Genomic DNA, 143,369 nt, shown 5'->3' with positions numbered 1-143,369 from the left:
TATTATCATTATTATTATTATTATTTTTAAGACAGAGTCTCCCTCTGTCACCCAGGCTGGAGTGCAGTGGCGTAATCTCGGCTCACTGCAATGCCTCCTGGGTTCATGCCATTCTCCTGCCTCAGCCTCCTGAGTAGCTGGGACTACAGTCACCCGCCACCATGCCTGGCTAATTTTTTTTATTTTTGTATTTTTAGTAGAGACGGGGTTTCACCGTGTTAGCCAGGATGGTCTCGATCTCCTGACCTCATGATCTGCCCGCCTCGGCCTCCCAAAGTGCTGGGATTACAGGCGTGAGCCACCGCGCCCGGCCACACTTACTGTTTTTAATGACTGCATAGCATCTCATTGTATCAGTATGTCATTGTTTACACAATTATTTTATTGTCAGAGCTTTTGGAGTTGTCTTTGAATTATTTGAAACATCATAAGTAATATTATGAATGCATCATTGTGCAAAATATTCTTTTTCCTTTTGGATTCTTTGAGTCCCATTGATGCTGGCTTTTATTATTATACACTTTGCTCGTATATAATAACAAAAGATAGATAACAGAACCACTAAGCTCTTTGTGTTTGTCTAATTTCTATCAATGATTTAGGTTATGCCTTCTATTTTCCTGTGTATAAAATTGTCTATTATTCTTTTACACTCTGGCTGTTTGCCAAGTAGAAGCTAAGGATTAACCATATATATTTTTATTAAATCTAGATTTTTTTAGGAATCTCAGCTTTTTTTTTTTTGAGATAGAGTCTTGCTCTGTGGTTGTCATGAATCATTTTCACATTCTGTGCCCCCATTTTTTTTTTTTCGAGATGGAATCTCACTTCGTTGCCAGGCTGGAGTGCAGTGGCGTGATCTCGGCTCACTGCAACCTCCACCTCCCAGGTTCGAGTGATTCTCCTGCCTCAGCCTCCCGAGTAGCTGGGATTACAGGCACAGGCCACCGTGCCCAGCTAATTTTTGTATTTTTAGTAGAGACGGAGTTTCACCATGTTGGCCAGGATGGTCTTGATCTCCTAACCTCGTGATCCACCCGCCTTGGCCTCCCAAAGTGCTGGGATTGCAGGTGTGAGCCACCACACCTAGCCTGTGCCCTTCTCTTTAAACTTTATTCCATTGCATTATTTTTTTGATGTAGTTTTAGATGTTATAAAGGGAATGTAACAGGACTCACTCATGGACTCTTTTCCAAGAATTTCTGCAGCCCTTGGAAACTCCCACATCACCACTGCAAAAAACCCAGTACCTGAATCCTCTGGTCTCAGCATAAGAAAATAGCCTTGGCTCATGGTTGAAATGGGGCCTGGGATATCCTAGGAAATGACCTCCTCTGTGGGGAGTCTGGTGAGATCTGGGTTGTCAGTCTCCAGGGACGCTGCTATCAGTATCCTCCTTTTCCACTTTATTCTTTGTTCCAAAATAATCATTGTAATATCTCAGAATTAAATCTCTGGCTGTCCTTTCAACCATGTGGTTAGAGACCAGAACTGATTATTCCCAGAGCTGCCCATAGGTCACGGGGAAGGCAAGGACCTCATGTTCCCTTGACTTAAACATGCTTGCTCTGGGCCACTGTGATCACAGAGTTGTCTTTCTTCTGTTATCCTGGGCCTGAATGCCTCACACGCTTCCCTGGCTTGAGGCAAGAGGTGCAAGATAACTGAAGGTTATCTTCAAGGTTATCTCAAGTATGACCATTTGGGGTGGGGGTTGTTTGTGCACGTGCATGTCTGTGCATGTGTGCATGCTGCTTATCTCTCTGCATATCTGTTGGGCTACATTTGCTATGCTTGTGCAACAGCCCTTCTTCTACAGTCCTGGATGGAAGATGGAGGCGAGATGGCTGGATGATAGTGGCAGGGAAGGGTGCTCACATGGCTGCTGACAGGCTCAGGCCATTCTGCTCAGCTGTGCACAGTTGGAATACAGTGGGTTATTGTTACTGGAACTGAGCTCCCTGTTCTAAATTCCACCAAAGTGTAAGTAACATGACCCAGGATGAGAATTCATCATGATTTGGCCAGGCACGGTGGCTCACGCCTGTAATCCCAGCACTTTGGGAGGCTGAGGCGGGTGCATCACCTGAGGTCGGGAGCTGGAGACCAGCCTGACCAACATGGAGAAACCCTGTCTCTATTAAAAATAGAAAATTAGCCAGGCATGGTGGCACATGCCTGTAGTCCCAGCTACTCGGGAGGGTGAAGTGGGAGAATCCCTTGAACCCGCGAGGGGAAAGTTGCGGTGAGCCAACATCTCACCATTGCACTCCAGCCTGAGCAGCAAGATCAAAACTCCGTCTCAAAAAAAAAAAAGAGAGAATTCATCATGATGCTAGAGAGGCTGGGAATTCCTATGGGCTTGAGGGAGGGGAGTGGTGGAGCGGGGAGGAGAGAAGTACAGAAATTATCATACAATTGTCTGCTGATGTTTTTCAAAGGTGCACTCTAAAGCTTTTATATAAAAGGATATATGTTTTTTAAAAAAATAAAAAAGAAAATGGGCTGGATGCAGTGGCTCATGACTATAATCCGAGCACTTTGGGAGGCCAAGGCCGGAGGATCACTTGAGGCCAGGAGTTCGAGACCAGCCTGGCCAACATGGTGAAACCCCGTCTCTACTAAAAATACAAAAATTAGTGTGTGGTGGTGCATGCCTATAATCCCAGCTACTTGGGAGGCTGAGGCAGGAGAATTGCTTGAACCTGGAAGGCGAAGTTTGCAGTGAGCCAAGATTACGTCACTGCACTCCAGCCTGGGCAACAGAGTGAGACTCTGTCTCAAAAAAGAAAAAAAAAGAAAAGAAAATGCCACTAGGATCTCTGAAACTCCTATCAAACAGAAGAGTGCAAAAGCCAGTATTGAGGAGATGGTGAGAGAAAGCTGTTCACGTGTAGGCAGAGTGAGAAAATTCAAAAACAAGACAAGGAAAAGAGTGGGGCAACACGGTGTAAAGAAAGGGCCAAGGAGAGAGGGTAAAGGGAAGGAGAGGGTCTGTTGTTACCGGCAGAGCTAATCCCACTAATCGCAGGCAATGCTGTGTGCCCGGCAATCTTCTAGCCCAGCCCCCTACCGATAACTCTGTAAGTACAATGCCACCAGTATATAATGTGCTAAATATTTTAAATCAACTTTCTTTTCAAAACAAGTACCTAATTCATCTTAAATAATACCATGTGGGAAATAATAAGTTTGATATCTAGTTATACGTTTTCTAATACATGTTAGGATAAACACACAATTAGTAACAGTATCTGTCCATTTATCCATCTATGAAGCGCCAAAAATGCTCCCAGTTGCTGTGCAGTGGTGTGCACACAATTCCATGGAAAGTCCATTCCCTCCTCACCCCATAACCCATCCCTCAGCCATCGTCATCCCTTACTGGAATTACCCAAACAGCCATCTCATAGATGTCCCAGCCTTTAGTATTGGCCCCACTCCAATCCTGACTATGACTACAAACTAAAGCCAGGGTGATAAATTCTAAAGTGAAAATTATATTATAATTAAAGATGGTTGATGAAATGCATATATTTAGCACTGTTCTCTTCTAATACTGTTGAAACCATAATAAAGAATTTTCGGCCGGGTGCGGTGGCTCACGCTTGTAATCCCAGCACTTTGGGAGGCCGAGGCAGGCGGATCACGAGGTCAGGAGATCGAGACCACGGTGAAACCCCGTCTCTACTAAAAATACAAAAAATTAGCCGGGCGTGGTGGCGGGCGCCTGTAGTCCCAGCTACTTGGAGAGGCTGAGGCAGGAGAATGGCGTGAACCCGGGAGGCGGAGCTTGCAGTGAGCCGAGATCCCGCCACTGCACTCCAGCCTGGGTGACAGAGCCAGACTCTGTCTCAAAAAAAAAAATAATAATAACAATAATAATAACAATTTTCTTGAGGTGTGAAGTCACAAGAACAAAGAGAACAGGGGAAGCTACCAGAACCCACTTGGAAGAAGCTAGCAATCAGACGGCAAAGTGGTCCTAGAGAACGTGGGCCCTCAGAAGTAAGAAGTACACGAAGATGGGAAGAAGACATGGGACTCAGGAAACAAGAATCCAACCCATGAGAGAGCATGACGGGCAAGGGAGATGCCAAGATCACAGCTGCTGGTCCAGACTGGAGCAGGTGAGCAGGTTCAGGAGAGATTCCTCCACAACAGGAAGCTGATAGAATCCCTGAGGTGTCTGAAGACATTGAGAGACCTGGAAGCGGTGGTTCAAGCCTGTAATACCAACACTTTGGGAGGCCAAAGTAGGAGGAGTTCAAGACCAACCTGGGCAATATAGTAAATTCCCATCTCTACAAAACATTTTATTTTACTTTATTTTATTTTATTTTTTTGAGACAGAGTCTCTCTTTGTTACTCAGGCTGGAGTGCACTGGTGCAATCTCCGCCCACTGCAACCTCTGCCTCCTGGTTTCAAGTGATTCTCCTGCCTCAGCCTCCTGAGTAGCTGGGACTATAGGCTCGTGCCACCATGCCCAGCTAATTTTTTTGTATTTTTAGTAGAGATGGGTTTCACCATGGCCAGGCTGGTCTCAAATTCCTGACCTCAAGTGATTACCCTGCCTTGGCCTCCCAAAGTGCTGGAATTACACTGGTTTTCACTTTCAGTGCAATATTTGATAAATTACATGACATATTCAACACTTTATTATAAAATAGGCTTTGTGTTAAGTGGTTTTGCCTAACTGTAGGCTACTCTAAGGCCACCATGCCTGGCCTCTACAAAACATTTTTAAAAATTAGCCAGGCATGGGGGTGCATGCCTGTGGTCCCAGCTACTCAGGAGGCTAAGGTAGGAGGACCACTTGAGCCCAGGAGGTCGAGGCTCCAGCAAGCTATGATCACACCACTGCACTCCAGCCTGGGCGACAGACTGAGACCCTGTCTCAAAACAAACCAAACACACATTAAGGGGAGCTTTATACAATTAGAGGGGACTCAAATTTGTGATAGCACACAGAAAAGTGGACAACCAATAAAACAACAGTCATTAACTCCAGACAGAATGCTGTATAGGAAACGTGATTCCAATGCATGACGTGGCTCTGCTGTGAGTAGGCCCCGGGGGATGTGGGACTGACTATAATTCTGGAGACCAGCATGGGAAGAGAAGGGGACTGCAAGTGAGAACAGGGCAGAGACAGTAAGGGGCCAGTGCTCATCCTCCGTGACAGGAGTGGATGGATAATGAGGAAACTGGAAAACCACATTTGAGATACCTGAAACTGAAAAGCTGAAGTATTTGAAAGTGGCTGGCTGTGGGGAGGAAGTAAGGGTATGAAACAATTTGCCTCTTTTTTTTTTAATGAGACGGAATCTTACTCTGTCACCCAGGCTGGAGTGCAATGGCACAATCGCAGCTCACCGCAACCTCTGCCTCCTGGGTTCAAGTGATTCTCCTGCATCAACCCACAGCCCACCCACACACCCCCCACCCACCTCCAACACCCACCCCCAGCCCCCACCCTCCAGTAAGTGGGACTACAGGCATGCACCACTATGCCCGGCTAATTTTTGTATTTTTAGTAGAGATGGGATTTCACCATGTTGGCCAGGCTGGTCTCAAACTCACGGACTCAAGTGATCTGCCTGCCTTAGCCTCCCATGGTGCTAGGATTATAGGCAGGAGCCACTGGCCACAATTTGCCCCTTGAAACTGTAAGCAGTGCATAAATTTGAATTTAAAACACCAGATCATGTTACCTCCCTGCTTAAAACCTCATAAGCAATCCTTGACTTACGATGGTTGGACTTAGAACTTTTCAACTTTAAGATGGTGCAAAAGCGATACACATTCCATTGTATTACATGTTCCATTCCTCTACACATTCAGTAGAAACCATTCTTTGAATTTGGATCTTTTCCTCTGCTGGCAAAACGTGGTATGATGAGATTCTGGGAAGAACGGCGAGTGATTCTGGTTTTCACTTTCAGTGCAGTATTTGATAAATTACATGAGATATTCAACACTTTATTGTAAAATAGGCTTTGTGTTAAGTGGTTTTGCCTAACTGTAGGCTACTGTAAGTGTTTCGAGGTTAGGTGTACTAAATGCATTTTCAACTTAATGATATTCACAACTTACAATGAATTTGTCAGAATGCAACCCTTTCATAAGTCAAGGAGCATCTATAATGGCCTCTGTAAAATAGCTTTTGAGGCCTCTTCCGGGTAAGTCCTACCTACTGCCAGGTCCTCACCTTTCCCTGGTCCATATTGCACACTTTGTGTCAAGATATGCTTCGCCCCTAGAGCCAGCCATATCCTCTCATCTCACATATCTAGAATTTTGAACATAAGCCCCCCCAACTCTCCCCCTCCTCTCCATTCCTTTCTCTGGGCAAACTCTGATTCAACTTCAAGTTTCCATTTGGCCTTCATTTTTGAAGAAAATGCACCTCTACCCCCTAAACTCCCACCCTGCTAGATTGAGGAAGATTTCCCTCCCATCTGATTCCGTAATTCCCCTTCTTTGGTTATTCACTTCCCATACTTGCTGCGATTGCTTCCTTAATTATTTTCAACCCTCCACTGGAGCACTCTGCCAGGGCAAAGAAAACAGTCTTTTTCATCGTTATATTATCAGGGACTACCATTGTACCAAGGACATTGTAAAACTCAATATAGAGTTGTTGAATGAATGAATCCCACTGTCTAGACCCTGGGGCAATTTTTATCAAAATCTCTGTTATAAAAATGTTTTCTCAGCTGACCTTTTTTTTTTTTGAGACTGAGTCTCACTCTGTCACCCAGACTAGAGTGCAGTGGCACGATCTTGGCTCACTGCAACCTCTGCCTCCCGGGTTCAAGCAATTCTCTTGCCTTAGCCTCCTGAGTAGCTGGGATTACAGATGTGTGCCACCATGCCCAGCTAATTTTTGTATTTTTGGTAGAGAGGGCGTTTCACCATGTTGACCAGGCTGGTCTTGAACTCTTGACCTCAGGTGATCCACCTGCCTCAGACTCCCAAAGTGCTGGGATTACAGGCGTGAGCCACCACGCCTGGACTGACTTTCAATTAGAAGAGTATTTAGGCATCTAGATATGAATGAACTATATAAAGCCAAATGCATAATTGGCCTGTTTGTACGGTCCAGCTAGCCAGTGAGATATTTCTCTGTAGAGGATCCTTTCAGAGTCCCTCAAATCACACTTAGGTGGTGAAGTCACCTGTTTGGCTTCGTATTACTCAGATAAGCAATGTCGTGTGGTGGTTGACCACATAGTCGGTAGGACTGGGCTCCAGGGTTCAAATCTCAGCTTTCTTACTTAGACCTTAGCAAGTGATTTAGCTTCCCATGACTCAAGTTCCCTATCTGTAAAATGGTATAAAACAATGCTTGCTTCATCGATTTTTTTTTTTTTTTTTTTGAGACAGAGTGTTGATCTGTCACACTAGCTGAAGTGCAGTGGCGCGATCTCGGCTCACTGCGATCTCTGCCTCCCGGATTCAAGAGATTCTCCTGCCTCAACCTCCTGAGTAGCTGGGATTACAAGCATGCTCCACCACACCCAGCTAATTTTTGTATTTTCAGTAGAGACAGGGTTTTTCCCTGTTGGCCAGGCTGGTCTTGAATTCCTGACCCCGGTTGATCCACCCACCTTGGCTTCACAAAGTGCTGGGATTACAGGTGTGAGCCACTGCGCCCGGCCCTTCATAGGTGTTTTTAGAATGTTTTCAGCATGGTGCCTGGCACATAGTAAGCACTCAGTATATTATCATTATAGCTTCCAGATACCTTTGTCTATATGCACTCCAGTTTGTTATTTTTTTTTTAAGTGTAACTGGTCAAAATTAAACCCAAAACTATTTTGTCTGACTGGGACAAAAGGTACAGGGTCCTAGCACTGCCCTAGATCTAGAAATTTTACTTCTTTTAATGCAGCCTAAAATTATACTGGCTTTTTTTTCGTAAGCAGCCTTACAATACTGTGGAGTCATATCAACCTTGCATTTAATAAACCCCTCAGACCTTTTAGTGTGAATCTCTGTCCAAATAGCACTTACCCTTCCTGTATCTGGGTAATCCATTTTTAAAAATATTTTAATTTTGTTTCTTAAGATGGAGTCTCCCTTTGTGGCCCAGGCTAGAGGGTAGTGGCGTGATCTTGGCTCACTGGAACCTCCACCTCCTGAGTTCAAGTGATTCTCCTGCCTCAGCCTCCCAAGTAGCTGGGATTACAGGCACACGCCACCAAGCCCAGCTAATTTTTGTATTTTTAGTAGATACAGGGTTTTACAATGTTGGCCAGGCTGGTCTTGAACTCCTCACCTCAAATGATCTGCCTGCTTTGGCCTCCCAAAGTGCTGGGGTTACAGGTGTGAACCCCTGCACCTGGCCTAACACATCCATAAAGTTGCTGAACAGAAGGAGGCCAAGGGCAAAATCATGATAACTCTAGCAAAGCCTCTTCAAGTCAACAGCAGTCAACAGTCCAGCAACATTCTTCACATGCAATCTTTCAGCCTGTGATTCCTCATCTCTGTCTATAAGGATGTCATGATAAAGGTCCCAAATTACCATTTCTTAGAGATGTCTTCAAAATATGGGTTCTAAGGGTGTTTGTTTATAACAGCAAAAAACAGAAAACAATCTTAATGTCCAACAAGAAGAGATTGATTGCATCCATGTTTGTACATATTTTCAGTGGACAGCTTTTGCATTACAAAAAAATTAAAATTTATGCACATTCATGTGGTCTAAACTTATTTTTAACCATAGATAGTGTGGCTATTTGGGATTTCACTCCCTAGTTTTCCTTCCCTCTTCTGGTAATATCACTCTGACTTTCTTTGGGTGGAGGGAATTTCCCTTTCCCACTGGGTTACTTTTAGTAAAACTGTCTAATAAAGCAACTCTTGCTACTCTAACCAGAGAGAGGATAGCTGCCCCAAGCTAGGACATTGAACTGTCTCTTCAAGGACTTTAAGGACTAAGAAAAATTGGAACTGATGTGTCACAGCAATTGTGCCGTGATCCAACTGGCTATTAATTCTTGCTGCCAGAAGCCCAGAGCTGCCCCGGTTCCTGCTCTTTCTAATTCTGATTTTCTATCTCTCCCTTTGATGTGGTGCACTCCCCATAACTCCCAATGAATGGCATTTTGCTTAAATTGTACAGTGTTAGTTTCTGTTGCTTACAATAAAAAACTTTAATTGGTTCAGTCAAGTCCCTTAAAATATTTTAGAACTGTTTTTAAAATCCCAATATATAAAACAGAGTGTAGGCTGAATGCAATGGCTCACATCTATAATCCCAGCATTTTGGGGGACTGAGGCAGGTGGATTGCTTGAGACTGAGGCAGGCGGATTGCCTGGGCAACACAGTGAGACCTCATAGCTACAAAAAAAAAAAACAAAAAAAAACACACACACAAAAATTAGCTAGGTGTGGAGGCACATGCCTGTAGTCCCAGCCACTCAGGAGGATGAGATGTAAGGATTGCTTGAGCCCGGGAGGCAGAGGTTGCACTGAGCCAAGATCATGCCATTGCACTCCAGCCTGGGTGACAGAGTGAGATCCTGACTTGAAAAACAATCATACAGGCCAGGCGTGGTGGCTCATGCCTGTAATCCCAGCCCTTTGGGAGGTCGAGGTGGGCAGATCACGAGGTCAGGAGTTCGAGACCAGCTTGGCCAACATGCTGAAACCCTGTCGCTACTAAAAAGACAAAAATTAGCTGGGCGTGGTGGCATGCGCCTGTAGTCCCAGCTACTCGGGAGGCTGAGGCAGGAGAATTACTTGAACCCAGGAGGCAGACATTGCAGTGAGCCGAGATCATGCCACTCTAGCCTGGGTGACAGAGTAAAACTCTGTCTTGAGAAAACAAACAAAACAAAACAAAACAAAAACATACAAACAAAAACCCAAACAGAAAAACAAGAAAAAACCAGAGTGCTCTTGCACGTGGGTGGTCTGTCCATTTGGCTAACTCTTACCTGTACAATAAACTCCCAGAGCTCCACGAATGCAGTGGAAAGTAGAAGTCATCTTTTGAGAATGGAGTGTCTCCTCTTCTCTCTCTGGTGATATTAAATGTATTGACTTGTTATTTCCTACAAATCTTAATGTTTGTTTTGTGTGTTGTCCTGTCTTTCATGTTAGAAGCTTTTCCCAAATGTCTGATGATTTTTGGCTGTCAGTTTCTACTTATAAGCAACCCAGTAAAATGATTACCAGAAATGTACATGAGCAGGGCTTATACCCAATTCTCCTGTTTTCAACTCCACTCCTTGCTTCTGAGGTCCTCGGTGCTTCAGATTCCTGAGACTTCCTGACGTTCTGTTGCCCAAATTGTCTTCCTTCGTTGGCATCTCCTTTTGGAGTCACTTGCTTCCAGCTTTCTCTGTTCTGCCAAGTCAGTTACCACTCATCCATTTATTTTCCACCTTCCAAAAATGCGTTGTCATTGCTGGTCCTGTCATTTCCTCTCCTAATCTCTTTATCTGTGGATTTTTATCTTTCTTATTCCTTTCACATAATTTTAGTGTCTTTTAGTGAGAAGAAAGTAGAGATAATAGTTTGGGTTCATTATTTCAGTAGAAATTTCTACCTTTTCTGGAGTTACCACGTTTTATTTTTATACTAAATATAAATATGAGTATTTTTAACTTTATAAAGACACAGTCCTATAACATTTGTTTGTTGTCTACCAGTAGTCTATGAATCTATTAGTCAAATCAAAAAAGAAATAAAGATGGTTACGATGATTTGTCCTTAATAAATTCATCGTGGCTCCAAGTATTCACTTAATTATTTTCTAGGTGTTCACAACAAGCAACACTGTTTAACCAGGTGATCCTATTAATTGTCAATATTCAACACCAAGCTGGTGATTAACAGAACCCACTATTTTCCTACTCAATTGCAATTCCTTTCGAGTTTCTCATGAAATTTTAAAGCATATTGATAGTTATTTTGCAATCCCTTTTCCAAGTCCCCTTAGCATCTTATAAATAAATGTGTCTAGACATGAGGTTTTTATTTATTAAAATAATTACTTTAAATAAATTACTTCACCTACTGTAGGCTTTCATCCTCTTTTTGCAATGTTTGTCCTAAATCTTTTTAGTTTGAAGACTGTACTCAATTTTTTCTGGGAGAAGTGGGACTGCCTAGCATCCAAACGCCCTTCTTATCTGGGGGAATCCAAACATATGTGGAGAAAGGGCTCCACTGTGAAAACCAAAGAGGTAGAAATTCTCTCTCCTGTCCTCTAGCAAGAGAGCATGTGATTTAGGCTCAGTGAATCAGGATTTTGAATATTGGGGGAATGATGTAAAGACACAGAAGGTGGGAGTTTTTTCACTGCAGTGGTAGAGGAGTAGGCACGAGCCACCGTGCCCGGCCTCTGGCTGGGTTTTGATCTTGGTGTTGTGGACTTCCCCTTGATTCTGTGAACTGTCTTACACCATTCCAGCAAATTTCTTTTCTGCAGAAGTTAGCAAGAGTCAGTTTCTGGTATCTGGATGAAGAACCTTGACTGGAACAGAGAAATTGGTACAAGGAGATGGTTGCAGATGACAGAACCCTGGAGAAATGGGTGAGGGAGGGAATCTGAGCTGTCTACCTAGTTACTTAGGACTGAGAGCAGTAAAAGTTCTGTTAGTATGTAGGGATAATATGTGCTTGATATTGTATAGTGGCAGAAAAAAATTAAAAGATAAATATTTTCCAGATCACTACTTATTAAAAGCAATTATTTACCCCTGCAAACTATATGAAAGTCAAAAGAAATTCAGGAACTTGAGAGTGGTGTTCACTTCCTTCCTTGGCTCTAGTCTGCTTCAACAAAAATAGATGACAAGCTCAGCTCCTTAAATTCTCAGATCATAACACAGATTGACACACAGGCACTTTCTAAGACCATACTAAAAAGGATCTCATTTCTCACAGCCAAAAGACAGAGGTAACTGAAAGCCAAACTCCAGGAATTACCAAATTACAAAGTCAGCTGAATTTTTAGCCTCACTAGGACCCGTATGTGAAAGAGCATTGATCAGGACCGCATTGCCGCTCAGGAACTGGAATGAGAAAACATGATGATATCTAAAAAATTCAGGGAACTCTGTACCCCCAAGCCACACTAAGCCTTTATCACCAGCCAAAACAGAGCCTGCGCCTATATGTAATGAGGCTATTGTTGCTGTACATGAAGACGCACCTAAGAGCGTTATCTTGCAAAAGGAAGCCAATTATTTTCCTGTTCCACTCCCCTCACTCCTCATTATCTCCAAACATACAACTAGAATTAGGTACTAGCATGTCCAGGAGGGCCAATTATAAAATACAACAAGAGAGTTAATGATTAGCACACACTGGACAAGACACACACACACACACACACACCCCCCAAGATTTGCTAATTTACAGTAATGTGGAGGAACATACATAGGAATGGATTTTCTGAGGAGGAAAAAATGAAATTTTAGATTCCAGCTGAATTTATCAATGCAGATATGCTTTCTAGAAATTCAGATTTAGCAAATTGACTCAAGTAGCTGGAAATGTTTCTACATATTTTCTTGGTTGGTTGCCTGCCTGAAACCTAGTCACCATGAAGGACAATGCCAAATGAAGTGGAGGTACAAAGTGGTGTCATGTTGAGGAAGGAATTCGGAAACGCTGGAAAACGGAAATACTGAAGGGCATTCATATGTCCTCTTTTTATGTCCCCAAGGTGGCCCAGAAAGCCAGTGAAGAAAATACCCACATCTTTGAGAATGCTTTAGTGACTGTCTAAGTAGGCCAGGAATGCCTATGGGAGAAGCTGCAGCTGCCATGGCTTCCCTTATTTTAATGGCAATGGACAGATCCCGAGTCAGCAGAGGCCAAATGGTGGCACTTAACTGCCAGTGGTGTGGGGACGTGACTTTCATCTTAGGCAGCAAGGCCAGCATGATGATCAGAAGCTTCAGGCCTTCAAGCCTCTTTGTTTTTGTTTTTTGTTTTTGGGTGGTTTATTTTTTATTTTTGGTTGGTTGGTTGGTTGGTTTTTGAGACAGGATCTTGCTCTGTCGCCCAGGCTGGAGTACAGTGGCACAGTCATGGCTCACTGCAGCTTCCACCTCCCGGGCTCAAGCAATCCTCTTACCTCAGCCTCCAGAGTGTAGCTGGGACTATAGGCTCAAGCCACCATGCCTGGCTAATTTTCATATTTTTTGGTGGAGACAGGACTTTGGCCTGTTGCCCAGGCTGTCTCAAGCTCCTGGGCTCAAGGAATCTGCCCACCTCAGTCTCCCAAGGTGCTGGGATTACAGGCATGAACCAGCATGCCCATCCCCTTCAAGGCTTTTTTAACATAGGTCATTAGTACCAAAACCAGTGATTAGCCACTAGACATCCTCAGAATCACAGAAATGGCCTCCTGACCTGTGGAATAAGGCCTATATGTAAACAGGGTCATCTGGAAGCAACTGCACTTCCCACATCTATCCAAAGTCAGTCAAAACAACACTACATCCCCAGGGAAATCATCACCAGGATCTCATTAGGTGCAAGGTGCAGAGTTATATTACATTTCCATTAACTGTTTAGTTTGGCTAATACAGAAACTGGCTGGATCTTGAAAAACCACATGGGTCCCCAGTGCTCTTGTATCTGCTGTTCCAGATGGGGTCTCCTAATATAGCCGGTGGTAGCTGGAAGACTGCAATGATCCTTAATGCCTTCGTTCTCTATCCCAGGAGTTAGAAAACACCAGGAAAAGGGTTGTTTCCACCTGGAAGAGAAATGCTAGAGCAACACGCCATCTTCCTCCGCATTATAATCTGTCTCTGGATGACAATGAAATTCACAGGACACTGATTGTCTTTTTATCCCATTGGACATCATGCTAGTCTACAATACTGATAACATCATGATGATAGGATCTGAAGACGTGGAAGTACCAGGTACCCAAAGTACTTTGATAAAACACATACCAGAGTAAGGGAAGGAGGATGGGAAGGAGAGAGATTCTAAGAAGATGGAGGAGTTGGCCAGGCGCTGTGGCTCACGCCTATAATCCCAGCACCTTGGGAGGCTGAGGTGGGTGGATCACCTGAGGTCAGGAGTTCGAGACCAGCCTGGCCAACATGGTGAAACCCCGTCTCTACTAAAAATACAAAAATTAGCTGAGCGTGGTGGCAGACACCCATAATCCCAGCTACTCAGGAGGGTGAGACAGGAGAATGACTTGAACCTGGGAGGCAGAGGTTGCAGTGAGCTGAGATTGCACCATTGCACTCCAGCCTGGGCAACAGAGCAAGACTCTGTCTCAAAAAAAAGACAACGCAGGAGTCTGTCACCTCAGTGACGTTTCTAGAGGTTGGTGGGGGGTCTAACTCCCATCAAAATAGCCCATACAAAATGAAGACTAGGTTTAGCACCTTTTACTGTCATCACTAAGAAAGAGGCATAAGTGGTCAGGTGCAGTGGCTCACGCCGGTAATCCTAGCACTTTGGGAGGCTGAGGTGAGTGGATTACCTGGGGTCAGGAGTTCGAGACCAGCCTGGCCAACAAGTAAAACCCTGTCTGTACTAGAATACAAAAAAAAAAATTCAGCCGGGCATGGTGGCACATGCCTGTAATCCAGCTACTCGGGAGGCTGAGTCAGGGAGAATTGCTTGAACCTGGAAGGCAGACGTTGCAGCCAAGATCACGCCACTGCACTCCAGCCTGGGCAACAGAGCAAAACTCTGTCTCCAAAAAAAAAAAAAGAGGCACAAACTTTGCTGCTTTGCTGGCCTTTTTAGACTTTTTTTTTTTCCTTTCCCAAGACAAGGTCTCCCTCTGTCACCCAGTCTGGAGTGCAGTGGTGTGATCTCAGCTCACTGCAGCCTTAACCTCCCAGGCTCAGGCAATTCTCCCACCTCACCTCCCAAGTAGCTGGAACAGGCACATGCCACCATGCCTGGCTAATATTTGTATTTTTTGTAGAGACAGGGTTTCACCATGTTGCCCAAGCTGGTCTCGAACTGGGCGCAAGCAATCCTCCTGCCTTGGCCTGCTGAAGAGCTGGGATTACTGGCGTTGAGTCATGGAGTCCTGCCCTATTTATTTATTTATTTATTTATTTATTTATTTATTTATTTTTGAACTCTCTTGCCCAGACTGGGCTGCAGTGGCACAATCTCGGCTCACCGCAACCCCTGCCTCCCAGGCTCAAGCAATTCTCCTGCCTCAGCCTCCCAAGTAGCTGGGATTACAGGTGCATGCCACTACCACTCAGCTAATTTTTGTATTTTTAGTAGAGATGGGGTTTCACTATGTTGACCAGGCTGGTCTCAAACTCCTGACCTGAAATGATCCACCACCTTGGCCTCCCAAAGTGTTGGGATTACATGTGTGAGCCACCGTGCCTGGCCCAGCCCTTTTTAGACTGTCTAGCTAACACATACCACAGTTTGGTGTGCGTCTCCAATCCATTTACCAAGTGACTTGAAAGGATTCCCAGTTTTCAGCAGGGGCCAGAGAAGGAAAATATTCTCCAAGTTGCAGCATGTGTGATTTGGCCACTTGACCTTAACAACCCAGTGGAATGGCAAACTGGGTTGCAGCATGTAGCTTGTGGCAAACCTGATCAAGAGAATCACTGTGGAGACCTTTATTGTTTTGCGTCGATCCGTGACCTCTTCAGTAAGCAGCTGTTACCTTTGTAAGAGATACTCTTGGCCTGCTACTGAGCCTTGAAAAAGACAGAATGTTGCCCATGGAACATCGGTCACAGTGAGATCTTGAGTTATGCATTGTGAATTTGGTAATGTTTGAGCCACAGTGCCATAAAGTTGGGTGTGGTTAGCATCTTACTAGAAAGCAGTGAGAACAGGTTCAAGTAGGTCCTGGAGGCACAATAAAAGAGAATTTGTTCACATGTCTAGTACACCAACTCCTGCCACACTGCTGCCCCTTCCTCAGCCCACATCTGTGGTCTCATATGGAGCAGCCTACCAGCCACATCTATTAACAACCCCACTCGGATTTTTTCTAAAGGGCATGAGAGAAAGGACATCCTCTCAGTAGGCAGAACATATAGCATACCTCACTGTCCATTTTGTCTTGAAGAATTGATAACATGAGGTAAGAGTTTACAATGAGTGTCTGGCAGTGTCTGGTGTTTTGGTTGTATAACAAGGGACTTGGAACAAGACTGCAGAATAGTTTTGGGAAAGAAGTACTTTTAATGACTTGTTGGTCACAAATGATGTTGTCATTTTGGAGCAAGTCGTTTGGGGAAGAAGAAAGTGAAATGGGCCAGGCACAGTGGCTCACGCCTGTAATCACAGCACTTTGGGAGGCTGAGGTGGGCAGATGACCCGAGATCAGGAGATAGAGAACAGCCTGGCCAACATGGTGAAACCCCATCGCTACTAAAAATACAAAAATTAGCCGGGCGTGATGGCTCTCGTCTATAATCCCAGCTACCTGGGAGGCTGAGGCAGGAGAATCACTTGAACCTCAGCTGCGGAGGTTGCAGTGAGCCAAGATCATGCCACTGCACTCCAGCCTGGGCAACAGTGACTCTGCCTCCAAAAACAAAAAACAAAAAACAAAAAAAGAAAAGAAAAAGTGAAATGACCCATAGAATGAACCCAGTTAATCAGATGAACAGATGATTACCTACTCTGCCATTCAACTTCCTTCCCAAACTACCTTAATGTTTGTCCAATGGGATTAAGCAAAATAGAAGCTCTCCCTTAACACAACTACAGGGAAATTCCTGCTACTGAGTCCATTTTACCTGTGTTTCCTTCCTTGGTATGCTAAATACTTTTATGTATCTACTTTAAAAAGAAAATAATTGTAGGCTGGGTGTGGTGGCTTACGCCTGTAATCCTAGCACTTTGGGAGGCCAAGGCGGTTGGATCACCTGAGGTCAGGAGTTCAAGACCAGCCTGACCAACATGGTGAAACCCTGTCTCTACTAAAAACAAAAATTAGCTGGGTGTGGTGGCGCACGCATGTGATCCCAGCTACTAGAGAGGCTGAGGCAGGAGAATCGCTTGAATCTGGGAGATGGAGGTTGCAGTGAGCCGAGATCATGCCATTGCATTCCAGCCTGGGCGACAGAGCAAGACTCCATCTCCAAAAAAAAAAAAAAAAAGAAAGACTGCATTCCTTTGTTTCTTCTACTTTTTTTTTTTTTTTTTTTTTTTGAGACGGAGTCTCGCTCTGTCTCCCAGGCTGGAGTGCAGTGTTGCGATCTCAGCTCGCTGCAAGCTCCGCCTCCCGGTCTCACGCCATTCTCCTGCCTCAGCCTCCGGAGTAGCTGGGACTACAGGCGCCCGCCACCACGCCCGGAGAATTTTTTGTATTTTTAGTAGAGACGGGGTTTCACCGTGTTAGCCAGGATGGTCTCGATCTCCTGACCTTATGATCCACCCGCCTCGGCCTTCCAAAGTGCTAGGATTACAGGCGTGAGCCACTGCGCCCGGCAGTTTCTTCTACTTTTTGAAGAGTTTAAATCATAAGGCAAGTAAGGAATCCCTCATATGATTTGCTTTGAGTTGAATCACACTCATATCTCATCAAGATCCCTTTTTGCAATTATTGCTTCTCTACAGAGAGAGAAACAGGAAGTAGAGGAAATAGAGTTGAATATTTGAAAGGCAGGACATCCTCAGGGGGTAGGCCTCAGTAAAGTCAGCAATGGACAGATGTGACTACACTCTTGGGGATATATCATGCTAAGCAGATTCACAAGAAGTGGATGTTTCCAGAGTGCCCACGTACAATTAGAAATGTAAGTACATAGAGGACTGAAATGTTCAAATTGGCTGATTTGCCAGCCACATAGATAAGCTAAAATATAACCAGAAGATCGTGGTGAACCATGGAAGAGAACAAAGGGAATCAGCAGGTTTATCTAAAGGCATTAAGCTTGATCGTCGGAGTCATCCATCTTCCCTATGGGAACATACCTGCCAATGGGCCTGAAATATCTGGGTCTGCTGGTCAGGGATGCCCGTCCCCCAGAGAGGCGTTTGCTTCAGGTCCACTGCCAAAGTCAGGCTCCCTGAGCACTCCTTTCCCAGGCTTCAGTCTGACCATCTGCATTATTTTCATACACATCTTCTTTTAGGGTGAGTACAGGTCCAGCACAGTGGCTCAAACCTATAATCCTTGCACTTTGGGAGGCCAACGCAGGAGGATCACTTAAGCCCAGGAGTTCAAGACCAGCCTCGCAACATAGTGAGACCCCATGTCTACAAAATAAAAAATAAAAAAGATTAGCTGGGAGTGGTGGCGTGTGTCTGTAGTCCCAGCTACTCGGGAGGCTGAGGCATAAGAATCGCTTGAATCTGGGAGGTAGAGGTTGCAGTGAGACAAGACTGTGCCACTGGACTCCAGCCTAGGTGACAGAGCAAGACCCTGTCTCAAAAAAACACAACAAAACAAAAAAGAGCGAGTACAACATAGTAGATGAGGGCAGAGCCCGAGAATGTTAATAGCGTCCTCTGAAAGTGTGACAACTCCCACACACTCTGTCCCTCATATTCCCCAATGCCTGGGACTCCCACTGTGAATAGTTACCTCCCCCATTGGCTTCTCTCATTGATAGTTACTGTGTCAATTGAAGTTGTGAATTACTTTGCCCTTACACACACCCAGCATTATATTCAGTTGTGCTACTAGTTCTCATCTCTTTGTTACAAAACCAGCTCCTTTTCTAGAGTCTCATGTTGCACGCATTTCTGCTTACCCTTAGCGGTGTCCCCTTACCACCACTACTAAAGGAAACTCCCCATCTTTATCCTGTGACAGCCTCCTCCTTGCTCTATGACCTGGGTCTCTTACGCTGCCTGCTCTCAACTCCTCGCAGCCATATCCACCAGTTCCCTCTACCTGTGGAACCCAGGCTTCTTCCATGGGTCTGGAGTGGAGCTCAAGAATCTGCCTGTAGCAAGCTCCCCAGGGGCTCCTTGGTGCAAGCTGAAGGGAAGCCCTCTGTGAATCACCTCCTTCAGTTCCCCAGGGAGCTTCCTAGAAGAGTGACATTGGCCAGACTCATCTGCTACCTCATCTGGTGCCACATCACAAACCTGCGGCTTAGCTACTTGCAATCTGGTGAGAAACAGAAGAAAGAGAACAGAGCTTAGAGAAAGGCAGACCTAGGCTGGAATCCTGCTTGTACCATTTATTCTTGTTGTTGTTGTTGTTGTTGTTGTTGTTGTTGTTGTTGAGATAAAGTCTCGCTCTGTTGCCCAGGCTGGAGTGCAATGGCATGATCTCGGCTCACTGCAACTTCCGCCTCCCGGGTTCAAGTGATTCCCCTGGCTCAACCTCCCAAGTAGCTGGGATTACAGGCGCCCACGACCACGCCCAGCTTATTTTTGTATTTTTAGTAGAGACAGGTTTTCACCAGGTTGGCCAGGCGGGTCTCGAACTCCTGACCTCAGGTGATCCACTCGCCTTGGCCTCCCAAAGTGCTGGGATTACAGGTGTGAACCACCATGCCCGGCCACTTCTACCATTCATTGTGTGACTCTGGGAATGGCTCTTTTAAAAATGAGTTTCCTAATTCCAATCTAGTTCACAGGGTTGTTGTGAGGCTTAGAGGGAGAAAGATGCTTCCTTCAATGAGTATGTGTTGAGCCCCTCTTACACGCCAGGCACTGGGTACTGGGCTAGGTGCGGTGCCTAACACCTAGCAGGGGCTTGGCAAATACTCTTTCCTTGCTTCTTCCCTCTCCCTCTCATCGCCGTGAAACCTGAAGGTCACCATTGGAGTTCTCCCTTCTCTTGGCTGGCCTTGTATCTTGTCCAGCTGCCTCCTGCCACTCTTAGATTCCTGAGAGGTAACACAGGGCACATTGCTGATGAATTCCTTGTCTTGATTCCTGATCAAGGCATCTCTGTCTCCAGTCTCTGGGTGGGAAACCCAGTATGCCAAGGTAGGCAATGTGGAAACCAGTATGGACCCATTTCCCCCTTGCCAATGCAGCTGAGAGCCAGAGTCAGCCATAAGGAGCCAGCTTATTGTCTCCTGTCCCCTTGGCCCAACAGAGCCCTTTAAAGCCAAAGGAGCCTCCCAGGTAGAAGGCTTGTACGGTCCATGTCTTGACACCCTAAGGGCCACTTCCTAAGGGAAGGAGAAAGAGAACACATAGGGATGCAGATGAATTTTATAAGCCTTTCCCATTCTTTCCTGGGAAACAGGAAGAGACTTGGTTCAACTTTGATATAACCCTGCTGTGCATCTTCAATGCCTCCAATGCCAGGAACCACCTTTACGAAAGAGGCAGTCATGAGTCAGGGAGGAAATGTGTTCGATCACCAGTGACCTCCTAGCTCCACATCCATCAGCCCTTTCTGCTCCTTCCTCCACCTATTAGCAGCATCTCACACTGTTGATACCCCATAGCTTCCAGCAGAATCTTCCTCACTGAATAGAGGCCAAAGTCCTTAGATACTCAAGGCCTTCTGTGACTGCACCAAAGCCCGCCTTTCTTACTGAATCTCTCCCCGTATCCCTTCAGTTAGCATATGTTCCTATCAAATGTGCCATTTGCTTTTCTTTATACATAGCCGTGAATTTCCAACACCTGCCTTTGCTCAAGTTAGGTTCTTTCTCCATGTCTAACTCCTTCCCTAACTCCCTCCCAGTCCACCCAGGTGGAGCCTCTCTCCTAGGCTTCTGCCAGGACTCCATTTTTCTCTCTCTCTGAGACATCTCTCTGTCCTGACTTGCCTTCTCGACTGAACTGTGAGTTTTCTGGATGGCAGGGACTTTTTATTCTTTCCCCACCGTGTCTTGTATGTAGTAGTAGGCTTGTAGTAGGCTCTCAGTAAACACATGTGCCATAATTGAGAACATGAGCGAGTCCTAACATACCAGACATCAGACACAGACTCACACTTCAACTCAACTTTGTCTGCCATGTGCATGTCGGCGTGTAGACGTCTGAGCTTCTCCATCATGTTCACTGAGAATTGCTGAACATCCTCTTCCTTAGGCCGTCATCATGAGACTGAAGTCAGCTGTCATCCTTGAGCCAGAAAAGTGAGGGTTGGGCTAGAGATTTGGAAGCTGAGGATTGGGGCTGAGTATCATAGAGGAGTCCTGTGGCCAAGAAGAGTCCAGAAAATGGAAAGCGGGCATGGCCAGGGATCCTTAACTGCAGAGCTGCCAAACCCTGAGGGGTCTCCGGTGAATGTAAAAAGCGGCATGCTTTATTGGGAAAGAGCGGTGATTTCAGGGTCCAAAGCCCATATGAGGCAGTGGCTCTACAAGGCCTGGAGGGCAGGGTTTGGCTTAGGTGAGCGAGGGTAACTTCCCTAGAGAGGTGGTATCTGGCCCTATCGCAGAGCTGGGGCTCTTCCTACACCAGTACCAATTTTCAGGTCTTAGGGGTTCAGCATCTCACATGTTCTTTTTGTATTCTTCTCTGTTAGCCAGGTTTACAATTTCCTGGAGGCATTTTTCTTTTTATATATTTAGTTTTTTGAGACAGGGTTTTACTCTGTTGCCCAGGCTGAAGTACAGTGGCACAATCGTGACTCACTGCAACCTCAACCTCCCAGGCTCAAGTGATTCCCCTAATCTCAGCCTCCCCAATAGCTGGGACTACAGGCACATGCCACCATGCTTGGTTAATCTTTTTTATTTTTAATTTCTTTTTTTTTTTTTTGCAGAGACAGGGTCTCACTGTATTGCCAGGGCTGGTCATGAACTGCTGGGCTCACACAATCCTCCTGTCTTGGTCTCCCAAAGAGCTGGGATTACAGGCATGAGCCACCATGCCTGGCCCTGGAGGCATTTTTCTCCCTCTCCTTTCATTTTGTTTAAACCATTCTTTGATCGGGTTGGCCAGTTTCTGGGCAAGCCTGTTCCTTGGCTGTGGTGAGATGTGGGTTTCCTCAGCTATTGCCAGGAAAGCCATATCTGACTTTTTGAGATCACCTATGTGACCAGCTATTCATTTCCTATCTCTTCTTTTCTCTTCCATGTCATGCAGATTGGCAGGAAGAAGAGATGGAAGCAACGCCATGGACCTTCATGTCCTTCAGAGTGTGAGTGGGCTTGGGCATTGCAGTGACAGCAAGTATCACCCAGGATGGAGATGGGAGGTAATGGGTGGCCCTGACAGGTGCCTCCTACCGCTGGCAGCAAGGAGAGAGTGAAGAGGCAGAATTTCCTTGGTCTAGACTAGAGTCTGGGTCATGGGCATGGCAGTGCTTGAGCTTTTGACCAGAAGCAAGTGGACATGGATTTGAGCTTCGGGTAAGAAAGGAGATTTCTCTCCAGGGACCATAGGGACTGGCAGCTGAAGAAGGTGACTTGGCCCCTCTCTAGAGGGTGAACGCAGGATCAATTCAAGGCCATGAAGTGGACGCAGCTGGGAGAGCCTGCTTGGTGCTTTTAAACCTCAACATGTCAACCACAAATACCTCAAACACTGCTCACACGGTGGTAAAATCTAGTTGCGAAATTTGTCCTGTGGCAGCCTTCTCCATCCCAGGCTCCCAGGTCCCATCTCCTGGCAGCAGGCAGCTCTCCCCACCCCCCTTCATGTCCCTCCTACAGCCCAAGGCAACTCCCTGCAACCTTGGTGAACGAAGCACATCCTGCTGCCTGGACTCCTGAGCTGTTTGCAGTGTTGCGGAGATGCAGCCTTCAGCCTCGGATACCCACCCACTCCTCTATTTGGGCGTTGTTTTCACAGGCTACTCTTCCCTGTAGCTTCAGAGAAGTAGGTCAAGTAGGTTAACTTGCTTTAAGGGAGAAGTGCCAGGGGTTCAAGTCACCCAGCCTGGAGGCAGGAATCCTGGGTTCTATTTCTGGCTTCACAGCTAATCCGCTGTGTGACAGTTGTTAGGAGCTCATTCTCCCTTCTGGGTCTCCCTGAGCCCTTCTCTAGGTCCCACAAATTTTTTTTTTTTTTCTGAAGCTATATTCCCTGGACTGTCATCTTCTTCCCTCTTCCCTCCCTCTGGGAGGTGCTTTAAAGCTGTTGGCTACTCAAGGCTGGAGCCCTGGGCAAGAGGGGCTGCAGTTGTTGTAGCTGATGAGAAGGAGATAAGAGGTTTTTCTGTAGACACAGTTGAGCTGATAGGCTGTGTGAGGCTGGAGTGTCAGGAAGCCAGACTCCTGTAACTACAGGACAGGCCCTGGTGATGTGATGATGGGGATGTGACGGGGATGCTGAAGCCCGGAATGCAAGTGAGGGTTCCTGGGTTTTATGCAATGGCTGTAGATTTCCTCCCACTTCTAAGCCTCCCTTTCTGTGACACGCAGGGAAATTCAGTCTCTAGTTCATATGGAAACTTGGGACCTCACTGTGCTGCTTGCTCTTGGCAGAGGCTATCATTTGAGCTGTCACAGCAGAGGACCACGTTTACCAGGGTGCACTTTGGCCAAAGAATAATAACCTTTCTAAGGCTTAGTTCCTCTGGCCTGACCAAACCAGTCCCAGTAGGCCCCTGGGTTCCAGTCAAGGTCACGGGAGAGGCCCATCATGGATGAGGCCTGGGGGAGCAGGGTGGAAATTAAGTGCCCAGGTATGGTATGGGTAGCCTGCAGCCCTCTCCAATCCCTACCCTCCAAACCCAGTGAGGGGGGACGTGAAACAGGTGAGGCAGAGGAGCAAGTGTGGGTCAAAAATTCCGAACTATACTTGACTTACAGTGCAGTTGTGATGTGCACATCAGTGTGTGCCACAAGACAGCATAGTGCGGTGGAAAGAAAATGGGTTTTGAACAGAGTGTCCTGGGTTTGAATCTCTGCTTGCCCATGTACTAGAGAGTAGTCAAACCTCTCTGGGCCTCAATTTCCCAGATGTAAAATGGGAATAGTAGTACTTACCTTGCATGGATGCTGAGAGAATTCCATGAGACGAGACAACCTGTGTAAAGTGCCTGGCATAGGCCTATCACATTAGGGCACTCAGTAAATGTGATGTCCTTTCTACTTGCCTTCCTGTCATACCTGTCCCCACATTTTGGATTTCTGCAGCTAAAGTTAAGAAGCTTTTTAAGATAGGAATCCCAATTCTCACTTTGCCTCCTTTTCATAGCTCACCTAAATGGCTGACGTCTGTTCAGCACCTCTTCATGGGCACACTATTCTGGAGAGCGAGATCCTAGAGTTCCGCCCTTCTGTTTGTTTTTGTTTTTGTTTGGTTTGTTTGTTTTTGAGACAGAGTCTCGCTCTGTCACCCAGGCTGGATTGCAGTGGCGTGATCTCGGCTCACTGCAACCTCCGCCTCCCAGTTTCAAGCAATTCTCCTGCCTCAGTCTCCCAAGTAGCTGAGACTACGGGCGCCTGCCACCATGCCCTGCTAATTTTTGTATTTTTAGTAGAGATGGGGTTTCACCATATTTGCCAGGCTGGTCTTGAACTCCTGATCTTGTGATCCACTCACCTCGGCCTCCCAAAGTGCTGGGATTACAGGTGTGAGCCACCACACCTGGCCAGCCCTTCTAGACTGTGAGCCCGAAGACTGCATTCTCTCCCAGGCTCAGTTTCCTCATATACATAATGCCACCGTGGTCAACTTCTACAGCACCATTTCCTGCACATATTTTGTCTAAACAGCTTGACTGCACCTCAGAGAAGTTGGGTATGGGCCGGATTCCTTTGCCATTTAATGCATAGAGCCCAGAGAACAATGTTGTCTGCTGAGCCCCTGGGGGACAGCAGAGAATTGGAGCCTCTTTTCATGGTTCTCACAGGCCATATGACACACAGATGGGAGAAGCTGGCATCTGCAGGGCCAAAGGCCTCTGGCCAAGGCACCCATACCAAAGGGGACAGACTGGCCAAAGCGGCCGTGTCCCTGTCTCCTTAGGAACCACATTCTAGTGGGATCTGTTTGGTGATACAGGTTGGGAACATGGGTGGGGAGGCCTACTCCAGGCCTGATTGAGTCACGAGGATCCAGGGGCACCCTCCAATGGCTGGTGCTAACTACAGTTGCCAGATAAAACTTACGTGGAATCTGAGTTTCAGAAAACAAACAAAAAATGTTTTTAGTATGTCTCACATACTGCCTGGGGCGTACGTTACAAATCAGTCCTTATATATTTGAAACTCAAATTACATTGGGCATCTTGTATTTTTACTTTTTTGAGACGGAGTCTCACAGTGTTGCCCAGGCTAGAGTGCAGTGGCGCGATCTCAGCTCACTGCAACCTCTGTCTCCTGGGTTCAAGTGATTCTCCTGCCTCAGCCTCCTGGGTAGCTGGGATTACAGGTGTCTGCCACCATGCCCGGCTAATTTTTGTATTTTTAGTAGAGACGGGGTTTTGCCATGTTGGCTAAGCTCATCTGCCAGCCCTAGAGCTGACAGGAGGGCTTTTGGGTTGGGCGGTTTTACAGGGAAAATTCTCTGTAACAGTGTTTTTCCTTTACTCTCACAACACAACAATCAACGCGGAAGAGTTGTGACCAAATGTGGGGGGCGGGGTTTCCCCACACACCAAGCAGCTGGGTGTCCTCTAATGCAGTCTGATACTGAGAAATAGTGTCAGATCCCACAGTGGAGGGCTCAGTCCCCAAGACGGTTCCCCCCAACACCAGTTGTAAGTCCAGACCTCCAGAGCTTCTGACCGACTGGCTTCAAGTTGGGGTTCCCGTGACCCCCTCTTCGGGTTTAATTAATTTGCTGAAGTGGTTCAGAGGGACTGAAACTTACAAAGGTCAGAGATGGTAGAGGAAAGAGTATGGTAAGTGTGGTGTGCAAGCCCATCTAGTGGGAGCACAGTTGAGGAGGGAACAGGAGGTGGAAGCCAGGTGGGAAAGGAAGTCTGGGGCCCTGTTGGGAGGACCTTGAGTGCTGTGCTGTTATGACAGACAGTTTTCCTCCACGATTCCTGGCTCATAACTCCCATAGCCCTTGTTACAGTCTTTTGTTGTAATATTGAGTGTGTTAGGCCACAGGAAACAGACTCTCTCCTTCTCCTGCCCTCCTTTCACCTGCCCCAAGGCAGGACTCTAATCTTTCCTGGACTTTCCAATGGTTGTTCTTAAGACCATTCCCAGAGAGGTTCCCACCCTATACCCCGGGGGAAGGAATGCTGACGTTATAAAGCTTTCATAAAAACCCAAGAGGACAGGGTTCAGGGAGCTTTTGGATAACTGAACACATCCAGGTTCCTGGAGGGTGGCGCCTGGGGGAGGGCTTGGAAGCCCTGTGCCTCTCCCCCCACACCTGAATTGTTGTTTTTTCTTTTTCCCTTTATGAAACCCTTCCCTGCTCCTTGTATGCGTCTCCATAGTCATTATAAGATTTTATGATAATTTTTACATGTCTCCCCACTCCTAAGTACCTTCCACAGTGTCTAGCACATCATAGGGAGTGACTGGTAAATAGCTGATACAACAAATTAAACTATCAGCCTTGTGAATTATCTAAATAGAGGTCTGTACTTCTCATGCAGAATTGACTATGTTTTTTTCCTGCCCAGTAATTTTTTTTTTTTTTTTTTGAGACAGTGTCTCACTCTGTTGCCCAGGCTGGAGTGCAGAGGCACAGTCTCAGCTCACTGAAATCTCCACCTCCCAGGTTCAAGTGATTCTCCTGCCTCAGCCTCCCGAGTAGCTGGGACTACAGGCATGCACCACCATGCCCGGCTAATTTTTGTATTTTTAGTAGAGATGTGGTTTCACCATGTTGGCCAGGCTGGTCTTGAACTCCTGATCACAGGTGATCCACTTGCCTTGGCCTCCCAAAGTGCTGGGATTACAGGTATGAGCCACCACGTCTGGCCTCAAGTAATGTTTTTATCAGTATTTGTCTGGAATTCCCTGCTAGACCTTTCATTCTTTGAAGACAGACACTGCATTTCCTTCTGTACTGTAGACACCAGTGTTTCATATTTTGTGTTGAGCAGAATTATGGGGAATGTCTCTGGGTGATCATATCAAGCTAGAGCTGAGATTCTCTTTCCTGCTCCAGTTCAAGTCTGACTCTCAGTCAACCTCAAAACCACCTGGCCTGGTCCTGGAACTGAAGAACAGAGACAGAGCTTATTTGTGGGATGCAGGGAGTATGTGCCCAGGGTAGGGGGGTCTAGACTAAATGTGTGTTCCAGGAACCATCCCAGGGTTTCCCTTGGGGCTGGCATGATGCTAAGAGAGTCAAAGAGGTCAAGGAACAAGAAGAAAACCTGGAAACAGCAAGAGAGTGGGGCAGGGGCAGGAGGTGGAGGCCCAGGCCAGAGAAAAATAGGAAATATAAGTTTTGAGTGCAACAGACTGAGCACTGTTTCAAGAGTCTGGCAACCTGGATTCTTTCTCTGGCTCTGTCCCTGCCTTGAGCCATGAAGGAAGGAAAAAATATACATGAGTGCCCACTGTGTCATTTCATGTAGATTTTATTCCAGTTTCCCAACAGTCCTGCAGGAAGCTGGGGTTGAGAGAGTAGATCATTGACCTACAGACACACAGCCCAGCCTAACAACATAAATTAACCTCTCAATGTTAAATGAAGTAAAATGAAGTTAAGTTCAGTTCTTAAGTATCTTTAAGTTCCTTTCCTCTCTAACTTCTACTAGTAGAATATTTCTACCAGTAGAAAAAACAAAACAAAACCCAAACGACTTTCAACCATGGGGCAAGAGAAACTAAGAAATCGATATTGAAAGGCCAGGAGGGGCAGGAGAAGTGGCTCAGGCCTGTAATCTCAGCACTTTGGGAGGCCGAGGCAGGTGGATCACTTGAAGTCAGGAGTTCCAGACCAGCCTGGCCAACACGGTGAAATCCCTTCTCTACCAAAAAATACAAAAATTAGCCGGGGATGGTGGCACGCACCTGTAGTCCCAGCTACTCTGGAGGCTGAGGTGGAAGAATCGCTTGAACCCAGGAGGTGGACGTTGCAGGGAGCCGAGATAGCGCCACTGTACTCCACCTTGGGTGAGAGTGAGACTCTGTGTCAAAAAAAAAAAAAGACGGGAACGTGTGCAATGTAGAGAAGGCTGGATGAGAAGCCCAGGGAAGTCCTGAGCTAGCTTAGGAGAGATCTTCAGATGTAGGGCGTAGGCATGAGCCCCTGCCTCTCCGTGCCTGTTCCTCACAGGGTCACGGCAGGTGCAGAGCTGGAATTCAAGTCGGCGCTGGGGCTCAGCTGGAGAGGATCCTGGCGGCAAAGCTTGCGAATTACACATATAAATCGGGGAGAGGAAAAGCAAGCGGACTTCCTGCAGCCCTTGGGGGTTGGGAGTGGGGTGCGTTTCCTGCGTCCCTGACCCGGGAAGGACGCTGTTTGGTGGTAGCAAGCACCTAGCCAGAGAGTGGCTGGGCACCTAGCCAGAGAGTAGCTGGTAGGGCGCAGCTGAGGGCTGCAGGGCTTCATCAGAGAACGGCGCTCAGCTAAGGTACCTAGCCAGGAGAGGGTGGAGGTTATTCCCCAATTCCCATCCTTGTGCCCCCTGGCTTAGCCCACGCAGCCTGGACAGAACCGGAGGAGGGGTGCACCTGCAGCTCCCAGCGTCCCGGCTGACCTCGAAGACCCCAGGTTAGGGAGACCTTCCGAGCGCTCCGACAGGAGCAGGGAGTTGGGGTGGATAGCTCCGCAGGTGCACGCTGCAACCCTTAGGGCGACAGCCTTGGAAAAGGCGCATCTCCGGCCGTGGGTTTCTCGGGGGCCGGGCGCAGGGGCGGGGCGGGGCGAGGGGCTCGCAGAGGCCGCGGGTTGGCCGAGCCGAGAGGGAGGGGCATTAGTATTAGCATAGGCCCCGCCCCCTGCGCGCAGCGGGGCCCAGCAACCCGAGCGGAGGCGGCCGCGGCAGCCCGGCGCTGAATGGGCTGGCGGCGCCCGGCTCCGTCCTGCCCGCGGCCGGCCCCCGCGTCTGCTCCCTCCCCGCCCGCGCCCCTGTCGGCCGCCGCCAGCCCCCGCCCCGACTGTGAATGAAAGGCGGGCGCCGCCGAGGGCTGGCTGGGAACGCCGCAGCGACGCCGGCCTCCCGGGAGGCGCGCGCCCCGCCGAGATGTACGGTAAGGAGGGCTCCACGCCCGGGCCCGGGCCCGCGGGGGCGACTCCGCAAACTTCCCCGGCGCGGACCATTGTCCCCCTGCGTGGCCCCGGCGCGGGGCCAGGCCGCTGACCTGGTGCCCGGCGGGGCTGTTGCGGTCGTTCTGTGCGCGCGCGTCTGCGCTGCGAGGACAAAGATGCCTTGGGCCGGGGACCCTGGGGTCCTCCCCGGGCCTGGCGCGTGCTGGTGCTGGGCGGTGGTCCTTCGGGGGGCGGAGGCTCAGGGGAAAGCGGGTCTCCCGGAGCCGAGCAGACCCGGAGTGCTGGAGGAGGTGGTCATGTGGCAGCATTTGTGGAATTAACAAAAGCGGTTTGTGCCTGGGAGTTTTCTGTGGGAAGCCGGTCCAGGGCTGAGGGAGACGCCCGCGGCCGGTCGTCTGCGCGGCTCGGAGAAGGCGGGAGGCGGCGCCGGCGGCGCAGAGGCCCGGGGAGCAGCCAGTGGCCGAGTCTCGTCTCGCCGGCCTGAATGGACTCGGCCTCTGCCTGCCCCTGCCGCCCCGCGGGATCCAGGTTCCCCAACTTCCAGATTTTCCCTCCGCAGTGATGAAGGGAGGAGACGCTGCTGAGAGGGTGCAGCACAGCCCTGACCTCTCCCCGCCTCCACTGCCGTCCCCTCAACTGCCGTGCAACAGTTAGCCAGACCCTCACGATGCACGGCTCTGCTTGATCATTTGCTAGGAATCCCTCTGGTTTTGCAGGCAGTGTGGGTGAAGAAGAGAGAGCGCGTTGGGTCCCACATTGCAGCTCTGATGAATGGAGCACTGGAGACCTAGACCAGTCTAGGAATGGACTGCATTCCCGAGCCTGCAGCCCACCAAGGGCTGTGCGTGTGTGTGTGATCCCGGTAGACTTAAGCCCATGAAAACCCAGGTCTCTGGCAGCTCTTCTAGTGCCAGCAAAAGAATTGGAGCTGTGCTCACCTCCTACCCCACTGCAAGGTAGGGGCTCAGGCTGCACTTGAGGGGTCAGTGTTTGGAGAAGAGTGCGTTCCCAATTTAACCCATCACTGAGGCTGCTCGGCTGCTCAGCTGCCTCGCTCCGTGAACAGACTGTGAGTCACAAAGTTTGTTAGAGGCAGAGGAAGCTGAGAGCCTGGTGGAAAGGCTCAGCAATTGGTGGGCACCCCTACTGAGAGAGAGAGAGATAGAGAGACAGAGAGAGAGAGAGAGCGACTGACTCAACTTTTTCATCAGTCTCCTTCCCTGCCCAGTTGCTCAGAAATACATTTGCATTTCTGATCCAGGGTGAGACATCAGCAGGTCCCCTCAGCAAGTACCATTTCTCTTGGACCAAGTGGGAGGAGGGGGAGGTTGGCCTGAGAAGCTGTGCCGCTGACCACTGGGGACTCTGGGGAAAGGTAAAAAGGCGGTTATGCTTTATAAGCCAGAGGTTGTGATATGTTTGTATATATATACGAGTATGTGTGTATTTTTTTACTCTCTCTGTTTTCCCCCTATTCTTTTCTGCAGAGGTAGCAGCCTGAAGCTGCAGATCATTTGACAAAAGCATGTGACTGCAGGGGCACCTGCAGTGGGGAAGGAGTTAGGACAGGCTCATCAGAATGGGTCAGAATTAGGAACTGGGTTCTGCTGGGCTGCCTCATTGCATTTAGTCCAAGATAATTTGGTCGTTTACCCGAGATATCTGAAGGTGGGGGTCCCAGGCTGCCTCTGTTGTATGAAGCAAGACAAGGAAGAGCTGTATAGTCAGAAAGGTGAACTGGGGACCCAAAGCATCTGGGTGCTATTTTCAGACACATCTCAGATTTTCATTTCTCTTTTATAATATATTTTTATTTCCCCAGATGCAAACAGAGATGGTATTTACCCTGAATGATTCATAGAAAGATTGTAATGGAGGAATCCTCTGGGCAGTTGCCTGCAGCAAAGGAAAGTCATACCAAGCTTGGGTGGGAAATTACTACTGAGTTGCTGGGTGCAGAGTCTGATATTAGGAGGTGTGGGAGGGAGCCCTCTTCCCCTGGTGAGGACTCAGCTGCTTGAATTTTAGTATATTCCTGACTTTCATGAAAAGAAAGGGTTCGTGTGATATTTAAAATCATTTTCTCACCGGAAGTCAATAGAGTGATGAAAAAAAGTGAGTAAGGAGGTTCGGGAGGCGGCGGGGGGGAGCATAGAATTATAGACTTCTTATAATTGCTATTTTCCTCTTGTTTTACAAGTTATTTTTCCAGGGTGACACAGTTAGATGGAACAGGGCAGAATGAAAACAGGGGCCTCCTGGCACTGCGCTTCTCCCCCTCCCACTTCCTAGCCTCCCCCATGTGTCCTATAAAGGCTCATTAGAAAAATACCAGCAGGGGTTTTATTAACTGATAGGCAGAGAGGCCCCCCTGTGGAGCCAAAAGTCACCTAAGAGTTTAGATAAAGGTGTCCCTTGTCCACCCACCTTGGTGACTTGTGCCACTATAAATTTGTCTTCCCATCTGTCCAGCTCTGGAGGATCTCCATTTCCCATCCCTCCCCCTCCTCACCCTGCCTCTGCCCTCCACAGCTCAGCCTTCTACTTTCTGCTTATGGGAGGCTGGGAACCCCATGTCTTTGCTGGACACAGTGCTATCTAGGATAGAAGGAATCCTTGTTCTGGGGTCATCCCATCTTAATCCAGAAGCCCTTTCATGGCTGGGTGACCTTAGGCAAGTGGGATTGTCACTCAGAATTAAATTCCTGTATACAGAAGTGAAATTCATGTCTGTCTACCTTCCAGGTCTGTTGTGAGCATCACAAGAGGTTCTGAGCTCCTGAAACTGGTTGCTCAAGAGCCTGTCCCCTTCGGGCCCCCTTGGACCTGTTCCCTCCTCTCCTCTCTGCCAACTCGGGCACAGGCCTGTTTGTATCACCTGCCACCCCCGCTTACACACGCACATCACCTCAACTGTGCCAGTGCCAAGCCACTGAGCCACTTCCCTTTCTCAGACTCACCCCAGCTGTCTCCTCACCACTCAGTCATTCCTAAACCCATCACTTTCTGGAAATGGCTCTCTAAAAGGACACAGTGACTGCCCACAGTTTTGTGTGGGAATCCTATGAAGGCAGATTGACAAGGGACATGAAAAAATGAAAGCATTTTTACTGGGGTGGGAAGATCATTAGCAAATTCTATGCAAAAATGGATTCCCATGAACTTTTCTTTTTGTTAGCATTATACAGCTAAGGCCGGGTGAGGTGACTGACGCCTGTTATCCCAGCACTTTGGAAGGCCGAGGCGGGCAGATCACCTGAGGTCAGGAGGTGGAGACCAGCCTGGCCAACATGGCGAAACCCCGTCTCTACCAAAAGCACAGAAATTAGCTGGGCGTGGTGGCAGGTACCTGTAATCTCGGTTACTTGGGAGACTGAGGCAGGAGAATCACTTGAACCCAGGAGGCGGAGGTTGCAGTGAGCTGATATTGGCGCCACTGCACTCCAGCCTGGGAGACAAGAGCGAGACTCCATCTCAAAAAAAAAAAAAAAAAAAATTATACAGCTGAGTTTCCCTGTTGCTCTCATCTGGGCTGGAGCATCCCATTTCCCCGAGGTGAAACAGAGCTCTGAGAAATGCCACCCTCTGAATTAGGGCAGCCAGCTAGGAGGGACGTTTGGAAAGGATTTCCCCAAACACAGTCTGTGCACCCCGATCCCACTAACACCAAAGCTGCCCTAATTCTTCCTCACCTCTGAGTGCTGCCTCATCTTCAGCAAATGCCTCTCATTCCACTTAGTGGTTGAGAGCGCTGACTGTAAGGAAATAGCAACAGTGAACAACTTTTTGAAAATGTGCTTGGGCTGGGCACAGTGGCTCACACCTGTAATCCCAGCACTTTGGGAGGCCAGGGTGGGTGGATCACCTGAGGTCAGAAATTTGAGACCAGCCTGGCCAACATGGTGAAACCCTGTCTCTACTAAAAACACGAAATTAGCCAGGCATGGTGGTGTGCAACTGTAATCCCAGCTACTGGGGAGGCTGAGGCAGGAGAATTGCTCGAACCTGGGAGGCGGAGGTTGCAGTGAGCAGAGATAGCATCACTGCACTCCAGCCTGGGCGACAGAGCAAGACTCCATCTCAAAACAAAACAAAACAAAAAACCACATTGAAAATGCGCTTGACAGAATCCTATTTGGTGAGTGAGACTGTTGCCAAAAGGTTGGAGAAACTGCAGGGCAAGGCAGGCTCCCCCTGAAGTGCAAAGTCTTACCTCTGCAGAAATCTCCATAGACGCCCTGCTCCTCCTCACGGGCGATCCCACAGCACATGTGCTCATGTGCACATACATGCACCAGCCTCCTCCCCCAGATCCTGAGGTTTCTGCAGCCCCATGATGCCAGGTATGGCCTGTGCATGTGGGAGCTGTGTGCCCTTCCCCCTCCTACCCACCACTCCAGCTCCTTTATTCCCCTTGAGAAGGGGGCCAGGTGAGCCTGTTTTCTCTCTTGCTGCTCACATTTCAGTGAATACAAGTGGTCACAGTTTTTTTCTTGTATGTAAATAAAAATAAAAAGGTAATATTATATTACAGAAAAATCTGGAAAAGAGTGGAGAAAAAAAATCATCCACAATTCTACCCATTTAAAGCAACCTTCTATATATGACATCAATTACTGCCCTGGTTTTGTGTTAATCTCCTTCAGCCCTTTCCTTGCTATTTCTTTTTGATCCTGGCCTCAAGAAGCACCAAGAACCCCACAGCCTGGGTCTGAACCCTAGCTCCGACCCTCGGGTAATCTTGAACCTGAGCATTTCTGAGCCTCTTTCCTGCCTCTGGAAAGATGACAGCAGTGTTTATCTCACGGCAGAGATGAATTAGGATAAGAGAGCTGCCCCCACTTTCCCTTCCCCTTTTCTTAACTCTCTTTTCCCTGTTTCTTAATTTTTTTAATTTTTTAATTATTTATTTATTTTGAGACAGTCTCATGCTGTTGCCCAGGCTGGAGTGCAGTGGCGTGGTCTTGACTCACTGTAACCTCCACCTCCCAGGTTCAAGCAGTTCTCATGTCTCAGCCTCCCGAGTAGCTGGGATTACAGGCGTGTGCCACCACACCTGGCTAATTTTTGTATTTTTAGTAGAGGTGGGGTTTCACCACATTGGCCAGGCTGGTCTCGAACTCCTGACCTCACACTGATACGCTCGCCTTGGCCTCCCGAAGTGCTGGGATTACAGGCGTGAGCCATCATGCTTGGCCCTTAATTTTTCTTTTAAAGGCAAAAATAAAACAAATAAAAATTTATGTTCGATAAGATTAAGAACAGTACTGTACTGTGATACCGTTCCTTGTATCAAACAAAGGAAAAATATAAAAAATCATCTAATCCCTCTAGAAAATACAGTAAACTATAAACAACATAACATTTACTGTTCTAATATCTTTCTTTCCATGTGTTTGTTTAGGTGGTTGGAACCTTTTATTTATTTTAGACACAGGATCTCACTGTCCCCCAGGCTGGAGTGCAGTGACACTATCATGGCTTACTGTAGCCTCAACCTCCTGAGCTTAAGTGATCTCCTGCTTCAGCCTCCTGAGTAGCTGGGACTACAGGCATGTGCAACCATGCCCAGCTAATTTTTTGTTTTTTGTAGAGATGGGGTCCTGCTATATTGCCTAGGCTGGTCTTGATCTCCTGGCCTTAAGCGATTCTCCCACCTCAGCCTCCCAAAGTGCTGGGATTACAGGCATGAACTACCACAGCTGGCCTGGAATCATTCATTTTATATCATTTTATATCCTTTTTTTAAAATTAGCACTAGAATATAAGCCCGCCCTACAAGTTAGTAAACTCCTTGGCTATCATTTTTAATGTCTATGTAACGATGCACTGAAAGGATATATGATTTTCTTTCTGTACATTTAGGGGTGTTTCTAAATTACAGCCCCTGGAGAAGTACTTGATACTCAAAGCTTTCTGTGAACTTCGGAATTTTTCCCTAGACTGTAGCCCTTCAAATGGATTGGTCAAGGTATATAAACATTTTAAGACTTGTGGGTGGCAAGCCACCCAGGTGCCGAGGGCACGAGCTGTTCCAGTATAATACAATATATAAAACGACAAGAGTTACACTAGATATAGATCATAGATATGATTATATATGAATAACATTAATCATTAGTTTGTAGCAATTACTCTTTATTCCAATATTATAATAATCCTTGCTCTACAATCATAACCTAGGAAAAGCCAGGCATTCGGGGCCACTACCAGTCTCCACGTCTTGGGGGTAGTGGTCCCCTGGACCCAGCTGTCTTTTCTTTTATCTCTGTCTTGTGTCTTTGTTTCTACAATCTCTTGTCTCTGCACATGGGGGGAAAAACCCACTGACCCTGTGGGGCTGCTCCCTACAAAGACTAGTTATATATTGTCCAACTGTTTTCAGTTTGTATCCATTATACTCCTACTAGCGGAATTTTTCCCTAGATTGTAGCCCTTCAAATGGATTGGTCAAGGTATATAAACATTTTAAGACTAGTTACATATTGTCCAATTGCTTTCAGTTTGTATCCATTATACTCCTACTAGCAGTTATAAAATCACCTATCTCCCTATACTCTTGAGAGCATTCAATATTAAGATTTTTTCCCCTGGTACTTGCTAATTTGATAGAAAGTGTATATCACTTTAACTTACATTCTTTATTATTAGTGAAACACTTCTTTGTCTTCTAACTATTTGCATGTTAGTAAATTGTCATGCGAGTATGCGTTATTAACTACTTGCCTGTCTTTTGCTGTCTGCTCTGTGTTTGGAAGGGATATAGACTAGGGATACAAGCTATCAAGTATTTACGGAGTAGCAGCTATGTATGATACTACAGAGGCCATCATGAGGGATAGAAGAATATATAAAAGTAGTTTCTGTCAAGAACATTAGAATTTAACTGGGCAAACAAGTTATAAAACATGCAAACAATTAAATGATATAAAGTTCAGTAAAGTTGCACTGTTTTGCAAGGTGGAATGGAGTTACTCATCAGATGTTCAACCAGCAATATCTTGAAGTGGAAGAGACCCATGCGAGGTGGAGTCATCTGAGGAGGCTTCAGAAGCAATAGCCATTTCTCCTCTACTGAGGGGCAGAGGAGAAGGGAGGCGGGTGTGGCTGGTGGAGGCACCAATGTGAGGAAGTGTGCATGGAGGTGGGGATGGAGAAGACCTGTCCAGGGAGAGTCGGGGGACTGCCTGGGTTTGAGCAGAGTTTAAGTGGAGAATTATGTGATAGATAAGGAGATAGGCCGGCCACGGTGGCTCATGCCTGCAATCCCAGCACTTTGGGAGGCCGAGGTGGGTGGATCACCTGAGGTCAGGAGTTTGAGTCCAGCCTAACCAACTTTGTGAAACGACATCTCTACTTAAAAAAAAAAAAAAAAAAAAAAAAAGTAGAAAATCAGCCAGAGGTGGTGGTGCACGCCTATAATCCCAGCTACTTGGGAGGCTGAGATAGGAGAATCGCTTCAACCCTGGAGGTGGAGGTTGCTGTGAGCGGAAATCGCGCCATTGCACTCCAGCCTGGGCAACAAGAGTGAAACTCCATCTCACAAAAATAAAAAAATAGATAAGGAGATAATGTCAAGATAAGGAGTTTTCACTCATTCCTATGAGCAGTGGGAGCCATTGATGGTTTGAAACTGTCAAAGGACTGATTTGCTCAAGTGATGTGAAGTGAAATCAAGCTGGGGGCAGCTGTGCAGGGTGGTGGGAGGTGATGTGAAAATGAAGAGAAGCAGAGGAGGAGACAGTTGTTGCAGCCGCAGGTGGTGGCCTAAGGAGCAAGAAAGCTTTGGACCACAAGTTTCTGTGCATATGCAAAGGATAATGTTGGCTTCTTTTTAAAAAAAGCTCTGTGTGGGGGTGCAGGGGTAAGGGTGAGGATAAGGTGAATTGAAACTTAAAAAAATTTTTTCCATGGTACATAAAATGGGGGTTATATAAGCAGTTATTTTTAAAAAGTTGATTTTAAAATAGAAAATAAATTATCTAGAGCTATACATTTATTCTAAAGAAGATTTGGGGCATATGTTTTACACACACACATGACAATACATAAAGAGATCAAAGCAAAGAAAATCTTAGACACAAAAAAGCCAGGAATAAAGTTATTTCAGAGAAAAAAATGCATATAAGCAGGCCATGTTGCAAATTCCATTTTGAGCTTACTGTAGGCCAAAATTAAGAGGGGGGAAAGTCATTTACAAGATTCATTAGCATTGTAAAATTAATGAGATTGCCTAGGACGAATACAGCTTTTGTGGGATGCTAAGATTTGAGAGGAATTCATCCTAGAAGAGAAGATACTTCCTAAACATTGGTCTAAATTAGATATTTCTTTTGAAAATATAGTCACCTTAATCTGCTCTTTATCTATTTGCATGGTATTAAGATTGGTCCAAATGCGAGTTTGTGGAGAGGTGGAGTGACTGATTCCCCTCAGTGAAATTGCCACTGGCGCTGCTCTCGGCTGCCTCCTGGTTTGCTTGCAGAGGCTCCAGCCCCTTTGCAGTTGTGGATATGATTTCTCTTTTTTTTCTTCTTTTGTTTTGAGACCGTGTCTCACTCTGTTGCCCAGGCTGGAGTGCAGTGGCATGATCTCAGCTCACTGCAACCTCCACCTCCTAGGTTCAAGCGATTCTCATGCCTCAGCCTCCTGAGTAGCTAGGACTACAGGCATGAGCCACCATGCCTGGCTAATTTTTTTGTATTTTTAGTAGAGATGGGGTTTCGCCCTGTTGGCCAGGCTGGTCTTGAACTCCTGACCTCAGGTGATCCACCCGCCTCAGCTTCCCAAAGTGCTGGGATTACAAGCGTGAGCCACCACACCCAGCCTGATTTCTCTTTTGATGGATGATGTGATCTTCTGAGATCTCTCACTGAGAAGCTGTTCTTGCCTTCACCATCTCAGGAGGCCATCTGGTCACACTTCTTTGCATACCATATTTTAATTCACTGCATGGCCATTCATCACTAATATTTCTCTTGTTTGTTTCCCCCAGTAAACTGTAAGTAAGCTCCATGACAGCAAAGAACACATTTCTCTTTCGTGTGTTTGTTTTTTTTTTTTTTTTTTGAGACACAGCCTTGCTGTGTCGCCCAGGCTGGAACACAGTGGCACAATCTCAGCTCACTGCAACCTCCACCTCCCAGGTTCAAGTGATTCTCCTGCCTCAGCCTCCCGAGTAGCTGGGATTACAGGAATGCACCACCACACCTGCCTGGCTAGTTTTTGTATTTTTAGTGGAGACAGGGTTTCACCATGTTGGCCAGGCTGATCTCGAACTCCTGACCTCAGGTGATCTGCCCACCTCGGCCTCCCAAAGTGCTGGGATTGGCTGGGCTCAGTGGCTAACTCCTGTAATTCCAGCCCTTTGGGAGGGTGAGGTGGGTGGATCACCTGAGGTCAGGAGTTCAGGACCAACCTGGCCAAAATGGTGAAACCCGGTCTCCACTAAAAATACAAAAATTAGCCGAGCGTGGTGGCACATGCCTGTAATCCCAGCTATTCAGGAGGCTGAGGCAGGAGAATCACTTGAACCCTGGAGGCGGAGGTTGCAGTGAGCCAAGACCACACCATTGTGCTCCAGCCTGGCAGCCTGGGCAACAAGAGTGAAACTTAGTCTCAATAAATAAATAAACAAATAAATAAATAAATAAAGTGCTGGGGTTACAGGCATGAGCCACTGCACCTGACAGAACACATTTCTGTTGTTCTCTACTGCATCTTTAGGGCACAGAACACTGCCCGATCCTCAAAAACCGTGTTGAATGAATGCATTCTGAGCGAGGCAACATCTTTTTCATTTGCTTCTTTGTAACTTCTGACTCACTCTATATATTTCAGCCTCAGGTGGGTTCTGAATAACAACACAGTTACTGTTAATGTGGCTTCCATTCATTGGGCACCACTATGTGCCAGGCAGAATTCTTTTTTTTTTTTTTTTTTTTTGAGACGGAGTCTCGCTCTGTCTCCCATGCTGGAGTGCAGTGGTGCGATCTCTGCTCACCGCAACCTCTGCCTCCTGGGTTCAAGCGATTCTCCTGCCTCAGCCTCCTGAATAGCTGGGATTAACAGGCATGCGCCACCATGCTCAGCTAATGTTTTTGTATTTTTAGTCGAGATGGGGTTTAACCACGTTGGTCAGGCTTGTCTTGAACTCCTGACCTCGTGATCTGCCCGCCTTGGCCTCCCAAAGGGCTGGGATTACAGGCATGAGCCACTTTGCCCAGCCTGTGCCAGGCAGAATTCAAAGCACTTTTTTTATGGGGATAAATTTGTCTGTACTAAGCAGTTTTTATGTCTTATATAATCTTCCCCCAACTCCATGATGAAGGATTAGTATTCCCATTTTAGAAGTGAGAAAACTGAGGCATTGAGAGGTTTAATAACTTCTCCATGGCCACCCAGTTATTTGAAAAGTCTGGGATTTGAACCTCAGCATTCCAGCTCCCAAGTGTGGACTCAGCCTCCTATCACACTGTCCCTAGAACATTCTGAATAGTCCAGAGAATACAGGTCTTTCCTCTGTGGAGCTTACTGTACTTCAGACTCATGCGTTATTAATAATTTGGGAAGGGCAAGAGAATGTAAGAGGCAGGGCTGAAGGTCCCAGGCCAGTCAACAGAGAGGCTGGGAGCTCTCACTTCTGGATCACTTCTCTCACGTCTCACTCTTGGCACCATTCCCACCTCCCTTATCTTTGCTTTGTCAAAGAGAAAGAAGCACCCCAGGAAGAGCTTTGGGGACCACAATGAGGATAGGTCCTGAGAGACAGGCCAGAGAGTAGGCTGAGGAGGGCGGAAGACAACACAAGCATCGACAATGGCCTGGAAAGAAAGCATGGGCATGCCTTTCAGGGACAGGGAGACTGCAGAGTGGGGTGTCGCCACCAAGGCTGGGTCACACACACACCTGGATGGGCAGTGTTCTTAGAGATGGGTTCCGTGGTCAGTCAGTGCTTGGCCTGGAGAAGAGCAGAAACCAGGAACCTGGCATTGCAGGAGGAGCTTCTTCTCTTCTGATGGTTTGGGTGTGAATTAAAACTCCTTCCCTGGCTGGGCGCGGTGGCTCACGCCTGCAATCCGAGCACTTTGGGAGGCTGAGGTGGGCGGATCACAAGGTCAAGAGATTGAGACCCCATCTTTACTAAAAATACAAAAATTAGCTGGGCATGGTGGCGTGTGCCTGTAGTCTCAGCTACTCAGGAGGCTGAGGCAGGAGAATCGCTTGAATCCGGGAGGCAGAGGTTGCAGTGAGCTGAGATTGCACACTGCACTCCAGCCTGGCGACAGAGCGAGACTCTGTCTCAAAAACACACACACACACACACACACACACACACAAAATTCCTTCCCTACATCTTCAGGTCTAAGCAGCAATTGGTGCTTCTAAGAGGTGGAGCTGGGACCGGGCTCTGTGGTGCAGGCCCAGTCCTTCGCAGATCCCTTATCCCTACAGCAAAGCTGTGCAGTCCATGGGTTAGGCTGGAATTGATGGACACATGGTGGTCCAAGTCCCAGATGACCATCTTCCAGCCAGAGGGCCCTGGACATTTGGTTCATCTTTCTCTGAGCTCATTCGTCCCTCTGGAGAAGTGGGATAATTAGTCTGCCCCACTCGTGAGGGTGTATGAGGGGGGTCAAATGAGATAATGTCTATGTACATGGACTTATATTGCAGGACACTATACCTGTCAAAGGTGATATTATTACCATGCAAGCAATTCTTTTTTTTTTTTTTTTTTGGAGACAGAGTCTCCCTCTGTCATTCAGGCTGGAGTACAGTGGCCTGATCTCGCCTCACTGCAACCTCTGCCTCCTGGGTTCAAGCGATTCTCCTGCCCCAGCCTCCCAAGTAACTGGGATTGCAGGCAGCTGCCACCACTCCCGGCTAATTTTTTATATTTTTAGTAGAGACGGGGTTTTGCCATGTTGGCCAGGCTGGTCTTGAAGGCCTGATCTCGGGTGATCCGCCTGCCTTGGCCTCCCAAAGTGTTGGGATCACAGGCATGAGCCACCACAGCTGACCCATGCAAGTAATTTTTATGGATGCTTCTGAAATATAGCCATACCCTTTCCAGAAAGTGACAATCCCTGCATACAAGGATGAGTATGTCATATATAGGCTGTATTTGTTAATGAAAATCCTTAGAAGGGTCTGGGTAGTAAGAACATAGAAACAGGGCTCCTGCGATACTGAGGAGCCTGCCTCAATGCTGTGTGTCCACCCTGAGAGGGGACAACGATGAACTGATCACCTTGAACACTTCCTTGTCCTCTAGAGGGCTGCCCACAGGTCAGCAGTCCATGACTGTGTCCCTCTCCTCTTTGCACTGGAAAGATAAGAACATCTCTTGAGCCACAAAGAGGACAAAGGTGACATCTTTATCTAAATCCTTATGCAATTCTAAATTCGTATGCATGACTAAAATTTTGCAATGTTTATTCCATGCCATTCTATTCATTATCTCAGTTCAGAAGAACTCTTTGGAAGTGGATGTCATCATCATTTCTGTGGTTGGGTGGAGAATGCTGAGATTCAGGAGTTCAATAACTTGCCCAATGTCATGCAGCTGGTTCAAGTCTGTTCACTCTATTGGCTCCTAAGCAAGCATTCACAGAGCTTCATTAAAACACCACTTTGTGCCTGATGGCAATTGCACATGTCTTATGCCAAACAGTGAATTTCAGTATTAGACAACTTCAAATTGAATATTTTCATAGATTTTACATAGTTAACTTATGGCCTTACATCTAGGACTTGGGTTATACGAGTCCCTCATTGGGGACCCACAGGGACTTTTAAGCTCGGTACTCTATAGTATGTCGTTTATCCTGACAGAGTGGTTTGTCTATAAATCTGAGAATTAGGATTCCTGGATTCAAACGCTAACTGTCTTGTTACCGTGCAGAAGGACCCAGATCAACTCAAGCATTCAGAAGCCAGGAGTCTTGAATCTTAGCTTGGCAGAGCTCCCATCCCACCCTTGTCGTAGCTATTCATAAAGACTTCTTTCCATATCCCCACTTTCTTTTTAGCTGGAGAAAAAGAAATACTGTTTGTACATTGCATGAACAATAATCCCTAAATTACGAGAACACTTATAAAGACCTTGCCTGAAGATCTGGTAGAAAGAAACGACTTACAATGAAGGGATGCATTCCTAGCACCTTATAGCTTCTCACAGCATGTGCAGGAGGGATGCTTCTAGAGCAGAAGCATTCAGGGTGGATGCTGGGAAAATCCGGAGCTCTGCAGGCTCCCTCCAGGTCTCCTCTACTGTATCTTAGAGTTTACTGTTGTTGTTTATTTCTTTACACAACAGATCTGTGAACCTCTTGAGGACACTATCTTAATCAGCTTTTTTTTCTAGCATCTAACAGGGAACTTTGGTATGTAGTAGTAAGAGTCCAAATGTCTGCATCTGACTATAAAATAATGATACATATCATCCATTCATCTACACCTACATAGCAGCCAGTGTTTCCAGGGTATCAGTGAGCATGGGCTGGGGATTTCTTTAAGGTCAGAGAGAGTCCTGTAGTGACAGCAATAATATTTTGTCATCTCAACATGTCTTTTCATGGATTTTTGTTCGAAATAAATAAAGAATATATTAGAATACAGCCATCTGATTTTTTCCTCCACACTTGGAGGCGTTAGTTGTAGACACAGACCCTTGGCCTTCCTGCTGAAATGGTTAAGGCCATTAGAAGGACATCTCATGTATTTCCTCCTTGGTTTGTGGCACTTAGGATAAATGTCACAGTCGTCTTCTGAAAGGAAGGTCATTTAATGGTATAATTGTGGATAAGTCTCTATTTTGATTTCCATTCATATTACTTGTGCTTTTTTTTTTTTTTTTTAACAAAACAAGAATGATGAAAAGGCCCTTTGAGGCAAAGGCAATAAATGTCTGTATCTCGTTGCCTGGAAGCAGCCAGCTGGAATGTTCCTGATAAACCACTAAGCAACCTTGTGCACCTTCAGCTTGTGTGCAGTAGCAGGTCTTCAGGTCATGTACAGACAAAGCAGAAGAGGGAAAAACAGCAGGGTCTTCCCATTGCTGTCATCCAGCTCCTGAAAGTGCCTGATCCTACAGGCAGGCCTGGGCCCAGCAGCTGGCAAATACAGTAAGCATGTCTGACCATCCAAAAGCTTTTCCACAGGGCTGCTCAAAACGTCCTCCTCTCCCCCAGACAGCACTCTCAGAGAGCAGGCTGAGTGTTCTGGAGAGGCGTGGGTGGCACTGGGAGGCACCAGCACTGTCCTTCTATTTTATCAAGGACATTTCTGGACAAGGGGGAGAGTTGGCCATTAGAGCTGATTGCTGTGTAAATTTGGGCAAGATTCTCAACCTCTCTCAGCTTCAGTTTCACCATCCGTAAACTGGGAGAGCTGGAATGAACGGGCTGGAAGGGTTTTCCAGCTCTTCTGTGCTGCAGCTGAGGCACCCGGGGCTGGTGGTACAGCCAGAGTAGGAGTTTTCAGAAGATCCCAGCGGGAATGTAGGTGCTGCCATCTCAGGTTCTTTATGTAACCTGGCTATGTGTAAATTTCCTCATTGGTAAGACAGGGATAATTCTCCCTTTGTGAATTCAGTGTCTGTTGTAGGGGTCCTGTCTAATGGCATGACCCCCACTGGGGTAGGGGTAGGTAGGAGCCATGTCCCTTTCAAGTGCTGGTGCTACAATTCTTGCTTTGCATGCATTCTAGTTTCACAAAACTTCTGCATGCTGGGTATGCCTTTCCCTGCTTCCTCTGCCATTTTCAGATAAGTTAAATGCCTTGTGCAAGTCACCCAGTTCGTTAAGTGGCATGGCTAACAAAAAAAAACAGGTCTGTTTTATTCCAACGTTCTTCTCTTATATCCCACATAGATTCTTACTGAAACACCATTATCAGGCTGAGCACGGTGGCTCACGCCTGTAATCCCAGCACTTTGGGAGGCTGAGGCGGGTGGATCACCTGAGGTCGGGAGTTCGAGACCAGCCTGACCAACATGGAGAAGCCTCATCTCTACTAAAAATCCAAAAACTAGCTCGGCACGGTGGCACATGCCTGAATCCCAGCTACTTGGGAGGCTGAGGCAGGAGAATTGCTTGAACCCAGGAGGCGGAGATTGTAGTGAGCCTAGATTGCACCATTATTGCACTGCATCCTGAGCAACAAGAGCAAAACTCATAAAAAAAAAAAAAAGAAAAAAAAAAACACCATTATCAATTGAGCTACAGTAAAATTAAAAACTTTTGTGCATCAAATGATGCTTTTCAACAGTGAAAAGGCAACCTACAGAATGGGAGAAAATATTTACAGATAATATCCTGGATAATAGGTTAACCTCCAGAATGCATAAAGAGCACCTATAACTGAACAAAAACAAGCAACTTTGATTAAAAATGGGCAAAGGATTTGACTAGACATTTCTTCAAAAAAGATATATAGCTGGCATGGTGACATGTGCCTGTAGTCCCAGCTACTCCAGATGCTGAGGCGGGATGATCACTGGAGCCCAGGAGTTCTGGGCTGTAGTTCACTATGCCAGTCTGGTGTCTGCATTAAGTTTGGCATCAATATGGTAACCTCCAGAGAGCAGGGGACCACCAGGTTACCTAAGGAGGAGTGAGCCAGCCCAGGTTGAAAACAGAACAGGCCAAAACTCTCATGCTGATTAGTAGTGAGATTGAGCCTGTGAATAGCCACTGCACTCTAGCCTGGGCAACATCATGAGACCCTGTCTCTTTTAAAAAAGAAGGGGCCAAGAAGCATATGAAAAGACGCTCAACATCACTCATCATTAGGGAAATAGGAATCAAAACCACAGTGAAATACTACTTTACACCCATTAAGATGGCTATTATCAAAAAAAGCAGAAAATAAGCAAGTGTTGGCCAGGCACGGTTGCTCATGCCTGTAATCCCAGCACTTTGAGAGGCTGAGGCAGGCAGATCACCTGAAGTCAGGAGTTCGAGACCAGCCTGGCCAACATGATAAAACCTCGTCTCTTCTAAAAATATAAAAATTAGCCGGGCATGGTGGCGAGTGCCTGTAGTTCCAGCTACTCAGAAGGGTGAGGCACAATAATTGCTTGAACCCTGGAGGGGGAGCTTGCAGTGAGCCAAGATCGCACAACTGCACTCCAGCCTGGGAGACAGAGCGAGACTCTGTCTCCAAAAAAAAAAAAAAAAAAAAAAAAAAAAACAATAACCAAGTGTTGGTGAGGATGTGGAGAAACTGGAACCATCACTGTGTGTGGCTAGTGGGAAAAAATGGTGCAGCCACTACGGGAAAACAGTATGGTGACTCCTCAAAGAGTGAAAAATAAAATTACCATATGATCCAGCAATCCCATTAATAGACATAAACCCCAAAGAAATGAATGCAGAGACTTAAGACATCTGTACACCCATGTTCATAGCAGCATTATTCACAATGGCCTAACCATAGAAGCAGCCTAAGTGTCCATCGACAGACGAATGGATAAACAAAATGCAATATCTACGTATGATAGAATATTATTCAGTGTTGATTTTTTTTTTTTTTGTGATGGAGTCTCGCTCTGTCTCCCAGGCTGGAGTGCAATGGCGCGATCTCGGCTCACTGCAGCCTCCGCCTCCTGGGGCCAAGCCATTCTCTTGCCTCAGCCTCCCGAGTAGGTGGGATTACAAGCATGCTAATAAGAGATGGGGTTTCACCCTGTTGGTCAGGCTGGTCTCTATCTCCTGACCTCAGGTGATCCACCTGCCTGGGCTTCCCAAAGTGCTGGGATTATAGGCATGAACCACCACACCCGGCCAATATTCAGTCTTAAAAAAGAAGAAAATCTTGACACATGGTACAACGTGGATGAACCTTGAGGATATTATGGTAATGGAAATAAGCCAGTCACACAAGGACAAGTAGTATATGATTCCAGTAGTATGAGGAAGCTAGAGTAGTCAAATTCATATAGACAGAAAGTAGAACAGAGGTTACCAGGGACTGGGGGTAGGGGAGAATGGGGAATTGTTGTTTACTGGGTAGAGTTTCAGTTTTGCAAGATGAAAAGAATTTTGGAGATAGATGATGGTGATGGTTGCACAACAGTGAATGGACTTCATGCAGCTGAACTGTACATTTAAAAATGGCTAAAATGCTGGGCATGGTGGCGCATTCCTGTAATCCCAGCTACTCGGGAGGCCGAGGCAGGAGAATCGCTTGAACCCAGGAGGCGGAGGTTGTGGTGAGCCAAGATCGTGCCATTGCACTCCAGCCTGGGCAGCAAGAGCGAAACTCTGTCTCAAAAAAAAAAAAAAAAAAAAAAGGACTAAAATGGGCCAGATGCAGTGGCTTAGGCCTGTAATCTAATCCCAGCACTTTGGGAGGCTGAGAAGGGTGGATCACTAGGTCAGGAGTTTGAGACCAGCCTGGCCAACATGGTGAAACCCCATCTATACTAAAAATACAAAAATTAGCCAGGTGTGGTGGCGCGGCCTGTAGTCCCAGCTACTTGGGAGGCTGAGGCAGGAGAATCACTTGAACCTGGGAGGCGGAGGTGGCAGTGAGCTGAGATCGCGCCATTGCACTCCAGCCTGGGTGACAGAGCGAGACTCCGTCTCAAAAAAAAAAAAAAAAAAAAAGGCTAAAATGGCAAATTGAATATTATATATATGTTACTGTAATTTTTAAAAAAAGTTTTCATACACGTTATCAGAGTTGATCATACCCTTTGCCAATAGCATGAATCAGAACACCTTGATGGCTTTGTGTTAGTCACCTTATTGATCAGGGGTGTCTATAAAAGGAGACTCAGAAACTGGCATCTTCATATTCTTTGGGTCTCTGGAAAACTCTTCCAACTCAAATTAAGAATATCATTAAAGTGCCATTTTTTTTTCAGGAAAGAAAGTTTAAATAAAATTAAGAGAATGTCTGCTACTGCATTTTGTGAAAGTGGCTGGAGGGATGATTATCAAAATTGGAGTACCTGTTAGGGGTGGTCTGAGTAAATGGCAAATGGGCTATTCACCTTGGGGAGGGGGCAATACCAAAAAACTAGCCACTGTCGGCTGGGCACGGTGGCTCACGCCCGTAATCCCACCACTTTGGGAGGCCGAGGCGGGTGGATCACGAGGTCAGGAGATCGAGACCATCGTGGCTAACACAGCGAAACCCTGTCTCTACTAAAAATACAAAAAAATTAGCCGGGCGTGGTGGAGGGTGCCTGTAGTCCCAGCTACTCGGGAGGCTGAGGCAGGAGAATGGCGTGAACCCAGGAGACGGAGCTTGCAGTGAGCCGAGATTGCCCCACTGCACTCCAGCCTGGGTGACACAACGAGACTCCTAATCAAAAAAACAAACAACAAAAAACCCCAAAAAACTAGCCACTGTCCTTCTGAGTGACAAAACCGAGGTACTGCGAGAGGCCCATGTGACTGCCAATGGAGAGAACAGAGCCAGACATATTCCACAGAAGAGAATAAATGTGAATTCCAATGTTGGCTCCAACTCAGCCACAGGGGTTGGCACCTTGAATTGGAGGTTAATTTTTTTTTTTTTTTTTTTTTTTTGAGACAGTCTCACTTTGTCGCCCAGGCTGGAATGCAGTGGTGCAATCTTGGCTCACTGCAACCTCTGCCGCCTGGGTTCAAGTGATTCTCATCCCTCAGCCTCCGGAGTAGCTGGGACTACAGGCGTGTGCCACCACGTCCAGCTAATTTCTGTTTTTTTGGTAGAGACGGGGTTTCATCATGTTGGCCAGGCTGGTCTTGAGCTCCTGAGCTCAAGTGATCCCCCTGCCTCAGCCTCCCAAAGTGCTGGGATTACAGGTGGGATGCACCATGCCCAACCTGGAGGTTGATTTTTGATCGAGGTGCCTCTAACATGGGCAACGTAGATGGCCTACTCAGAAGTGAACACCAATAAGCTTTATTTACTTTTTTTTTTCTGAGACGGAGTCTCCCTCTGTTGCCCAGGCTGGAGTGCTGTGGCGTGATCTCGGCTCACTGCAACCTCCACCTCCTAGGTTCAAGTGATTCTCCTGTGTCAGCCTCCTGAGCAGCTGGGATTACAGGCATGCGCCACCACGCCCAGCTAGTTCTTTTGTATTTTTAGTAGAGACGGGATTTCACCATGTTGGCCAGGCTAGTCTCAAACTCCTGACCTCAGGTAATCCACTCGCCTTGGCCTCCCAAAGTGCTGGGATTATAGGCGTGAGCCACCCAGCCTGGCCTACTTATTTAAAAAAAAAAAACAAAAAAACTAATGCCACACTAGGGAGCCAGCCTGTAATAATTGTGAAGGTACTGGCCCTGAAAGAAACCCACTAGAACACTAACAGTGGTTATTTCTAGGTGGAAGGATCATGGATGATTTAAATTTTCTTTTAATTTTTTTTTTTTTTTTTTTTTTTACTGCTCCGTGAGGAGCAGGGCCGCCTCATAGGCAGTGTACGCAATGGTTTCAATTTTCTTTTAAAACATTTTGTATTTTCTACACTTCGTGTAGTGAGTGCATATTTTTAATTTTTAATTTTTTTCCCTATAGCTTAATGCTCAGAAGTGAGCATGTATTTTTAATGGCAAAACGTAAATATAATTAAAAGTGTTCTTCATCACCAGAGGCCTTGCGGATAACCGTCTAGACTCTTCTAATTACGTTTCAGAAATGATTATGTAAGAATACATGCAAAAACAAATCTATGATCATAGAAATCAGATAGTTGGGCCAGTGGGTTGACTGGAAAGGGGGACTTTGTGAGGAGATTAGCAATGTCCTACCTCTTGTTTGGGTGATGGTTACACAAGTGTAAAAGCAGTTGTCAAAACTGAAGGTACTGAATGCTTAAATGTGTGCATCTTACTGCATGTTAATTATACTGCAGTAAAACAGTAGGAAACCCTGGAAGAGAAGAAAACATCCGTGCAAACAATCCCAGGGTTGTTTTGCAGTGCTGGCAGTGGGTATACTAGGAAACGGACGCTCAAGAGCCTGTGCCAGCCCGCACCAGGGCTCTTACCAGCAGCCTAGCACCAGTGAAAGGGCTCATTGAGAACTGCTGGTCGGGGCCGCAGGCTACAAGACAACTTACGTGCAGAGTAGCAAGCAGAGGAAGCTGACCCGGGAAGTCCATCCCATTGGCAGCTGGGAGGCTGATGGTGCTGGCAGGGCAGTGGGGGGAGGCCCATACAGCAGGGCCATCTGAGTGTAAGGCCTGCCTTTTGGGCACTGCCATTGGCGTTGCTGACTCTCAGGGGACCTTCAATGACAAAACAAAGCCTGACTCTCCTAGGCCTCCAGCACTGTCTCAGCACAATCACGGACATGGCTGAGCAGGGCTGGGTATGAAGGATTGATTTTTCTTTTTTCTTTTTTCTTTTTTTGAGAGTCTCGCTCTGTCGCCCAGGCTGGCATGTAGTGGCGCGACCTCGGCTCACTGCAACCTCCGCCTTCCATGTTCAAGCGATTCTCCTGCCTCAGCCTCCCGAGTAGTTGGGATTACAAGTGCCCCCCAACCCGCCCCACCCACCACCCCCGGCTAATTTTTTTGTATTTTTAGTAGAAATGGGGTTTCACCATGTTAGCCAGGCTGGTTTTGAACTCCTGACCTCAAGTGATCTGCCTGCCTCAGCCTCCCGAAGTGCTGGGATTACAGGCATGAGCCACTGTGCCTGGCCGAAGGATTGATTTTTCCATTTCCTCCTTGGGGCTTTTGTGACCTCACAGCCCACAGTAATGTCATTCTCCTAAGAACATAGAGGCTTTAATGACCTTATTATTCACCTGTTCCTTAATAATGTGCTGGCTTGTGACATCTCTGTATAAGGACCTATACTCCCTGGCTAGGAATGGTATATTTTTTTTCTAATGGCACACTGAAATGGATTAATCTCAGTGTGTCCTTTGCAGGCCAGGGGTTAAGTGTGAAGACCCTGCAGTCGGACAGCCCTGGGTTTGAATCCAGCTACCCCATTTAGCAGTTAATGTGACTTTGGAAGTGTTACTTAACTGCCCTAAGCCTCATTTTCCTCGTCTGTAAAATGGAGATGATAGATTCCACCTCAGTGTTGTTGGGAGGATTAAGTAAAAATGCATTCAAACCTCCTAACAGTTCCTGACCGATTGTGAGAGCTTCATGGATGTTAGCTGAGGCTGATGTTAATTACGGAGCTTGTAATACATATTTTACCATCAACCGGTCCTTTTGATGACAGTGTGGCAGTAACAGGGTCACCCTCTCCAGGGGCCTGAGAGTCTGCATTGGAGGAAGGGTTCTCCACTCCTCATTTAGAGCTTTTCAGGAGCTGTCTCTTTCCAGCTGCGTTCTCACTCCATCTGCTCCTGGCTTCTTGCAATGGGCAGAATCTGCTGGGGACTTCCTACCTCGTGCAGGTGTTCCCAGAAGGCCCATGCATGGTAGAGCTGCTTCATTAAAAATGGGTCTTGGCTCTGCTTGGCCTGCTGCTTACTTGGCATTTTTAGTAGGGCTCAACCTAGTACTTGTTTTGCATTTTTGCAGAATTCTGGTGCTTGCTTCTGATTCTGTTTTGCATTTCAAGTGTTGCTTCTGAAATTTCTCTTTGGCACCGTGACCACCCTGGCCCTGGCTCTACGTTTCGGAGGCTCTGGGCATGGCGCCTGTCTTGTGTTCTGGCACTGCGTGCATGCTGCAGCAGTCTCTCTGATGATATATTTGGGCGTTTGAATGATTGATCTTGGATCTTTAGCTTTTCAGAATCTGCATCTTAAATCTGTGAGTTCATCTGTGTATTTAAAGCACTTACTCTTGATCTCAATCAGTTTGGCTCCATAACAATAAAGCTTCCTCTGTTTCTATATTTGATACTGTGTGTTCATTTAGAAAGCTGAAGGTGAGTAACCCTGCTTTTTATAGGCTGCCTGCTGACCACAGTAGAAAACTGGGCATATTTTGGGAAAGGGGAAAGCATAAATGTGTTGTAAAGCCCAAATCCTGATTTCTAACACTATTGTTTTCATGTGATAGATTCTACTCACTATGATGCAAGCTCTTTGAGAGTATGAGTTATTTATTGGAATGCTTCTTACCCCCAGAGTCCACATGTACTTAAAAAAATCGAATGCCTCGAGGTGCCAAGTAGTAGGTATTCAGATGAATGAATTCCTACGAGGAGCTCAGATCACCTTAAAGAAAGCTGTATACAGAAGCATTAACTTTTTTCCCTTTGCTCCCATTTATTGGGATTCCTGGAGCTTAAAAGGCTTACAAAGCACTTCCTTCCAAAAATGTAACCAATACATTACTTACACTGATCAATAACATTTTTAAAGTGAATACCAATCAAGTTATAAGATACCAACAATAAATTAACAGTAATTTTATCATCAAAGCTACAAAACATATTTTGGATTTTAAGGACACAACTGAAGCCAGGTGTCAGGACCACCTTGGCAGTTCACCCCTAGCCCGGGGTCATTGGTTCCAAGGACCTGCACTGCTGGTGTTAGAAGCAGCCTGCATCCCTCAATTGTTCCCACCTGGGGGGGGCGGGGGGGGCAGGGCACACCAAGGCAGCACATCTGCCCCCATCTATTCAGAGACAAAGCAACAACAGCTTCTGTTGTTGTTGTTGTTAAATAAATGATTCCTATAATATTTATTTATTTATTTTGAGACAAAGTCTTGCTCTGTCACCCCAGTAGGAATTCAGTGGCACAGTCATAGCTCGCTGCAGCCTCAAACTCCCTGGCTCAAGTGATCCTCCTGCTTCAGCCTCCCGAGCAGCTGGGACTACAGGTGCGCATCACCACACCCAGCTATTTTTTTTTTTTTTTTTTTTCCGTTCAGATGAGGTCTCACTGGGTTGCCCAGGATGATCTCAAACTCCTGTGCTCAAGCGATCCTCCCACCTTGGCCTCCCAGAGTGCTGAGATTACAGGTGTCAGTCACCATGCTCAGCTGATTATATAATATTTTACAATGCTCTTGAGCCAGCAGTCATTGAAGCTGAGATTGCACCTTTCCCCCTTTCATAGTCATTATTCACTTTACGCTATTTGAAATTCCAATGTCATCTCCCCACTGACAACCTCTCGGGAAGGTCACCAGTGCAGGCCTGAGGGCTGGGCCCTGTGCCTTCACTTGCTTCTCAGTTCTCATTGCTTCTTCCTCTCTCAGCCATTTTTCTTCTCGAAATTCACCTCCCCTAAGCTGCCAGGACTCAGTGCCCCTAGGGTCCTTGTCTCCTTTTGTGATGATGGCCTCTGCTCTGGGCTGTTCCCAGCCCACCCATGTCACACACTCATGCGGTGTGAATGGGCAGGTGCTGGGAGGCTCTTCCTGAAGCCCTCTGCTGTCTCCTGCCTCTGAATGTCTCCTTGGAAACTCCTCCCACATGAAGGGAGGGAGAGCGTCAGATGTAGCCTGTGTTCCACCCACCTCATCTCTGGTCCTCTGCTCCGATCCCACATGTCACCACTTGGCTATGGGGCAGGTGGACGCCAGTCAGAAGCCTCTGCTTTCCTTCTGACTTCCTTTTATAACTCCTTAGCACTTCACTGTGGGCTGGAGACCAGATATCCCCCCACCTCCCCACGTCACCCACTAGTCCAGTGTGACGCCCCCAAGTTTGTCACACTTCCGGCTGGACACTTACAGTTCAGGGCCTTGTCTTGCTCTTCTTCCAGGATAGGGACATTCTTAGTGGCCTCCAGGGAGGGTCAGGGCTTGCTCCATCCGTTTATCCACTGGAAGTAGATTCCTTACGCATTCTAAGAGCACAATAAAAGGTGATAGTGGCTGTTATTTAGTCATAATGACAGGTCTCCCCTCTTGGCCTGGCATTTGAGGACCTTACACCTTCGGTCCCCTCCCTGACACCTCCAGCTTTACCAGTGCTATCTAGGCAGTCTGGCCAGCTGATGTATCTCAGAACATTCCCTTGTGCTTGGCACCCCCACACTTTTGCTGATGCTATTACCCCTGCCTGGAATGCCTTCCTTTCTTGTCTTTGTCCACATGTTACTGATACTTCATCTCCATGGGGAGACATCTAAACCAAAACAATGTCTCCACCCTCTGAAGGAAGTCCCAGCACGCTGGCTCTCTGACCTCAGTGACACTTGTGCTTCCTTTCATTATGGCCGCATGCTGTCACTCTAAGGGGACAGGGACTTGTGCATTCTATTTCTTTTCACCTTCTACTATGTTTAATGCACTTGATGCATTTTGTGTTGCATGCTGTGTGTGCGTGAATAAACAACATGACTTCTAGATCTTCAATCAGCTCCTTTGGTTCAAAATTCCAGCAAGAACAGAGCTGAGCAAGTTTAGAAAACAGTTCCTGTGTGTATACGTGTGTACGTGCGTGCTTTAACTCCAAGATTCCAAATCTTTAAACAGACAACTTTTGCTCATCAGATTTTGTAAGGAGTTTTATCCTGAAGAGAAAACGGGAGAAACAGTAAAAATTACATTTATTTTAAATTACATGAGTAATACTCCTGCAATGACGTCAGTGCTCTGTGTCTCCATTGTCCAGTGTGGTAGCCATTAGCCACATGTGGCTAGTGAACACATAAAATGTGGCTAGTTTGCTGGAGGAACTGAATTTTTTAATTCTATTTAATATAAGTAGCCACAAGTGACTAGTGGCTACCATATTGGGTAGTGCGGTTTAAGTCGCTCCTCACCCTCTCCATCCCTAGGCGCCCCCACCCAGCTGTACTCGGTGACCAGTGTTAACACTGTGCTGTGTATCTTTACAGATATTTCTTTGTTCATGACAGCATATTTCACGCACATATTTACATACACACCCCGTTGGTTTGGCCTGTGAGGGTGCACACAAATGGAATCATATAGGTGTTCTACAGCCTCCTTTTTAGTTTTTGGGTTTTTTTTGTTTTTTGTTTTTGAGATAGAGTCTCACTCTGTTGCCCAGGCTGGAGTGCAGTGGCATGATCTCGGCTTACTGCAACCTCCGCCTCCTAGGTTCAAGCAATTCTCCTGCCTGAGCCTCCCAAGTAGCTGGGACTACGGGTACCTGCCACCACGCCCAGCTAATTTTTTGTATTTTTAGTAGAGACGGGGTTCACCATGTTAACTAGGGTGGTCTCGATCTCCTGACCTCGTGATCCACCTGCCTCGGCCTCCCAAAGTGCTGGGATTACAGGCATGAGCCACCGCGCCCGGCCACAGCCTCCTTTTGAATTAACAGTATGTTTGAGAGCTGTCTGGGGCGGTGCTCAGAGCTCTGCTTCATTCAATTCAGCTGCTGCCTAGTGTGCATTGCATGGCTGTTCCCTGCATTATTTAGCCAGCCCTCTATTTTCTTTTTTAATATTAGAACTTTTTTTTTCTTTTGGAAAAAAAATAGAGATGGGGATCTCGCCATGTTGCTCAGGCTGGTCTCAAACTCCTGGGCTTAAGTGATCCACCCACCTTGGCCCCCAAAGTGCTGGGATTACAGGTGTGAGCCACCGCACCTGGCCTATCCAGTCCTCTATGGATGAGCATTGTAGGTTGTTTCCTAACAAAGGCACCAGATCCATCTCTTACCTGCTTCCCTGTGCATACGAGCAGGTGCAGATACCCAGACATGGGCTTTCTGAGCCAAGGGGAGGAAAAGCATCCATGCTTCTCCTGTGGTGCTCTCACCCCTGGTTCTCCTGGACTGTGTGTGCAGGGTCAGGGCTGACGTGTGTATGAGCCATAAGTCTGAGATGCTGCTGGGGAGCCATTATTTATTTAGTTTTTTTGAGGAAGCCGACAGTCGTGTCCTACTCTGATCTCTGTTTCCACTCCCCACACTGAGGAGCTGAAACTTAGATTTTATCAAACAGACTGTGATGAGTCCTAAAAATACTGAGACATTAATAACAATTTGAAGCTGACAGACACAGACAGCAGGCATCTGCAAGCTGAGTCAATGCAGGCTTGAGGAAGATCGGGAAGGCTCCACGCCTCGTTTTCTAAGTCAGATTTCTCAAGCCTTGTTCATTACACTCATCCTGGGGCACAAGCATAAGATAACTGGGTTTAAGGGCCTGCGTGTTTGCTAGCATTTGAATATTAGGTGTTGAGCAATGAATAAAACAAAAATTCACCATATGATCTGTACTGGAGTCACTTTTCTTTTTTTTTTTTTTGAGACAGAGTCTCACTCTGTCGCCCAGGCTGGAGTATGGTGGCGCGATCTCGGCACACTGCAAGCTCCGCCTCCCGGGTTCATGCCATTTTCCTGCCTCAGCCTCCCGAGTAGCTGGGACTACAAGTGCCCATCACCACGCCCAGCTAATTTTTTGTGTTTTTAGTATCGACGGGATTTCACTGTGTTAGCCAGGATTGTCTCTATCTCCTGACCTCATGATCCGCCCGCCTCGGCCTCCCAAAGTGCTGGGATTACAGGCATGAGCCACCGCGCCCGGCATCTTTTTTTTTTTTTTTTTTTGAGACACAGTCTCACTCTGTCACCCAGGCTGGAATGCAGTAGCGCTATCTTGGCTCATTGCAACCTCTGCCTCCCGGATTCAAGTGATTCTCCTGCCTCAGCCTCGCCACCACACCCAGCTAATTTTTGTGTTTTTAGTAGAGATGGGGTTTTACCATGTTGGCCAGGCTGGTCTTGAACTCCTGACCTCAGGTGATCCATCCGCCTCGGCCTCCCAAAATGTTGGGATTACAGGCATGAGCCATTGCGCCTGGCCTGTACTGGAGTCACTTTCTTAAGTAAGCAAAGGAGGCCAGGCCTTGGGCACAGCAGCAAAGCCAGGGTCAATTAAAGTGAGATGAGAAGCCATCGCTTGTCTCTGGTGGCCACAGTGTATCTTGTCTGATGCTTTTTCCCCCTCTTCCTGATTTCAAACCATGCTAAAATAAAGATTATTAAAGATTACATACTAATGTAGGCCAGACGACCCCCAAAGTGAGGCTTAGTCTGTGACGGTTCTTGGCTTTGCCCAGGAAAGAATTCAAGGGCAAGCTAGTGATCGAGTAGAAGAAAACAGCTTTATTGAAGTGGCAGCATTACAGCTCCAGCGGCGTTCCAGCTCCATGACTGCTCCTGCAGGGCAGGGCTACCGTGTAAACAATCTGTCTGAGAGTAGCAGCTCACGGCAGTTTTGCAGTCATATTTATACCTACTTTTAATTATATGCAGATTAAGGGGCAGTTTGTGCAGAAATCTCTAGGGAAGGGGTAGTAACTTTTTTTTTTTTTGAGATGGAGTCTCGCTCTGTCACCCAGGCTGGAGTGCAGTGGCACGATCTCGGCTCACTGCAACCTCTGCCTCCCGGGTTCAGGCCATTCTCCTGCCTCAGCCTCCCAAGTAGCTGGGACTACAGGCATGCGCCACCACACCTGGCTAATTTTTTTGTATTTTCAGTAGAGATGGGGTTTCACCGTGTTAGCCAGGATGGTCTCAATCTCCTGACCTCGTGATCTGCCCGCCTCGGTCTCCCAAAGTGCTGGGATTACAGGCGTGAGCCACCGTGCCTGGCTGGGGTTGTAACTTTTGATTCATCAGGTCACTGATTATTCATCAGGTTGTTGCTGTGGAAAGGGACAGTGACTCCTGGCTATTGCCATGGTAATGGTAAACTGACATGGCACACTGGTGGGTGTGGCTTATGAAAAGCTGCTTCTGCCTTGTTTTAGCTAGTCCTCAATTTGGTCCAGTGTTCAAGCCCCACCCCCAGAGTCGAGTCCCACCTCCTACCTCATTACACAATATTTTCCCTGTGATTACTGGGGGCTTCTGATGATTTTATTTATTTATTTACTTTGAGACAGTCTTGCTCTGTCTCCCAGGCTGAACTGCAGTGGTGCAATTTTGGCTCACTACAACCTCCACCTCCCGAGTTCAAGCAATTCTCTCACCTCAACCTCCTGAGTAGCTGGGATTACAGGCGCATGCCACCACGCTCAGCTAATATTTACATTTTTAGTAGAGATGGGGGTTTCACCATGTTGGCCAGGCTGGTCTCGAACTCCTGGTCTCAAGTGATCCACCTGCCTCAGCCTCCCAAAGTGCTAGGATTACAGGTGTGAGCCACCGCATATGGCTGGCTTCTGATGATTTTAAAATTCAACTCTGGAGGAGCTAGTGATGGCTGATAAGAAAATGAAGGAGGAACGCAGTGAACAGCAGGTGACATCCTTTCCATTTGAAACGTCCCTCCAGCAGCCAGGAGTGGGAGATATTTGGCAGGAATGGGCCACTGTCAATGAAGAGCTGAGGAAGGGAGAAAGGCAGGGTGGAAGTGGGAAGAGATGGAGGGCGCAGAGGCTCGGAGGGACAGACTCTGCTAAGCTGCTCATCTGATAAACTGTGAAGGCACACACACAACATTGGGAGGGTGAAGATATCCATTCGGATTAATGCAGAGATCCACATGTGTTAATGGAAATGAAAACAAAGGAGAAAATTCACTGTTGCTTAATACACCACAGGCCAAGCTCAAGCTCTTTTCTTTTCTTTTCTTTTCTTTTTTGAGACGGAGTCTCGCTCTGCCACCCAGGCTGGAGTGCAGTGGTGCAATCTGGGCTCACTGCAAGCTCCGCCTCCCGGGTTCATGCCATTCTCCTGCCTCAGCCTCCCAAGTAGCTGAGACTACAGGCGCCTGTCACCATGCCCAGCTAATTTTTTGTATTTTTAGTAGAGACGGGGTTTCACCATGTTAGCCAGGATGGTCTCGATCTCCTGACCTCGTGATCCGCCTGCCTTGGCCTCCCAAAGTGCTGGGATTACAGGCATGAGCCACCGCGCCCAGCCTTTTTTTTTTTTTTTTTCGAGACGGAGTCTCGCTCTGTTGCCCAGGCTGGAGTGCAGCGGCGCGATCTCGGCTCACTGCAATGTCTGCCTCCTGGGTTCAAGCGATTCTCCTGCCTCAGCCTCCTGAGTAGCTGGGATTACAGGCTCATGCCACAACACCTGGCTATTTTTTGTATTTTTAGTAGAGATGAGGTTTCACTATGTTGGCCAGGCCAGTCTTGAACTCCTGACCTCACGATCCACCCACTTTGGCCTCCCAAAGTGCTGGGATTACAGGTGTGAGCCACCGCGCCCAGCCAGCCAAGCTCTTTTCTGCACATCCCCTGTCCTAATGTAATTGTAACTTTCATAGTTTTGGTCCTACTTTGGATGCAGTTGAGTATATACCTTTCTCATTAAATGCTCTAGCCTAGGAATTTTTCCATGTGGTTGCCTAAATTATGTCTTGTTTGTTGCTGAAATTATTTTGTTGTCTTCCAAATTATGTCATGGAGGTTTGCACTTAATTGATACCTTTCAGCCAGCTTCCTAAGCTCCACTCAGAGTTCCTTTGTTTACAAACATCCTGGTGAAGTATGTCCTGTGCCTGTGATTAGCAGGTGTGAGAGAAATAGATGCTGGTTCTGGAAGGCTCCTGCCTTTGGCTTTCTCCCCTGAGTTTTCATCAGCTTTTCAATGTATCTGTTTTACTGGGCAGTCTTCAGACTCTGGCCCCAGTTCCTCTTGTTTCTTACGGCTGGTCTCAAATCTCGCACATCACCCTGGTGGTGTGGTTTTATTGGTGCCAACCTTCCTTAGTGGTGGGATGAGTTTCTAATCCAGTTTGCATTGCCAGCGTGTCTATGAAGCTCCGGGAGTGGGGTCCCCGCTTTCGTCACCAGTTCCAGGCTCTCAGCTTCTCCCTCTGGGTGCTGGCAGTTGTGGACGTGGGTGGCTGTTACTCAGTGCTTGGGCCATCTGGCCCTTCCTTTCTGTTCTCTTTCCCCACCACCCTGGCTCCAGCCCTTCTTTTCTTTTCTTTTCTTTCTTTTTTTGCGACAAGATTTTGCTGCGTCACCCAGGCTGGAGTGCAGTGGTGTGATCTCGGCTCACTGCAACCTCCGCCTCCCAGGTTCAAGTGATCCTCCCACCTCAGCCTCCTGAATAGCTGGAATTACAGGTGCATGCTACCACACTGGGCTAATTTTTGCATTTTTTGGTAGAGACAGAAAGAATTTTGCTATGTTGCCTAGGCTGGTCTTGAACTCCTGGGCCCAAGCGATCCTCCCACCTCAGCCTCCCAAAGTGCTAGGATTACAGGTGTGAGCCACCGCATCCGGCATCCTTGTTTTCTTATGCCTTGACTTCTGCTTCTTCTCTAGATGGTCTCCCTTCTTCTTAGCTCTCTAAACTCAAATTCAACCATAGCCAGACCCATGGCTACCCTTCCTAATACACCATTCTTATCCTCCAGTACCTCCTCTTCAGAAAGCCCTCAAACAGCTGCAGAATGCCACGGAGTTCCTCCCTGGGCAGTCAGAGCTTCTTGCAGCCTTGGGGCCCACGGGACTGCTGCTTGGAATCTCCCCTCCAGCTACTCTCAGGCCTTTCCTGCTCCTGAGGAGACCATTGAAATTCTTGAGTCTTAAAAATAGGCGTACCTTTTGACTCCATTTCTGGAAATCCAGCCTAAGGAAATAATCCAGAAAATGGAAAAAGCTGTAATGTCTACACACTTTTTCCAGCATTGTTTAAATAGCATGAAAGTGTAAACAAGATATATGTCAAACAATATGGAGAAAATTTGATGCATTGTTGTGGATCTTCTCACTGGAATTTGAAGCATACATTCAAAATGATAATTATGATGACAGTTCAACACCAGGATAAACACTTAAGAAATAGAATGAAGAGGACCAGGGACCTGCCAGTTATGGAGCCCACTGTGTGTCCCAGCACACACTCGGTGTTTTGCTCACCTCCTACAGACAAGGAAACCCACAGAGGGTGTGGTACACCTGCCTGAGGTCACATAGCTCATGGTCCCAGTTTTGCTGTATTCCAAGGCATGCTCTCTCTATGCTATAAAATACAAAACTGTGTATATTATTTAAGCTATTTAATACTTTTTTTTTTAGACAGAGTCTTGCTCTATTACCTAGTCTGGAGTACAGTGGTGCGATCTCAGCTCACTGCAACCTCCACCTCCCAGGCTCAAGTGATCCTCCCACCTCAGCCTCCCAAATAGCTGGGACTACAGGTGCGTGCCACCATGCCTGGCTAATTTTTGTATTTTTTGTAGAGATGGAGTTTCGCCATGTTTCCCAGGCTGGTCTTGAACTCCTGAGCTCAAGTAATCCACCTGCCTCGGTCTCCCAAAGTGTTGGGATTATTGGCATGAGCCACTGCGTCCAGCCCACTATGTAATGATTCTCTGGAATGCCTGCTATACACTGAGAGCTGGGTGCCGGGTGCCTGCAAGGAGCTCCCAGGCAAGCTTAGGTTCTGAAAAGACATGCACGTGTGCCCCTTTGCTCAACAGTTTCTCTTGCCAGGACCCCCTTTTTCTCCTGTTCTCCTGGTTGGCCCACCTCCTTCCAGGCTCTGCCTCAATTCTTCCTCCCCTGTGAAGCCCTCCTTGACCAACCAGCCTGAGGAGCACACACCCTCCTTTGAGCTTTTGCAACACATAAAACTTTCCATGAGAAACATCAGTACACCCAAGCCGCTTATATTTTATTGATTGTGCCTTTTCTCTCCAACTAGACCGTAAGGGCCTCCAAACCAGCCCTGTGTCTTGGCAATGTCTCATATCGCCAGGTAGCTCTTGGCACAGTGGGGGGACTCATAATGGATACTCAATATATGAGTCAGCAAATCTTACTGTCTCTCCAGTTGTGACCAACCTGGTGTGGGGCTGGTTGGTCGCTCTAGGGGGTGGAGGGAGAGGCTCTGGAATGATGCTGGGATGCTCTTATGCCCTCATGGCCCATCAGGCTCCTGAGCCAGAATCCTCCGCCAGTTACCACCTCTACTCAAAGGAAGCATCTTTGGCTGAGTACAGTGGCTCACGCCTGTAATCTCAGCACTTTGGGAGGCCGAGGCGGATGGATCACTTGAGGTCAGGAGTTCAAGACCAGCCTGGCCAACATGGCAAAATCCCGTCTCTACTAAAATATAAAAATTAGCCAGGCATGGTGGCGTGTGCCTGTAATCCCAGCTACTCAGGAGGCTGAGGCAGGAGAATCGCTTGAACCCGGGAGGCAGAGATTGCAGTGAGCCAAGTTTGCACCACTGCACTCCAGTCTGAGTGACAGAGTGAGACTCCATCACACACACACACAGACACACACACACACACAAAGAAAAGAAAGAAGCATCTTTGCCTTCACTATCTGCCAACCTTTTTTTTTTTTTTTGAGACAGAGTTTTGCTGTGTCATCCAGGCTGGAGTACCGTGGCGCGATCTCGGCTCACTGCAACCTCCGTCTCCCAGGTTCAAGTGATTCTCCTGCCTCAGCCTCCTGAGTAGCTGGGACTACAGGTGCATGCACCACATTGGCTAATTTTTGTATTTTTAGTAGAGATGGGGTTTTACCGTGTTCGCCAGTCTGGTCTCGAACTCCTGACCTCAAGTGATCCTCCTGTCTCCACCTCCTAAAGTGCTGGGATTACAGGCATAAGCCACCATGCCTGGCCTATCTGCCGACTTTTTAAAAAACTTTTTATTTTGAAATATGGATTCAGGGGCTGTTGCAAAGAAATGCACAGAGAGGTCCTGTGTACCCTTCACCCAGCCTCCCGCAGTGTGAACATCATGTATAACTGTAGTTCATTATCCACACCAGGAACTTGGCGGTGGTGCCATCCACAGAGTCTGTTCAGATTTCGTCAGTTACACCTGACTTTTCAAGAAGAATCCATCCTGGAAATTGTCCTTTCCTACTTGAGCACATTTTCTTCATATCCCCACCTGGCATATTTACTCTCGGTTCAAATCTCCTGCAGCTCTGAAGTCAGAGGACCTCCCTGGCTCTGTTCCTGACTCTGTTCCTCACTTCCTGTGTGATCGTGGGCAAATTAGCTAACCTCTGTGAGCCCTGGTTTTCTCTTCTGAAAACTGACAATACTAACCTCATGGGATTTTATTTTTTTAACAAAGTGCTCAAGTTAGGCAGTTAAAATAATAGGCACTCAGGAAATGTCTATTTTCTTTTCACCCTTTCTGACATGGAAAACCCTCTTTCTCACTAAACAATGGAATCCTTCTTGTTTAAATAATGTTCAAAATTAGTCTCCTCTGACCCCTTCCCATCCCATCTCTAGTTTCCTCAGCAACCTCGCTCTGTGTGTGTTTAACAGTTAATTCGTATGATCCTGATTATATGCTCCATGTTCCTGGTGAATATATTTTCAATTCTATTTTTTACCTACCAACAATATAAGGTATTTGCAGGCAGAGACCTCAGTTCTTTATTTTTACAAGTCAACATATTAGATAAGAGCCTAGGTTTAGTGCCATCTGTAAAACAAGGATAACTGTATCAACCTCCTAGGCTTTTTGTGAAGATTAAATGAAAGAATGCATAATGCCTGGAACAGACAAGCTCAAAACACGTTAGCTGTTGTTGACAGTCATGATGGCGCCCTTTCACTTGTGTTTCCTCATGGAGCTTTGTCCTCGGGCAGGGTCTCACTCTGTCACTTGGGCTGGAGTATAGTGGTATGCAGTGCAATGGTATGATCACTGCTTACTGTAGCCTTTACCTCCCAGTCTCAAGCAATCCTCCCACCTCAGCCTCCCAAGTAGCTGGGACTACAGGCATGTGCCACCATGCCTTGCTGATTTTATTTTTATTTTTAGAGATGAGGTTGCACTTTGTTGCCCTGGCTGGTCTCAAACTCCTGGGCTCAAGTGATCCTTCCACCTCAACCTCCCAAAATGTTGAGATTACAGGTGTGAGCCACCATGCCTGGCCTTGGATTTAGATGTCTTAATAGCGATTGGTACTTCACATCCAAGAATAAAATAAAGATAAAGGACATTAAGGGCTATCGTTGCTCCAACATTCCATTTTATTCTACTCTGCCTTTTTTCTCCTAAGTTGGGAAAAAGACTTTAGTAATAATTATCATAGTAATACTGATGATGATGATGATGATGGTGATGGTGAAAGCTAACAATTACTGAGTTCTTACTGTGTGCCAGGAATAGTTGTAAGAACTTCACTCTGTTAACTTATCTAGTCTTCACCACAACCCTATTAAGTAGATTCCCTTCCTTCCATTTTGCAGATAAGTAGACCAAGGCACACAAGATTGTACAGCTTGCCAAAGCTGAAGCTGGGTTTGAAACCAGGCTATTTCCACAAAATGGTTGGGATAAAATTTTCCTGCTGTTAGTGGTCCCGAGAGACAGAGAATGGAAAAACATTCTGTTTATTTTCATCTATTCTTTGCTTGAAGAGCATATCGAAGCCCAAAGAAGCCTGTAGTTCATGAAGAATTGAAGCCCTGACATTAAATCAATCAGACACGTTTCTCTCCTTTTAAATCCCCATCCTCAGTTAAGGTGGCAATCAGATTAACCAAGATTGGCTGGAAACGGGTGAGCATCTCGGAAGCTCTAGAGCTCCAAAAGATCAGGCCACTGACAGCTACTGATTTGTCTGTTACTTCAGGCAAGTCTCACCCACACTATCTCCCCAGGGAGAATTCAGCTGCTGTTTAATTCTACTCCCAGTAAGATCTGTTTGGAAACTCAAATCCTGCCTCCTTCCCCAGATTCATTTTCATCAGCATTTCCTCTTGATCTCTTCAATCCTAAATCTTTCCCAGATGAGATAAATGTCCCGGCCCCTGCAGATGTGCCCCTCTGCTGCACACCAGTCCTGCAGCCACATGGTGCTGTTTGATTTCCTTGGCACCAATAAACAAAACCAGGCTCTGCCTGTATGATTCCTGGCTTTAATTACCAAAGGCAAATTGCTGCGTCACTTGGAATAATGAAAAACTGGAAACAACAGAGAATGATTAAATAAATCAGGATCCAGTCAAAAGATGAAATAATAAGTGCCGTTAAAATGAAGTTTTAAAACTTTTTTTTTTTTTTTTTGAGATGGAGTCTTGCTCTTTTCACCTAGGCTGGAGTGCAATGGCACGATCTCAGCTCATTGCAACCTCTGCCTCCTAGGTTGAAGCAATTCTCCTGCCTTAGCCTCCTGAGTAGCTGGGATTATAGGCACCCGCCACCACGCCTGGCTAATTTTTTGTGTATTTTTAGTAGAGACAGGGTTTCACCATGTTGGCCAGGCTAGTCTTGAACTCCTGACCTCCTGATCTGCCTGCCTTGGCCTCCCAAAGTGTTGGGATCACAGGCGTGAGCCACCATGCCTGGCCGAAAAACCTTCAGTAAGAAAGTAAGTGCTCACAATATAAGAAGAAATTCGGTTTTAACCAATTTTATACATATATATTTTAAAATATACATAAACATGGACACAAAAACTAGAACAAATACACTGAAATTCTAATAGTTATCTTTGAATTACGTGATTCTAAGTGATGTTTATTTTCTTTTTTTCCCCGTTTTATAAATTTATACCCATGAGCATCTATTCCTTTTAAATTCAGAAGCAAGGAAAAGGGGAAAAGAAAAGAGGGAATCTTTTTGTTTTTCTTAAAATTGTCCCCATTGGAGGGTTGTTGATTTTTTGTTTCATGGATTCACCAGTACTTACCAGCTGTCTCCACCCCTAGTGAGGCAGCTCACATCTCACCTCTTCCAGGAAGCCTTCCTGGATTCATTAAACTCAGAGATTTCTTCAGTTTTATGGACTCCTTAGTCTCATTGTGACATATCTTTGACCTTAAATGTGTGCAGGTTTTGTGTCCCCAACTAGAGAGTAAGTTCCTCGATGGCAGAACCTGTCTATTTTAAACTTCTTTCTCTTCTCCACGCCACCCAGCAAGTGTCCTGCGAACTGCTGGAGTTCATTAATGTCAGTGAACACAAGGGCCTCGTGGGAGGCACTTGAATCAGACGCACCTCTCTCTCTGAACTTTGTTCCATTTCCTCCAATTCATTTGAAGGGGGTGTCCGTGCCATTAGCCCTGGGTCAGATTTTATTGTAAATTGTTTAAAAAGAATTCCACTTGCTTTAGTAGGAATGATCAAGCCCAGCCCTTGTCTTTACAAGAAGATTGCAAAGCTGAGAAAATAAATACAAACTATTTTGAGCAAAAAGGCATTTTTCTTGATGAATGGGGAGGAGGGAGTTGATGTTTATAAGAAGGAAAGGAGAGGCCAGGAGGGGAGGTGACTTCCCCGAGTCTCACGCTGATCAAAGGCAGGTGAAGTCACACATCATGCCAGCTTTCCTCCAGCCCTGCTGGGCTCAGGATACTGTATTGAGGTCAGAAGAAAATGAGACCTAGGAATTTACAGTTTATCTTGGGAGAAGAAAAGATGAGTCACTGAAATAACTTCGCCTGAACAAGCAGTGGGAGAAGATTATATAAGGTAATACAGTGTGAAGGATGCACAGAAGTCGAGCTGGCAGAGAGCACACCGTGCCTGTAGTTGGAGGGTGTTGTTCATGGAAGGCTTCCAGGGAGCTCAGCAGGTGTCAGGATCCGCCAGGTGTCAGGTCCATGGCGCTGACTCTCCTGCCCCTTCAACATCTCCAGCTTGTGGCCAGTCCCCGTCACCCAAACATCCTTTCATTCACAGCCACGAGGCTGCGTGGCTCCCCTAATCTGCTCCACTTCTGACCTCCCAGCCCTTCTTACTGTGGACTCTGGCTGCTAGACACAGAGTGTCCCAGGAGGCAGAGCATGAGTGAGAGGACCCCCTACAGTGGAGGAAGGACTTGAAGATGAAGCAACTGTCCCCACCTCTACTGGGGCATCCCTTGTTAAATTCTAAGTTGAATGGTTGACATTTAATGCAGCACAGGCCATGCTACCTGCTTGACCATGAAGCAAACTAAATTAAATATTTGCCTTAGAGCTACATAAAGAATGAATTGAAGTGAAGAGACTGGCCAGGTGCCCGGGACTGGGTGGCAGGTGTTCAGGAGGCTTCCAGCAAGGTGGCTGTGGCGAAGGAGAGCACAAGATGAACTTGGGAAATTGTTAGAGATATATTTTTTGGAAAGTGATGGAAGAATTAGAGGAGTTTCATGGCAGAGGAGAACATGCTATGAGACCTTGGGCAGGGCACTTAACCTCTCTGGTCCTGCCTCTTTATCTGTAAAATGAGAATAATAGTATCTACTTTATGGAGTTGTTACGAGTCTTATATGAAATATTTGTAAAGTGCTTGTCCTAGTGCCTAGTGCAGAGCTGGTGGTAAACCCTGGAATTTTTTTAAATTTATTTTATTTGTAGGACTCTTATCAATGAAGAACTTTGTATCCAACAATAATAAAAAGACATATTGCAAGTTACATTTTGTAGGAGAAGCAAATAAGACTGGCTGCAACAACAGAAATTAGATGCCTGCATTATAGTTTCTTTATACAAACAGTCTGTTCTATAAATAGTAGAATTAAATGCAAACCAAATGCTTTTAAAAGTTTGTATACCTACATGGCAATTACAATCTCCACACACTAAAAATAACAATAACACAGAACACAGTATTCTTAATGATTATAGCACATTTAACACCTTCAGCCATCCTCTGGGTTTTCAGATCATATTGGCAACTGAAATTTCACATCCACATGTGCTTGCTTGGCTAAGGCTACTGTTTCAGAAAGCCTTCTGAATGTTCTAGCAGCTTCCTCCAAGTCGTCACAAGCAAGAATTTTAAGCCCACTGTCTGCTGTCAGTGCCTTAGCATCATCAACTCGTGTACCTTGTAACCCCCACAACAGGTATTTTAATTTCCACATCTTTTACTGCCGTGACTATACCCTGTGCAATAACATCACAGTGCATGATTCCTCAAAAAACGTTGACCAGAATAGCCAGTGCCTTTTTATCTGAAGTGATAAGCTTAAATGCTTCTGTTACTTGATGGACTGTAGCACCACCACCAACATCAAGGAAGTTGGCTGGAGTCCCTCCCCAAAGCTTTTTTTTTTTTTTGAGATGGAGTTTTGCTCTTGTCACCCAGGCTGGAGTGCAGTGGCACCATCTCGGCTCACTGCAACCTCCGCCTCCCATGTTCGAGCGATTCTGCTGCCTCAGCGTCCTGAGTAGCTGGGATTACAGGTGCCTGCCATCACACCTGGCTAATTTTTGTATTTTTAATAGAGACGGGGTTTCACCATGTTGGCCAGACTGTTCTCGATCTTCTGACCTCAGGTGATCTGCCTGCCTTGGCCTCCCAAAGTGCTGGGATTACAGGCGTGAGCCACCACGCCTGGCCCCTGAAGTTTTATTATATCCATTGAGGCCATGGCCAAACCAGCACTGTTTACTAGACAGTCTGTATTTCCTTTCAGGCCAATGTAGTTGAGATCTGCCTTAGCAGCATCTTTGTCACTTGCATCTTCCTGGGTTCAGTCCTGTAGATCAAAGATTTTCTTTTGGCGATAGGCTGAATTAGAGTCAAAATGGATCTTTGCATCCATCACAGCACAGCTCTATCTGAATCTTCACCATTGGATTTATTTCTTATCATGGTTGCATCATATTTCAGAAAAAGGCTGTAAAGCTTGATCATGTTTTCTGCTGCAGAATCCACAATATTAGGTGGAAATCCCATCAAGCCGGAGAGCTTGTTCCTTTTTGATGCCTTCTACAATATCAACAGGTTCTTTAATTGCATCAGGACTCTCAGCAGCAACATCTGCAATGTTGATACCACCATGTGAACTTCCTATTAATACAGGACCTTGAAATAACCTTTCCATCCCTATTGCAAAGTAGTCTTCTCCCCTAGGGTATTTTCGCTTCAATACTTGGTTGCATATTCCGCCCTTTTCTCCCATTTGCTTGGTAAACAACTTTTTCCCAATCATTTCTGAGGAAACAGCTTTTGCTTCTTCTGGAGAGAAAACTATCTTCACTCCTCCTTTGAGGCCACTTTCAAATGTTCCTTTTCCTCTACCATCAGCTAAAACCTGCGCCTTCATCTCAACATCTTTTGAACCTGCTTCTTACTACTTGTGAGTCCCAGAGAACTTGCCAGCAGTACTCATAGTTACAGTTTATCCTGCACATGTTATTTCTTTCTTCTGTACCTGCTTTTTTGGCAATTGCGTAAGCTTCATCTGGTGACTTTGCCACATATCCTTTGGAAACGGAGACGCCAGCTTCTTGCAATAATTCCATACTCATGTATTCATGTAGTGAGAGATCCCTGTGCTATTGCTGCTATACTTGGAGTCCATGGTTATTCAACAATCCATAACTTCCTAGAGTCTGAGCAGTGGCCCGCAAGGCTGTCCAGAGAAGGTGGCTCTGAAGGGTGGCTGCGGCCAACAGCTGGCTGTAGAACATGGAGGCTGCCATTTCTGAGTGAGACCCATTCCCTTGGTGCCGCCTGCAGCTGTACAGGCCCCTGGAATTTTTTTAGATTTTAAAATCAGCATGAGAGAGACTGGAGTGGCAATGAAGGAGAGGAAATAATTCAAAGGAAATAATGTATCTCAGTGGGCCTGGCAGGTGATGCTGGGTTACTAGTAGGGAGTTTGGGGTAGGGGACCTAGATTTTGAAAAGCATGATGTAGTTAGTGTTTGAGACTTTGTTTGTTTCAAACCACCAATCGCCCTGAGTAGAGGGCAGTTCTGATCAAGGGGACAGCTTAGTCAGGCAAACGGGATCCAGCAAGCAGGCCAAAAGAGAAACAGGGCTGCGACGCCTAGCGGTCACGGGGACACAGATGCTGCTGGCAGCCCAGGTGAGGGGTCATGCGTCCTCTGTCGCGACGCTGCCAGCAGCTGCAGGATCTGCTCTCACATGTTGTACAGGCAAGGAGCTGGTGGCACTTCTCACCCTGGCTGTGTGCCGGAATTGTGGTGGAGCATTTTAAACACCTCTGGGCCCTCTTCACAGCACAGGGGTCATTCTGATGAGCAGCCAGGATTGCGGCCACAGGTCAAGCCAGGAGCCAGCTAAGGGGGTTGGGGGAGTGAGGACAAAGCAGGCTAGAGGCCTTGGGCGGACAGGAGGAACTCTGACCCAGGCTCCCTGATGCCCAGTATGTCTGCCTGGAGAGAGCCTGGTCCCAGTGAGCCGGGCCTCAGGAGCTACAGGTGTTGGCAGCCCTAGAAGATGGGCTGGGCACCAAGTTCAGGAACAGGAGCCAACTGTTCTATAACAGGAACTTTTCCCTGAAGTTCCCCTGGGAGTACTGTCTTGTAACCACCCGGAGATCTTTTGCTAAGTGCCTCATAGACTTTGACTTACTGACTTTGAAATTACTGACCTTGAAATTCATGATTGCTTTTCTGCTCAATCACACCGTCCTCCCTTTATTCTACAAACCTGTATGAGCACCCCCTGCACCACCACCCGTGGGTTGGACCCTGTTCCAGCCCTGGGACACAGTGGGGACAAATGGACAAAGGTCCCACTCTTGAGGAGCTTACCTTCGAGTGGGGAGATGGAGTGTAGACACGGATGAAATGTGTCCATTGGTAAAAAGCACTAGGAAAAGGAATAAACCAGGACAGAAAATTAAAGTGGAATGCTGGTCAGGGAAGCTCTTTCCAGCTACGTGACATTTGGGCAGAGACCTTAGGGACATGAGAGTGGGAGGTCAGAGGACATGGGGAAGAACATTCTGGACAGGGGGTTTGGGGCAAAATGAGCCATCGAGGGAGGTCTCACCATTCTTATGGTTTTAAAGGAGGAAGCTGCTAAAATCATGTCATCGAACATTTGGTTTATTCCTACTGATTTGCCTTTTCAGTGGCAGTGCAGCTACATACTAGGGATTTGGCCATATCACGTTTCCCTCTCTTCCTTGAAATAGGTATGAAAATATCAGGTAAGACAACTCCTAGTGACAGAAGAGGATCCTTCATAAATTTACCTTCGGCTACTGTGGTTGGATCTGCCAGATGCAATCCCCAGAGAGTGAAAGAGGACCCATTGGAAAGTGTTTGTCTTAGAAATAAAATGGCTCAGAATTAAGTGATTCTTTTATAGGCATATAGTTGTGAGTTAAACTCCACAATTTGTATGTATGAATACTAACATTAAGAATAAATACCATCAGAAGTAAGATTGAAGAAATATATAAAAACATATTACTTAGTGTCTCATTATAATGAACTGTTTTTAGTTTCTTTTTAATGTCTATTATTTGTTTCTTTCCTAGCTGGGTTTTGTGGCTACTTAGAATTCACCGTTGCTGGGTTGGAAGCTTTCTAGGGGTGCTTGTGGGTTCCCAGCACCCACTAAGCTGTGTTGGGACCCAGAGGCTGGGCGCTCCTGACCAAAGCGTCCCCGGCTCTCCTCTCGGAGAGGAGAACTGAGAATCTCCTGCCATCAGCTTCGATTACCTACCCAGGAAGTGTGGAGTATTGCACAGGGCCAGACAGTAAGAAAAGGGAAGAGCTAGAATTTCATCCTAAGCCTGTCTGACCTCTGAGCCCAAATTCTTAACCACTGTGCTCTGGTGGTTTGCAGACTCAAAGTGTGGTCCTGGGACCAGGGGCATCAGCATCCCCTGGGAACCTCAAAGAAATGCAGAGTCTCAGGCCTCACCCCAGAGTCTAATCAGAGCTTGCATTTTAACCAGATCCCCAAGGGATGTGTGCACTCTACAGCCTGAGAGGCACTGGCCTAGTGGTTCTCTTTCCACATAGGCCTCGGTTTCCCTAGCTCTGTGACAACAGTAACCCATCCCTTCCCTGGTTTTGTATTTCAGAACATGGACTCTGAAGGTAGATTTTTGGGGTTCAGATTCTAGTCTGCCATTTATTAGCTGTGTGGCTTTAGGCAGGTAACTTAACCACTTAATGCCTCAGTTTTCTCATCTATAAAATGGGGATAAAAATAGTACTATGCCATGGGTTTGTGAACCCGGAAAATCTGAGACAGGTTTCAGTTAATTAATTAATTAATTTTTAATTTTTATTTATTTTTTTTTGAGAAGGAGTCTCACTCTGTCACCTGGTTGGGGTGCAGTGGCGCAATCTCGGCTCACTGCAACCTCTGCCTCCCAGATTCAAGCGATTCTTGTGCCTCCGCCTCCTGAATAGCTGGGATTACAGGCACGCGCTGCCACGCCCTGCTAATTTTTTTGTATTTTTAGTAAAGAAGGGGTTTCACCGTGTTGGCCAGGCTGGTGTCGAGCTCCTGACCTCAAGCGATCCACCTGTCTCAACCTCCCGAAGTGTTGGGATCACAGGCGTGAGCCACCGTGACCGGACAGTGTCAGTTAATTTAGAAAGTTTATTTTGCCAGGCTGAGGATGTGCCCATGACACAGCCTCAGGAGGTCCTGACAACACAGTTTGGTTTTATACATTTTAGGGAGACATGAGACATCAATCAATATATGTAAGATGTACACTGGTTCAGTCCAGAAAGGTGGGACAACTTGAGGCAAAGGCGGGACGACTCAAAGTGGAGAGGGGGCTTCCAGGCTGTAGGTAGATAAAAGAGAAATGGGTGCATTTTTTAGAGTTTCTGATTAGCCTCTTCAAATGAGGCAATCAGATATACATTTATCTCAGTGAGCAAAGGGGGGACTTTGAATAGAATGGGAGGCAGGTTGGCTCTAAGCAGTTCCCAGCTTGACTTTTCCCTTTAGCTTAGTGATTTGGGGGCCCCAAGATTTATTTTCCTTTCACAGGTTGTTATAAGGATTACAAAAGTTGGTGCATGTGAAGTATTTTAGAGCTGTGCCTGGCTCACAAGGAATAAGTCACCCACTGTCTTTTTCACTGCTATGAACCCTACCCCCTGTCTTCTTGTACCTCTCTTCTGGGAAGCCTTCCCCAACTATCAGAGCTTAAGATAATTTCTCTCTTTTTAGATTCTATGGCAAATAATCTGGGACTTCCATCGTAAAACTGTAACTTAGGGAAAATCTGTTATTGTATTGATAAGGAAACTTAAGTCTCAAAGGTCAAATGACAGAATTGGGCCTGGAACTCAAAGGTCAAATGACAGAAGCAGGACTTAAACACCAGTACTCTTTAAACTCTAAAATTAGGGCTGTTCCCAATGTGCTACATTTATAGTATTATATTCCTTCCTATTTCCCACCTGTTTTTAAAGTAGGTAATAAAGGTCTTGAAAAAAGCATAATAAAGATATTCATCACAATGATTTATTTATTTATTTATTTATTTATTTATTTATTTATTTATTTATTGAGACGGAATCTCCTTCTGTTGCCCAGGCTGGAGTGCAATGGCACAATCTCAGCTCACTGCATCCTCCACGTCCCCGGCTCAAGTGATTCTCCTGCCTCAGTCTCCCGAGTAGCTGGGAGTACAGGCCTGCGCCACTACAGCTGACTAATTTTTGTATTTTTAGTAGAAACGGGATTTCACCATGTTGGCCAGGCTGGTCTCGAACTTGTGACCTCAAGTGATTCGCCTGCCTCAGCCTCCCAAAGTGCTGGGATTACAGGTGTGAGCCAGCGTGCCTGGCCAAAATGAGGGTGCTAGTGGCTGTTGACTTTTCAGAATATGTTAATTTGTGCTATGAATCTGGTATAGGGGGATTTAGTATGCCTGGCTTCGTATATTTATTTGTCCTTGGAGCCTTTTTCTAGGAAATGCTTGTTAGCATCACACAGCTAGTGTTTCATGGAACATAGTTTGGGGACTGTGGCTCTGCTCTCCAGAGCATCTGCTCTCCAGAGCATCTGCTCTCCTACCCCATGTACTTCTTCTTTTTAAGACTCTAGTTTTTAGAGCATACAGTATGTAACTTTTTCAGATTGGCTTCTTTCCCTTAGTAATATATATTTAAGTTTCCTCCATGTCTTTTCATGGCTTGATCGCTCATTTCTTTTTAGTGCTGGATAATATTCCGTTGTCTGGATATACCACAGTTTATTCACCCACTGCAGGACATCTCGGTTGCTTCCAAGTTTTGGCAATTCTAAATAAAGCTGCGGTAAACATCCATGTGCAGGTTTTTGTGTAGACATAGTTTTCATTTCCTTTGGGTAAATACCAAGGGGTGTGATTGCTGGATCGTATTGTAAGAGTTTATTTAATTTTTTAAGAAGCTGCCAAACTGTCTTCCAAAGTGGCTGTACCAGTTTGCATTCCCACCAGCAGTGAATGAGGGTTCCTGCTGCTCCACATCCCTGCCAGCATGCACTGTTAGTGTTCTGGATCTGGGCCATTCTAATAGGTATGGAGTGGTATCTCGTTGTTTTAATTTACATTTCCCGATGACATATGATGTGGAGCATCTTTTCATAGGCTTGTTTGCCACCTGCATATCTCCTTTGGTGAGATGTCTATTAAGGTTTCAGGCCCTTTATTTATTTATTTATTGAGACAGAGTCTTGCTCTGTCTCCCAGGCTGGAGTGCAGTGACGTGATCTTGGCTCACTGCAACCTCTGCCTCCTGGGTTCAAGTGATTCTGTTACCTCAGCCTCCCGAGTAGCTGGGATTACAAGCATACGCCACCACACCTGGCTAATTTTTGTATCTTTAGTAGAGGCAGGGTTTTGCCATGTTGGCCAGGCTGGTCTCGAACTCATGACCTCAAGTGATCTGCCCACTTCAGCCTCCCAAAGTGCTGAGATTACAGGCATGAACCACCCCATCTGGCCCCATTTTTAATTGGGTTATTTTCTTATTGTTTAGTTTTAAGTGTTTGTATTAGTCCATTCTCATGCTATGAACGAAAACATACCTGAGACTGGGTAATTTATAAAGGAAAGAGCTTTAATTGACTCACAGTTCAGCATGGCTGGGGAGGCCTCAGGAAACTTACAATTACGGCAGAAGGGGAAGCAAACATGTCCTTCTTCATATGGCGGCAGTGAGAAGTGCAGAGTGAAGCAGGGAAAAGCCCCTCATAAAACTGTCAGATCTCGTGAGAACTCACCCACTATCACAAGAACAGCATGAGGGTAACTGTCCCCATGATTAAATTACCTCCCCCTAGGTCCCTCCCATGACACGTGGGGATTATGAGAACTACAATTCAAGATGATATTTGGGTAGGGACACAGCCAAACCATGTCAGTGTTTCTTATATTTTGAAGATTATATATATATAATCTTCATATATGTATATATATATATACACACACACACACACACATATTCTTTATTAGCTGTGTCTTCTACAAATACTTTCTCCTAGTCTATGACTTTTCATTCTTTTGACAGCATCTTTTGAAGAGCAGGAATTTTTTTTTTTTTTTTTTTGAGATGGAGTCTCGCTCTGTTGCCTAGGCTGTAGTGCAATGGCATGATCTCGGCTCACTGCAACCTCCGGGTTCAAGTGATTCTCCTGCCTCAGCCTCCCAAGTAGCTGGGACTATAGGCACCCGCCACCATGCCCAGCTAGTTTTTGTATTTTTAGTAGAGATGGGGTTTCACCATGTTGGCCAGGCTGGTCTCGAACTCCTGACCTCAAGTGATCCACCTACATCAGCCTCCCAAAGTGCCAGGATTACAGGCTTGAGCCACCATGCCCAGCCAAAGAGCAGGAATTTTTAATCTTCATGAACTCCATTTTATCAGTTCTTTCTGTCATGGATTGTGCCCTTGGTTTTTTATCTAAGAAGTCATTGCCAAAAGTGAAGGTCATGTAGGCTTTTTCCTATGTTATCTTCAAGAAGTTTTATAGCTTTGAGTTTGACATTCAGGTGAATGATCTATTTTGAGTACGCTTCTGTACAGGGTGTAAGGGCTGTATCTACGTTCATTTTCTTTTTTTTTGCTTGTGGATGTCCAGCTGATCCACCTGTCAGTTCTTTCACTAGAAGTGCACTGCCTTGATTGCTGAAGCTTCCTCATGCACTTGTCAGTCCCTTAAGGTTCACCTCCTCTTCCCCTACCGCACGGCAGCCACTCCACTAGTGGCCTTCCAATGGCAAGTCCCATGGATTCTCTCCAGTGTGCCTCTTGTTTGTGACTCCATTCTGTTGTGTGAGCTCATGTTGTGTCACCTTTGCATTGGGGTTTGTAGAATTGGTGCTGAGGTTCTGGCTTTGGCAAGATGGCCAGACAGGAATGCAGGTTGAGGTCAAGGTATCATTACTTGCAAGTGCACAGAGCTGCCTTGGGGAAGTGGCACGTGTTTCAGACCCACAGTATTCTGAAGGAGTGTTCTGTGATTCTCACTTCTTAGGCCTTTGGATGTCTAAGGGCCTTGGTCGCTGTGGCCAAGCAAGTGGTCAGTAGAATAGCCCCGCTAAGATGTACCAAGCCAGCACTAACCAGCTGGCATGGATGGAAGGGCTCAATGGCACTGGGCCTGGGGGAAAGCAGAAAGGGGCGGGCAGTTTCCAGAACCTTCCTGGGGCCTGACAGTCCTGGCCCTGCTGTAAGTGCTTTGTAGCCCTGGACTGGCTCTGGTCTTCTACCAGCCCTGTGGGATAGCCCTAGCCCTGTTACAGAGATAGGACACCCATGCATAGAGAATGTTGTTACTTGCTCCTAGTCACAGTTTAGGAAGTGGCAGTGCCAGGATTTGACCTGAGAGCCCATGCTGTTGGCCGCGCTGCCTCCCTAGCCCCTGCCCTCAGAGGGCTGAAGAGGTTAGGAAGAAAGGAAAGACAAGAAAGAAGTGTTGGGGAGTAAGTCGGGAAGCCCTCACCTTCCCCTGTTATTCTTTAGGCCTTCTTACCTCCTTTCTACCGGTGCAGAAAGGCCCTGGGGCCCTGCGGGACCGGTTCCCACCCATCATGGGCCCTGCGTGGTGGCGGCTCCTGGAGGCCTCTGTGCTGCAGAAGCCACCTTCCCTGAAGGGCCTGTGGACCAGAGAGGGAAGGATGTAGCAAGGGGTGGCCTGAGGAGCTCCCCTTCTGGAATACAAGAGAGCAGGAGGCAGCAGCCTATCTGGTTTTCATTTGAGAAGAACTGAGTTGGTGTCCCCAGACCAGGACTGTCCCGGCCTGATGTCTCAGGGAATGCTCTCCAGCCAGAGTAGCTGCACTGACAACCCCACAGCCCCCTTGGGGCACTGTGTGGAAGTTTCTACCGTGAGTACCCAGGATGATATTGAGCTCTCTCCTTGACAAGCCTGGGTTCTAGCAGCTGTGAGCTTGGCCTCTGTCCAGCGCAGGCCTCGGCTCACAGGCCCTTCAGAACATTTCAAGGGAGGAACTGACACTACAATTTTTTTAGTCCTAACTTCCCCATGTTTCTGTTTCCTCACTCCCTTAAAATGCAAAGGGCCAATGTTCCTGGTTTAGGGACTGTGACAAGGGAGGCTGCTGGGAGAGCGTGGAGCGTGTGCTACCTGGGCACCTTGGAAAGATGCATCCTGGCAGCTACGCCAGGCAGAAGACTGGGCAGCTGCAGGTTTAAACCCTGGGCTTCCAGGCCCAAGAAGGGGGACTGGGTCCCTGGGAGCTGTCCCATCACAAGAAATAACCCTGGATGCCAACCAGAACCCTAACACCTTTTCTCAGGCAGGGGCAGGGAGAGGGTGAGGAGATGCCAGGAACGAGGTTGAGCAAGGAGGCTGAACCTGGAGAGCCTGGGCATGCAGCCCGCCCACTGGTCTGCCTGGTCTCTTCCGTCCTGGGGTGGGTGGAAGCTGAGGGTGGTGGAGGGGATCACAAATAAGTTACCTGCCCCTGGGTGCCCGCCATCCTCTTGGTGCCCCATGGCTACTCCAAGGACATGCCCATCCCCAAACCCAAATCACCCCAGAGCCAAAACTGCTGCTGTTTCCTCCTCGAGTGGCACCCACCCCATCCCCCTCCCAATCAAAACTCTCAAAGAACTCTTTTCTCCACCCTATGTAAACCTCTTTTGTGATTAAAGTAATTCCCAATGAAGGAACTCATTCTTTTCTGAATGATCGTAAGCTTAATCTTCCCAGGGCACATTTGCATTTCAAGTGGTGCGCTTGTACAGATAGAATTCATCTTTAATTGGCAGAATGAAGGGGCGCTTACTGGGCGGGAGGGAGGAGGTGGACTTTCCCAGGCCCCTCCGGGCCCCTCCCTGAAGTCCTCCTCTCTCCTCCTCCACTCCCGCCCAGTGGAGCTGGGTGGATTTGGAGGTTGACTGAAGTGCAATGGCTATTATTCCTTTACTAATTAAAACTTTTTATGGTGAGACCTAGAGTTGCCAACTTCTAATTTTGCCAGTTTGTTTTATTACTGGTTTCCTAACACCATCACTTCACAGAACCAAAACATGAAGGAGGAGGTCACTTCAATCTTCTCAATGGAGTAAATTTAGCTTTACACAAACATACCACAGGGTTGTTAGATTTTTCATTTTGCTACAGATTGGTGCAAACCTCACTGGGGGCCGGCATTTGAGAACCACAAACTGGATGCCCCCCAAGGCCTGCTCAACTCTAAAAGGCCACAGTTTTCAAATTCCACTGTCACACTGTGTTAAAGATGCATTGTCAAATGCGAATCATTGATGATGATGTTAATTTTATCATAGTTGCACATAACTTTCTATCATGGAAATGGCTCCAGGAGATAGGATGATAGAGGGAGACTGAAGAGCAGGGAATAAAGAAAGTTAGGGGCAAACGAGGGGGCAGATAGGGAAGAACACCTGCCCCCGAAACGTGTATCCATCTTCCTAGGATGCTCGGTTAGATTCTTGGGCTGCAGGAGGCAGTTTCATATTCCTGTCCCGGAAACGTGAGTGTGTGTAATAGCACAGTAGGCGGGCGCAGCACCTGACCTTTATGTAAGCTCCCACCCACGAAGCCTCACCCCTCAAAATGCTCCCTGTGGCCTGGCCTTGCATATGGCACTGTGCCCAACCCCCAAGCAAAAGACATGAAGGTGCCAGAATGGCACATGGCAGATGTCTTAGAATGTGGGGGTGGGGGACAATGAGAGATGCCAGCTCTGAGAGGACAAGGCCCCGAGCCCTCCAAGGGAGGGGCCTGTCTGTTTCCAGCCTGTCTGTTTCCTGCCACTCACAGGCCACCCTGGCCCTGGCTCCAAGCTTTCTTGGGCCTGACCAGGAGGCTTTGCTCACAGTTTTTCCCATTCTCATTCCAGGTGTGTGTGGCTGCTGTGGTGCCCTACGCCCCAGGTACAAAAGGCTGGTTGACAACATCTTCCCTGAGGATCCCGAGGTAGGTCATGTCTCTGGCAGGCCTCGTGGCTCTCACGGTCCAGGCAGGGTCTCTGACGGGGGCAGCTTGGAAGCCAGGTCTCCTGCCGGGTGGGGAAGGCAGGGCCTCTCAGGGTCCCTGGGCACTGAGCCTTCCCAGAGAAACTGGAACCTGGGCCACAGCCATGGGCAGTGGTGAGAGGCCGCTAGGGACATGAAGGATGAGGGCATTTGGATCTGCAGAAGGCAGCTGGAAGTGTGTCTCGGCATGCTTGTGGCCATCACTCTCCAACCGAGACATCTTTCTCCTGCATGTCTCTCTGTGTGATTGCCTCTGGAGCTGCTAACTCTTTGCATGATTGTAGCTCCCTGCTGGTCAGTGTGAGGATTCCCCTGTCTTGGGTTGGGCTCAGGAGCCCAGGTCTTTCCCCCTGGCTGCCACCCTCTGGTGTCTGCCAGGTGTCTAGGGGCACACACACAGGGCCTGTCCTCCAAGCCGCCTCTCCACCCATCAGGCTGCTTTGTGGGTTGTGGTCTGGGAAACATTGGGATCTGATGTACTTGACTTGCTCTCTGGGAACCAATGGCCTGTCTTGATGGGAGCATCCTTTGTAGAGTTCCCTAAGAGCTGCAGAGCTGCCTTCGTCCTGTGTGTGTCTTGGTGCCGGCTATCCAACATGCTTTAATTTGAGGTGGCTTTTTTTTTGAGATGGAGTTTCACTCTGTCGCCAGGCTGGAGTGCAGTGGCGCGATCTCGGCTCACTGTAACCTCTGACTCCCTGGTTTAAGCAATTCTTCTGCCTCAGCCTCCTGAGCAGCTGGGATTAGAGGCACATGCCACCATGCCCAGCTAATTTTTTGTACTTTTAGTAGAGATGGGGTTTCACCATGTTGGCCAAGATGGTCTTGATATCCTGACCTTGTGATCCGCCCACCTCAGGCTCCCAAAGTGCTGGGATTACAGGCGTGAGCCACCGCACCCGGCCTGGGTGGCTTTTAATGACGCCGTATCATCCATTCCTACACACACACACACACACACACACACGGTATACATATACACACCCATACACACATACATGTATACATTCATGTATATATATCCATACCCATGCACACACATATATACATTTTATACATTTGTATCACTTACTATTCTTTTCTCCCCCCTGAGACAGAGTCTCACTCTGTCGCCCAGGCTAGAGTGCAATGGCGCAATCTTGGCTCACTGCAACCTCCGCTCCCCGGGTTCAAGCAATTCTCCTGCCTCAGCCTCCTGAGTAGCTGGGATTATAGGCACTCACCACCATGCCTGGCTAATTTTTGCATTTTTAGTAAAGACAGCGTTTCACCATGTTGGCCAGGCTGGTCTCAAACTCATGATCTGCTCACCTCAGCCTCCCAAAGTGCTGGGATTATAGGCGTGAGCTTATAACTAAAACTATGTTTTAATCATCTGCCTGTCCCTGAAACCTACATGTGCTCTGGCACATCCATAAAGGGCACTCTGTAAATGTTGATTCAGTCGAATTATTATTTTTCTCTAGACTTGAACTCGTCTAGCCATAGTGTGGCCATAGTGAGCACAAGTTGTTTTCTCCTACAGGATGGTCTGGTGAAGACCAACATGGAGAAGCTGACCTTCTATGCCCTCTCGGCTCCAGAAAAACTTGATCGTATTGGCGCCTACCTCTCTGAGAGGCTCATCCGTGACGTGGGTCGCCATCGATATGGGTAAGTAGTTTGGAAGAGAGAGAGAGATTGTCAGGAACTATATCGTTAGGCTAAACATAGGGTCCTTTTAAGAAAATGATGGCCAGGCAGAGTGGCTCACGCCTGTAATCCCAGCACTTTGGGAGGTCAAGGTGGGAGGATCACTGAGGCCAAAAGGTCAAGACTAGCCTGGGCAACATAGCGAGATTCCATCTCTACAAAAAATTTAAAAATTAGCCAGGTGTGGTGGTGCACACCTGTAGTGCCAGCTACTTGGGAGGCTGAGGCAGAAGGATCACTTGAGCCCAGAAGGTCGAGGCTGCAGGGAACCATGATTGTGCCACTGCATTCCAACCTGGGTGACTCTCAGAGTAAGACTTTTTCTCAAAAAGAGAAAAAAAAAAAAGAAATAGATTATCAGACAGACCAAGAAAACTGAGGACTGGGGCTAAGGAGTATATCCCATGTGATCTTCCAAAGGCAGGGTCTAGTGTGATGCTGCTGCCGAGGTTTGAGAAGAAGAGGGTGTTGGCTTCCTACAAGCACCTCTTCCAGCATCCATTCTCTCTTGCGTTTCCATACAGAAGCCCTCATACAGTCTGGGGCCTTAAAAAAAATTAAGGCTATGATTGCACCGCCATCCTCATCCAACCTATCCTGCCTTATCCCACTTACTGTCTTGAAAACAAAGGAGGAGTCATCTACATTCTAGTAAGAAGACAGAGTTAAGGGCAATTTGTCCATTAAAAATACACTTAGGTGAAATATTTATCAATCTTCTGAAAGGGAAGGGCTTTCTATGTTTAAAGAGAGAAGAAATCTTAAAGCAAGTGACTGATCAATAGACTTAACTGTTGAAAAATTTAAATATTTTGATGTCAATATAGAAACACTCAGACCAGGCACGGTGGCTCGTGACTATAATCCCAGCACTTTGGGAGGCTGAGGGGGGAGGATCACTTGGGCCCAGGAGTTCAAAACCAGCCTGGACAACATACTGCCCATCTCTACAAAAAATAAACAAAAATTAGCTGGGCGTGGTGGTATGCACCTGTAGTCCCAGCTACTCAGAAAGCTGAGGTGGGAGGATGGCTTGAGCCCAGGAGGTCAAGGCTGCAGTGAGCTGTGTTTGCACCACTGCACTCTAGCCTGGGCAACAGATTGAGACTGTCTCAAAAAAAAAAAAAAAGAAAAAAGAAACACTCAAAGTTTAAGAGACAAACAACAAAAAAGTATATTCAAAAATTAAGACAAAGGATTCAAACTTATATATTAGTAGCTCATACCAAATAGTGGGTGGAGTGGAGAAACTGAGACACTAAGAGGTTTGAGGCAAGGGCCACAAACAAGCGACTTACAGGAGGGGAGAGAGACCTTGCCACACATGTGGGATGACACTCAACAGACTTGTGATCAAAGGTGCGTACTGAAATACTAAGATGCTAACTTATTAAATTCATCACAAAGGAAATATAATTTCCAGTATTAACCAATAGATGGCAAAACGGGAAGCATTTTCATTCTTTTCTAGAAAGAGTACAAATTGGTTGAAACTCTCTAGAAAGTAATTTTGAAATAATGTGTCAAGAGCTTTAAAAACACTTATGCCCTTTCACTCAGTAATTCCATTTCTATGGAATTAGTCTCACAGAGTGAGACTCCATCTCAAAAAAAAAAAAAAAGACTCAGTGGAGAATGGAACCAACAGGACTGAGAACCACAGCCTGAATCCACCCAACCCTCAGCCCCATGAGCAACGCCACCAGGAATATCTGAGCGTTCTCCTGACATTCGGTCTCTGAATTGTAGCATGACGGTTGGGGAGCAAACACAACGTGCCCTGCAGTTCATGTTTTTTATTGTGGAAGTAACACATCCACATAAAGAATATTTAGGAAAAACGTAGAAAAAATAGATACAAAACCAAACCACAAAACCCCAGGCACACTGTTCATAAAATGAATACTCCTAACATAGAATTCCCAAAGAATCAATTTTTTTTTTTTTTGACAAGATCTTGCTGTGTTACCCAGACTGGAGTGCAGTGGCATGATCTTGACTCACTGCGACCTCAGCCTCCTGGGTTCAAGCCATCCTCCCACTTCAGCCTCCCATATAACTGGGACTACAGGTGAATGCTACCATGCCTGGCGTATTTTTTGTAGAAATGGAGTTTCACCATGTTGCCCAGCCTGGTCTGGAACTCCCAGGCTCAAGCAATCCTCCCGCCTCAGCCTGCCAAAGTGTTGGGATTACAGGCATGAGCTACTGCGCCAGGCCCCAAGGAATCAATCTTAAATACAGTCTACCTTCACACACAGAGATGTCCATTATCTTTTTATTTATAATAATGAAAAAGTAGAAGTAAAATATCCAGTCAGAGGAGAATATTTCAGTGAATTATGGTGTATGTCATTTGATCAAATGTTATCTAGTCAATAAAAATTGTGTTTATAAAGATGCTTTCCATGTAATTTGGAAAATGCTTTAAGTAAATGAAAACCAGAATCCATAATTATGTAGACAGTATTTGCAATCAAGTTAAAAAATCAACAACAACAAAAAATCTCAATGGCTAGAAAATAGAGTAAAACGAACATACTGGCCAGGTGCGGTGGCTCATGCCTGTAATCCCAGCACTTTGGGAGGCTGAGGCAGGTGGATCACTTGAGGTCAGGAATTCAAGACCAGCCTGGTCAACATGGTGAAACCTCATCTCTATCAAAAATACAAAAATTAGCTGGGTGTGGGGGCATGCACCTATAATCCCAGCTACCCAGGAGGCTAAGATGGGATAATCGCTTGAACCCAGGAGGCAGAGGTTGCAGTGAGCTGAGATCACACCACTGCACTCCAGCCTGGGCAACAGAGCGAGACCCTGTCTCAAAAACAACAACAACAGCAACAACAAAAAAGAATGTACCAATATGTTAGGAGTATTCATTTTATGAACAGTGTGCCTGGGGTTTTGTGGTTTGGTTTTGTATCTATTTTTTCTACGTTTTTCCTAAATATTCTTTATGTGGATGTGTTACTTCCACAATAAAAAACATGAACTGCAGGGCACGTTGTGTTTGCTCCCCAACCGTCATGCTACAATTCAGAGACCGAATGTCAGGAGAACGCTCAGATATTCCTGGTGGCGTTGCTCATGGGGCTGAGGGTTGGGTGGATTCAGGCTGTGGTTCTCAGTCCTGTTGGTTCCATTCTCCACTGAGTCTTTTTTTTTTTTTTTTGAGATGGAGTCTCACTCTGTCGCCCAGGCTGGAGTGCATTGGCATGATCTTGGCTCACTGCAACTTCTGCCTCCTGGGTTCAAGCGATTCTCCTGCCTCAGCCTCCTAAATAGCTGGGACTACAGGCACGTGCCACCACACCTGGCTAATTTTTGTGTTTTTAGTAGAGACAGTGTTTCACCATGTTGGTTAGGCTGGTCTCGAACTCCTGACCTCATGATCCACCTGCCTCGACCTCCCAAAATTACAGGCGCAAGCCACCGCGCCTGGCCTCCACAGAGTCCTTTATAGCCATTCTCTACTTTCATCTACTCTAGCCTTTCTCCTGGTCCAGGCTCCTCTCTTTTCGTTCAGATGATCGCAGTAGCCTTGGACATAGTCTCCCTGCTCCCCATCTTTCCTGCTCTGGTCCTTCTGGGTTAATACTGCTATGTATGATCTTCAACACATAGACCCCAAGCTGTGCTTTCCTAGCTCTTTGAGAAAAAAATCCAGCATCCTCAGCTTGACTTCTGGGGTCTTCCACAACCTGCCTGTAACCCAGCCAAGCCCACCACCCCCACCACACCTGCCGTAGACCCACTCCACATGGACTGCTGACCACCCGGCTGGCTCTGTGGGTCTTTCTGGTGCTCTCTATCACTTTGCCCTCTTTGATGGGCCTCCCCCTGCAGCTGCCCATCAGCCCCACTGCCGTCCAAGGCCCCTTCCTCCTGGCAGGAGAAGACGGAGCCGGTCTTGAACTACAGTGAAATGTGGATGGTGCTGATGGGGTGGAGAGGTCTAGAAAGCACAGGCCTCACCAGCAAATCTTAAATCAAGCCACCCCTGGTGTAAAAAGCAGGATCCAAACCAATATGTTTCTGTGATCATTTCATATAATAAAATGAGGTTACATCCTGAATAAGAGCAAATCTACTGTGCATGCTGATTGTATTACGGGCCTTGACATATTGTAAATTATACTCAAGCAAGTAAAAATGACTTTATCCTAGGTTGAACCTAAAACTAATATGCTAGCTCCAACATTAAACATTTAATACTAATTTCACCGGCTCTCTCTGCAGTGATGGTTCTCTCAGTAAAAAAAATGTCCTAGAGTCAGTAGAGCCACTTAGAATCATTCTGCTGCCCTTACAACTGCAATTCAAATTTAGTACCGTTCTGTTAAAAATAGCCATTGTAGCCTCTAAGTATTTAAAACCTGAAGGCCTCACTGAGGGCTTTGTTCATAAACATTTGGAGAAGAAAAATCTGTTAGATTTGATCTCTTATTCTGTCTCTCTTTGCCCTCCCTGTCTTTCCGTACCCGATGCCACATACATCATCATTATCTTCCCCATCACTGATGGCAGCTTTGGAAGAGTAAAATATTCTCATGCAGACAGAGTGAGAGGCTGTGTCTCCCTGCCGTGATGCAGGTGTCTGTATTTGGGGTTTGACCATATGGACATGAACCTTGGATGCTGGACCAGGGGCAGAACCACCCTCATCTGCCCCACTGCCTCCCCACATTGTCACCCCATTTCAGTTGTGTGTGGACTCTGGCTCATAGGTATTTAGCATGGGGATGGCGGTGGGCAGCCAAATGTGGGCAGAGAGAGGATGAGATGTGAATTTCAAGCCATCGTTCATGGGCGTGCAATATGATGGGCAGTGATGTGCAGAGCAGCAAAAACTGAGCAGTCCTTCTATTTTCCCTTCTCTTTACATTTCCCTTCCAGTTCAACTCCCATGCAAGTACGTCCCCTAGAAACTAAGGGAGAGCAGGGGAGGGAACAGCAGTGCTGGGTAAGACTCGCTCAGTCGACAGTGACCCCTGAGCATTGACGGGTGCAGAATGCCATATAAGACGCCGTCAGGATCCCCAGTGCCTGGAGCTCTCACCCAGCCAGGACCAAGCCCTGGCGGATGGAGATAGCCATGCCAGAGGGTTGAGCTCTAATCTGAGGATCCTGGCCCTGGAGCTGACCCAGCGGCACTCCTAAGAGATACATATTTCACCAGAAGGACCCTGAACCTGGTTGGAGGATGGCTGACCTTGAGATAGGGATACTGCAGACCCCTACTAGATGAGGAGGGTCATCCCTCCCTTCCTTAGCTGAGGTCAGCCCTCTCTCCCTACTTCTGGACTCCTAAAACCCAGAAGATTCTGTCTAGGAGTGGGCTGACCAAATGCACTCAAACTGCCTGGAACAAGAGGTTCTTTGTCCAGGCCACTGCTCTTGAGCGATTCTTGTGCGATGACTGGCCCTACTAAAGCTGCCTCCCTCATCCTGCCTGCTGACCCTGATCCCTGATCCTGGATCTGCCTTTCCTCCCCAACTAAGCCTGGTTCCCAGACTTTACTCCCCACTCCTCCTTTCTTAGGCCAGTTCAGATTCTCAGACCTGTTATGACTTTGGACCCCTTCCAGGACACCCGCCCAGATCAGATCTCTGCTGGCAGTAACCTTCTGACCTGGGGATCCCAGGCTCTATTCCTTTTGAGTGTGTAACAGATTAGACACACTCGAGAAGGATACAATAAAATAGCACAAACATGGAGAGCGTTAGACTCGGGGCTCCCAAGGTCCCATTGACTTTGAATTATCTAAGATGCTTTGAAAAGCTCAAGTTCATATTATAAACATTCCATCCTTACTATTGAGATCAGAGATGAGGAACAAAGGGATCATGTGTTCAAAGAACTGGGCCTTATACTTCTTTACTTTTCAGTTTCACTTCTACCATAATTTTCACCTTCTACCAAAATGGAAATTTTCCACTTTCCACTCCTGGTAAGTAGCCAATTTTTTTTTTTTTTTTTTTCCATTGCAAAGGATGGTTTTTCCATATCAGGAATTTCTGGAATTTTTTGCAGGAAGAGGAAAAGCAGTAATGTAAGCCCTGGGGCTCGCGAGGCCTTGAGTTTCTTCTCTTGCCCAAACCCACCCCTTCCTTTACGTCATGTAAACACTGTAATAATGGTGAAATGCTGCAGATCCCTTCATACAGAAGGATACTGGGATGATTCATAAGGGAAGAGAATCCCATGCTGCCTGCCCTCATTTCCTACCTGCCATGCTTGGCTGCCTGAAGGTGTCCGGGTCTCTCTGCAGGGAAAGCCTGTCCCCTTTGGAAGGGCTCCAGCCCAGTCTGCTTCCCAAATCCTGCAGAATTCAGTCTCTACACAGTGGACCTGAAACATGCTGGGACTGGGTCTGCAAGGCACAGCAGGTTTCCTGGATGGTGATTGTGATGGTCTCTGAAGGGCGAGGCTGCAGAGCCAGGAATGGCTGTCCTGGGAGCAAGGAGAGATGGTAGGCGTGGCTCCCATTCACCAGAGGAGCTCAAAGAGCCAAGGCTACCTTTGTATTTGGAAGACATTCTGTGGATAGAGCATACCTTGATCCATATGTGGGTGGGCCCAGAGACAACTATTCGATAATACTTTTATTTAATATCATTAAATAATCATTCAATAATAGTTGACGCGGCTATTCTAGATAAAAGAAATAAACATTTTATAAAAGTGGAAAAGAAAATTTCAGCATTTAAAGGCTGTTTTATTTTCTGGTTGCTTGGTATAGAAGTTAGCTCAAGGGTATGTAAGAAATAGCTGATGTCTTAAAAAAAATTTAGAAGTCATGACTGCTGTTAATTTTTTTTATGATTGGATTTGCAAAGCTAGCTCATGTCTGAGGCAGTCTGACTGTGCAATATCTGAAACTGGGTAGCTGTCCCACGAGGTATCATAGAGCCTTGTGCCGTAGCCTTGAAAGAGCTCCTGAAATTGTCCTATAGTCATCCTCCCTGTGCTTTTTGTTCACCCAAACTTTGTTTAAAAAAAAAAAAAAAGACTAAGACTAGCTAATCAAGAATTTTTAAATAGGCTGGGTGCAGTGGCTCACACCTGTAATCCCAGCACTTTGGGAGGCCGAGGTGGGTGGATCACCTGAGGTCAGGAGTTCAAGACCAGCCTGGCCAACATGGTGAAACCCCATCTCTACAAAAAATACAAAAAATTAGCCAGGCATAGTGGTGGGCTCCTGTAATCCCAGCTACCTAGGAGGCTAAGGCAGGAGAATCGCTTGAACCTGGGAGGCAGAGGTTGCAGTGAGCCGAGATTGCACCATTGCACTCCAGCCTAGGCAACAAGAGCAAAACTCTGTCTCAAAAAAAAATTTTTTTTTAAGTATCTGCCTAACATTCAATGATGGATATGATTTAGATCAAGACATAAAGAAGAACGAATCTTTTAATTCATCCTTTATTACATTTACGGCATGTGAACCTGACTTTAGAGTTTTGGGCACCTTTAACATTTTAAAATCCCGTGGTGGCAGCTTTGCTGTGATCTTGTAAGAGAGGCCTTTTGCTACTTTATTTTGACTTAGGGAACATTGACCTGATTCCTGGGCACCCCATTAGGCTTTACAGTTTTCTGCTTACTTTACCTCCCCTGTATTTTCTTTTCTTTTCTTTTCTTTTTTTTTTATGAGACAGAGTCTTGCTCTTTCGCCAGGCCGGACTGCAGTGGCGCTATCTCGGCTTACTGCAAGCTCTGCCTCCCGGGTTCACGCCATTCTCCTGCCTCAGCCTCCCGAGTAGCTGGGACTACAGGCACCCACCACCGCGCCTGGCTAATTTTTTGTATTTTTAGTAGAGACGGTGTTTCACTGTGTTAGCCAGGATGGTCTCAATATCCTGACCTCGTGATCTGCCCGCCTCGGCCTCCCAAAGTGCTGGGATTATAGGCGTGAGCCACTGCACCTGGCCTCCCCTGTATTTTCTTTGTGTCAGGGGGTACTTTTCTATTCCACATGATTTGACATTACAAGTAGAAGGATCACCATCCTGTAATGGGCATATGAGTCTAAACTCTGAGTCCATGAAGCCTTGCAATGGTCTCCCAGCTAGCAGGATAGGAAACATTTCTAGCTCTTACTTCCCTTTCCAATGAGATCAGTCACTTGGTTTGCTTTGGATTGCTCAGAATTCACCTTTATTTGTGCCATCAGGTTTCTAAAGCACTCCCAAACCTGATTATTAGGTGCTTGTGCTATTTAGAGTATAAAGAAACTCAAAAGACAGTGGCTCCAGCAATATGGAAGTGCTTTTCCTCTCTCTCACATCAGTCCGGAGTGGGCCAGTGGGCTCTGCTCCATGAGGTCATTCAGGGATCTTCAGCACATGGCTTTCCTCTCTGGGTCTCCAGTTGTTTCCACTTCCCAGCTGGTAGGAAGAGGAAAAGAGAGAGAGGACACAGAGGGCAATCGTGTCTTATAATCAACAGATGCTGATGTTCACATCACTTTCTCTTAATTAATTAATTTATTTGTTTGTTTATTTTTGAGACAGGCTCTCACCCTGTCCCCCAGTCTGGAGTACAGTGGCTCAGTCATGGCTCACTGCAGCCTCAACCTCTCAGGCTCAAGTGATCCTCCCACTTCAGCCTTTGAGTAGCTGGGATTACGGGCATACACCACCACGCCTGGCTAATTTTTGTATTTATCATAAAGAAGGGGTCTTGCCATGTTGCCCAGGCTGTCTTGAACCCCTGGCTCAAGTAATCTGCCCACCTCAGCTTCCCAAAGTGTTGGGATTCCAGGTGTGAGCCACCATGCCCTGGCCACTTCCCCTCATTTTAATGGCAATGTTTTAGTCATGTGGTCTTACCTCACAGCAAGAGAGACTGGGAAATGGAGTCCCAAATGAGCAGCCACATGCACAGCTAAAATTCTGAATTTCCAGGGAAAGGCAAAGGGACATATTTTAGGGGAGACATCTAGCATTCTGCCCGGGAAACTTAACTCCAAAACTGTAAAGATTTTAACCAGAATAATTTCTGAAAGGTTTGCAGCAGCTTCCTTGTTAGAAGTTCAAAACAAAACAAAACAAAACAAAAACAAAAAACAAAACCTCTCTTTCTTTAGAATGCAAATGCTTTGTAAGTGAAGGATGTATGTTTTATGATGTAGACATTACTAGTTACGTCACACTCTTGGAACAAATTTGGAGTTTGAGCTTAGAGGTGCCTTTCTCCTTCTCATTAGGAATTTCATTCTTGGCATTTTTCTTGGGATTTATGAGAAGCATTGAAGAGGACGACTAAGATAATTGGGGGTTGTCCTGTGAAGGCTAGTTTGGGAGAGCTTGGGTATATTTAGCGCAGAGGAGAGAACAGCAAGAATAACAAATGAGATTGTTATTTTCAGGGGTTGAGGAGCTGGAGGTAGGAGATGGCATGGCCCTCTTTTTTGCTTCTCCTGAGAGTAGAATTGTGAATAGAGGATAGAGATTATTAGGCTTTAGGTTGACATTTTATTTCATTATATTAGTCCATTCTCATGCTGCTATGAAGAAATACCCGAGACTGGGTAATTTATAAAGAAAAGAGGTTTAATTGACTCACACAGTTCTGCAGGGCTGGAGAGGCCTCAGGAAACTTAAAATTGTAGCGGAAGTCACCTCTTCACATGGCAGCAGGGGACAGAATGAGAGCTGAGCGAAGGGGGAAGCCCCTTATAAAACCATCAGACCTCATGAGAACACACTATCACAAGAACAGTATGGGGAAAACTGCTCCCATGATTCAATTCTCTCCACCTGGTGCACCCCTTGACACGTGGGGATTATTACAATTCAAGGTGAGATGTGGGTGGGGATGCGGAGCCAAACCATACTAGTTGTCAGTCATCTAGTGAGAGGACTTGGCTCTTTGCTATTGGATGTTGTGTATTCCTAGTTTCTGAAGTTGTTCACTCAGGCTTTAGACTTCAGAGGAATTGTTTGAGTAATTTAAAGACTTAGTTAACATAGGGAACATTCCTCATAAGGAGAGAAAAAAAATTATTCTGTGCCCATCTTGTCTGTCTTATTCCCTAGGTAAGGAGTATCATCCAAACATAGTAATGCTGCCAACCATATTGCTTGCATAGTACTTTATCATGGAACTTCTGAGGCTTTCAAACACAACACCTGCAAATTTTCTATTCCTTAAAGCTGGTCCTCAGGCCTGTCTCAGATTCTTCATAAAGATCTTGACTTCCTCCCCACTCGAGCCATCTCTCTCCATCCTTGGAAACCTCATGGGCCATCATGCATGATTTTCTTGTAGGATTTATTTTCTCTTTAAAGGAATATCTGTGTATTTATCTCAGCTCATTAAGTTGAATGACTGCCTTCTTCATCCTTACACCCCCTGCACTGTCTAGGACAGAGCCTTTCCACAGTGGGCACTCAATAAACACTTCTTGACTTGGATTGGATAACTCCCCAACCTCATAGAGTTTAGACTTAGAGTTTGCTATTGTGAGCATCAATCTTGCTCTTTGTGTTGACTCATGAAATGCTCTATCTCATCCGTACTCCTGTTCTTAATCTGTAAAAGGAGGGGCTGGATGAGTTGGTCTCTAGGCTTCCTTCCAGCCCTAATTCATTCTGACTCAGTTCTGGGCTGGAGCAGACACTTGTTGGAAAGGCTATCCAGACGTTGGCAGCCTGTGGGGGAGCCTCATTACCTGGATGCTGCATTGCCCAGGTCACCACACTGATACCTTGCATGTCCCGGTTGGGCCATGGGGTGGCAGGGGCGCGGCCAGTGATGGCGTGTGCTGCCCTCTCCAGGTACGTGTGCATTGCTATGGAGGCTTTGGACCAGCTGCTCATGGCCTGCCACTGCCAGAGCATCAACCTCTTCGTGGAGAGCTTTCTCAAGATGGTGGCCAAGCTGCTGGAGTCGGAGAAACCCAACCTGCAGATCCTCGGCACCAACTCGGTAAGGAGCGGCCCAGGGGGCTCCAGGTCTCCTAGCCGCATCCTGGGGGTTGGCAGGGGAGAGGGAGACGTCGGGGTCGGCACTGTCATGTTCTGTTCCTACTTGGTTCCCAACCCTAAGTGTGACACACTCCTTGTTTTAGGGTCTCCCTTTGTGTGAACAAAGGGCCCTTTCATGTTTTAATTTAAACAAATATATAATTTATATAGATATATAATAAAATAATTTTTAAACATAAAATTTACTACTTTCAAGCATCCCATTTTAAACCCCGTGGTGGCCAGGTACAGTGGCTCACACTTGTAATACCAGCACTTTGGGAGACCAAGGCAGGTGGATCACTTGAGGTAAGGAGTTTGAGACCAGCCTGGCCAACATGGCAAAACCCCATCTCTACTAAAAATACAAAAAAAAATTAGCTGGGTGTAGTGGCACACACCTGTAATCCGATCCCAGCTACTTGGGAGGCTGAGGCAGGAAAATCACTTGAATCCAGGAAGCAGAGGTTGCGGTGAGTCGAGATCATGCCACTGCACTCCAGCCTAAGTGACAGAGACTCCATCTCAAAAAACAAACAACAACAAAAAAAACGTGATTTTAGTGTATTCACAAAGTTGTGCAACCATTAACACCATCTAATGTGTTTAGCCTTAGATTGATGATCTCCAAACTGTTTTTACTAGTAGAATTTTTCCACTCAAATAATTTTAAGTGGGGCCCCCAACAGATATAAAAATCCATGGAAACAGAGGCTTTCTTTGGAGGGCAGGAAGAGCCCAGGGCCCTCACCACTCAGCACGCTATGGGAGCATATCTTGAAAGCTGTCCAGGTTATGCCTCTTTCAAAGATACAGTAAAGTGATGTCCCCAGGACAAAGGTACCAGATCAGTGGAAAGACCACGGGGAAGCAGGACACGGGGCTTCTGGCTTAGTTCTGCCCTTCCCTCGCTGTGAAGCGTCAAGCAGGTTACCTTTTATGGGCCTCAGTCTTTTCTTCGGTACCATGAGTAGGTTCAGCTTGGTCTCTGTTAGTCCTCCAAGCTAATGCCTGTCTCAGTGCAAGTGGCTGTGGTCGTGGGAGAGTATGATTTTGTTAGAGAAGAGCTATCAGATATGTCAGAAACTCCCTGCTTCTTGTGTGCATTTAAACATACTCCCATGCCCTGGTTGTCTTTAATATCTTGCTGTCTCTCCCATTCCTTCCCCTTCTGGACATACTTTAAGCTCCAGGTCTTCATGCAGCTTAGATACAACTATTTTACAGATCTTAAGTGAAGCTTTTATCTATCCGCAGGTATCACAAAAGTTTAAGGTTTGCCCCTTAGCCTCCCAACCTGAATTTTTATTTTTTTATTTTATTTTATTTTTTTAGACTGAGCCTCGCTCTGTCACCTAGGCTGGAGTGCAGTGGCACAATCTCGGTTCACTGCAACCTCCGCCTCCTGGGTTCAAGTAATTCTCTTGCTTCAGCCTCCCAAGTAGCTGGGATTACAGGCATGCACCACCACACTTGGCTAATATTTGTGTTTTTAGAAGAGACGGGGTTTCACCATGTTGTCCAGACTGGTCTTAAACTCCTGGGCTCAAGTGATTCACCCGCCTCAGCCTCCCAAAGTGCTGGAATTACTGGGGTGAGCCACCACACCCAGCCCTCAATCTGAATTTTTATGGCATGGGTCAGAGCTGCTTTCCTGTTCTACATAAGTTGATTTAACCAGAAGAGAGTCTTCCAACTTTCCTTCCAAGGACCAAGAGTAGCAACCTATACAGATTCCCTTCTCTTTCCTCTCCCTGGGAGCCAGCTGCCTTTGACACATTACACACATACTAACTGAGGGGAAAGTCCTTTGTCAAGTTACCCTGGCAACAGCTTCAGATACTGTTTTAGTTGTCCTGTTTAAGATAACTACAGCCTAGAAGAGAACATCTGAATGGAAAATGAACCAGCTACCGTGCATCCATGGGGGCCACTGGAAGCAGGTGGCCGCCAGCTCTAGCTTCCCCCACAGGAAATCATAGCCCAGGGTAGGTGTTTTGTCAGCTACAGCCTGAAAAATTCAGTGTCCTGCAAATTCCCCATCGCAGTCAATCATCGCGTCAGCCAGAGAGCAAGTTGACCAATGATTGCTGTGCTGCAGACAATGAAGATGATATAAGGACAAGCTATTGTCAGTGAGTTAAGTCAAATATTTGCAGTAGCTCCAGAGTGCAACTTGGAAGGCAGCCTTTTCTCTTGCTCTCCCTGTCTGATGCTCTTTCCGGCTCTCGGAGCCCAGACCTTCTTGAGCCTTCCTGAGAAGGGTGTCCTTTTGCTCCTCATCATTTTAGACCTGCCAGCGTGCTAGTGCGTGACATTATCTTAGAGTCCAGACCAGGAGTTCCAAACGGGTCTTCACAGGGATTCAGGGCTTTGTCGGGGGAAAGGGGGCCTGGGGGAGGAGGAATAGAAGTCTCTAGGCCCTTTACTGCTACTTCATCCAATAGCCAGCTCTGGAGTTTTTTTTGTTTTTGTTTTTTGAGGCAGAGCCTTGCTCTGCCACTCAGGATGGAGTGTACTGGTGTGATCTCAGCTCACTGCAACCTCCGCCTCTGAGGTTCAAGTGTTTCTTCTACTTCAGCCTCTCCAGTAGCTAGCATTAGAGGTGTGAGCCACCATGCCCAGCTAATTTTTTTTTTTTTTGAGACAGAGTCTTACTCTGTTGCCCAGACTGGAATGCAGTGGCACAATCTCGGCTCACTGCAACCTCCACCTCCCAGGTTCAAGTGATTCTCCGGCCAAAGCCTCCCGAGTAACTGGGATTACAGGCGCCCGCCACCACACCCAACTAATTTTTAGTAGAGACAGGGTTTCACCATGTTGGTCAGGCTGGTCTTGAACTCCTGATGTCAAGTGATCTGACTGCCTTGGCCTCCCAAAGTGCTGGGATTACAGGCGTGAGCTACAGTGTCTGGCCCCAGTTAATTTTTGTATTTTTGGTAGAGACAGGGTTTTGCTGTGTTGGCCAGGCTGGTCTCGAACTCCTGACCTCAAGTGATCCACCTGCCTTGGCCTCCCAAAGTGCTGAGATTACAGGTGTGAGCTACCACGCCCAGTCCTTTTCATTGTTTGTATGGAAGTTCGCAGCATTTTATTTGGATAAAAGGTTTTGCTGCCAGGAAATCAAAAGAAAGGGAAGGAGAAAAAGGAAGAGAAAGCAAAACAAATCAAGCTCATCATAACCCCTTGTTTTGTTGGATTTCTCAGTGTAGAGATGGGACCCCAAGAAGTGAGATGATTTGTCTGTGCTCACACAGCTAGAGCACTGGCTTTACACAGTGATTCTTCTGGCCCCTGTGCATCTATTAATATTCTCCCTAGAATCTAGGGGTGGCAAGGTCAGAAGCCCCTCATTGGGCCCTAGATTCCAAAGTGTGGCACCCAGCCTCTGTGCAGATGCCCCCCATTACCAGACTTAGTCTATTACAAGGCAGCCCCCGGCCTTGTGGGTGAGAAGTCAAGAAAAAGCCTCACCCTGAGCCCACTCTGCCTTCCTGTAGCTTTTCCCTCAGACCTGGTTTTGCTCCCTCAATTGGCATAGCACAAATATCCCCTCTGTAGAGTCTCTTCGGAAACCATACCCCCTTCAAGGTCCCCAACTCAGACCAATGAGCTTTGGAAACCTACCGATTCCCAGGGCTGAACCAGACAACCAGACCTCCATCTCTGGAGAGGAGACCCGGGAGTCTCTATAGTTTTGCTTCCCACATGATGCCATTTAGGTCTGGGAACTACTGACCCATTCTAGTCTTAAGCCTGTGTAGGATTCCTTCCCTCCTTTCCTTCTTTTATTCTTTCTTTCTTCTGTCCCTCTCCGTATCCCTCCCTTGCTTCCCTCATTCCAGATAGATATTCATACAGCTTGGGCTTGATCACCCCAAGGATGAAGTTGTCCAGAGACTTGTCACAAAATCCAAATTTGCTAATAACACTCCTGTACATTACATGCAGTAAAGTACAATTTAAAAAATGTAAGTGATTTTTTTTTTTACTTTCTTCTTCTACTTCTTCTTTTTTTTTTTTTTTGAGATGGGGTCTCCCTCTGTTGCCCAGTCTGGAGTGCAGTGGTGCGATCTTGGCTTGCTGCAAACTCCACCTCCTGGGTTCAAGCGATTCTCCTGCCTCAGCCTCCCAAGTAGCTGGGATTACACGTGTGCACCACCATGCCTGTCTAGTTTTTGTATTTTTAGTAGAGACGGGGTTTCACCATTTTGGCCAGGCTCTTCTCAAACTCCTGACCTCAAGTGACCTACCTGCCTCAGCCTCCCAAAGTGCTGGGATTACAGGTGTGAACCACCGTGCCCAGCGAAAATTTAAGTGATGCTTTCCAGCCCTTAATGAGAATACCTGGGCTTTGGATCATGATGAGGGAGTGGAAAAGCTGGGAGAAGATGGGGAGGCAGGGCCAGCTAAGCTCCTTACTCACTGGGGATTCACTTCTGCACACCTGCCTCATTACATGCTGGGTCCAGATGCATGTCTTGGGGACAGTGTCAATCACCACATATCCTGACTTTTTAAGGGCACTTACTAATGATAAACTAAAAATATTAAATCTGATGATGCCGCGATTCTCTACATAAACAATCTAATATATTAGTCTAATGTATACAAACGGTAAAATATTATGAAGATTCATAGATTGAAAGTTTATACTTTCACTTCTCTCTCACACCAGACACAAAAATTATCTCAAAATAGATGAAAGCCCTAAATGTAAGAGCTAAAACTATAAGGCTCTTAGAAGAAACTATAGGGATAAGTCTTTATGATCTTGGACTTGGCAATGGATTTTTATATATGATATCAAAAGCAAAAGCTACTATAGAAACAACATAGATAAATTGGATTTCATCAAAATTTAAAACTTTGTCTGGGCACAGTGGCTTACATTTATAATCCCAGCACTTTGGGAGGCCGAGGTGGGTGGATCACTTGAGGTCAGGAGTTCCAGACCAGCCTGGCCAACATTATGAAACCCCATCTCTATTAAAAATACAAAATTCAGCCGGGGTGTGGTGGTGCATGCCTGTAATCCCAGCTACTTGGGAGGCTGAGGTGGGAGAATTGCTTGAACCCAGGATGCGAAGGTTTTAGTGAGCCGAGATCGCTCCACTGCACTCCATCCTGGATGACAAAGTAAGACTTTGTCTCAAAAAAAAAAATTAAAACTTGTATGCACCAAAGGACACAATCAAGATAGTAAAAAGATAACCCACAGAATAGGAGAAAATATTTACCAATCATATATCAAATAAGGGTTCAATAACCAGAATACACAAATAATTCTGAAGACTTAACAACAAAAAAACAACCCAATTAAAAACGGGCAAAGAACTCTCATAGACATTTTCCCAAAAAAGATATACAAATGGCAAGAAGCACATGAAAAGATCCTTAACATCGCTAATCATTAAGGAAATACAAATCAAAACCACAAGAAGACACCACTGCACACCCACTAAGATGGCAGTTAAAAACACAGTCCCACACACAAAAGACGGCAAATGTTTGCAAGGATGTGTGGAAACCGGAACCATCATACATTGCTGGTGGAAATGTAAAATGGTGCAGCGCCTATGGAAAATAGTTTGGTGCTTCCTCAAAAGGTCCAACATATGGAATTATATGGCCCAGCAATTCCACTGGGTATATACCCAAAATAATTAACAACAGGTTCTCAAACAAATAGTTGTATACAATTGTTCATAGCAACATTATTCACAAGAGCTGAAAGGTAGAAACAACCCAAAAGGTCACATATTTATCGTCCCATTTATATGAGATATTCAATTAGGTAAACCCGTAGAGACAGGAAGTAGATTTGTGTTTGCCAGGTGAAGGGGGAGAGAGGAACGGGGAGGGACTGCTGAGTGGGTATAGGGTTTCCTTTTGGGGTGAGGAAAATGTTTTGGTTGCAGAACATTGTGAATGGATTCAATGCCACGGAATTGGGCACTTTAAAATGGCTAATTTTATGTTACGTGAATTTTACTTCAATTTTTTTAAAAGTTGTACTCTGAGTAACCCAGAGTCAATAGCACACAGGCATTTATGCTTTTACTGTGCCACAACCTCAAACCAAGCCCACTTGGAGGCTGGTGCAAAGCGAGTCACCCAGCAGGTGAGGGGGAGGGCGGCTCTCCTGCGGCAGGCCAGGGTCATGGGAATCCTGGAGACGTCCCTCCTTGTGACTCAGGCTGTGCAGCACCCTGTTCCCCCCCATCTTGCTCCCTTGCTCCCCTGCCCCTCATGAGATCTCACCTCCCTGGGTCTCCTCATTTCGCTCCAAGCTCCGGCTCTTGCTGAGACTCCCTTCCTCTGCCACCCTCCCGGGCCCTCAGGACACCCTCTGTCCACCTGCCTTACCCTCCTGGGGCCTGCACAGCCACCCGGCCTTCTCTACCCTAATGCCCCCACTTCAGAAAACCACACGGCCTGTGGATTGGGGCCTCTACACATACGTGCGTTAGGAATTTACCTGGGCTTCCAGGCAGCCTCCTCTCACGTCCTCCAAGTGGTCCTTACAAACCTTCCATTTTCCCCTAAACTCCCCTCCCAAATCAGCTTCTTCAGTCTCAAGATGCCTTTCCCTTCTTCTCCCACTCAGGAAATGGGAGCTGTCCCAGGGGGCTTCTTCCACTTCCTGTGTCCATCTTCTTCCTCTCCAAAGGGTTCCCAGCCCTTCCGGAGCCTCCCTGGGTCCATTCTTTCTGCCCCCTCCCCATCTCCACCCTTTGCCTTGCTTTGATTCCTTCCCTCAATCTAAACACAAGTTCAAGTCTCTTGCAGTGTAGAAATAAATTATATTAATAAACAAGAGAAAAACAAAAAAATTACATTCTCCTGCATAACTACAAAATGCCATTAGCTTGCCTGAGAAAATCAAGTCATTCCCTGATCTTATTTTAATATGTCATCCAAATCCAGATTTCCCTAATTGTCCCCCATTGTCTACATTGCTATCCTTTTTCAAATCAGAACTTAGTAAAGACTATTTCTCTGTTTTCTACGTCCCTTACCTCTCTTAGCAGCTTCCCAACCTCTCTCTCTGCCCCTCTTTTATTCATGACATTGACTTTTTGAAGAGGGCAGGTCAGTTGCTTTGTAGAATGCCCCCCATTCTGGATTTGTCTGGTTCTTTGCTGCGGTGTCACTTATCTGACTCTCCTGTCTCTTGTATTTCCTGCAAACTGGAATTAGATCTGAAGGTTTGATTGGATGCAGGTAACTACTTTTGGCTATAATACTTAATGGGGGTTTTGGGTTGCTATACCGGGTATCACAGCAGGAGGCACAAATGTCTGTGTCCCACCTTTATAGACGCCAAGTGTGATCCCGGCCTAGGGTGTGCCAGCCACCCCTCTCCATTGTAAAATTACATTTTTATCTTTGCAGTTAGAATCTGTGGAAACCATGAAAATAACCCACTCCCCACCCACCTTGCCTCTCATGTTTTTATCTTTTGGTGGCATTTCTTCCTGGGATCGCACCCATTTCTCCCTGGGATCGCACCCATTTCCCCCTGGGGATCGCGCCCATTTCTCCCTGGGATTGCATCCATTTCCCCCTGGGATTGCGGCCATTTCTCCCTGGGATTGCACCCATTTCCTCCTGGGGATCGCGCCCATTTCTCCCTGGGATTGCATCAATTTCCCCCTGGGATCGCATCCATTTCCCCCTGGGATCGCATCCATTTCCCCCTGGGATCGCGGCCATTTCTCCCTGGGATCGCACCCATTTCCTCCTGGGGATCGCGCCCATTTCCCCCTGGGGATCGCGCCCATTTCTCCCTGGGATCGCGCCCATTTCCCCCTGGGGATCGCGCCCATTTCTCCCTGGGATCGCGCCCATTTCCCCCTGGGGATTGCGCCCATTTCTCCCTGGGATCGCGCCCATGTCCCCCGGGGATCGCACCCTTCTTCACACTCCCTTGGCTTCCTCAGGCCTGTCACTCCAACTCTTCCCACCGGACTTGCCCTGCTTAGTTTCTGTGGTAGGCTGAATGATGCCCCCATCCCACGGTTGCCTATGTCCTAATCCCTGGAACCTGTGAATGCCACCTTATATGACAAAAGGGACTTCGCAGATATGATCAAGTTAAGAATCTCGAGCTGGGGGAGATTATCCTGGATAATCCAGGTGGGCCTGATATAATCTCAAGGGTCATTATAAGAGGGACACAGGAGGATCAGAGTCGGACAGAAGGGGACATGATGATGGAAGCAGAGGGACAGAGACAAAGAGATCTGAAGACGCCCTGCTGCTGGCTTTGAAGATGAAGAAGGGGGCACAAGCCAAAGGATGGAGGTGGCTTCTGGAAGCTGGAAAGTCTGAGGAAATGGATGCTCCCTAGAACCCCCAGAAGGAATAGGGCCATGCAGAACTATTGTAGACTTCTGAGCTCCAGAACTCAGATAATAAGCATGTGCTGTTTTAAGCCACTAAATTGTGGTAACTTGTTACAGCAGCCACAGGAAGCCAAGACAGTGTCCTTCAAATAATTCTCTCTTTCCTCATCTCCCTGAGTGTCTGTGGTCTCCAAGGCTCTGTGCTCTACCCTCTTCTCACTGGATATGCTGCCCCTGGACAATTTCATCAACTCTTGTGGTTTTAACTGTCATCTGTAGACTGGATATGCCCCAATTTTCAGCACTTTGGTTCAAAAATCAGCACTGCTGGAGACCAGCAGGCCAGAGGTGGGTTCTGTGAAGTCAGGTGAGGTCAGAACTGCAAGGGTAGTGGAACGGCCCAAGGCATGGAGCTCAGTCCCAGCAAGGGAAAGGCTGTGAGAGCAGAGGCGGCCAGCTGGTGTTCCCCAAGGTCTGTGCTTCCTGAGTGCAGTCCTTGGAGTCCAGCAAATGGGGCTGCCCGGGGCCAGCAGGGATGGCGTCCTGGGGCCAGCAAGGACTAGACTTTCCCAGGAGTCCTTAAAACCACAGCCAGTTTTGCAAAGAGTCTTGAAGGAGGGACTGTGTAATGTGGGTGAACAGGAGAGTATGTCATACATCTGGGGAATTACTATGCCTCGGCTGGTAGTCAGGAGGTTGGCAGGACACGATCAAGTTAAGATGGGATGGACTGTGCCTCTGGCTACAGTGAAAACTGCTCCAGGGAATTGCTATAAACAAGGGCAGTGGGGAGAAAGGGACAGGCAACGGTAAACTCAAAACCATGTGTTGGCAAGATCTGCTTTCCAGCTAGGACTTTTCTTAAATTTGGGCAGTGTTTTTTGGTGCTGATTTTTCTACCCAGATTAAGTCTAGTGAAGCAAAGAAGCAGTTCTCCTTTCTCTCTGTGTAGGTAAATGCAGCAAAAAGGTCTTCAGTCCTTGAACTGAGAGAGTTGGGTTTTATGTATGCCCAATATTTTTAACTATAGTTCTGTCACTGACAGCAGGAAGTTGGTTGGTTCAGAAGGCCACCTATAGAAGAGGGAATGGCTGTCTTCTGTTTGGAGAGACTTGGCCTGTGATAAGACCGGGGGAGAGCTGTTCCTGCAAGGCCAGTCTTTGGAGCTTTTGCTCTCTATTGACCCTTAGTAACCCTCAGTTTTCACATCATTTTGCCCCCTGGCTGCCTATACTACAGGGTGGGTGATCACTCCAGCAAGCTTGGCGCCTTTTGTTGTGTATAAAAAGCTGAAACTTTGATCTTGAAAGGATGGCCCTGGCAGTGCCCCTCGCCTTTGAGATGTCACATGTTAGAAATCTTCAGTTTGTTGCTATGGCGACTTTCCTCATCATTGCTATATCTTAAAAACAAAAAAAGACAAAAAAACAAAAACCAAATAACCAACCAAACAAAAAACCATGATCTTTCATGATCTCATGCATTAGAACTCGCATTTTAATAAAAGTCATCTGTAAAGTCTGAATTCACAATTGTAGGGGTGAAACAAGAAGTTCCTGCCGTATTATGCATTTAAAGAAATAGTGACCAGGCCGGGCATGGTGGCTCACGCCTGTAATCCCAGCACTTTGGGAGGCCGAGGCGGGCAGATCACAAGGTCAGGACATCGAGACCAGCCCGGCTAACATGGTGAAACCCCATCTCTACTAAAAATACAAAAAATTAGCCGGGCGTGGTCGTGGGCACCTGTAGTCCCAGCTACTCGGGAGGCTGAGGCAGGAGAATGGCGTAAACCTGGGAGGCGGAGCTTGCAGTGAGCCAAGATCGCGCCACTGCACTCCAGCCTGGGCCGACAGAGCGAGACTCCGTCTCAAAAAAAAGAAATAGTGACCAGTCACACAGGTAAATGGGCCCAGTGGAAATTCATGGAGTATTGATGACAGGCCAAAAATGCACTGGGGGAGAAAATGAGGAGGCAGTGCCTAACTGTGACAGGTGAGGCAGGTAGAGTTCTGGTCATACCAAGCCGACAAGGCAGGTGCTTGGGTTACCCCTGTTTGAAAGACAGGGAAACTGAGGCACAGGGAGCTTTAAGTAAGCTGAGACAAGCTTGTCCCAGATCACCCTACTAATAATTAGGATTCAAATATGTGGTCTGGCTGCAAACCCCTTCTTGTAATCATAACACTACACTGCCCCTTTAAGAGGGAAAAGGCCTTACTCACTCTAAAACCCGAGATTCCCAACCTCATCTCAGCCAGACATTGGCACATTGCGAGGTGGACTTCCACAATAGGTGTGGTCCTTTGACTAGGGCCCCCGGGAAAAACCCCATCAGACCCTCTGAATCACTGTCACCAAAATTTCCAGCTTGGCCCCCTCGTGTCAACCCCTGGAAGATTCAGGAGCCACATAGGGTGGGCTCTGTAGAAGCTGCCCCATCAGGGACCCATGGCCAGCACTCCCTGACCAGGTGACCTAGCTGGGCTGCTGTGACTGTGCTTTCATACTTCCAGCCTCAGGGAAGGGAAGCGCCTCCCCACAAGCTATCAAACCAAAGGATCCTAAGGAGGCTTGAGATCCTGGTACCAAAAAGGTGCTTATTTGATTAGATAGTCCTGTTGCACACACTTTCTCCACGGGAGATCGGGGACTGGCATTAAGTGCAGTCTCACTACAATATCTAACAGAGCAAGAGTCCTGGCAGCCCGAGGGAATGGAATGGTCAACAGCCTGAGCCTCAAGTCTGCAACCTCTTAGGCAGTCCTGGGCCCCAGAGGGCAAACAGTGTGCTCCAGAGATGGAGCCATGCTACCCTTGGTTCAAGCCCGAACCACCCCAGTTCTCCCTTTCAGAGGAAGTGGCTGTCCATCCATCCAGCCTTGATGGGCCTCCCTGACCAAGAACATGCTTCCCCAGCTTTTCCCAAGGTTCTGCGAGAGCTTTCTTCCCCCGACCCTGCCTCAGAACATTTCTATAGCTGTGGGACCAGTTTACCCTGGGCCAAGTACATGCGACCTGTAGATCCCCTGCCCCAGAATAGGGGGAGCGGGCACTTAAGGATGCAGATACCTGGCTGGGCACAGTGGCTCACGCCTATAATCCCAGCACTTTGGGAAACCAAGGTGGGTGGATCACTTGAGCCCAGGAATTCGAGACCAGCCTGGGCAACACTGAAACCCCATCTATACAAAATAAAAAATTAGCTGGACGTTGCGGCACATACCTGTAGTTCCAGCTACTCGGGAGGCAGAAGTGGGAGAATCGCCTGAGTCCAGGAAGTCAAGGCTGCAGTGAGCCGTGATCATGCCTCTGCACTCCAGCCTGGGCGACAGGAGTGAGATACTGTCTCAAAAAAAAAAAAAAAAAAAAAAGGAAAGAAAAGAAAAGAAAATGCAGATACCTAAGCCCTACCCCTAGAGAGTCTGTTCAGTAGGATAGCAGTAGGCTGGAGTGGCTCAGAAATCTGCATTTTAAACAAGCTCCCTGGGTAGTTCTGATACACATTAAAATGTAAAGAGCTAAGATCATGGGACCCAGTGTGAGAATTCCCAAGCCTGAGGCTCAGCTCCACCTGTCACAAGCAGGTTGAGCTGAAATAATTCACTTGCTCCCTTTAAGCCTCAGTTTTTTCATCTCTGTAATGGGAGCAACACATGTTCTGCTAAACTCACTAGTTTGCTGAAAATTGTATCAGATAATGGATGTTGTGATCAGCTGGAAAATGATGCATCAATAGGTGTCTCCATCTTAATCCCTGGAACCTCTGCATGTAACCTTATATGGAAACAGGGTCTTGGCAGCTGTGATTAACTTAAGGACTCACTTAATTTGAGATTGGGAGATTATCTTGGATTTTCCAGGTGGGTCTAAATGAAATCACAAGCATTTTATTAGAGATAAGCAGAGGGAGATTTGATACACAGAGGAGAAGATGATGTCAAAACTGAGGCAGAGACAACACAGAGACAGCTAACACTGATGTGTTAAGCAGCGAGTGCCACAGAAATATTTACTGTTGTTATTACTTAGACTGTAGGTATTAACTGGGCCTGGCCTCACCATTCCTGATGAAAATTCCTATGTCTATGAATAGCCTCTTCTGGAACTCGGGCTTTGTGATGTCTTTTGGATATTTTGAAGGCTTCCAACAGAACAAGGCATGGGTTAAATGAAAGCAAACAAGCTTTACTACAACCATATCTGAAATGTGTTTTTCTAATCAAGTGGGATGGGAAAGAACAGTGAGTGGAGTCCCAGGCATGTTAAGAATGGCGTGCTGTTTTTTAAGTGGTGAGTGGAATGTATTTGTACATTGCCCCAGCAAACACTGCTGTTCAATGATTGTGTGGTGCTGAATCCTGTAGGGTCATAAAAAGTCTAAGCCTCTTAGAATAAGAACCTTACTAATAATATGCCTTGAGTTCACACAGTTCCTGTTACTCCAGGAGCTCAGGGAGCTTTTCTGAATCGACTCTACTTTATTCATGTTCCTAGGAGGTGACAGATACATTTTAAAGAAAAGGAGACAGGCCAGGTGTGGTGGCTCATGCCTGTAATCCCAGCACTTTGGGAGGCCAAGGCAGCTAGATTGCTTGAGACCAGGAGTTTGAGACCAGCCTGGTCAACATGGCAAAACCCTGTCTCTACTAAAAATACAAAAAGTATCCAGGTGTGGTGGCGGGCACCTGTAATCCTAGCTTTTTGGGAGGCTGAGGCAGGAGAATTGCTTGAACCCAGGAGGTGGAGGTTGTAGTGAGCCAAGATCATGCCACTGCATTCCAGCCTGGCGACAGAGCAAGACTGCGTCTCAAAAACAACAACAACAACAACAACAAACAAAAACCCTGTAAGAATCATATTAAATATTTAGTAATTTAACTTCATTTAGTTCATGACTGTTGCTTCTCTGCAGGACTCAGTTGAAATTAAGTCCCTTTTTAGAACTGCAAATGTGCAACACCCTGGTGCAGGAGGAATCCAGCTGCCCAGGATGCCGATCAAGACCTACTGAACTGAAATGGCAAACTTTAAAAATGGACTTCAATTTTTGTTATCGTTGTTTTTGTTTTTTGTTTTTGTTTGAGATGGAGTCTCGCTCTATCGCCCAGGCTGGAGTGCGGTGGTGTGATCTCGGCTCACTACAACCTCCACCTCCTGGGTTCAAGCGATTCTCTTGCCTCAGCCTCCCAAAGTAGCTGGGATTACAGGTGCCTGCCACCAAGCCTGGCTAATTTTGCATTTTTAGTTGAGACAGGGTTTCACCATGTTGGCCAGGCTGGTCTCGAACTCCTGACCTCAAATGATCCACCCGCCTCGGCCTCCCAAAGTGCTGGGATTACAGGCATGAGCCACTGCACCTGGCCAAACTCCAGTTTCTAACAATAAAGTGTAATTACATTTTAAAGTCAAATTTCAGATTTGTTCTTGTGTCCTCGAATTCATTGAAGGTGGTGCTGCTGCTTCGTTGCTGGCTTTCACTTAGGTTCCGTATTATTCCTAACAGCCTCCCCGCCCCCGTGTGTTTGCGCAGCTCTGGATGGAGGGGTGAGGGCGGGTGCTTCCGTGAGCCCCTTCATGTTCCCTTCTCTTCTGTCCTCTGCTCCCACAGCGGAGGAGGCCTGAGAAGGGCCATGGTTTCCAATCTTATTGTGCAACAGGAGAGGCAAGCGGGATTGGGAATTCATCTCCCCAGTGTGCTCTGCAAGGCCGGCCAAGCTGGCTCCAGGATGCGTAGTTCCCATGGCTTGACCTTGGCAGGGGGGTCTGGGGATGCCCAGCAGTGAGGAGCATGGTGGGTCACCTCTGTCGTGTGTTTCTCTCCTTCCTCCCTGATAGTTTGTGAAGTTTGCCAACATCGAGGAGGACACCCCGTCCTATCACCGGAGCTATGACTTCTTTGTGTCCCGATTCAGTGAAATGTGCCACTCGAGCCACGATGACTTAGAAATCAAGACCAAGTGAGTAGGGGAAGGCAAGGGTGGTTGGTTCAGCTTACAGCAGAAGCAACGGTGGGTACTGTAGATAACTTCCAACCTGCCATTGCGTGTCTACTTTTGTTAGTATCTGTGTCTGCTCTGATGTTGCCGGGCAGGTGGGCAGCACCCAGCTCCCTACATGTGGTTTCTGGTTTTTTTTTTTTTTTTTTTTGAGACCGAATTTCACTCTGTTGCCCAGGCTGGAGTACAGTGGCGCGATCTTGGCTAACTGCAACCTCCGCCTCCCGGATTCAAGTGATTCTCATGCCTCGGCCTCCCAAGTAGCTGAAATTACAGACGTGCACCACCACTCCCAGCTAATATTTGTATTTTTAGCAGAGATGGGGTTTTACCACGTTGGCCAGGCTCATCTCAAACTCCTGACCTCAGGTGATCTGCCCACATCGGCCTCCCAAAGTGCTAGGATTACAGGCGGGAGCCACTACACCCGGCCCCGACATGTGGTTTCTAAAGGAAAAACTGCTTGGGCCGGACAAAGGGACTCAATGTAAGATAACAGTCCTTTGAGCCCAATTTGAGAGCCAGTGACAGAATACACATGTGTACACACACACAGGCCTCCATACACTCTTTTGTTCAGAATTATATGCATTTATACTCCAGAAACACACCCACTTACCATTAACCATTCAAAATCTACACCTACCAATAAAGAGCCAAAGTTCACACTTTGGCTGATCCCAGCTGCCTCTCCACTCCATCTCCTTGGCCCTCCTGCTCGCTCATTCCTCTCCAGCACACCACAGACACTGCCTCAGGGCCTTTGCACAGTCTGTACTTGTGCCGGGAATGCTTCCTTCAGGGATCTGCGCATCTCACTGCATCGCCTCTGTCAAACCTTTGCTCAAATGTCCCCTTGTCAGTGAAGCTGCCCTGCACACCCCCACATGCCCACTCCCTTCTCCCTCACTCTGCCGGGGTTTCTTTCCCCTTTTAACATGTTTCATACATTACTTTCTGTGTTTCTTGTTCACCACCTGTCTCTTCCCACTGGGATGTAAGCTCTGTGAGGGTAGGGTCCGTCGTTTTACTCACGGATGCATCCCAAGCACTAACACTGCCTGGAGAGCAGTGGCACTTGATAAATTCTTGTTGAGTGAATAACAGAATGAATGAACACTCTCAGACAGGCATCTTGCCTCACGGGATACGCTTTTACATACACGTACTCCAATTTATAAAAACACTTAGCTCACAGAAGCATACTTGGACATAGAAGCAAAATCTCTCAAGTAAAATCACAGAGAAATTGACCAGTTGCAGTGGCTCATGTCTGTAATTTCAGTACTTTGGGAGGCTGAGGCAGGAGGATCACTTGAACCCAGGAGTTTGAGGCCAGCCTGGGCAACATAATGAGACCCTGCCTCTACAAAAAATAAAATTAGCTGGGCATGACTGCATGTGCCTGTATTCCCAGCTACTTAGGAGGCAGAGGTGGGAGGATCACTTGAGCCTGGGAGGTTGAGGCTGCAGTGAACCATGATTACACCCCTGCACTCCAGCCTGGGTGACAGAGTGAGACCCTGTCTCTAAAAAAAACAAAAAATTAATCACAAAGAAATTAAAATGAATATATGCTTCCAAGGCAGTAGACTGACTCCTAGGCAGGGCCCGGTGCCACTGCATGGCATTGTCTGGGTTCCCCCAGTCCCCGAGACTCTCATAAGCCAGGTGTGGACTCTGCAGCTGCCCTGCCCGAGTGCCTCTGGTGAGGCCAGAGTGCTGTATGGGAGGAAGGAGCCCCTCATCCTCTCCCAGAATTAGCTTCCTGAGTCACCACCATTGCAAAATGGCCATGAAGAGCCAGAGGGGCTGGAGCTGTGGGGGCGCATCCAGAAGCAGGTGTTACGGGAGGTATAGGACCATGGTCACGTATGTCTGTAACACGTGCTGCCCACGCAGGCCCTGCCAAGCTGTCCCAGGGTGGTGAGGGAGTGGATGGGCCACTCATGCCACTGCACACACACACGTGCACACACGCACACATGCACACACACACATGTGCCCATACACATGATCCGTAGTGTGTGATGTGGTCAGCACTGTGTTCCAGCAGCATCAGGAGTTTCCTGAACATCAGGAGGAAGGCTGCTGAGGTTGGCTTCCAGCCACCAGCAGTGCCATTACACCCACAGGCTGACGCTGGTCACCTATGACAGGAAGGCCTACGGGTGAGAGAGGGAGGAGGAGGGATCTTCTGGTGTCAGTTTTCTTCCTTCCTCCCCTTCTTGCCTTTCTCTTCTGTCCCCTCCCTGTGCCCTTTTTCCCTGAGATCTCTCCTCTTGTTCATTCTCAGCCTTTTTAGACTCAGCTGACCCAGTGGCAGCTGTGCTGGGCTGTCCACACACACAGCATCATTTTGCTCTAGGAACCCAGATGCTGCCTCTGAATGCCGTTGACTGCCCTTTCCAGTAACACCCTTGGGTCCAGCAGTGGGCCTGTGCATGCAAATGTCTGTGTGTGTGTGTGTGTGTGTGTGTGTGTGTGTGTGTGTGTGTGTGATTCCTCAGGGGCAGTGGATCACTATTATCTGATCTTCCCTTGGATTCAGAGACTTCGTGGGGCCCTTGGTCATGGGTAGATCTCCACTGTGCCCATTAAGAGGAACAGTAGGGCCGGGTGCGGTGGCTCACGCCTGTAATCCCAGCACTTTGGGAGGCCGAGAGGGGTGGATCACAAGGTCAGGAGATCGAGATCGAGACCATCCTGGCTAACACGGTGAAACCCCTATTTAGTCTCTACTAAAAATACAGAAAAACATTAGCCGGGCGTGGTGGCAGGCACCTGTAATCCCAGCTACTTGGGAGGCTGAGGCAGGAGAATCGTGTAAACCCAGAGGTGGAGCTTGCAGTGAGCCGAGATAGCGCCACTGCACTCCAGCCTGGGCAACACAGCGAGACTCCGTCTCAAAAAAAAAAAAAAAAAAAAGCAGTAAGGGCCAGGTGTGGTGGCTCACGCCTATATTACCAGCACTTTGGGAGGCTGAGGCAGGCGGATTACTTGAGGTTAGGAGTTCAAGACCAGCCTGGTCAACATGGCGAAACCCCATCTCTATTAAAAACGCAAAAAATTAGCCAGGCATGGTAGTGCACAACTGTAGTCCCAGCTACTCAGGTGGCTGAGGTACAAGAATCGCTTGAACCTGGGAGGTGGAAGTTGCAGTGAGCTAAGATTGTGCCACTACACTCCAGCCTGGGTGACAGAGTGAGACTCCATCTCGAAAAATAAATAAATAAATAAATAGGAAGAGTAAGAAGTTTCCTTCTCCCCCAGGCCTGATCTTTCTGAACTTCTTTTGAAAGGCAAGGTCAGCTCTGGGTGTCACAGAATGAATTGTGTGCATTTGTGGAAGGGATTCTGGGGAGACTGAAGGAGTGCAAGGTAGTTAGGAAAAGAAGAAAAATTAATTCACATGTACACGTAAGGGAGCCCTGGGTAGAAGTTTTTCTGTCAACCAGGCCTTGTTTCCTGCCAGCCAGGCCCACTTGGATGGGACAAACGAGTCCAGCATGCTGGGGATATGTGTCACTTGTCCCTTGGTTGGGGAATGCCTTTTTAAACTGGAACCAAGAAGAGTCAGCGGGACAGTATTCTTGATCGTTCATTCCCAAGTCCGGACAGCTGCCAGCTCAGGGTCTTGAACGTGGTCAGGGTCAGGTCAGCGTGGCCAGGTGCTTCCAGGGAATCCTTGCCCATTGCCAGTGGCCCTTAAAGTTTCTGGGCCAGGGTATCCTGTTGCTCGTAGGCTCCTGCCACCTCCAGTCACAGTTCCTCGGTAAGGCCCAGGGTAGCACCCTGGCAACCCCAGTTAAAACCAAAGTTAAGGCCGGGCGTGGTGGCTCATACCTGTAATCCCAGCACTTTGGGAGGCCGAGGCGGGCGGATCACAAGGTCAGGAGATCGAGACCATCCTGGCTAACATGGTGAAACTCCATCTCTACGAAAAATACAAAAAATTAGCCAGGCATGGTGGCGGGCGCCTGTAGTCCCAGCTACTTGGGAGGCTGAGGCAGGAGAATGGCGTGAACCCGGGAGGCGGAGGTTGCAGTGAGCCGAGATCGCGCCACTGCACTCCAGCCTGGGCGACAGAGCGAGGCTCCATCTAAAAAAAAAACGAAGTTAAAAGTGCAACTGGCAACTCAACCTTGAGAAAAACTGCTCATCTCCAATAATCACAAAATGATGTGAATTGAAATAGCTACAAAATGTGAGGATTTTTTGGAGTCATAAAATTAGAACAGATGTTTAAAATGAGATCCTCAATACTGCCTCAGGCACTGTGAGAGTGGCATTCTCCTGTGGCTTGCGCATGGGCAGGGGGTGGGGGCAGTTATTTTGGCAAATTGGGAGCCTTTCATTTCTTTTTTTGAGACAGAGTCTCACTCTTTCATCCAGGCTGGAGTGCAGTGGCATGATCTCAGCTCACTGCAACCTTTGCCTCCCAGGCTCAATCAGTACTTCCACCCCAGCCTCCTGAGTATCTGTGACTACAGGTGCACACTACCATACCTGGCTAATTTCTTTTTTTTTTTTTTTTTTTTTTTGAGACAGGGTCTTACTCTGTCGCCTAGGCAGGAGTGCGGTGGCATGATCTCTGCTTACTATAACCTCCACCTCCTGGGTTCATGCAATTCCTTCACCTCAACCTCCCGAGTAGCTGGGATTACAGGCACCTGCTACCATGCCCGGCTAATTTTTGTATTTTTAGTAGAGACGGGGTTTCACCATGTTGACCAGGCTGGTCTCAAACTCCTGACCTCAGGTGATCCACCCGCCTCAGCCTCCCAAAGTGCTGGGATTACAGGCGTGAGCCACTGTGCCCAGCCTAATGTTTTAATTTTTTGTAGAGACGAGATTTTGCCATGTTGCCCAGACTGGTCTCGAACTCCTGAGCTCAAGCTATATACTGGCCTTGCCTCCCAAAGTGCTGGGGTTACAGGTGTGAGCCGCTGTGTCTGGCTGCCTTTTATTTCTTACCTTTTGACTCAGTGATTCCACTCATGGCAATGACTTGAAACATAGTAAAATATTTCATATAATGATGCCCATCATAGCATTATTATAAAAGTGAAACGTTTGGCCAGGCACGGTGGCTCACGCCTGTAATCCCAGCATTTTGGGAGGCTAAGGCAGGCGGATCATGAGGTCAGGAGTTCGAGACCAGCCTGACCAACATGGTGAAACCCTGTCTCTACTAAAAATACAAAAATTAGCCGGGCATGGTGGCACGTGCCTGTAATCCCAGCTATTCAGGAGGCTGAGGCAAAAGAATGGCTTGAATCCAAGAGGCAGAGGTTGTAGTAAGCCAAGATCGCACCACTGCACTCCAGCCTGGGCGACAGAGCCAGACTCTACCTCAAAAAAAAAAAAAAAGCAAAACGTTTGGAAACAACTGAAATGACTAATAGTCACTAGTTTAGAAAAGTCTTATGACAGTGTATCAGGCAACCATTCAACATGTTTATGAAGAGTTAATGACATAGGAAAATGCATAGAATGTATGTGAAAAAAGCCAATAGAAATCAAATATGCAACAGGTTCTTAATTCTGTTATATATTATGCACAGAAGAAAGGAATTACATCAAAATGCCAATAACAGTTACCTTTGATAACAAAGATAACAGTGGTAGTGGTAAATCTTCTCTTCTCTATACTTTTCTGTGATTAGTATGTATTATTTTATAACCAGAAAAAAGGTTTTATAAAAAAGAAAGAAAGAAACTTCAGGCTGAAATAAATGGCTAGTAAAGACGGCCCCCTCCCACAGGGCTGTGCTGACCCTGAGTTCACATAGCAGGGACTGGGGGTGTACAAAAGGGGCTCCTGCTGTGCTGTTACTCAGTTTCCCCTCGGTTAAGCCTAGCTCCAAGCCAAAACCCCTTTGTGCCCAGAGAGCCTGCAGCTCTGTGCCTCTCCCTCTGGATCCGCCTCCCCCTGCCCCCGCAAGTTGCTCACGGCCTTGGATTCTGCTTCATCAGTTCTTGGCAGCATTTTGAGCTCTTACATCTTGGGCCCAAGCTGGAACAACCCCAGCTAAGTACTAAAGACGGGGAGCTGGAACACCCAGCACCCTAGGGCTGGAGCCCAGATGGTACCAGGGCAAGGGCAGCCTGGGAGTCTCCAAGATGATTCAAAAGACATGGCTTCCTGGGCTCACGTCTGCCAGCACCAGGAGGTCCCATGAGAGTAGCAGCTGGTCTCCATTCTGCCTTCCGATGGACAAATGTATCCCTGACCCCTAGGCTGTACTCCTCTCTTAGCCACCGAAGCTGGACTTCTCAGGGCTAGAGGACTTCCGAGTCCCACTTCACCCTTTTCCTTACAGAATTCGAATGTCAGGCATCAAAGGCCTGCAAGGGGTGGTGAGGAAGACGGTGAATGATGAACTGCAGGCCAATATCTGGGACCCACAGCACATGGACAAGATCGTCCCATCGCTGCTTTTCAATCTACAGCATGTGGAGGAGGCAGAGAGGTAAGCAGGCTGGGGTGGGGCAGGACAGTGGATATAATCAGCCCTCCAAGGGCTGCTTGGGAACCACATGGTTTGGGTTGGTCAGTAAAACTCAGCTACAAGGCCAGGGACATGACTTTGTGGCTTGTTCTGCAGTGAGTCCAAAGCTGGCTCCCTAGGAGCCATGGGTCTGGCTTTGTGCCAGCCCACAGTGTCCTTAACATCTGCGTTACCGAAGGAGGACAGTGTTGGTGCTGGGCTCCCTGGTGGGTAAGTCTGTTGGTAATAACACACAGAACCAAGAGACTGGTTACCTTTGTCTCCCTGGAAGCAGGGCCAAGGAGGCTTTAAGATGCCTTTTGTGGGCCGGGCGCGGTAGCTCACGCCTGTAATCCCAACACTTTGGGAGGCCGAGGTGGGCAGATCACGAGGTCAGGAGATCGAGACCATCCTGGCTAACACAGTGAAACCGTGTCTCTACTAAAAAAGAAATACAAAAAAAATTAGCTGGACGTGGTGGCGAGCGCCTGTAGTCCCAGCTACTCGGGAGGCTGAGGCAGGAGAACGGGAGCCCAGGAGGCGGAACTTGCAGTGAGCCAAGATTGCGCCGCTGCACTTACAGCCTGGGCGACAGAGCGAGACTCCGTCTCAAAAAAAAAAAAAAAAAAAGATGCCTTTCGTGGCTCCAATCACTGCGGACTTTCCATCTGGACCTTCCTTCCTCTGTTGCTTCCTGATGCTATTTCAGGCCCTGAAAACGTGCATGCTCGACCAGCCCGCCGCCACTCAGCAAGAGCTTGCAGATACTGGGTTTTAATCCTGGATCCCCTAAGCATGGGATTCATTCCTGGCCCTGCCCCCTCATTTTTCCCCTCGGTGAAATGGAATGGGGAGAAAGGTCCATGTTGCTGTCCCATCTGGGCTATCTGTGCACCAGGCTGGTTAGGTCGGTTGACCCCAGGCTACCAGAGCTGGACTCGGGTCGACGGGGGCGGGGGCGGGGGCGGGGGCGGGGACGGGGACGGGGCGGGGGTGGGGTGGGGTTCGTATGCCCTCTGATGGCTATTTCTGGAATAGCATCTCACTGACAAGCTGCTGTGGTCTCTGGGCTGGCAGTCCTCGGGCTCCTGTTCTGTCCAGATGTGGGCCCACTCTCTGTGACTTGAGTATCATTGACTCTTGCCTGAGCCAACCACTGTGCCTTTCCTTTTCCCTCCCTCTCTTTCCTCTCCTTTCTTCCACTTCTGTTTTGTTTTTTTGCCTCCCTTTCCTATCTTCATCTCCCATCTCCTTTTCCTTCTGAAGTCTTAGGTGCATCAAGACACACATGTTCTACACCTCACCTGGCCCATGGGGCTCAGAGCATCCTTCCCACAGTGGCATATCTGGAAATCTTTAAGGATTTCCAGAAAAAGAACTTCATCTTTTCTTCTCCAGTCTTCCCCCACTTCCCCCAGTGGGGGCTTCTTTACCCCCATTTAATTTCTGACAGCTGTGATGCCTCCCCTATTGCCTAGTGCAACCCATGTCAAATTCCTGCTTGTCTTGTGTGGATGAAACACGGAAAGCCAGGATTGCACAGAGCCTGACCCCAGCCTGCATGCCGCCCTCTACCCATGTGCCTCTGTCTCCCCAGTCGGTCTCCCTCACCCCTCCAAGCACCCGAGAAGGAGAAAGAGAGCCCCGCGGAGCTGGCTGAGAGGTGCCTTCGGGAGCTGCTGGGCCGGGCTGCCTTTGGCAACATCAAAAACGCCATCAAGCCTGTTCTCATGTGAGTGCCCCCACCAACTGCCTTGGCCCCAGCCTTCAGCCTGGATGTGTTTCAGGTCCCTGGCATCTCCTGGCTGGCTGTGGGAAAGGGGATATTACAGTTGTGGTGCTGCCGCCAAGTCGATCCCTTCCCTGTGACTGTGTTCCCTGAATTGTGACAGCAAAAGCTGCCACGGGGTGGCCAAGTGATGCCAGTAGGAAGGCACCCAACGCTAAGCGAAGGTGCCCAGCTTCACCGCACAGGTCCACAACTGCAGAGCGCTGTCCTTGGCCTCTCTCCAGCGGTGGACTGGGACTACCCCAAGGCCCTTCAGGCTTCACTTCCTCACCCGGGAACTGTGCGAGGGGCTCTGAGGAGGCGTCCCTCTGCCTCCAAGCTAATCTCTTCTCCCTAACACTGCCGGGAGTTTCATAGTTGTTCCCCCATGTTTTCTCCCTCACAGCCATCTGGATAACCATTCTCTTTGGGAACCCAAGGTGTTTGCCATCCGTTGCTTTAAAATCATCATGTACTCAATTCAGGTATGGTGGCTCCCCTGGGCCAGCCGGATCCCAGGACAAAGGCCCCTCTGGGAGCCAGACAGGTGCTAAAATAGAAAGCCAGAAGTCCCCTGTGACTCCTCCGAAGCCCCCAGTTGCCAAACCAGTGCTGCTTAAGCTAGCTGTGGAGAAGGGCCGGCTGATTTTATTTCCAGTACATCACAGACCAATACTTTTATAAAATACGATTAAAACAAATAATTTCTAGAAAAATTAAATGAAAAACTCATGCAAAATGCAAGCCTACAGATCACACCCTTGGCTGCTACAGCACTGACAAATTATTTACTAAACACTGACTCTCCATCCCATCCTTATCTCAGTGTAAACCAGTATCAGACCCATCTTGAATGCGCACCAGCCCAGGGGCCCCACTTTAGGCAGCACTGGACTAAGCCATGTGGCCTCCCGTGGCCCTTGCCGGAAAGACCTGAAGAAATGAAAGGAAGACCCTATTTTAAAATGGTCTTTTGACCCATTTTGAAGTAAAAGGGCCCTGGAAAACTGTCAGCCGAGGCCTCCACTGGGATTTGGCTCTTTGTTGGAGAGAGGAGGGAAGGATCCAGTAAAGGGCACGAGGTGTCAGTGCCATCTGCAGTGCCCAGGGCCTTGGAACGTCCCTTTAGTTTACCCCCACCTTTGGGTGCCAGGAGAGGGCTGCGCGGCCCAGGGACCCCGTGGGGTTGCTGTCCAGACCCAACTCATCTTCCTCCCGCAGCCGCAGCACTCGCACCTGGTCATCCAGCAGCTCCTGGGCCACCTGGACGCCAACAGCCGCAGCGCCGCGACGGTGCGCGCCGGCATCGTGGAAGTCTTGTCGGAAGCCGCGGTCATCGCTGCCACCGGCTCTGTGGGTAAGCGGCATGGCTAGGGCCTGAGGGCCGGGGACCCCGCGGAGGCTGCCGCCTCTTCCAGAGAGAGGCAAGGGACAACAGAGAGGGGTCGGAGTCCGTTTTCCTCGAGAGAAGTCCGCCGGGAAGTTGGGGGCGCAGAGGAAGCCCAGGCTGGAAGGGGCCGTGGGCCTGCCCTGCCTGCGCGCGGTGCGGGGAGGAGGAGGGTGCCAGCCTTGGATCTCGGGTGTCCCGCCCCGCCGTTCTCAGGGCCCACGGTGCTGGAGATGTTCAACACGCTGCTCAGGCAGCTGCGGCTCAGCATCGACTACGCGCTGACCGGGAGCTACGACGGGGCGGTCAGCCTCGGCACCAAGATCATCAAGGAGCACGAGGAGCGCATGTTCCAGGAGGCGGTCATCAAGACCGTAGGTGCGGCGCGGGGCCAGGCCGGGGCGGGGCGGGGCGGGGCCGAGGCGCGGGGATGGGAGGGGAGGGGAGGGGAGGGGAGGGGAGGGACGGGGTGGGGCCCAGGGGCTCAAGACTGAGGCGCAGGGCGGGGCGGAGCCAAGGGGAGGAAAGAGGGACCCTGGAAAGGGGCGGGGCACCGGGGGCGGCCCGGGGATGGGGGTTGGAGAGGGAGGGACCGCACTGGGGCGAAAGGCATCCAACCGGGGCCCTGTAGGATTGTCCAGCGCCCACATGCTATTCACGGACCTCAGAGAGAATGAAGTCGGGAAATGAAAGGACTAGCTGGGTAGGGCCTGAGCGACAGCGCAAACAGTCAAATGAGTGTCTCAGATCTGAAGTCTCAGGCGAACCTTCTTTAGTCCCAGTCCCCATCAGACCTGCCTGATGCTTCCAGGTTAGGGCTTCCAGGAGGGAGAGATGGGGACTAAGAGAAAAGAATGAGGAAGGGGGCCAGCCGTGGAGAAAATGTGTGCTCCTGGGAGTGGAGATGATAAAGCCTCTTTCATAGCCTGCCTGCCCTAGCCCTGTGAGCTTCCCCTCAGCCTGGAGTAGGCAGGTTAGGAATGCAGAACCATTCTTTTCTCTTAGTTCGTGGGAGGAGGATTTACCCTAGGATTTACCCTAGGGCAGCCGGTGAAAGAAGCCCCGCCCTGGTCCCAGGGCCCAGCATTCACCATCCCCACCCCCTAGCCAAGGAGCCAAGACCTTAACCACAGCCTCAGGAACAAGTGAAAAAACAGAGCCTGGAAGAGACCTCCAAAACCACCTGATGCCTCCCCTTCCTAGAGAGGCCGAATCACACCCGGGCTATCCTGAATTCCTTTTACTGGTCCTGGATTGACTCCGGAGAGCGGCAGCCCTCGCTCTCTGCAGCTGAAAGGCTGAACCAGGAGGGGCCCTGGAGCCTGTGCCTCACTGGGCACCCTCTCTGCCACCTCCTGCAGGCTCCTTTGCCAGCACGCTGCCCACCTACCAGCGGTCTGAGGTGATCCTCTTCATCATGAGCAAGGTCCCACGGCCATCCCTGCACCAGGCGGTGGACACGGGCAGGACGGGGTGAGCCACCCATCTCCCCCAGCCTGGAGTCCTCCTGTCCCCCGGCTGCATTTGCTGACCCCCTCCTTTATCCCTCTTAATTTTCTTGGCTCTGCCCTCTGCTCTCTTTTTACTCCCAAATCCCTCAGCAGCCTTTAGTGGGGCTCTTGGATCCCACAATTTCTCAGGCCACCCCACCAATAACCACCTCCCAACGTGGAGGGAGCCAGTCACCCCTTGGTCGGCTTCCTGGGTCCTGAAGTCACTGTCCTGGGTAACCCAACACAATAAGCCTCATGGAGAAACAAATCAGGGGTAGAACTAAGCTGGCAAGTGTGTGACCTCCGCCCCATTACCATCCTGGTGAGTGTTTGTGTCTCTGGTCTACAGGGAGAATAGGAACCGTCTGACCCAGATTATGCTGCTAAAATCCCTCCTGCAGGTGAGCCCCATCTATCCCCATTCCTGCTCTTCCTCTGCAGGAGACAGCTCCTTCCAAGGGACCAAGTGAAGGCCTCCACATACAGTCGTGCACGTTGCATACTGCACAAATACACCCAGTCAGTTGAGTCGGGGCTGAAATCTAGCCTACGTTCCACTCACTAGCCAGGCTGGGCACCCACAGAGCTGGGTCAGCCACAGCAAATGGGGAACCTGTTTCTAATTTTCACAAAGGTTCCTTATTGGCTACTGATAGCGTTGTCACTCAGACACGATCTGTCTCGAGATGGAATCTGTTGGTTCCCACCCTGGTTCCCTCCAGGTACCCCCTCTTTCCCTTTTCCCCTCTGTTTCCCCTGTTTTGCCAGCATGTTCTTAGCACATGTGCCCACCTCAGTCTCCCAGCCCCCATCCTTCCCATCCTGTGTTTTATTTAACTCTTCTTTACATTTTTGCAGCCATCACTGGAGTCTAGATCCATTGCTCTCAAACACCATTCCAATGACAATCTTGTGATAAATATATGATTCCTCAGAGGTTTTGAGCTGTTAGCCTGAGTGAGGTCCTGGAATCTGTATTTGTACAAGTTCCCCAGGTATTCTGAAGCACAACCCCTGGCCTAAACCCGACATCTCACAACCACCTCTCCCCACCTGTCAGAAACTCAGCTACAACAGTAATTGTCTAGAAATGCTGTTCTCTACCAGGTGCCTCTTATTTCAGAGTAGGTCTCAGTTTATAATTTTCTTTTTTTTTTGAGATGGAGTTTCACTCTTGTTGCTCAGGCTGGAGTGCAGTGGTGCGATCTTGGCTCACTGCAACCTTCGCCTCCCAGGTTCAATGATTCTTGCGTAGCTGGGATTACAGGCACATGCCACCACCATGCCTAGCTAATTTTTTTGTATTTCTAGTAGAGACGGTGTTTCATCATGTTGGCTAGGCTGGTCTTGAACTCCTGACCTCAAGTGATCCGCCTGCCTCGGCCTCCCAAAGTGTTGGGATTACAGACATGAGCCACTGTGCCTGGCCTCAGTTTATAATTGATGTACAACCAGATTTCAAACTTCTCAGACTGAAGTTGGGAGGTCCCCAGTCCCCTCTCCCTCCCTAGACCTCCTGTCTCATCTCTCAGTCTCTGTCTCTGTTCTGGCCATGCCAATCTAAACAGAACTCCCCCAACCCCGCCGCCACCTCACACCTTCCCTTCCCTCCCCTCCAGTCCACACTCTTCATGGCACTAGATTTTTATAAACCCTTTGTGCTCCAACACTGCCCTCATCTAGTTATCACCTTGGTCTCCATATTCCTGCCATTTCTTTGCTGAGTTTACCCTCATCAATTTGTACTCATCATTTTCTTAAGATAACAGTTTGGGGTACATCCTCAGGGACCTTCTGAATCGTCAAAGGCATTGTTTTGCAATATGGATTTAACAGTAAAGGTGCTTTGCTGCATTTGAATGCTTTGACAACAGCATATATGGCATGTCTATTTATGCCAAACTGGCTTTAGTCACAAAGCACCATTATTGCCAGGCTAACAGACATGTTACCAAATGCTACCTATGTGCGCTATTTGGTGGTTGTCGTGTGTGTGAGTTCTGATCCTTCAGCCCAGCTGTGAGTTCTTCCACTGTCTCGTTCTTTGTAATGGTCATACTCTTAATGAGGCATTGTGTTCCTGGTGGCTGTTCATCAGTTGTGCCCTAACTGGCTGGAATGTTAGGTTCAGAGATTGTCTGGTTCCCGCTTCCCTCCAGGGCTCATCCCTTGCTTGCTTTTTAACACCCGAATGTCCCTGCACACTGTCCCCATCCATTCACATGTCTACTGAGCTTGGTGTCATCTAGGTGGATGTTGGAGTGTTCAAAGAGTTGCCTGGGCTGCAGGGTACGGGAGGCTGGATTGGGCGATGTCTAGAGAGGATGTGTACATCAGACCTGACTTCCGCTGGCTGCTCCTCCATCTCCTCCTGCACCTGAGAGGGACAGCGTTCCTAGGCATAGCTGTCCGTACCTCCCTTGCAGGTATCCACAGGTTTCCAGTGCAGCAACATGATGTCAGCCCTGCCCAGCAACTTCCTGGACCGCCTTCTCTCCACCGCCCTCATGGAGGATGCAGAAATTCGACTCTTTGTTCTAGAGATTCTCATCAGTTTCATTGATCGTCATGGCAACCGCCACAAGTTCTCTACCATCAGGTGAACTTGGGGTGTCTCCTCCAGGCGATGCAAGATGGGGAGAGGACTCTCCATTAGGTCCTGTCCTTTGGTCCTGTCCTCACACCAAAGGACAATTCCTCCCACCAAAGGTGGGTGGACAATTCAGATACTCAGTGAGACTCACCAGAGAGTTGATCACCAACATTGACCCTGGGGTCCTGCAAGAGGAGGACAGACCAAAGGGCACTTGTGTCTGGGAGAGGAGGAGGGTGAACTGAAGATTTGGAAGATAGAGAGTAGGCATTAAAGGGAGTTGCAAGTGTGAGAAGGAAGCGGATGCAGGTTATCAGTAGAGACTGAGGGGATTTGGGGGGAATAAGAGGAAGAAGAAAATAATCAGGATGAAGATTTAAGAGAAAGGGGGTTGGGGCGGTGGCTCATGCCTGTAATCTCAGCACTTTGAGAGGCCAAGGCAAGAGGATCACTTGAGCCCAAGAGTTTAAGACCAGCCACGGCAACGTAGTGAGACCCCCATCTCTACAAGAAAATTTAAAAATTAGCCGAGTGTGGTGGCTCACAACTGTGGTCCCAGCTCCTTGGGAGGCTAAGTTGGGAGGATTGCTTGAGCCCTGGAGGTTGAGGCTGCAGAGAGCTGTGATCATGGAACAACTTCACTCCAGCCTAGGTGACAGAATAAGACCCTGTCTCAAAAAGGAAAAAAAAGAGAGAGAGAGAGAGATAAAGGAACAAATTATTGAGAACTTGGGAGAAAAAGATAATTGGGCTAAGAACCATGGCCAGGGGAGCACTGGAGGCTTTGTACCAACTAATGATGTTGGGGATAAAGCCCAGTGACCCCGTGTGAGCTCAGGCTGGCCTCATACAAGGGCTAAGGAGGCCCTTTGCATCCCTTCCCAGTACCCTCAGTGACATCTCTGTCCTGAAGCTGAAAGTGGACAAGTGCTCTCGACAGGACACTGTCTTCATGAAGAAGGTAAGCAAGCATGACCTCCAGGCACAGTGAAGGGCAGGCACAGTGGCTCACGCCTGCAATCCCAGCACTTTGGGAGACTGAGGCGGGCGGATAGATCACTTGAGGTGGGGAGCTCGAGACCAGCCTGACCAACATGGTAAAATCCCATCTTTACTAAAACTACAAAAATTAGCCGGGCAAGGTAGTGGGCACCTGCAATCCCAGCTACCTGGGAGGCTGAGGCAGGAGAATCGCTTGAACCCAGAAGGCGGAGGTTGCAGTGAACCGAGATTGCGCCAATGTACTCCAGCCTGGGTGGCAGAGCAAAAGTCACTGCTGACCACTGACTGCCCTTGGAGCCTGCCTCCTCTCTCTGTAGCTACGTCTCCTCGCCCTTTGGCTATGTGTTAAGCCGACCTCTCTGAGGAGTCAAGCCCAGAGTGATGAGCCAGTCTGGGGCCAGTGACTGTGTTCTGCTCCTACACCTGGATTTGGGCAGCAGCTTCTGGTGCTGGTTTCACTGAGCCCATCCTTCCCTACGCGAGCCTTCCTGTGTGTGTCCACTTCTGCCAGAGCCCGCTTTAAAGGCATCCCCTCCCCAAGGGAGGAGGGGGCACACACAGCCATCCCACCCCCCTTCAGATTGGTCTTCCTCCGTGTTCTCCTTGCCTCTCCTGTCCCCACCCCTCCGACCCTGGCCTTCTCCTGCCTGCTCCTGTCCCCAGCACTCCCAGCAGCTCTACAGACACATCTACCTGAGCTGCAAGGAGGAAACAAACGTGCAGAAACACTACGAGGCGCTCTATGGCTTGCTGGCCCTCATCAGCATTGAGCTGGCTAACGAGGAGGTGGTGGTGGACCTCATCCGTCTGGTGCTGGCTGTTCAGGTGGGGCCTGGTGTGCGCAGGGCATGGGGCTTGGGATCAGGGGAGGGACCTGTTTTGGGCAAGCCCTGATAAGAGTATTGAGTAGCAACTGCACGTAACACTGTTTTGGAGCCCAGGAATATTGCACTCGTGGTTGGCCACTCCTCCCTGAAGACCCCAAACCATGGTCCTGTTTGGGGAACCCCAAAGAATGCTTCATTCATGGCCTTGGCCCATCCTTAAGCTAAAGAAGACCCAGGGAACCGGGTCATTCAGAAACATCCCTTAGCTACTATATGTCAAGTCTCTCGCAGAGTCTGAGTGAGACTCCAGGGATTCTTAAAAGGATGCTCATAAGCCCTGAGTGATCCCAGACAAACTCGTTTGTCTAAAGATTCTCTGGTTCCCTTGGCTGGGCGTGGTGGCTCATGCCTGTAATCCTAGCACTTTGGGAGGCCAAGGTGGGTGGACCACTTGAGGTCAGGAGTTCAAGACCAGCCTGGCCAACATGGTGAAACCCCGTCTTCACTAAAAATACAAAAATTAGCTGGACGTGGTGGTGCATGCCTGTAGTCCCAGCTCCTTGGGAGACTGAGGCAGGAGAATCACTTGAACCAGGGAGATTGAGGTTGCAGTGAGCAGAGATCTCGCTACTGCATGCCAGCCTGGGCAACAGAGCAAGACTCCGTCTAAAAATTTAAAAAAAAAAATTAAAAAAGATTCTCTGGTTCCCAAATGGAGCTGTGCTTCAGGATTGCTTTGAGCACTTGTTTAAAGTATATATTTCCTGGAAAGGTAAGTCAGAGTCTGGAAGCCTGGGGACCTGTCTACCAAGCCTCCTTTGTGATGCGTAGCAGCCAGTGTGGCACCGGACAGGGCTTGAGACTTTCATGGTCTTCCTGGGTGCATGTGTACACCCAAGGCTACTGGGAGTCAGGGTGGGTCCTCTGGACCTCAAAGGCTGAGTCTCCAGGGTCCTGAAGCCAAGTGGGCATCATATTCCTGAATCGGGGCAAGCCTAGGAATTCAGTGACAGTCTCAGACCACCTGTCTGATGGTGCTAAATCCTGCAGGGCCAGCCTGGATGCTACAATTTTTAAATTCTGTTTACCCTCAAGAGCTAGAACTTAGGGTTCCTTTATATCCCAATCCCCTGGTAACTCCCAGAGCTAATTTAGCTTAACATATGAACCCAGTTTAGCAAGCCAATCCAGTCCCCTAAGAATCCGATATAGTGAAGGAGACAGTGCGCTGGCAGTGGGATTAATGATGAGGGTTTGGGAGTGAAGGTCGCCACAGCTGGAACTGCCGAGTGGGGAGTTGAGGTCATTGCCTCTCTAGTCTGTGAGTACTCAAGAGCCTCCCAGTTCATGGACTGTTCTAGGGACCCCTCCCTTCAGCTTTAATGAAAGTGACTTTTTTTCCCCAGGAAGTTTTGGGTCAAATGCTGAGAAAGACAGTCTAGGAAAGCAAGCATTTCTAAAGAAGATTGGGAAGAAGTCGGGTGGAGCGTTGGCACCCAGTGTAGTTTGTCAGTGAAAAACTCCTGAGACCTTGTCTGTGTTGCTGCAGGACGTGGCCCAGGTCAATGAGGAGAACTTGCCTGTCTACAACCGCTGTGCCCTCTACGCTCTGGGCGCAGCCTACCTGAACCTCATCAGTCAGCTCACAACAGTGCCTGCCTTCTGCCAGCACATCCATGAGGTTGGTGTCCTCACGACCAAGAGCTCGGGGGCCCTCAACTTGGGGTTTCCTGGGAACAGCTTTTCCTTAATTGCATTAGTCCTGTACCTCCACTTAGGCAGTGAAGACAGGGTTGAAGTAAGAACCGCTAATGGTGAGAAGTTCCTCACGGCATCTTTCCCTCCTGTATGACTTGACAGAGAAGGGTGGGGTTAGGCACAGGGGTTGGGGGGGTCTTCTATACCTGTTTCTAATACTGTCTGCCCCCTCCACTTCTTGCCCCTCTGTCTTTCCCCTACTCACAGGAGCACACCCGCACACATGCCTCAGATCATGCAGACTACAGCTATGAAATACCGCAAAAGTGACCTCAGATCATGCAGACTAAAGCTATGAAATACCGCAAAAGTGGCCTGAGTAGAATGGTGAACGAACGTCTGTTCACGCCCACTCAGATGAAATGAACAGCTATGAAAATTTCTCCCCATTTGCTTCATCTATCTCCTTTTCCTTTGCTGAACAAATTTTAAATACTTTAAAACAAATCCCAGCTATCCTGTCCTTTCACTCTACGTATATCCGTCTGCATGCCTGAAACAGCATGAGCACCTCCCTACCTGACTGCCTTGCTCTTAACACAGCTCATTAAGTGATCAGTAATTCCTTGGTGTTATCTGACACCCATTCTATAGTCAAATGTGTTCTCAGTTGTCGCATAAAGATCTTTTAAAACACACGGAAGTGTTTAGAGGTTGAATGATCCCTACATGTAGGATTAACTTTAAAATACATTAGCAAGCCAGGCGCAGTGGCTCAAGCCTGTAATCCCAGCACTTTGGGAGGCCGAGGCTGGTGGATCACTTGAGGTCAGGAATTCAAGACCAGCCTGGGCAACATGGTGAAACCCTGTCTCTACTAAAAATACAAAAATTAGCCGGGCATGGTGGCACACACCTGTAATCCCAGCTACTCGGCAAACTGAGGCAGGAGAATTGCTTGAACCTGGGAGATGGAGTTTGCAGTGAGCCAAGATTGCGCCACTGCACCCTAGCCTGGGTGACAGAGCGAGACTCCATCTCAAAAATAAAATAAAATAAAATATATTAGCAAAACAAAATAAAACAAAACAAGAAAATTTAGGTCTCAACTAGCCCGGGTTGGCTGGGAATCACAGGGGAGGGTGCCGTGACTGTGGCAGAGACCACCCAAAGGGAAGCAGGAGTCTTCCAGCTTCTGGGCTGATAAAGGAGTGCAAGAAAGGCAATGCCTAGTCATTCTCTGCCTGACAATTGTGGGACCTTTACCTCCTCACCCCCCACACACACCTGTATGCTGACCATCCCTCCACTTCTCACCACCTTAGTAACTTTCACTTTTCTTGTCAAAAATTTGCAAAGAATACTGAGTAAAGCTCAAGATGTCACTGTCCATCAGGGTGTTTTTGCAATGCACTTGGATACTGCAGTACCCAGGTTTGGGACATGGAGTGAGCTACATTCCTTTGTACCTGTTTAAATAAAAAACACAGGAATGAAGCCAGGTGCAGTGGCTCAGCCTTAATCCCAGCACTTTGGGAGGCCAAGGCAGGTGGATCACTTGGGGTCAGGAGTTTGAGACCAGCCTGGCCAACGTGGTGAAACCTTGTCTCTACTAAAAATATAAAAATTTGCCAGGCATGGTGGCACACACCTGCAGTCTGTTACTCAGGAGGCTGAGGCAGGAGAATTGCTTGAAACTGGGAGGTGGAGGCTGCAGTGAGCCAAGATTGTGCCACTGCACTCTAGCCTGGACAAGACAGCGAGACTCTGTCTCCAAAAAAAAAAAAAAAAAAAAAAAGCATAGGAATGAGGCACCAGAGTCAGCAGCTGCAGTCTCTTAAGAGTTAAGTTCCTGCATTGGAGGACACTTAGTGCACATGTGTCATTGATGGCATGGCCTGAGCAGCCAGCTGGAGCTTCTCCGGCTACCCTGAGGGTCCCTGTTGATGGGAGTTTCCACTGGAGAAGCTCAGCTGAGGACACTGTGCTGAGGAGGCTGTGGGAGGGAGGAAGCGCCGAGCCGGGCATGGGAGCTCTTTTGTTGCCTGTGAGCTCCCTCTCCCTGCTGAACCAGCTCTTATCATCTGATTCCTCCCAACCGCCAGGTGATAGAGACCAGGAAGAAAGAGGCTCCATACATGCTCCCCGAGGATGTGTTTGTGGAGAGACCCAGGTGAGGAGAGGACAGGGGACGTGGTCAGGGATCACCAGGGCAGCTGAGTAGGCCGGTGGGTGGTCTGAGGTCAGGAGGGGTCAATGCCAGGAGGCTTGGGCTTCTGTGGACCCAAGGGCAGAAGGTGGGCTCTGCCTGTGGTCCAGGAGTCCTGGATAAAGTTCAACCCCATCACATTACTGCAGTCCATGCCTTGAGCATGCAATGCTGAGCCTTGTTTGCAGGTGAGACACAGCCTCTGGGGGTTTTGGCCAAGCCCATGCTAAATGCATCCTGGAGGAGTCATTCCCGACAGGATGTTACTGTCAATCCAAGTGATGTTTTCAGACCATAGTGGGTGCTGTAGGCCAGTGTCATTTCAACATCAGAGGAACTCAAGGGAAAGATGTTTTGCAAAACCAAAATGTCTAACAGTAGGGGATGGCTTTATAAATTATGGCCCATCCATACAATAGACAATCATGACAATGTTTTAGAAGAATATTTAATGTAAAATACCCACTATATAATAGGTCAATAAAATAGATCACAGAACAGCAGGTGGGGAAGGGGATATCTATGTGTATATGTAAAAATATGGGACTAAGCTGGGTGCATTGGCTCACGCCTGCAGGCCCAGAGACTCAGAATACTGAGCAGGAGGATCTCTTGAGCCCATGGGTTCAAGACAACGATGGGCCACAAAGCAGGAACCCATCTCTACAAAAAATTTTTAAACAATTTGCCCAGGCTGAGCACAGTGGCTCACGCCTGTAATCCCAGCACTTTAGGAGGCTGAGGTGGGCGGATCGCTTGAGGTCAGAAGTTCAAGACCATCCTGGCCAACATGGTGAAACCCCATCTCTTCTAAAAATACAAAAATTAGCCAGTTGTGGTGGTGCACACCTGTAGTCCCAGCTACTCCACTCAGGAGGCTGAGGCAGGAGAATCCGCTTGAATCTGGGAGGCAAAGGTTGCAGTGAGCCGAGATAGTGCCACTGCACTCCAGCCTGGGCGACAGAACAAGACTCTGTCTCAAAAAAAAAAAAATTTAGGCCGAGCACAGTGCCTTGTGCCTATGTAATCCCAGCACTTTGGGAGGTTGAGGTGGGCGGATCACTTGAGATCAGGAGCTGGAGACCAGCCTGGCCAACACAGTAAAACCCTGTCTCTACTAAAAATACAACAATTAGCCAGGGGTGGTGGCATGCGCCTGTAATCCTAGCTACTTAGGAGGCTGAGGCAGGAGAATACCTTGAACCTGGGAGGCTGAGGTTGCAGTGAGCTGAGATCATGTCACTGCACTCCAGCCTGGGTAACAGGGAGAGACTTGGTCTAAGAAATAATAATAATAAATAAATAAATAAATAAAATTAGCTGGTTGTGGTGGAGCATACCTGTTGGGAGGCTGAGCAGGAAGATCACTTTAGTCCAGTAGGTCAAGGCTATAGTGTGCTATGATGGTGCCTGTGAACAGCCACTGCACTCCAGCCTGGGCAACACAGTGAGGACCCTGTCTTTAAAAAAAGAAAAAAAGTGACTGAAGGATATGATTGTTGTATATAAGAATATATTATAACATGTGAATAGTGGTTATCTCTGGAAATGGGACTGGGGCTGACTCTTTTCCTTGTCCTTCTCTGTCATCTTGCATAGTGAAGATGTTACTTTTGTAATAAGAAAAGTTGGCTGGGCATGGTGGCTCACGCCTATAATCCCAGCATTTTGGGAGGCTGAGGCAGGTGGATCACCTGAGGTCAGGAGTTCAAGACCAGCCTGGCCAACATGATGAAACCCTGTCTCTACTAAAAATACAAAAAAATAGCTGGGCGTGGTGGCTGGTGCCTATAATCCCATCTACTCAGGAGGCTGAGGCAGGAGAATCGCTTGAACCTGGAAGGCGGAGGTTGCAATGAGCCAAGATCGCACCACCACACTCCAGCCTGGGCGACGAGAGCAAAACTCTGTCTTAAAAAAAAAAAAATTATTCAGAAGTCATTCTAGATACCGCAGTTCTAACGAACTTCCTCCCTCCTTCATCTTCCAGGCTGTCTCAGGATCTCGATGGGGTGGTGATTGAGCTCCTCTTCCGCCAGAGCAAGATCAGTGAAGTCCTGGGAGGCAGTGGCTACAATTCGGACCGGCTCTGCCTGCCCTACATCCCTCAGCTGACAGGTATGAACTCTGTGCAGGGATGCCTGGGCCTGCCTCTGTCTTTCCTTGGCCAGGTAAGGGCCTGAGCGAAAGGGACTTATGGCCCTTTGATTGCCTGTGAGGCACCTTGGATGTCGTGAGAGCTGAAAGACACAGTGGAAATTTATGGTGAGGTCCTCTTGATTGCCCCACCTCTCCTCCTCAGGGCAGGGTCCTTGGAAGTACCTGGCCCATGAGATGGCCTGGCCTGAGGCTGGGAGAGGCTCCATTGTGCTGGAAAGAGCATATGTGGCTACGGAACCAGAGACCCAGTTCGAGACCCCTGTGCAACTTACCGCCTGAAAGATCTTAGACAAGTCCTTTACATCCCTGAATTTCAGTTTCCTTGACTGTAAAACAGGAATGTTAATAATAGCTGCCTGCTGGGTGCAGTGGTTCACACCTGTAATCCCAGCACTTTGGGAGGCCAAGGCAGATGGATTGCCTAAGCTCAAGGGTTCAAGACCAGCCTGGGCAACACGGTGAAACCCCGTCTCTAGTAAAAATACAAAAAATTAGCTGCATGTGGTGGCATGTGCCTGTAGTCCCAGCTACTCTGGAGGCTGAAACAGGAGAATTGCTTGAACCCGGGAGGCGGAGATTGCAGTGAGCCAAGATTGCGCCACTGCACTCCAGCCTGGGCCACAGAGCAAGACTCCGTCTCTAAAAAAACAAACAAACAAACAAAAAAACAATAGCTGCCTTAGAGGGCTGGCATGATAAGGTACCTGTATTAATGCAAATGCGCTTAGTAAATGCTTCATGAAGAGCTACTGGTGCTCTTAGCAGATGACGCTTATACATAAGGTGAGATATGTATTCTGGTCATAAGCACCTTCTTTGTGTTCTCATTGACGATTTCAAAATTTTAGCCCCAAAGAGCAAAACTGACTATCCTAAGATGGACAGAGAAGGCCCACAGCAATCGGAAGCTTCTGTAAACTCCGCGTGTACTCTGAGTGTGCACTGAGCCTTAGAGGACTGTGGACCAAGCGGAGGCAGAGGGGTTGGGAGGTGGGACTAGTGGCTCAGTCCTGGATCTCCGCGGGCTGGGAACTAAAGCCTCCGGGCTGCTTCTTCCCCAGATGAGGATCGCTTATCCAAGAGGAGGAGCATTGGAGAGACCATCTCCCTGCAGGTGGAGGTAGAATCAAGGAACAGCCCGGAGAAGGAGGAGGTGAGTGTCCGTGCCACTGTCCTGGGGCAGCCCCACCTCCTGTAGATTGGACGCTGGACTCCAGGCTCCCCTGCCCACACAGTAGCTTAAGGCTGCATGGAAAGCAAGCTTCTCAGGTAATTCCACACTTGTAGTGACTCTCCCCACGTATGTGTCATAGATACTTCCCTTCGGAAAAATTGTTAGGGTCCTCCCTGCTCCCATGAGGATATCATAAAACTCACTCTTGAAAGGCCTGGCTGGGGATGGTGGCTCATGCCTGTGATCCCAACATTTTGGAGGCTGAGGCAGGAGGATTGCTTGAGCCCAGGAGTTTGAGATCATCTGGGGCAACATAAGGAGACCCCATCTCTACAAAAAATAATTGAAAAATCAGCCAGGCATGGTGACGTGCACCTGTGGTCCCAGGTACTCAGGATGCTGAGGTGGGAGAATCACTTGAGCCTGGGAGGTCAAGGCTGCAGTAAGCCATGATGGCACCACGGCAGTTCAGCCTAGATGACAGAGTAAGACCTTGTCTCAAAAAGTTAAAAAGAAAGGCATGGTGGTCATCATTCCCCACTCACAGGGGGACCGATACGCTCTGGGTTGGAAACTAGAAGACTTAACTGGAGAGATAAGGGTGAGAACAGCTTTCATAGTGTTGCTTCCGTATGTATCAATAAAGAGTCTTTTTTTAAATTTAGACTATTTTTAAAGCAATTTTAGTTACAGCAAAATTGAGAGGAAGGTACAGAGATCGCCCTTTGCCCCCTCCCCTCCCCTGACACATGCACAGCCTCCCCTACTATCCACATCCCCCAGCAGAGTGGTGCATTTCTTACAATTCAACCTGCCTTAACACGACATTATCATCTGAAGTCCGTCGTTTACATTGGGGTTTGCCCTCAGCGTTGTACATTCTGTGGGTTTGGACAAATGCATAATGACATGCATCCCCCACTAGAGTACCATATGGAGTCGTTTCCTGGCCTAAAACCCCCCCATGCTCCACCTCTTCATCTCTCCCCTAACCACTGACAGCCAAGATTTTTTTTTTTTAACGCTGACTGTTACAGTTCACAAGAAGTACGGAGGACACACATCTGGGTGGGACCGGGACAGAAAGACTTACATGGTCCTCGGGCATGGACAGGCTGACATTCCCCAGCCTCTCTGCCCATTAGGGCTGATATAGACATGGAGGACAGCTTTGACATCAAGCCTTTCCCCAGATGCAATCAGAGGTAGGAGAAGTCTCTAGGGGTCAGGATCAAGCCTCCCCCTAACTGTGCCCTTGACCACTTCATTTATTGGGGCAGATCTCTACCCCAGGGCCCTCAAAGCTTATCCAGAACCTTCCCACGGAAGGAAGCTCTGACTTGGGCTAATTGGACAAGTAAAATGAGGTTGAACGAGGTGTCCTCCATGGCCCTTCCAGCTCCAAGGACTGGGAACCTCCAATGCATTAGGCATCGGGGTAAGTTGGCTGCTCTCTCCCCATAGTGGCGATTCTCCCTTCCCAAGAGGTAAGAGACCCTTGGGAATTGAGGAGTGAAGTGACACAGAAGCGCGAGGCGAAATGCTTACGCCGCTACAGAGCCACCTCCTTACTAGTGGCCTCCTGGGCCAACAGTATCAGTTCCTTCCTCCCTTCAAGAGTCAGCTTAGCCCAGAGGTAGCTTGGTGGCAAAGCAGGGGTGCAGGGGCCTTCATCCTGTGCCCTTCTGCCATGCCACAGCTCTCTCCACTCTCACCCATCAGTGCCAGTCCAGAGTCCCACAGTGGTTCCTAGGGCCGTACTGCCCAGGCTTGCCGCAGGGGTGAATAAATGCTGGTTTGGTCAAATCTGAATCCTGGTGCCTGGTATTCCCAGCCATGCATAGTCTGGGCTCTGCCATTTCATTTTCCCCCACCTGCTCTGGCCCATATCCACTGTCCCACTCTGGCGGGGCTGCTCTTGACCTCTCCCACGCTGTGCTCCGCCATCTCCAGGCCTTTGCTAGTGCAGAATGCCACATCTGAACCACCCTTCCCTCCACACTGGTGCAGCTGAGCGACTGTGAACTGTCGGTTTCCCAGCGCCCGGCCCCTGTTTGGTTTCCTCCATAAACTTCTCTCTCCCTGCTCTTGCCCAAGGAGCATCCCTTCTCTCTTGCCCAGAGAGCGGCCTTTTCTTTGACTGTTGCCACCACACAGTTCCCTAGCACCCTGCAGGTGAATATCCAATGTTGCTCGGTGCTGACAGTGGATGAATGGATGGATGTGCAGAGGATAAGTCCTTAGAGCAAGTTAAAGCCGAGCACAGCTCTCTCTTGCATGTAATTCCTATGCTAACAAATTGCACAGTTTCTACGGACTCACCTACAGTCCCGCATGTAGTTGGTGCTCACTTAATGTTTGTTAAATGACTTTATCTCATACGTATACTTCTGTCCTCTCCTGCTCAAACAAAAATGCCAAACAAATCAAAATGTGCACAACTCAGTGAATTTTCATAAAGTGTGTATGCCCATGCAGTCACGCCCGGATGAGAGAGTGGAACATCGTCATCACCCAGGGGACCTGCCTCTGTGCCCCCTCCCCTAAGGGAGCTCCTAGCCTGAGTTGCATTACTTCTGGAACTTTATATCAATGAAATCATTCTGTTCTATGTCTGCTGCTTTTGCTTAAGATTATGTTTAAATAATAGAGCATGAGGCTGGGTGCAGTGACTCACACCTGTAATCTCAGCACTTTGGGAGGCCAAGGCAGGCGGATCACCTGAGGTCAGGAGTTCGAGACCAGCCTGATCAACATGGTGAAACGCTGTCTTTACTAAAACTACAAAAAATTAGCCGGGTGTGGTGGCGGCCACCTGTAACTCAGCTACTGGGGAGGCTGAGGCAGGAGAATCACTGGAAACCAAGCGGGAGGTGGAGGTTGTAGTGAGCTGAGATCATGCCATTGTACTCCAGCCTGGGTGATGAGAGCAAAACTCCATCTAAAAAAAAAAAAAAAAAAAAGAGCATAAGTAAATCATAGGTCTAATAGCTCTTTGTCTAGTGAGTAAGTTCTGGAATTTAGTCCAAATTCCTTCATTATTTTTAGCATCTATGGAGCTTCCTTCTTTGAGTTTTATTATTTTCTACCTCCTTTTACAGGCTCTGCAGAGGACTGAGTGGGGTAACTCCTTGGAACCTCAGCAGCCAGGGAGGGCCGGTCACTTCTTTTTAAAAAAAAAAAAAAAAAAAAAACAGAGTCTCCCTCTGTTGCCCAGGCTAGAGTGCGGTGGTGTGATCTTGGCTCACTGCAATCTCTACCTCCCGGTTTCAAGCGATTCTCTTGCCTCAGACTCCCCAAGTAGCTGGGATTACAGGCACGCACCACCATGCCTGGCTAGTTTTTGCATTTTTAGTAGAGATGGGGTTTCACCATGTTGACCAGGCTGGTCTCGAACTCCTGACCTCAAGTGATCACCCACCTCGGCGTCTCAAAGTGCTGTGATTCCAAGCATGAGCCACCGCATCCGGCCTGTCACTTCTAACCTTCCATTTCTTATCTTTATTAAATGCTCAAGTCGCGTTGGTGGATAATTTAATACTTTAAGACTTCAGAACTGATATTCAGTTCTTGAAATTTACATCTGAGATTCTATTCACCACCTCTCTTCTCTTGCTTCCAATGTTTTCTGTTGTGCTCTCTAAAGATGTTTCAAAATTGCAGTATTGGCTGGGCACGGTGTCTCACACTATAATCCCAGCACTTTGGGAGGCCAAGGCGGGCACATCATGAGTTCAGGAGTTCGGGACCAGCCTGACCAACATGGTGAAACCCGTCTCTACTAAAAATATAAAAATTAGCCAGACATGGTGGTGCACGCCTATAATCCCAGCTACTTGGGAGGCTGAGGCAGAAGAATCACTTGAACCCAGGAGGCAGAGGTTGCAGTGAGCCAAGATCACGCCACTACACTCCAGCCTGGGTGACAGAGTAAGACTGTCTCAAAATAAAATAAAATTAAATTAAATTGCGGTGTTTTCCTCCCATGGTGCTTGATGGACAGGCTTGGGGAGGGAGCAGGGGACAGTGTGTTCTTTTACGTGAGACTCAGGACTCTGTCTGAATCTGAATCTGATGAGGAATGAGCTTCCCTGCTGCATCTCGTTGTCCTCTGTGCCTGCTCAGGGAGCTTCCAAGACCCTGAGGGGGCTGGGGCTGTCCTGAGGGACTTCCTGCCCACCGGGACTTTCTTCTAACAAGCAAGGGGCTGCCAGAGAGCTAGGGGTGCCAGGGCTGCCTCCTTTCTCTGCCCCCTGCCTTTCTGAGCATCTCTGTCCCTTCTCCTTCAGCGAGTGCCTGCCGAGGAGATCACCTATGAGACACTGAAGAAAGCCATTGGTAAGTCAGGGCCAAGGGACTCTGGTTAGAGGGCAAAATGGGGTGGGGTCCTTGGGCCTGTTCCTGCAGATGCAGCAGGGCCCACCACCCTCCGCAGTGGGATCCAGCACCTGCATGAAGGGAGAGGCTGGTGTCTTTTGACAAACTCATCACAGCCACCAAAGCTGCCATTGAATATCCCTGCTCTTCTGCTGGGGGTCAGTAGTGGGGCCTTGTGTGGCCCACAGTGGGCAACACTTTTGCCACTAAGACAGCTGCCTTTAAAAGTAATCAGTTGGCCGGGCATGGTGGCTCAAGCCTGTAATCCCAGCACTTTGGGAGGCTGAGGTGGGCGGATCTCAAGGTCAGGAGTTGGAGACCAGCCTGGCCAACATGGTGAAACCCTGTCTCTACCGAAGAAATACAAAAATTAGCCAGGCATGGTGGCATGCACCTATAATCACAGCTACTCAGGAGGCTGAGGCAGGAGAATTGCTTGAACCTAGGAGGCGGAGGTTGCAGTGAGCTGAGATTGCACCACTGCACTCCAGCCTGGGCAACAGAGCAAGACTCCCATCTCAAAAAAAAAAAAAAGTAATCAGTTGATGGCTATAGGTAGAAAGCAATTTGGGGTAAATTTTTTTTTTTTTTCTTTTTGGTGAAGTGTGATACAAATGAACAAGCTGGCCAATGGAAGATATTAATAACGAATCATATGAATGTCTATTTAATAAGGGCAGGTAATTTTAAAATGCATTGTTACCCCTCTATCTGGATCATTGGACAACAACAGATTTTTCTTTTTTTTTTTTTTTTTTTGAGAAGGATTCTTGCTGTTTGGCCCAGGCCAGAGTGCAGTGGCACTATCTGGGCTCACTGCAAGCTCCGCCTCCCGGGTTCACGCCATTCTCTTGCCTCAGCCTCCCAAGTAGCTGGGACTACAGGTGCCCGCCACCACGCCCGGCTAATTTTTTTTGTATTTTTAGTAGAGACAGGGTTTCACCGTGTTAGCCAGGATGGTCTCGATCTCCTGACCTCGTGATCCACCCGCCTCGGCCTCCCGAAGTGCTGGGATTACAGGCGTGAGCCACCGCGCCCAGCCAACAACAGATTTTTCTAACTGTTGACAAATAATGCCTGTAAATACCAAACTTTTAAATTTTTGTCATCATTAATGATAGTCTCTCTGAATGTACACATTTCTTGCCTTTTTTTTTTTTTTTTTTTTTTTTTTTTCTGAGACAGAGTCTCACCCTGTCACCCAGGCTAGAGTGCAGTGGCACCATCTTGGCTCGCTACAACCTCCACCTCCCAGATCCAAGCAATTCTCCTGCCTTAGCCTCCTGAGTGGCTGGGATTACAGGTGCCCGCCACCAAACCTGGCTAATTTTTGTATTTTTAGTAGAGACAGGGTTTCACCATGTTGGCCAGGCTGGTCTCGAATTCCTGACGTTAGGCAGTCAGCCCTCCTCAGTCTCCCAAAGTGCTGGGCTTACAGGCATAACCCACTGCACCTGGCCATTTCTTGCCTTCTTAAACTGAGTATGGGCCGGGCATGGTGGCTCACACCTGTAATCCCAGCACTTTGGGAGGCCAAGGCGGGAGGATCCCTTGAGCCCAGAAGTTTGAGACCAGCCTGGGCAACATAGTGAGACCTCATCTCTATTAAAAAAAAAACAACCCCAACAGTATGATGGACATGTGCGACACACACCCCTTTTTCTTCTTGGTGCTAACTCATCTTGGATACCAAGCAGTATGTGTAGAAGCCTTAAACTAAATGGCCTCAGGCTGCCCTGCCACACGTGTTCCCTGTTGGCTTTCGTGGTCTATGTGGCTTTACCATTGTCAATGTCCCTTTTCTTTTTTTATTTATTTTTGAGATGGAGTCTCGCTCTGTCACCCAGGCTAGAGTGCAATGGCGTGATCTTGGCTCACTGCAATCTCCACCTCTCTGGTTCAAGCAATCCTCCTGCCTCAGCCTCCCAAGTAACTGAGACTACAGGCATGTGCCACCACGCCTGGCTAATTTTTGTATTTTTTTTTTTTTTTTTTTTTTGAGACGGAGTCTCGCTCTGTCGCCCAGGCTGGAGTGCAGTGGCGCAATCTCGGCTCACTGCAAGCTCCGCCTCCCGGGTTCACGCCATTCTTCTGCCTCAGCCTCTCCGAGTAGCTGGGACTACAGGCGCCGCCACCACGCCCGGCTAATTTTTTGTATTTTTAGTAGAGACGGGGTTTCACCATGATGGCCAGGCTGGTCTCGAACTCCTGACCTCAAGGTATCCTCCCACCTTGGCCTCCCAAAATGCTGGGATTACAAGTGTGAGCCACCATGCCCAGCCTCAATGTCCCTTTTCAAAATACCCACAGAGTACTCAAAGGACCAACTGTTCAGGACCTTCAATTTATGAGTCCTGGTGGGAGAGCAGCTACTTGGGGCTATAAGAGCCCCGCTGAAAGGTCCTCCCACATAGTTCTCAAATTCTTACATAAGGAAGAAGGCTGAGCCCTCAGGCAGAATCAGGAAGAGGTCCCACCTTCCAGGGCCAAGTGAGGGCACCGCACCTCCATGCCACTGTCCCCTACTCTTCAGAAGAAGGGAGAGCCCAAGCAATGCTCACGGACAGTGCTCCCTCCCCTTCACCTCAGTGAGCAGGGCCTGGCACTAATCCAGCTCTCTGCGTCGCAGTGGACAGCGTAGCAGTGGAGGAGCAGGAGCGTGAGCGGCGGCGGCAGGTGGTGGAGAAGTTCCAGAAGGCACCCTTCGAGGAGATTGCTGCACACTGTGGGGCCCGGGTAAGTGAAGGGTGACATGGGCGAGTCCCTGGGAGCCAAGTCAAGACTGAATTTGGGTCCAGGACAGGATTAAGTTCCTAGGAGATCTTGGCTCTTTGACCACCACCCCCCACCCCCTGCCAGACATCAGGGCTTGTATTGCAATGCAGGGAGCTCTGCTGTTGCCCTGCCAGGCTTTCCCCAACACCCTGGCGCTTCATTGCTCCCCCATGAACCAAAAGACTTGGGTGTTTGTCTTGGGTCTCTCTGAGACCTCACGCTTTTCACATAAGGAAGAAGTCCTGAGCTGAGGCACCTGTCTGGCAGTCAGATCATGCTCACTGTGGTCCTGACAGCAGGCACGTGAACAGCACTCACTGCGGATGACAGCTTCTTCCATTGATGAGCCGCTTTCATTCTCATGATAACTCCATGAAGTTGGTGCCATTATGATCCCCACATTACAGAGTGATGGGGGAGGGGTGTGTGGCAAAGGAAGATGGTCAATGTTGGCAGCAGGACCCTCTTCCAACCAGGGTACCTTGGCAGGGGGATGGAACAGCCAGGCCTTGGCAAAGAGATCAGAGAGAGAGGCAGCTGGACATGTAGAAATGAGGAGCCATGTCTAGACTGGAGGGAGGGGCTCAGACAGTCCTGAAATTGATTCTATACCGGGATTTTTTAGCCCCAAATGTCAAGCTTAGTAACAATGAAACGTAACTGTAAACATTCAAAATCTACAAATAACCTATTCTCCCAACAAAATATAATATGTATAAATATTTTATATATAATATTCATATAGAAGTGTGTGTGTATTTTCCTGGGCCTGTGTTGTTCTAACCTCTCATCCCACTTTGAGAGGGACGCCCATGTCATGAGCTAGGAATCAGGGCCCAGTCACGGAACACGTGCAGTCCCACTCTCTGCATTCATTAGCCTCATTAGAGCCAGAAATAATCAGAGATCATCTCTAAGCCACCAGTTTTGCAGAGCTGCTCCTTGCAAGTTAGAAAAGAGCTGGCACAGGCTGGGCACAGTGGCTCACGCCTGTACTCCCAGCACTTTGGGAGGCTGAGGCAGGCAGATCACCTGAGGTCAGGAGTTCGAGACCAGCCTGGCCAACATAGAAAAACCCCATCTCTACTAAAAATACAAAAATTAGCCGGGCATGGTGGCAGGCATCTGTAATCCCAGCTACTCAGGAGGCTGAGTTGGGAGACTTGCTTAAACCCAGGAGGCAGAGGTCGCTGTGAGCTGAGGTCATGCCACCGCACTCCAGCCTGAGTGACAGAGCAAGACTCCTTCTCGATTAAAAAAAAGAAAAGAAAAGAAAAGAGCTGGCACTAGTGCAGTCTCCCAACTCCATGCCCAGCAGCCCCTACTGCCCCATCTTAAGAAGAAGGACCTTCCAGAACTGCCTGCTGACGTCCTCCCTGGTGATTCTGAGCCTCTGTCCTGTCCCCAGCCAGCCTTCAGTAGGTGGCTTTCCCTGATCCAAATCTGCAGTCAGGGTCCAGTGGATGAGTGCTGGAGCATGTTCACCTCTGCCTGCCTTCCTAAGGCTGTGGCTGCCCTGTACCTCCAGCGTATACTCTGAACACCCTGAGCCAGCTGGCAGAGGTTCTGGGCCCCCCACCCCTGCCAGCTCACTTCCGCCTGTTTGTGTCTAGGCATCGCTTCTCCAGAGCAAACTCAATCAGATCTTTGAAATCACCATCCGGTAAGTGGCAACCCTGGGCAGGGGACCCTGACTTCTGTGGCCCAGTATTGGGGTTCCTCATCTTGAGTCCTTCTCTCACCCCTGTCTTCCCTTCTCTCCTCCCCACCTCCTTCTACCCCACCGCAATCTCTATCCCCTGGGCTGGAGTCGGCTACCAACTCTAACCCTCCCTAGACAAGGAAATAGAGGCCAGAGAGGGAAAGAGTCTGCCTCAGTGAAACCTGGAAAGACGCAAGAGTCCTAGTGTTCTAGGCTGGCACTTCCTAAAGCAGCAGTGTCACTGCAGAGCCCATAGAGAAGCTTCACTCCAAGCTGTAGATTCTAGTAGAATATGGAATCCTGGGAACCTGTGGAATGAAGGGGTCTCTGGTCCCTGTGCAAAAAAAAAGAAACCCAAGTCACCTACTCTGTTTGGTTGCACAAGGGTGGGATCCTAAAATTCTCTTTTCATGCCCTTCTCCCCATGTGTTCCTGCCCCCTAGGCCCCCACCAAGCCCATCAGGAACCATCACTGCAGCCTATGGTCAGCCGCAGAACCACTCCATCCCCGTCTACGAAATGAAGTTTCCTGATCTGTGTGTATACTGAATTCCAAGAGCCGGAGCTCCTCAAGGAGATAGGGTCTGAGGAGGGGCTCACCTCACGCCCACCCCGACCACATGGAGATCTGGCTGGGATCGCTGAGAAAATGTCACCTTGGATGGCAGCACCTCCCAGGCTAAGCCAAGGTGGAGACTCTCTGGTCCTTCTTGGCCCTCCTACCTCCTCCTCGTCTTCCCTGAGGGAGGTCTCACCAATCAGCGTCTCACCTGTGCCCTGTTTGTCTTCTCTTGTGTCAGCCAGGGGCAGAGAATCGTGGGGTGTCTCTCGGGAGAAGCCAGGGGGAGGGGGCTGAGAAGCTCCTGCTTGGTATTTTGAGTGAAGGGCATGTCCTCCCCAGAGGAGGGAGCTGGATGGAGACTTGGTTGGTGAGAGGAAGCTAAAGACTCTACTCCCCTGGGGAAGGAAGCTGAGATGGGGATGGCTCTCTCCTCCCCAGCACTCCCCCTGCTCCCCCGCCCCATGGCCCTGCTGTGTCTCTCACTCTCTTGCTCATCTCCCAGTTGTCTGTTCATGCTTCTTTCTACTAATAATGAATGCTGAGCCCTTATAACAGGAGCTGGGGTGGAGATACCACAAGGGGTTGCGGGACAGCAAAGGGCAGGAAGCAGGATGCAGGGCTGGCAGGAGGTGGGCCCGTGGCATCAGCAGGCCCAGCGGGCGAGTGTGGTCCCTGTAGCAGCTTCTCACCTCCTTTGTTCATAAGGAGCCTGTGTTGGCCTCCCACGGTCCTGTCTGCTGGATGTTTTTCAGAGTTGGGTTCTCTCTCTTTGATGTCTTTCTTCTGAGGGTCCCAAGGTGTTTCTGGAGCCTCTGGGTTGAGGAAAGGCAGAACAAGATAATCTTGGAGGGGAACTGCAAGGCCCCCAAGATGTGCCCACATCACCTCCTATGGAAAAGGCTCCCAGCCTGACCTGGGTTGTAGGAGAGTGGGGAGGGTGGGATGAGTGGTGTTTTGGGGCTCAAGGATATCAGAAGCCAACTTTTTGGATGTTCCGTTTGAAGAAAGAAGGATCTAACGCCTAATATTGGAATGATTTCTTCACTCTCTGGACAAAGTCTGGGACATCGGCACCACCTGGCAACGCTTGTGGCTTGGGAGAGGCCGTGGAGACCCCTTTGGGATCTGGGTTCCTGTTTTCCTGGTGTGCCGTCTGTGTCTCTGTGTAATGAGGATGTGCAGAGAGGAGCTAATGCGGAGCTGGGCAGAGCCACCCAGGAGGCAGTTTGCTGCCTTCTTTGCCAATTCCCCTTCCCGGCCCCTCCTCTGGGTGCCTTCGTGTCTCCCGGGGTGCCACTGACAGAACCGCACCTGGGGCTCCTCCTATGGCAGTGCCATGTGGTCCAAAATTGCCCTTTCCTTCTCCGTTAGTCACATTTCCTGTAACTCCTCCAAGCCGACATAACCTACAGTAAGATGTGAGTGTCAGATGTTCTCTCCCTGGAGTCTGCTTTCCAAAGGAGGCAGGGTGAGTAGATTTCTTGATCCAAAGGAATCAGTTTTTAATTTTTTTTTCTAGAGATGGGGGTCTCACTATGTTGCCCAGGCTGACCTCGAACTCCTGAGTTTAAGTGATTCTCCCGCCTCAGCCTCCTGAGTAGCTGAGAATCCCTTTTGGGGGTATAATTTCAGGCAGTGTGGCATGGAGTCAGAAGCAGGCTGTTTCTCCTAAGGGGAGGGCAGGCTTCTCAGGACGGCCTCAGCTCATAGCCCCAGCAGTGGTGCGCACAGATGTGCAGGGAGAGCCTGATTGTTAGGTGGATGTATTTTCCAGAATCGGGGAGAGACTGAACACGAGCATTTCCCATTAATATGTGCAATAAATGTCTTGGGGAAGGGGCTATTTGACCTTCATTCCCATAGTTTCGGCACTTCAGATGAAGCTCTTCCTTGTGGTCACCATCTCTGCTGTGGGCACGCAGCTTCTTTTTCTTGTTTTTTTTTTTTTTTTTTTTTTTTTTTTGAGACAGAGTCTCGCTCTGTCGCCCAGGCTGGAGTGCAATGGCGCGACCTCAGCTCACTGTAACCTCCGCCTCCCGGGTTCAAGCAATTCTCCTGCCTCAGCCTCCTGAGTAGCTGGGATTACAGGCGTGAGGCACCATGCCTGGTGAATTTTGTGTTTTTAGTAGAAATGAGGTTTCACCGTGTTGGCCAGGCTGGTCTGGAACTCCTGATCTCAAGCAATCCGCCCGCCTCAGCCTCTCAAAGTGCTGGGATTACAGGCGTGAGCCACTGCACCGGCTTGGCACGCGGCTTCTGAATGGCCTGAGTGAGGGCATCGCCCAGGCATGGAGGCTCCTGCACCCCCAAGGCTTTTTGGCTGTGCTTTATGGCCTCTGGCTTATACTCAACCCAATTTTACAAGCATGAACTTAGACTTCTCTTTAGTATTTATATATTTAAAAACCAAGTTTAAATTAACTCAAACTTGGCAGCAACTCACCTCTGAAACAAACTTTAAAGAGAATTGAAATCTTGAGCCACAAACATGTTCTTTCCTCACTAGCTCCTCCCAGGTTTTATCCTGCGCCCAGCTTGGATGAGAGACCCACTGTTTCTTGGGCCTACTTGACATTAGGGTTCCCCGTGGCAGCTTCATCCTGAGCACTGCCTGTGAGCCCTGGTTCTGGGACTTGGCAGTCGCCTCCCTGGAGCATCTTTCCAGAGCCAGCATTAGAACCAGAGACCCCCAGGTCCACTCAGATGTTTCTGCCCCTCATCCCCATCCTGTGAATAGAGAGACAGAAAAGGTGCAGGTTCCCATTCCGCATAGATTCTGCTGTTTCCTCTCCATCTGTCCCAGGCAGCTTTTCCTTTCCATCACTGCCGCTTAGCAAAAATGTGCTGCTTTTGAAGAACTGGTCATTTTTTGAGTGCCCTCTTCTCAGTTTTGTTTAAACTTACACTCAGTAGAGTGTTGGGTTGTCTGCTGACATGGAGTAGAACCTGGATTCTGGCGAAATAGGCCAGAATCAGAAAGGTGAAGGTGAGTGTGACAGTAGGTAATCTCCTCACCCCAGCACAGGCCCTGGGAGAGAGGCAAAGCAGTTTGATGGGATCTGGAGGGGAGGGAGGTACCCTGGCCATTGGCCTAGCATCAGTGAGTCCTGCCCTTCCAAGCCTCTGGAGGCTAGTGGCACTTCATTGTGCCCCTTTTTGCCACCCTTCTCTGATGGGATTTTGAGCGAAGAGGAGTCAGTAAGCCCATTGAGACCGGCTGCTCCCAAAGCCCGAGGACTCCAGCTCTGTGGGGAAGGGCTAGCGTTGGTCAGGACTCTGCTGACAGCACTGAGTAGGCAGGAATGTATTTGAGATCTGGAAGTACTGTTAATTTGGTGGAGTCAGGCGAATGGATAAGAAGCAGATCGGCAGAAAGCATCAGTGTGGTCCTGAGGCTCCCTCTGTTTTCCTTGCCCTGGAGTCCCCAGTGCCTTGTGCCTGTTCCCATTTCCTTCTCTCTTTGAAAAGTAGAAATCAGTGGTTTCTTGACTCCTAAACAGCCTCCTCACTATCGAAGGAGACTGAGCAGGTCAGAAGAACTAGAAAAGTCCTCAGATACCCCCCTCTGTCCAGCCCCCTTTCCCATACACAAATATAAATGGATGAGCAGGAAAAGAGGAGGCCTGGATCCACTAAAGTACTTGAAGAAGCACAAGTGTCGTAGATGTGCCGCCCTTTGCCCTGGGTGTTCTAGATCCCATAGAACGCGTTTCAGCTGGACTAAGAATCAGAATAGCCAGGGGTTCTTCTGACAGCTCAGGCCAGACCTCTGGGCTCCTCTGGGGGCCCTGAGACATGATGCCTTGCAGTTTCCATTCCATTGTCCCCAGGCCTCCTGACCTGGTGACAGAGAGTGCCCTGGAGAAGTGAGTCTATTTTTCCCCATTCCTCTTCATGACCAGAAAATGGTAGCTGGCCGGTTGGGGTCCTGTGGGAAAGGGCTAACCTGGGCTGTTAGGTAGATACTAGGTTTAAAGGTAGACAGGGAGGTGGCATCATCAGGGCAGGCCAGGCCCACTTCCTGTGACCCCAGACCTTGGCAGGTGGGTTCTGCTGAGACCAGGCATCTGCCTCACACCTGGGGAAAGGTTTAGGGCAACATGTTGCCTCGTCATCCCATTAACCCTAGAAATCTTCTGGTTAGAGTGGCCCCTTACCCCAAATCTGGCCTAGGTCTGAAGACTGCAGGATAGTCATGATGGGCCCATCCTAGAGCCTGACTAGCTGAAAGACGGGGTATGGCAGGGACAGGAGGGCAGCAGGAAGGGCTTTGTGGCCCTGCTGGGGCCAAAGGCAGTTTTCTGTGCTCCCTTTAGCCCCAGCCTGGCTGGCCAGGTCTCCTCTACTTCATGAGACCATGGGGCCGCCCAAGCCAGTCACCTTCCCCTTCCAAGCTCTCCCCCCATGACTGTTGATTTCTGGCACGTGGAGGCAGAGTTGTGAATCCACAAATGCTGTAGCCCATACCTCGTAATGTGTCTGTGTCCACTTAGAGCCTCACGACCTGGCTGAGTGTGTGTGTGCATGTGTGTGTAGTATAATTTGTAGTTGACAATATGTGTATATAATAGCTGGTGTATTTATATGTGAGTGCAGAATTAGTGCCTGTGGCGGTTTTCTGTATTTTAAACCCATTGATTAGTTTTATTTTAGGGAAGTGGGAAAGGGGGAGTGGGGGGAAGTATAGGAAGAAGGATTCTTAGCAAAATCATTCTCTAGGACTATTAGTTGCGATCTCCCAGTGAGCCATCATGATGCCCTTTTCAAATAAATGTTAATGTTGTCACCACATGGCTGTCTGTTTGATTTCTTTAAAGTAAATGGGTTTTTTGAGAAGCAAACGGGATCTGAAAATACCAACAGTGTACCACTGACATTTAGCCACCTCCACCAACCATGACTTTACCTGTCTCAGAGGGAGAAGGTGTGGGGGAAAGGAGGCTACCAAGATGGAAACCTCAGGCCCAGCATGCCCAGCATGGGAGCATCCTCAGGAAGGCCTAGGCCATTATTCATTCTAGCACATTCCATGTAAGCCATACTGGGGAACACCTTGTCTTAAGAATCTGGCTTTCTGGCCAGGCACAGTGGCTCATGCCTGTAACCCCAGCACTTTGGGAGGTCGAGGTGGACAGATCACTTGAGGCCAGGAGTTCGAGACCAGCCTGGCCAACATGGTGAAACCCCATCTCTACTAAAAATACAAAAATTAACTGAGCGTGGTGGCAGGCACCTGTACTCCCAGGTACTCGGGAGGTTGAGGTGGGGGAATCACTTGAACCCAGGAGGCAGAGGTTGCAGTGAGCTGAGATCGCACCAGTGAACTGCAGCCTGGGTGACGGAGCGAGACCCTGTCTCCAAAAAAAAAAAAAAAATCTGGATTTCTGACTCACCACATATCAAAACTTCACAGGGAGAATTCCCAATTATTTTTTCATCGTCAACTCCCAGAACATCAAAATAACACGGGGTACATATGTCAGTGCCACACACAGAGGATTCCCAGCTGGCTTTACTCTATACTACCCACTGGTCTATCTAGTGCATTTGACATCTATGTGTGCATCTCTACGTGGTAAGTCTCATGTGAATTGTAAATGTGTAAATGTATGTAAATGTGCAAACCTGTGGTCCCAGCATCGTGACAGCACTATGGGGAGATACAAAAGAAACACACACCTGGCTTCTGCCCTTGCAGAGCTTGGAATCTTCCTGAGAGTAGACAAGGCATGGATGCAGCAAGGAACTTGCCATCCGAACTGGACAGCATGCCCTCCTGTGCAGAAGGGGCTGACGGCAGAAACACTGAAAATGAACAGGGCACCTGGCAGAGGTGCCCCACGGAGGTGGACATGAGCCTGAGCGAGACAGTTGCATTTAATATGGCAGAGGAGCCGGGGGCAGTGGCTCACACCTGTAATCCCACCACTTTGGGAGGCCAAGGTGGGCGGATCACCTGGGGTCAGGAGTTCCAGACCAGCCTGGCCAACATGGTGAAACCCCATCTCTACTAAAAATACAAAAATTAGCCGGGCGTGGTGGCACGCTCTTGTAATCCCAGCTATTTGGAAGGTTGAGGCAGGAGAATTGCTTGAACCTAGGAGGCGGAGGTTGCAGTGAGATGAGATCACGCCACTGCACTCTAGCCTGGGTGACAGAGTGAGAGTCCATCTCAAAAACAACAACAACAACAACAACAACAACAACAACATGACAGGGGAAGGTGGGAGATTCCAGGCAA

General features: G+C 48.0%; 1 protein-coding gene and 1 pseudogene across 5 annotated transcripts; one reads left to right on the top strand and one right to left on the bottom strand.

The window, feature by feature from the left end:
- The first annotated feature begins 28,686 nt into the window (after positions 1-28,686).
- Positions 28,687-141,917, top strand: EFR3B (EFR3 homolog B). 5 transcript variants are annotated; one of them, XM_055254202.2, is made up of 24 exons: positions 28,702-28,930; positions 77,755-77,831; positions 79,416-79,543; positions 85,580-85,639; positions 90,369-90,519; positions 104,747-104,868; positions 111,234-111,383; positions 112,999-113,133; positions 113,576-113,654; positions 114,391-114,526; positions 114,773-114,934; positions 115,918-116,029; positions 116,399-116,450; positions 118,476-118,648; positions 119,528-119,603; positions 120,308-120,469; positions 122,021-122,152; positions 124,275-124,342; positions 126,369-126,496; positions 127,600-127,691; positions 132,002-132,050; positions 134,719-134,825; positions 136,478-136,527; positions 137,010-141,917. In XM_055254202.2, the coding sequence occupies exons 1-24, from the start codon at positions 28,924-28,926 to the stop codon at positions 137,113-137,115; spliced, it is 2,514 nt and encodes an 837-aa protein (XP_055110177.1). In that variant the 5' UTR covers positions 28,702-28,923; the 3' UTR covers positions 137,116-141,917. The 5 variants fall into 5 exon arrangements, with proteins under 5 accessions (XP_055110173.1, XP_055110175.1, XP_055110177.1 ...); XM_055254198.2 differs by lacking the exon at positions 85,580-85,639 and having other exon boundaries at positions 28,687-28,930; XM_055254200.2 differs by lacking the exons at positions 79,416-79,543; positions 85,580-85,639 and having other exon boundaries at positions 28,692-28,930.
- LOC129468531 (succinate--CoA ligase [ADP-forming] subunit beta, mitochondrial-like) lies at positions 64,502-68,880 on the bottom strand (annotated as a pseudogene).
- Positions 141,918-143,369: the final 1,452 nt, after the last annotated feature.

Source organism: Symphalangus syndactylus, chromosome 18 (assembly GCF_028878055.3).
Source record: "Symphalangus syndactylus isolate Jambi chromosome 18, NHGRI_mSymSyn1-v2.1_pri, whole genome shotgun sequence".
Taxonomy (NCBI): domain Eukaryota; kingdom Metazoa; phylum Chordata; class Mammalia; order Primates; family Hylobatidae; genus Symphalangus; species Symphalangus syndactylus.
Note: the sequence above shows the minus strand (reverse complement) of the source record. Positions and strands in the feature narration are given on the sequence as shown.

What these genes read in the sequence shown, in the direction of transcription:
- EFR3B (XM_055254202.2), top strand. An exon ending in TCTGCCAGCACATCCATGAG is followed by an intron (nt 122,153 to 124,274) that starts GTTGGTGTCCTC and finishes CCCAACCGCCAG; the next exon opens with GTGATAGAGACCAGGAAGAA. An exon ending in GTGTTTGTGGAGAGACCCAG is followed by an intron (nt 124,343 to 126,368) that starts GTGAGGAGAGGA and finishes TTCATCTTCCAG; the next exon opens with GCTGTCTCAGGATCTCGATG.